The sequence below is a fragment of the Sander vitreus genome, chromosome 1 (genome assembly GCF_031162955.1).
Source record: "Sander vitreus isolate 19-12246 chromosome 1, sanVit1, whole genome shotgun sequence".
Lineage (NCBI taxonomy): Eukaryota > Metazoa > Chordata > Actinopteri > Perciformes > Percidae > Sander > Sander vitreus.
The window spans coordinates 35,902,847-36,047,025 of record NC_135855.1 but is presented as its reverse complement, the minus strand read 5'-3'; the positions used below and the strand labels follow the sequence as shown (position 1 = coordinate 36,047,025).

The 144,179-nt window shown below is 41.4% G+C and overlaps 4 protein-coding genes across 5 annotated transcripts in view; 3 read left to right on the top strand and 1 right to left on the bottom strand.

Annotated features, from left to right (window-relative positions):
- Positions 1–2,576, bottom strand: part of dbx1a (developing brain homeobox 1a) — a 3,012-nt gene extending 436 nt beyond the window's left edge. The window contains exons 1-4 of the mRNA XM_078258202.1: positions 2,170–2,576; positions 1,954–2,055; positions 260–462; positions 1–126 (exon numbers count right to left, since the gene is read on the bottom strand). The exon at positions 1–126 is cut by the window's left edge and continues 436 nt beyond it. Of these exons, the coding sequence (XP_078114328.1) occupies positions 1–126; positions 260–462; positions 1,954–2,055; positions 2,170–2,533 (795 nt within the window). The 5' untranslated portion in view covers positions 2,534–2,576. The remainder of the gene's footprint in view (positions 127–259; positions 463–1,953; positions 2,056–2,169) is intronic.
- Positions 2,577–43,997: 41,421 nt separating this feature from the next.
- htatip2 (HIV-1 Tat interactive protein 2) lies at positions 43,998–48,661 on the top strand. Its single transcript, XM_078253778.1, has 7 exons — positions 43,998–44,408; positions 45,049–45,238; positions 45,331–45,438; positions 45,758–45,895; positions 46,062–46,123; positions 46,960–47,199; positions 48,387–48,661. The coding sequence occupies exons 1-6, from the start codon at positions 44,284–44,286 to the stop codon at positions 47,174–47,176; spliced, it is 840 nt and encodes a 279-aa protein (XP_078109904.1). The 5' UTR covers positions 43,998–44,283; the 3' UTR covers positions 47,177–47,199; positions 48,387–48,661.
- A 2,097-nt stretch (positions 48,662–50,758) lies between these two features.
- On the top strand, positions 50,759–113,921 carry prmt3 (protein arginine methyltransferase 3). 2 transcript variants are annotated; one of them, XM_078253754.1, is made up of 16 exons: positions 50,759–50,816; positions 51,073–51,214; positions 52,115–52,197; positions 52,289–52,338; positions 52,557–52,662; positions 56,166–56,325; positions 56,844–56,985; positions 58,576–58,641; positions 60,040–60,161; positions 63,543–63,642; positions 79,248–79,326; positions 88,818–89,005; positions 92,128–92,214; positions 102,697–102,747; positions 103,545–103,632; positions 113,678–113,921. In XM_078253754.1, the coding sequence occupies exons 1-16, from the start codon at positions 50,786–50,788 to the stop codon at positions 113,785–113,787; spliced, it is 1,605 nt and encodes a 534-aa protein (XP_078109880.1). In that variant the 5' UTR covers positions 50,759–50,785; the 3' UTR covers positions 113,788–113,921. The 2 variants fall into 2 exon arrangements, with proteins under 2 accessions (XP_078109880.1, XP_078109891.1); XM_078253765.1 differs by having other exon boundaries at positions 50,780–50,807.
- A 6,157-nt stretch (positions 113,922–120,078) lies between these two features.
- slc6a5 (solute carrier family 6 member 5) lies at positions 120,079–141,173 on the top strand. The gene is made up of 15 exons (XM_078258191.1): positions 120,079–120,147; positions 122,064–122,211; positions 122,848–122,979; positions 123,107–123,280; positions 124,808–124,958; positions 125,803–125,935; positions 128,371–128,505; positions 129,542–129,645; positions 130,520–130,644; positions 130,872–130,984; positions 134,572–134,703; positions 135,116–135,215; positions 136,582–136,682; positions 140,166–140,333; positions 141,018–141,173. The coding sequence occupies exons 1-15, from the start codon at positions 120,079–120,081 to the stop codon at positions 141,171–141,173; spliced, it is 1,941 nt and encodes a 646-aa protein (XP_078114317.1).
- Positions 141,174–144,179: the final 3,006 nt, after the last annotated feature.

Below are 144,179 nucleotides of genomic sequence, written 5' to 3'. Positions count from 1 at the left end.
GCTGAGGTCCGGGTGCGGGTTGGCTTTGGTGGGCAGCGTCTGCTCGCGGCAGCCGCCGGATGACAGCAGCTCTCGTTCCTTAGAGTTCCTCCACTTCATCCGCCGGTTCTGGAACCAGATTTTCACCTGTGGAGGTGGAGAAACCCGTGAGTGAAAAGGCTCTGCGTCAGGTGCAAGTGGAATGAGCAACAGCCGTCTTTATTACGCGTAAATTAAGCACAACATGTTGACTATTTCAAGCGCTTTGTTGACGTTTTACCTGTGAATCTTTTAGGCCCAGCTTAGAGGCCAGCTTCTTCCTGTCGGGCTTGCTGATGTATTTCTGTTTCTGGAACATTTTCTCCAAGGCCTTGCGCTGTACATCGGAGAACACCGCCCTCCTCAGCATCCCTCTCCGGGGTTTCCCTCTGGCGGCTAGGGGCCACGAAAAGGTCCCGGGAATGGGGACAACGGATGAAGATACTGCAATGCAAACACAGAAGAGAAATTGGAACCTGTTAGCTTTGTTTCCTTTGCCACATCTCAGGAGAAGAAAAAAAAAAACTTGTTGATGGAAAAATCTTACTGCTTTATAAATCTAAACTCAGGCATCTATGAATATGATTTCCCTTCAAGGCCATACTTTTCAACCAGTTATTATTGGAAGTTTTCTTCCTTTGGAACTGTGCAATACGTTTTGAGTGAAATGGCACGAGGTGACTAATTAGCACATTGGCCGGTCCCCAACCGCATTGGTATGGTAAAGAGGTAGCATATCCTTTAAGGAACCCTGTGAGGGCGGATAGAGGAGTTAATAAACCGTGAACGGTAATTGTGTAGTAATGAACTAACGCAGAAAAGACTCTGGACAGGCGGCGAAGGCCATATATTATCGCAACAAAAGGAGATTTACACTTTCAAACTAAACACAACTGCATACCAGAATACTGATGCCCGTAGGGGGGGGTGTGGAAGTGAAGAGTGGAGGGGAATGGCGCTTTTTTCCCCCCCTTCGTGCCTTCAAATCATTTTCATTAAATGAACACGAAAAGCTATTCAGGACGCTGGAGTTGTTTTGTTGAGGCATTCAGCTGAGCCCATGAAAAGACTCCCATCTCCATTATGATTTGGCTGAATGAAAGCACGGACTAGCGACTTTATAGACTTTTCTAAGAGATTATTCTTTATCTCAACTCGTTGATTGGCCCGCATGGAGAATAAGCGTTTAGGGCACAGAGAGAGTGAGGACTGGAGGTCAGTGGTAACCTATCCTATGGGCCGTGCAGCATGCAGGGGCAGACTTTCCCCAGCTGGGGTATTTTCGACGCAGTTGGGCTTTTTAAAAAAACAAACAAAAACAAAAAAACCCGCTTTACTTCAACTCCCACCGCGCGAGACACTTGTCTGCATACATGCTAACTGGACGTCCTCCTGACAGTAGCTGCCCTGTGGCCGCAGAAGAATCAGGAACAACGACGCGCTATGTGGTCTTGTGAGAATATTGAAAACTCTCAATAGCGCCTAATAGGGAAATTAGTGCATGACAGGTTCACGCCTTTGGCCCCCCTGGTAAAAGTCACTCTCCGGGGTGTGTGGGTGGTTCGCCCGGTGGGAGCTGACCAAATTGGTCACGGTGCTGAAGGCTTTGTTGCCCACCACAGCGGCCCGGTGGCCCCCCGGGCTCTGTGGGAAAACGCCGGGCCAGAGAAATGCCAAAACGCCCCCAATGGGAAACAGGGGGGACTATAACTCGCCACCCCGCCTCAAATTTAGAGCGTGACGATTTGGGATAATTGGTTAATTAGGGGGTGGGTGTGGGTCCGGGCTGGGGCCAGCGGTCCCCATTAATAAGACAGTGATTTCTTCTTTTTTGGTAAAAAAAAAAGGCTATGACAGAGTGCGAGAGTGTTTTACATTTAAATGCAGCAAGAGAGATGGATCTATAAAGGAGAAGTGCGTAAAAGTTGCGCCTACCTGGTAAATAAGGCGTCCTGAATATGGGGTGAAAGGTTCCGTCAAAGCAGGGGATGGGGAAGGTCTTGCAGTGCATGCTGTGGAGTGCCGGGTGTGAGGACACTGTGGAGGAACATAACACATGTTAATAATCATTCCTGAATGAGAAGAATAGGCTACATCTAAAAGAAGCGCATCAAGTCAAACTGAAGGCAGAAACAGAGGCTGTCTACTCACCGGTCTTTGGTGAAGGTGCGAGGATGGCGCTCACTCCAAACTTGAGAAAAGTTGGGTCCTTGTTGCTTGACACCGACATTTTCGGTGAGCACGATTCGCGCGTCACCGCGGTCGTAGCCACCGCGCGCTCCGCGGGCGCGTTGCTGAAGGACAAGGTGGTGGCTGTGGGCAGGGAAGCGCACGCTGACGGAACAGTCCGGTTAATGAAGGCGGCGGGGCGGCTTATCCGCAGCAGGTCCTCCACGAGAAAGCTGGAGTGGGTCGGAAAGGCGGACGGCAGGTTGTGTTGGAACGGCAGAGCAGCGGCGGGCCGGTACAGCCCCGGGTAGAAGGCAGGAGGCGCGAGCACGCTTGGGATCATCATGGTCCCGGTTTTAAAAAAAAAATCTGTGTGTGAAATCTGAGATACTCCTCGTGTCAGCTGGGAGAGAATCAGTCGTGTGAATGGCTGCTAACTCCTCTGGTTTCCTCACTCTGGGGAGAGGAGTTTTATAGCAGCCTGCCCCCCCTCCTCTGCCCTCCGCACAGGGCTGACAGCCTCAACAATGGAGCTCAACAAAGTTCTCCACATGGGTCGCTTTCATGCCGCATCCCCCGGCCCGCTGATTGGCCGAAGGACGCAATTTATGATTGCATTAGACTTCATAAGCAAGCAACACACAATGTCCCCACCACAAAAGGGGCCCAGTCATCAATTTTGCATGTTGACCACTTTCCTTTCAATTTGTTTTGTTTGGCAGAGGCGAGCGGCCTAATTAAAGAGCAATCTTTACAGATCCAGTCATTATATGGAGACTTCTAATGAGCCTGCTTTAAAAGACACTTTATTCTTGTCCATTCAGGGTGTCTTTATGTTATGCAGGATATAAAAAATATATATACTCGTTAAAAATGTAAAGATATTCTTTTATTCTATTTTCAGTGCTGCAAAAATAAACACCTTCAAGCAGATACAATCAGGCTTTAAACTTTATGATACATAACTGAGTATATTTATTGTTAAATCTCTACATTTTCTGCACTAGTTGCAGATGCTGCGCAGCATCTCAAATGTAAATCAGTTTTAGGGTTTCATAGGATTCTCAACACTCAATCTGGCCCTCGTCATGGAATAATGTCTTAAACGGATTTCTGCTATCAAAACGCTTTAACAGATGTGTTAAATATCACTCTTCTTGCACAGGCTTCATTCAGTGCGCAGAGCCGCAGCTCAGTGCGCACAGGAGAAGTGTGCGGCCTGAGCCGTGCGCTCCTGATCCTGTTAACCATGAACTAACTGTCACCCTCAGCTGCGGAGGAGGCGCCCCTCGGCCTTTCTCTCCTTCCCTCTCTCCGCATCAAAAAAAAGGCCCAGAGGAATAAAAAAAGCTTTATTTCTAAAGACGGTTTTGTTCTGCTATTTTAACCGGCTGAATAAAAGTGCATCTGTGATTTGATTTAAAACGCATTCATATGAGCGGACACTGAGACCCCATATACAACTCTTATTAAAGCGACTTGGAGCCTTATAGTCGTGTTCTGTCAGCTTTGCCTCTGAAAACCCGTTAAAGCAAAGCAATCAGGCGAAGATACATTGCAGACCAAAAGAGGAAGAAAGAAAACCGCCTAATTGTTGCCAGTTTAATACCCAATTTAAATAAAATAGCCTATAGCATACAATTAAACATTTTGGAAAAGTTTGATTTACATTTTAAATCTTTCAAGAAACAAAAAAACAAATGTTTACTATTTGATTAATCGGTATTTAGAATTGTCCATAGTTCATTTTTTTTAATGTAGGTTATGCCTTTTATTGTTATATAACTCTCGAGTTAGCATTTTTATGTAGAAGTTTAAATTCAGATGGTTGTGTTACACTAAAATATGTTTGTAATTGTCATACTCTTTTTCCACATTTCCATAAAACACCGGAATATCCATGTAATAAGGATTTGCGCAGTAGTCTGCTTGTTATATTAACCAAATAATATAAATTATGATTGTAATAGCCTATTATTTTGATCATGGTATTATAGCGTATTATTAATTTGATTTAGTTTTGCCAGACCATATGACTCTGAATATGTTTTTTAATATCAGTCCAAAAAAAAAACCTAAAGAAGAAAGGCCAACTGTTTAAACTTATTTAATGTAAAGACCAATTTAAGTTTGTCCACATTAGTCCACATTCACTGAGTGACATTTGTGTCTTAAGTAAACCATTCAGTTTGCATCATCTCAAATAACGATAAGTGGTTCGACATAAACCTAATATAAACTGGCCACAATCCGATAATTAAAAGGGAACGCCTCCGTGAAATGATCCTTTGGAGAGAGTCAGCGCTTATCAGAGGTGCGTCTGCTTTATGAGCGCATGCACGACGCACAAACAGGCGTTAACACACAGCGCTCCGTCACCACAGCTACACCTCCACTGAGTAACGAGACCTTCAAAGCTTTTTTATGAGCCCATATTCCTTTACTTGGCTGCCCGAAATCCTCCTTTTGTGAGCGGTAAGCAGATGGTTAGCAGGAAGCATAGGCTGCTCTGGCTGACCGAGACTAATTTCTACGAGCTTTGCAAGCTTGCCACGTCCCTGCTCCTTTACCAGGCCGAGTAAAAACAGCTGGCTGCGGCTGAATTAAGGCCATTAAAAGCACATCTCTGAAACATTACCACCAACAACACCCCCTCCTCCTTGTTAGAGCCCACTAAAGTCCCATCACTTTATCATAATTATCCTAGGACTCAACTACCCATGGTAAAGTTTACATATGGGATCATTTATACTATTGTCTAGCCCATCATCACCAGAGCCAACACTATATATGTTTACTACAAATTATTATTATTATTATTATATTGGTACACATTTATTGTGTCCAATGCTTCATTTTTGCTATTGTATTTAGAGCTGCCAAAATTAAACGATTAATCAATTAGTTGTCGGCTATTAAATTAATCACCAACTATTTTGATAATCGATTAATCGGTTGAAGTCATTTTTTTTTATTCTCCGATTCCAGCTTCTTAAATGTGAATATTTTCTAGTTTCTTCTCTCCTCTGTGAAAATAAACTGAATATCTTTGATTTGTGGACAAAATAAGACATTTGAGGACGTCATCTCGGGCTTTGGGAAACACTCATTTTTGAAATTTTTTCACAATTTCTTTTATAGACCAAACAACTAATTGATTAATCAAGAAAATAATTGACAGATTAATCGACGATGACTCTGTTAGTTGCAGCCCTAATTGCATTAATAAATGTATTCGTACAATATTAATTGTGGTATTTCAGCATTTTATATACCTATAATATTCATATTGACACCACCTCATTGTGTTTATTTTCACTTGTGATAGGCTAATATACCCATAGGGATTAGCCCACTTATGGTATCCTTAGATAGGCCTACAGGGAGGATTACTCATCTTTATTTACATCACTTATTATATAATATAGGGATTAGCATTAGACGACTGACACTTAAACTTATAATATTCCTAAATTAATTTATGGTTTTCTGATATTTCCAGCTAGATTTTGTACAACATAGCTGTACAATATATATCCAATTGTACAATATATCTGAATATGATTGTATTGTTGTAGCTACTTTTTCCTACAGGGCCATGCCAGTTTACCAAATAGCTGAACTTAACCATTGTCTTGGGTCTCTTTCTGCTTCGTTAAGTGAAAGGAGCTGAGTAAATATGTTACCCATGCATGAAAGGCTCTCTATGGGCCGTCCCATTGTGCCTCGGGTCCGACAGGTGGTTAACTGTTTATTATTCCCTCATTATTTATCGGTGACGTGGACACACCGAGGAAAAGGGAACTCCCCATCTTTTCACTTAACCGGGGATGAACAGATTGTGCTGACTGGTTGCAGCCTCGTATATACGACACCGGTCATCCAGTCCATCCGTCTCAGCCCTGCAGCCATTCAGAGTGCATCCAACTCAATCAGGGTTCGGTAAATGAAACAATTTATTTCACTTAACACATCCATCGTGACAGATTTTGCCATTTTCTGTTGCTTGCCAAAGACAAGCAGGCAATTAACTTTAATACATTCACCGGATATCATAAGAAACTAAGTTTATGGATATTACGTATTATTTATCTATAAGTGAAAATAGACAGAAAGACAGATGGATATAGATTTACTACTAACTAACTAACTAGAATAGCCAAAAGCAGTACAGAGATATTGTAATATTGTCAGAATTCTTATTTAAGAAGTTCATAAGTAAATAAAGTTGAGTTGGAGACATAGACACATCAAATGTTGAATTTAAAATACTTTACTTAAATAGTTCATTTTTATGATATTTTATATTTCTTTATACTTATTTGAAAGCTATACTCGTTACACTGCAGATTCTGATTTTACATAAACACGATGCATTGCCATAGATTCAATTATACATATAGTAGTTATACTATATACATATAGTAGTCAGCTACACTGACATGCTGCTTGTACAGTATATTAATACATCATTAAAAATAAGCTCAGAAAGGAGCCCTTCTGCACAATAATATATAGGCTACTTAATCTTGCTGTCAATATGTCAAATGTTATCCATAATTTACTTAAAGTAACATTTTGAGTGTGGGGCCTGTACTTGAATGAATATGAATGAAGCATTTTTCCATTGTAATATTGCTTATACGTAAGTAAAGTTTCTGAATACTTGCCACCATTGCATTTTTATTCGACTCAATCCATCGTGCCTTGAGATGTCACAGTTCGTAGAGTGAATCCTCACTCCTGCCATGTGAAGTTAACCAAACATCTATTTCAGCTGATTCAGTTCGTGACCAGTTTTTACCTCAGCAGTGGCTCCCACTTGGGGTGTTTTGGCCGCGGCTTCACCTCAGCTCGCCGGCGGCAATGAAGGTTGCTGCAGCATCTGGCGCAAAAAGCCCTGCTCAACACTGAGCGAATTAGCAATGCCCAAAGATTCAGAAGAGCAGTGACAAGCATTAAATCGATATTAACTTTGTATTAAACATGGGCCCCTCCCTCTTCCCCAAATGGACTGGAGCCATATCAGTGCACAAAGCGCTCTGTATGAACTCTGGCTGCACCTGTTCCCTCTCCTTGGCCATGGGAGTTCAACTTCTTAGTGTCACACCGGGCTCTTTTCTTTCGTCTGCTTCACCCCACACGGAATTCTTTCAGTTGGGCTTTTGTCATCATTTTTGATCCCATCTTCGCCTCCCACGTTAACGACTCAAGTCACATCATTAAGAACATGCATTTTTACATTTACATTTTCATTAACTGCCCAAACTGTAAAGACATAAGTTCCACTTTCAACCGAAGAAAGTTTCAGAGGAGAATTGCTCTTTCTGGTCCAGACTGGGACACTCGCCTCCCCTTTTTATGCTGTTCATTTATTAGCAGTTGTCAGTATGGATGTCGAGTGGTGTCCTAATCCTCTTAAAGCGCATGTTGGTACAGTTTGCATATCATTTTCTCATCTTGGAGAAAGGCCACAAACCTCTCTATTCACAGGGATTCCCTGTCCTCATTCAGTGTAGCCACAGCCAATGGCATTAGCATAATCTGACAACCAATACCATTGTCTGTGACCTTGTATGCAAAGTTAATTGCTCATTAATACTAAACAAAACAGAGGGGCGCAGAGGAAACACAGTAGTCCTCTAAGTCCTTGTTTTAGAAGGGACAGGCAGGCAGGTGGAACATCCTCCACTGGCTCATTATGCTCTACCTGAAGTTAAAAAAATGTATTCAAAATCTAAATATTTTTTTTCTGGTTTTTGACAAAAGCATCTGGTAGCCTACTTAAAAATACTCAGAATCGGGTGTGTAAGTAGTTGTTTATCCAACCTATTTGGTTTTAACCTAATAATCTGGCAGTGATATTGTATTAAGTCCACACAGACAAACACACACACACACACACACACACACACACACACACACACACACACACACACACACACACACACACACACACACACACACACACACGCATCCACACAAAAGTATATACAATTTGTCACAGTGGCTCAGCGTTAATCAATTGCAAATGTATCTCTCTGAGAGTTTAATCTCATCTCTACATTAGTTTCACGGATGCGGGGCGATTTGCAAGAGAGGAGCCTCCACACCAACCCCCCCCCCCAAGCACCTGGCAGTCTTTTCGGGTAGCGTCATGTAAACACCCACTGGTTCAACGGGTGCCCCGTCTGAGGAACCAAGCGTCACCGCGCAGCACGGAAAAGAAGGCCAGGCTGTGTGGTTGTCAACACCGGTTTAGTTTAGGAGTCCCGTCGTGACATTAGTGGTGGCTCTCCCAGTCAGGCTGACCTGAAGCACTTGTTTGATATAGATATAGCCTCTAATATCTGATTATTATGGAATGAACGGGCACTAGACAGAGTTCAGAAGGCCACCACATGCAGCTGCCTAATACTGTCTTTGTGCTCTGCAGAAGCTGCACAGCCGGCAAGGACAAGCTTGAGATAGATGAAAAAATGCAATAAAATGCCTGTTTGCAGGGTTTTAAGTTATGTGCGCCATATGTGATTATGAAATGAGGGAATGCTGCTTGTTTTAGTCATGCACCGTGAAAGACACATCCATAAAAAGGAGCAATTTTAAGTTTTACTTCACTATTTTGTAACTATTTGGCGAGTCTGGCCAGGAGGTTTGTTGTTTATTGGGCTGGAAGCTTGAAGAAGTGTGTATGTATGTGGGAGGGGTAGCTGTGCAGAGCAGTTGAAGAAGAAGAAGGTATGAATGGAGAAAGAAGGGGCTTGGGTGGAGGAGGGGATGCTTGACGGACTTCACTGCCTGTTGGCCCTGCAGCATTGATGCCGTGTTGGCCATATAATCGGATTGCCAGTGGGTGAAAGTGAGCCCGGGTGCTTATGTCAGTTTGCGTCTCGTCAAGCTGAATAATACGCATGGCCAGGGAGTGAAGCGGACGCTTGCCATTGAGGGCTCTCAGTACTTGTGGCTAAGCATTTCTAAAAGAGAGAAAAAGCCTCATTGGATTCATATATAATTCTCACTCAAGCGTTTTGATACATTTGCATAACAGGAGGAAACCAGTGATCTTTTCAGTGCTGCTGCTGCTCCTGCTGCACAAGTGTGTTTGCATGTGCCACTGTGTGATTTTGTGTGAGAGTGTGTATTTGAAAGGGCCCTAGCTGAGCCCTTCATAAACAAGGCTGGACACGGTTCTTGCACTAGGCTTCTGATGATTAATCGAAGATCAACAACAAAACGACAGAACATTTAGCTTTTTTCACTTGTCTTCTTTCACGTGGAGGGGAAAAAAACAGCACCGGGTGTAAGAGTTCAGTGGTTATGTTGTAATGAATGAACATGACCAAAGAAAACAATGCTGACCTTCAGATTCTGTGGATGTTTTAGGGAGAGTTGATAGTGGGAGATTTTTCTGATGCTGTATTTCAAACCAGTGTCAGCCAAGGCTACTGTTGCATTTGGACTGCATGGAAATTACTGAGATGCCCTTTAAAACATCACACTGTACAGTAGATGCATTTCAAGATTCTCCAAAAATAACTTGATTATTTGGATGAATCCCTCTTTTGATCCACAAGCTGAAATCCTTTCTTAAGCATTATTCTAGTGTGTTGTTTCAGCCAGCTATCATGTTGAAGTGCAGTCAGAAACTATTCATTATTGTCTCCATCCTCAAGCCCATTTAATCAGAAATGAAACATTAACAATGATGATAGAGTGCTGAATTACAGCTTTTTATTTGATGGTGTTAACATCTACATCAAATTACCACTATTAGAGCCTTTTTATAGACAATTTTCGAACAATGCGGCAGGACACTGATCCCAAACATGCAAACAAGCCAATAACAGTTTTTTAGGGTCAACAGTGTTCTGGACTGTCTAATCTCAATCCAACTAATCCAACTGTTGCATTTAAACCCAAATTGAAAGTAGAAGTGAGGACAGAGCATCCTGAGGGAAGATACAGTAGCGTCTGTTAGTGTCAACAAATGATATGGCACCAAATATTAAATTTTATATAAGTTTATCTTAACTGATTACTTTTTGTACACTAAAATTGGGGGATTATGTATAAAATGAAGGCAATTGATTGCAGTACTAATCAAATAATAATGATAATAATAATAATAAAATTAATAATAATAATAATAATAATAATACGTTTATTTGATATAGAACCTTTTACAGACAAAGTCACAAAGTGCTTCACATAATAAACATTTGTTAAAATACAGTAGGATCCAACAGAAAATAAGCAGGCAAAAATAAATACAATGCCAATGGAAATAAAATAAAATAAAAGATTAAAAACTTAAAACCCAAAGTTACAAACAAGTGTGTATGTGATAAAATAATTAGTACACTATTACAAATTGTGATTGACAGAAAACAAATTTTCATGGATTGTTTTAAGTAATTAATCAAGGAAAAAATAAAAAACACTGGTTCCAGCTTTTCCAGCCAGTCAGGATTTTCTGCTTCTCTCTGTTATCTCATTATAAATTAAACATCTTTGGGTTTCAGACTGTTGGTTGGAATAAACAAGTAATTAAAAAAATGTCACATTAGGCTCTGGGGGCTTAGACAGAACCGATTAAACGAAACATAATCAATAGGTTAAGAGTGAAATAGCATTTAGTTGCAGCCTTAGCTGAGAGCTAGCATGTCAACGTATCCTCATACAACCAAGGGGGTAAGCTTCTCCTCGGACCGCGTAGCTCCTATGGCGCCATTTTGATGCTAACAAGCCATCACCCGCCGTTAGCGTTCCATTGACTGCCATTCATTTTGACGCCACTTTGACAGCGAAATAACTTTACCTCTGAAGTGTTTAAAGACTCTATTTGTCCATTGTTTATTTCTAAAGAACCACGACAATGTATAAAAGGCTCCATTACCTTGTATCTCACGTTATGGCTCCGTAGCAGACATTTTATAAAAATAGGCTAACGATTGTGTCATAACCACGTGACTTACTGTCGCATAGTAGAGGAATTACTGTAGTACAGGAGAAGCTCGCAGGCAGTTTCGTCTTACATTAGCTGTTTAAGTTTAATTACTAATGTTAACTAGCATTTTAGTTAGCAATAATTAGCCTGTGCCTATGTTATCTCCTTACATATACCTACGCTCTCCGTCTCTGCAAGATTGGGAATGATTGATTCTCTTGGCACAGCTACCAGAAGACTTCCAACTTTCAGACAGGTTGCTCACGTCACATTTACGTCGTCTCTCTCAGTTTGCTGAGAAAAGTGCTTCTAATATCCTTCACTGGTCTCCGTCCAGAGCAACGGGATCTGTTGGTCAATTCTTATATACTGTCTATGCATACAACGGTTATGCACACATTTCTGTATGTGACGCAATTTCCACCAACTGTGGAACGGCTGCGGATCGGCTCTGCTGCGTGTCGGTTCCATGCTCCGCCGTCCTTCAATACCCACCAGGTCCGTATTTGCGGAATGACTGCGTCCATTACTGACAGCTCAAGTCACGAGGACCCACGAGATCTCGCGAATTCACGTATGATCGGGCGATATAACAGGATGTAGTTTCTATAAACAGAACCACAAAACCAACAACAGTTTGTTTCAGGCCTGTCTCTGCCTATTATGATGTTTTCAAGGTGTAGTGCAGGGAAATATAATCTAAATATAAATCTAAATTTGAAAATTAACCGGATGTTTTATTTTGTTTCTGTGCTCGACTTCCTGTCCCGCACAATCTGCCCTGTGCCGAATTGCTGCGGAGCTCTCCGGCATCCGTCGAAAATAGAAGCTCTGCGTATCTGCTCCGGAGGGCTGCAGATCGCCGGAGCTGGGACGGAGTCGGAACGCAGTCAGTGGAAATACACACATTGACTTTAATGGAAACCTAATGACTCTTCCGCCGTTCCGGAGCGGATACGCAGCCATTCCGCAGCCGTTCCGCAGTTGGTCGAAATTGGGGGTTATCCTACAAATGTCCAGCAACATGAGCGATCAGTATGCAGTTCATCAGTTTGGGCAACAAATGTAATGTAATGTTTAAATAAGTGTGTTTTTTTACGTAAGTTACAAATGTGGAATTAGTTAAGTACGTAAATTACGTAAAACATAAGTAAGTTAAAATAAGTAAATGTTGATTTTTCCTTTCACAAAGGACAGCAACAGCAGTCTCCTGGGTTAAAGTCTGGTGTGTATTTGACCCGACCTCTTTCCTTCTTCCTCCACCGACTTTGTCGCTCTTTGTCCTACGTCGTCTGACTTCCTGCTAAAGCAGCCCTGCACGTCCTGGCACACAATTACGTGGGTTATATACAAATTATAGTGGATTACGTTTCGTAGGTAAAAGTACGAACAGTGATTGAAAACAGCCTGAGCGTATTAACATCATCATGATTTGTTTCAGACCTAATACACTGCAGTATGTATACTGCAGTATTAAGAAAATGGGTAACTGTCCAAATACGTTTTGATTGCACTGCATATTCTTGTCTAGTAGTCTACGTTTGTTATGCAATAATATTTTTGGAGATAGTAAATCAAACATCTGTTGATGAAGCCGTGACAGCCGCCATATGGTTTCATACACCCGAGTGTGAGGTGGCAGTTTGCTGAAGCCATCAGGGCCACTGCAGTTCTCTTCAACCCGGATGTGGACCGTCAGCCGGTCCATTTACCCCGTTGAAATTCTGTGAGGCATGATGACCATCACGATGCTCAGGGTCTTTGGTCATACAGACGCAGTAATGTGCTCTGACTGACTTTCCACACAGCAGACCCCCCAGGTCTGATTCCTGGAGCAGTCAAAGTCCTGCATCTCAAAGTCACATACAGCCATTCGGAGGCATTGGCCTGTGCTGGTCCTCTGTCCCACTGTGGCCTGTAATTGATCCCATCATTGCATTATGAGGGATCTAATAGGCTCTAGGTGAGTTGACCTACGCTCCACCAGGTCTTTAACGCCCCTTTTCTGCCTGTCAGTTCTCCAAACCATCATTCGTCTATCCCTTTCACCATCTCCTGCAGTCCATTTCCCCCTTTCTTCTGCTTCACGCCTCCACTCTCCTTAGATTTAGCGGCCATGTTGAGCTCAGTGCCGTCTCAGATTAATGAGCGAGAAATGACACAGTTTATCGAGATCAGAGACACGGTGAGACGCAGGACTACTTTCATGTTTGTTCTCCCCTAGCTGTCAGCCGAGCGAACAGATGCACCAGGATTGCAATTGGCCTCTCATGACGAACTCATGACCAGGATGTAGGGTTAAGCCAGTCCACCAGAAACATCACGGAAGAGAAGGCATATCTATTTTTTTTAGAATTAGAAACTTTATAGTAGACTGTTAAAGTCTGTAAATCTGAATACACTTCCAACTTTTTCATTTGTCTTCCATTCCCGGTCGTTCAAAGCTGCATTGGGGATTTATATTAGAGTACTTTGTATATTATCTTTAGCTGGAGAGTCTTCCTAGAGACCTCTTGTACTTGGACAAAAGCCAAATGGAGCAGGCAGGGGGAAGGGTCACCTATTGCAGGGTGACCCCTGCTCTGCAGGGCCAAATGATAAGACACATAGGGTCAAGGAGAGCACAAAGGCCTGAGAGAGTGTCCACTCCAAAGACAACAAGCCGCAGAGCAGGAATTTGAAACTTTCACTTGGCTTCAGAAAATCACTTGAGGAAAAGCTTCGAGAAGAGACGTTATCCTTTCATTTGGTAAAACATGAGCCGGATTAAGGATGGAAGGAGCTCAACCTGCTCTTCCAGCTTGCCTTCTGTTTTGGAAATATGAAAGATGTGAAAACTTGGAGGTTGACCTATTTCTTGCCCTGCCACACACAGAGACAGAGTTTGTGGTTCCAGTTGTTTTGCTTTCTAGTTTTCACGGGACAGTTTGATTCCAGCTATTATCCATGGCCATGGATTCTCCGTGACTGTTTTCCCATCGTCTTGCCTTTGTGTCTACGGTTTGATAGATCTTTACAGTCTTTTCTCTCAGGCAGATACAGTGGGACAAGCAGAGACTAATTGATCAAGGGAGAAGCAAATCTCAGTGCCACAGTCTGGGAGTCCAACCCTATTATATTTACGACGTGTGTCCAAACACCGCAGCCTGGCAAGATCTCTCCGACAATCTCCAAGATCCCAGCAGATGGATGGGAAATGATTGCTACCATTTGTTGTTAGAGGCAGACACATAGTTTTATTCATGCATCTCCTTGAAGTAAATCTGCACTGATCATTCATGCAATCTGAGAAACTGAAATGTCTGCATGTTTGCCTGGAAAAAAAGACATTATTTACAATGACTGTATACTTATATGGGATGTTTGCAGCTTGTGAGGAATGGTCTGTGGAAAGGAGGCTGGGGATGAGATGACAAACAGGCGATCACGGTATAATGAGAAAGTTACAGAATAATGACACATATGTTCCAATTTTACATCATTCATTGAACTGGGACAATATTTCAAGGATTAGAGATAACAGGCTGTGATAGGCTGTGTCCTGAGTCAAGGGATTGCATTCACATGCAAAGAGACTACACACGCACGCACGCACACACACACACACACACACACACACACACACACACACACACACACACACACACACACACACACACACTTTGAAGTTAATGTTTTTACTCCTCTTTCATATGAAAATTAATTTTTAATGACTGGCAAGCACAAAAATGGCAATCACAATCAGCCGTTTCCCACCAAAAATTCACAAGTTAGCAACGATGGCATCAATGGCACGCAAAGAAACTTAATTAATAGAAGCGCCATCAATTAATTCGCTATTGCAACATCTGACAAAGAGAGTAGAATGGCGAGTGCATGAGAGCAAGATACAGTTGGCAAGGGTTGCCAGTTGAGAAAGCTCTATTCAGTCTCCCTGAGGTCCTTCATACTCACAGAGGGGATGACAAAGAGCACCAGTTAATTAGCAAGAAGTAGCATCTCAAGGAGGACTGGGAAGAAAACCTCCATTCAGTCTCTCTGCTCACCTCTCGCTTATGAGAAAGACTGAAGGGTTGGAAGGAGGGGGGGCTGCCTGCATGGGGCTGCCTTGCTTGATTTAATTTGGACAGTCATTCCTTTAATTTGCGAGGTCATTGTATCTAATGGGGAGTTTCTATTGAGGCCGGTGAACAAGTGAAGACCTTGGAGTGCAAGTCAACGATGTCTCCCTTCTGTCTGCTGGACGAGATGCGGCTGCGGCGGAGGGGAGAGGATGAGAAGAGTAGGATAAAGTGGAGAGGGGGATTTGGAGAGAGAGAGAGAGGATGAAGTTTTAATTAAGTCACTTCTCCATTACTAAGCAGACTTAATTTAGCCATAGTTCCTCACGAGTGTACGAGCCGATTGAAACAGAGGTGAGGGAGAGGGCTGGAGGGTAGCCTATATATTAGATCTATTGTGGGAGAAGATTTTGAAGTGCCTGAATGTGTCATTAAAAAGAAAGTAACAGATGGAGAAAAAAAGACAAGTAATCAGTTGGCCCACTTTCCCTCAATAAAAAAAACTGAACAAAACCTTTACTTTCTATTTAAAAGATTCACTATTACACCATGCACAGCTTGATTTCAAAATTGACAAAGGCAGGTAAACTGGATGTTTGTGGTGAAAGTGCAGATTGGAAAATAATGTAAAGACCTGAGGATATTTACCATCGGACCAGGAGCAGAAGGGCAACAGCTTGCAAATAAATCTCTAACGGGAAGGCAACCTGGTTGGTTTAAATGCTGTTTTTGTTTCACTTGTTTAAACGGAGGCCTGATCAGAGCTAAGAACTCTCCGAGGTCCACAGGCTGAGGTGCAGACAAAGGTAGGCCTGCCTGTGCTGAGGTCCCAGAGGACTGAGGAATATGCAAAGCCCTGCACCTCCACACTGAGGCTGAATTTGAATGGCTCAAACCAGGCTGCACCATAAGGAGGCAACATTCAGCTCCTCTAGCCTCTTAGCTTTACATATAAAGGTTAGAACATGTAAATGTATGACAGTGACTGGGAAGTCAGGGGTTTAAGAATGGAAATGTGAGTATGTATAGTGTCACTGTTGGAAAGGAGGAAGGCTAATTATCAGTCAAACAAATAAAAATGAATGAATAACTTATTTTAAATGCTAATTCCTCATGTCTTTACATTATTTTCCAATCTGCACTTTCACCACAAACATCCAGTTTACCTGCCTTTGGCTTCACGGTGTAATAGTGCATCTTTTAAAAAGAAGGTAAATATTTTGTTCAGTTCATTTTATTGTGGGAAAGTGGACCAACTGATTATGGCATTTTATTTAGTAGATAGACGGTTAAGGGGAGAGAGAGAGAGAGAGAGAGAGAGAGAGAGAGAGGATGACATGCAGCAAAGGGCCGCAGGTCAGATACAAACCTGTGCTGCTGCCAAGGACGCAACTTTATTTTAAATTTCCCTCATATGTAACCCGGGAGCGAGAGGACAGTTAAAAAAGAATGAGAGAGTTGAGTTCATTGCCTGTGACAGACAGTGTCAATCAAACCGCTGTGTGGAAAGCCTCACCGCCCAGGTCTTTGAGGACGCATTGACTCTCTGTTCATCTTCACTGCACAGTTTTACACCGTTGAGAGACGACCACATGGGAGCTGAGCTGCATTCAAAATATCTGTTGGGGTCTTTCCTCTGTCTTTTTTCATTTCTTCGTTATTCCTCAAAGCTGTTTCGTATTTCGACCAGTTGCAGTAGTGAAAGTTGTAAACACCACTATGAAAAAATATTGTATCACAACTAACAGTGCTGCATTACAAACTACATTTCAAAAAAGTTAAATATCAGAAGTCTTCATGCATCAGGAAAAGAAACAATCATTGTGAGAGATGCTTCTTTTCAGAGTGTTAAAAAAATAAAAGTCCCCACCCTCTGTAAAAAACACCCTTCACAGCTCCAATTTGGGGATTTTTCTGCTCTCAGATCAGTTAAAGGATTTGGACTCGAGTAAATTTGAGACTTTACTCCCATGGAAATCAACAGCATCAGTCGTTCCAGCAAATCCCTAGGAAATGTTTACTTTCAAGTGACAAAGCCCTCTAGCGGTGGTAGGAATTCTGACTCTTCTGCATCAGGAGCAAAGCAGGAAGTAGTGGACGTTGTTATAGAGCCACCACAAGGATGGGCTGGATAGAGGGCTCAACAAAAACACCAGAGAGTGTTTCCTACCAGCAGTGAACCATTATTGTGTGGTTATTACTGTAACCATAGTCTTGCTTTGCCAGACCTTCCTCCACAGCGCTGCGGAGGAAGGTCTGGCTAGTCCACATAGCATTCCGGGATGGGAAAAAAAACATGCTCTGGTTTATTGGCATACCGAAAACGGACATCCAAAAAGAGTGAAATCCGGCGGAATTCCGGCAGAACGAGCATCCCGGAAGTGGAACGTCGTGGATAGAGACTGCTGTAACCATGAAGAAGGTCCCCCAACTTTAACAAAGAAAAGTAATCTTAAAAGTAATTTTAACCTAAAGCCATGATCCTTCTCCAAACCTAACCAAGTTATGTCTAAACCTTAAAAGACACGAGTAGGATGTTTGGTTACCCTTTACTTGAAGGTATCTGCATAAGAGTGACATGACACTGTCATGAACACATGACACTGTCATGACACAGCCATGACACATGAATCCTAACCCTAACTCTAACCCTAACCCTAACTCTAACCCTAACAATAACTTGTCATGACAAAAACCGAATGACACTAACTAAAAGAAGCGTTATGTCATAAACGTTTATGGCTTGTTTATAATGTTTATGACACGTTCATGACAGTGTCATGTCACTCTTATGTAGATACCTTCAAGTAAAGTGTAACCAAACAATGTGTAAAATATGAGACTCACACAAAAGTAATCCATCTCAATCATCACTTATGACTAGACAAGTGTGGCAGTGTACAGAGACCCTGCCCTCAGCCTGCTTTTTTTATCTTTTATTTTCATTTTGCCGTGTTCGGGACGTTTCTGGACGTTAATTTCTATAAAAACGTAGCGGACAGGTGCCAGATCGTAAGCACGCATCCAAGAGAAAGCTACAAAAAGGGCGAACACAGTGCTGAAAAAACACAAATATAGCGAAGGGAAAAGCCAAGCGCACAAAGTTCATTCCAAAACGAGAATGAATTTGGGGTTGGCTTTCACCTGTTGGCGAGCCCCGTAAACGCTTAACTCTTTGAGCAGTGGAGGAGGGGCCAACTCTGAATGTTAACCGACAAATCCTACTCATTATGCCTTTAAACATTAACACAAGAATGTTTGTGGGTGAAAACGTACAAATATTTTGTCAGATGTGCCTTTTCGTGTTAGACAGTGACGCCGTTTTGGGGCTTAAAACGTAAAAAGTGAAACCACCCTCCAGAGTGGAAATCTTAAAACGCTCCACCGTCGCGTTCCTGTCTAAAGGGTAAAACCGCAAAAGTCTGCAGCCTTAGGCGCCCAGATAGGCTCAGTTGGTAGAGCGGGCGTCAATATATGAGGTTTACTCCTTGGCGCAGCGGCTGTGGTTTTGACTCCGACCTCGGCCCTTTGCTGCATGTCATTCCCCCTCTCTCTCCCCTTTCATGTCTTCAGCTTTCCTATAAATAAAGGCCTAAAATGCCCCCCCAAAAAAAGTCTGAAGCCTCTATTGTTGGCTGGCGACCCATCCCATGTTTCGTTACATAAATCAAAATATAGAGTGATTACTCGCCCATGGCCACTCCGCCGTTGGGTATCCACAGCCTGCCTATACTTGGTCCGGATGGCTTTCAGCTTTGATGATATCTGACTTTTACAGATAGCGTCTTTCTCGTGTGGATATGACGTCCCTCCAGGTACAGGATACTGCTGAAGAAATCCGGTCCATATGTATATATATTTTGACTGGCAGGACTCCCAGTCCACGCCCTGTTGTGCTACCTCCTCGTCTGTCCAGACAAAACTATCAGCTTTTGCTTCGCCATGATTTGGTTTGGACGCAGGCGCGCGGACTTGGTGGTGTTGTGTGGCAGTGCTTCACACTACCACCTAGCCGCCTGGTGTGCGTACTAGATCGTCACCATATGCACGCAGATTTCCCCCCCAAAACTCTCGTCTCAACGCGGAATAAAAAGTAAGAGCGCAACGCCAATTTTGCGTTTTCTCTTAAGATCATTTCCGTCTAAACATAGCCATAGAGTCAGATCATACAACTGATTTATTTTGGTCCGATAGTGATTTGTAACTGTTTTAGAAGGCACAGACAATAGTGGGGTATCCAGAAAATCTTCTGAGATTTATTTTCCGATAACAGCAATATGCTTATATCGTGTTGAGAGGAATGTCTGAAACTGCAAAGTAACTACCAACTAAAGCCATCACATAAAGATTCAATATTGTCTGCTGAAATGGAGGAAAAGTAGACTATTTCCCAAAATGTAACGTAAAGAAACCGGAACATCAGAACTGTGTTCCTATGGAGTACTTGGTAACTTAGTAAATGGATTTAGTAACTTCCCTCCTCTGATCAGTTAGGATGAATTAGTCAGCTCATCCTGTTGTGTCAGTCACATGGATTCTTCCTGCAGCCAGGAAACTGCTGACAGGAGCCACGACTGTGCTAACTAGGGTCTTTAGAGATGCAGGCTAATGGTTAGCTTGCCATTTCAGCATCCGTCTCTTTCATGTGTCGTCAGAAAGGAAGACGACTGACAGAGTGCAGCACTTCTGTTTCCTGCCACTGCTTATTCTGGTAAGCTGTCAAACTTTTAAAAAGGGGTTTAAGGAGTGTGATTTATGTTATGTGTTATTCTGTATCAGAAGCCAGTAACGAATACAAGAGAAGATGAACAGAGGAAGCAAAATAAACAAAATAAAATAAAGCTATTTATATCAAATTTTTTGGGTATTTTCGGCCTTTATTTTTGACAGGACAGATGAAGACATGAAAGGGGAGAATGACATGCGCTAAAGGGCCGCAGGTCAGAGTCGAGCCCAGGCCCACTGTGTTGAGGAGTAAACCTCTATATATGGGCGCCTGCTCTACCAACTGAGCTATCCGGGAGCCCATTTATATCTAATTTCTAATGTGAGATTATTGATACTGACGTGTAAAGTTCCTGTAAAGTTTTAAAAAGTATTCGGAGATAAATTAATCCTAATGGTGTTTCAATTAGCCATGAATATCCAAATAGCAGCGTTGTGCATACAATGGTCAATATGGAAATGTTGACTGTCCATTTTGTGAGTCATGAACGTTTGTAAGCTTGAAAAGGTTGAGAGAAAGGCAAAGACTTTTTTTTTCTTCTTCTTTTTCTGGAGAAGTGTGGAGACTTTTGGGGTGGGGAGGAGGGTTTGAGGGGTTGTGCTCAAATCCCCAGAAAATTCAAAGTGAGAGTGGAGGGGGTGGATCTGCCAGAGAAGGAGGGTGGAGGGTGATGTATGGAAGGGTAAGAGTAAGAGTTTATTCACTGGTGTCTGAGGGTGCCTTTCAGAGCCACTGAGTGAGTCTCTATAGCGGAGCAATCAACCATAGGACTAGGAGGCTTTATCTCTAAAATACAACCCCACCTCCACCACCCCGCTCCACCCTAAACACGCACACACACACACACACACACACACACACACACACACACACACACACACACTCTTTCTCTCTCTCTCTCTCCCTCTCTCTCTCTCTCTCTCTCTCTCTCTCTCTCTCTCTCTCTCTCTCTCTCTCTCTCTCTCTGGTACCTGTGGGAGCCTCTCATGTGCGGCTAAGGGTGCCATTGAGGGAGACAGGAGGGAGAATGGCCCATGAGGGACAAACAATCATGAGGAGTCTATCATTCTGTGTGGTGTTGTCTTAGGGCCTGAATAGAGCCAGTGTGACCTGCCCACCACCCCCACCGCCCCCCCCTTCTCTCTTCTCCATCAACCCCTCCTATCTGCTGCCACCCAGCATCCCCGACCGTACTGCCTTATCGTCAATTTCACTTTCACAAACAAGCGGCTATCTCTTCCAGCCACGGGGTCTCATTTTTATGCAACCAAAACAAATCACTAATCACTAACTAACTAACTAACTCATTTTATATTTTCAACTATGGATGTCGGCATCAAATCCTTTTGGCCCCAAACCCGTTCCAAGTCCTTTAATTATTTTTTTTTGCTGATACCGAGTCCAATCCAATACTTATATTTAAACGTTGATTAAAGAAAAGGAGGTTGATCAAAGTGTGACTTTGTAACATTGTTGCCAATTTCAAAAAACTAAACATCATAAATAGCAAGCAACTTTTTAGAAAATGTATTACTTCATTTTTATAGTTTGTTACTTTGTTTTCTAAGACATCATTGGAGCTGTTTCCCCTTTGTCCGTTTTTTTATTTTTTACTATCTGTAAGTAGATTTCCCATTTGTAGAATTAAGCTATCTCAGCCTTCAACAGGAGTTGTTAATATTTTCAAAATCTCTGAATCAAAATTATATTCACCCAATTCAATTTACCACTTCTTGTACATCAGATCAATGTTGGGAAGTTTGTATATTGAGATATGAAGTGAAATTGGCCATTCAATCAAAACTTAAAAGATATGATTTGGAGAATATCCTGATAAGCCTAGTAGTAAACACTGCACCATATGATTTGATAGGTTACTGAAAAAAAACTCTTCAGCCTTCTTTTCAGCGTATAAAAAATAAATAAATTCATAAATGGTCACACTTACTCAAATACATGAGAATTTAACAGACTCAAAGTCTATGCTGCCCAATGTAGATACTGTCATTGATGATAAAGTGATGTAACTTTATCATCAATGACAGTATCTACATTTAAATGCTCATTAGAAGCTCAACTGCAATTACCAAGAATTGTGGAGTGGACTGAAGTAGAGCCGTAAAGATGAATCGATCAATTGTCAACTACTAAAGGAATCGCCAACCAGTCATTACAAGCTCAATTGCAATTATAAAGGAACCTCATTTAAGGACTTTGAAGTTGCCAACATGGAAGGATCAACAAATCCCAGTCTCCTTATTGCCAGACATTTACCAGCGTTAAGAACATGCTACATAATAAAGTGGGAATAAAAGGAACACTGACTAATAAAGGGAAATATAGCCTTTGTTGAGGTATAGTTAAAGTTAGGCAACTAAAACACTTGTTTTAAAGCGTAACTCTCGCCAAAATGTAACCTAGGGTCTTTTTGTGAATGTACCCGAGTCAAACTTTCGTTTAAAATCATAATTAGGACGGAAACACCACTTTTGAGATTTACTTTATTTATTTATTTTCAAATGGTCTTTTGAATGGGAGTGCTAGGGGCACTACTATGATCGCATCAAAATCACTATTTTTAAAACACTAAGAAGGCTCGCCACAACATGAAACTTTTCTCCAAGTATCACCAGGGGCTCTACTCATGAACTCAGCATTGAGAACATTGTTTGTGTACACAGAGTTATCTAAAAAGAAAGGTTTTGAACAACTCACTTTAGCAGTTGTTCCGCTCGCCGCCATCTTGCCAGTCAAAAAGTGTCGATCTCCGAATGCAACGTAACAGGGAGGAGAGTAAAGATGGAAAGCTCCTAAAGCTTAGTTTCATATAAATGCACGGATAATTCGTTGTTTTGTCGTTAGTGAAAAACAATATTGACCTTGTAGTTGAAAAAGGAGCCTCATATACGACATTTCCTCCTATGGAGTCCAATTATTCACCTTCGGAGATTGACACTTTTTTTTTAATTATTTTTTTGGGCATTTTTAGACCTTTATTGACAGGACAGTTGAAGAAATGAAAGGGGAGCGAGAGGGGGGAATGACACGCAGCAAGGGCCGCAGGTCGGAGTCAAACCCAGGCCTGCTGCGTCGAGGAGTAAACCTCTATATATGGGCGCCAGCTTTACCAACTGAGCTATCCGGGCGCCCAGAGATTGACACTTTTTGACTGAAAATATGGCGGATAGCGTAAACACCAACAGCTAAGGTGAGTTGTTCAAAACCTTTCTTTTTAGTAAACTCTGTGTACACAAACAATGTTCTCAACGCTGGAGTTCATGAGTAGAGCCCCTAGTGATACTTGGAGAAAAGTTTCATGCTGTGTCGAGCCTTCTTAGTCTTTTAGATGGGGCTGTCAAACAATTCATTTTTATTAATCGCGATTAATCGATGAATTTCTATAGTTAATCGCGATTAATCACACGTTTTATCACATGATTAAAATTCTATTATTTTGCATTTCAGAACTTAAGTACATATTAACAATGGAAAGCAATTCTTACCAGTGTATCTTGATTGGGAATCAAATGAATGCGAAGAAAATGACTTTATGAACATGATTTTAAGATTTGTATTTGTTTAGTATTTATTCATTTACTGTAAACAAAAGAAAAATGTGTGAATCTAGTCACACATTTGAATCTAAAGTCAATATAGTGTGCAGTAACTCCTAAATAATTTTGATTACTCACTGACGTCCAGTGATCACCTTGCATCACTTTGCAGCAGTTCCAGTTGAGCTGCTTTCTCCGTGTGGTACAGGCTGTGTGTGCGTACGTGAAACTACTGTCCCCCTCGACGGAAATGTATAAGATGGGTCAGAACATGCCAACCGTAGTCTTTAAGACCCGAGTCTTCTATGATGCTGACAGGTCTGCAGTTAGATGCCACCCATTTTGCAAGAGTGGTAGTAATTAGCTAAAGTAGTAAGCAGCTCAAGCTTGATGTGCTTCGGTGATATTTTAATTCGACTTTACACAATGTGCATATGGCTTTCGACCCATCCGGGAGTTTTGGAAAGTAAAAAGCACCATTCAGAATTTCATTCCTGCTGTTATGATGCATGCGATTAATGCGATTAAAAAAAATGACGTGTTATGCTCGGCTCTTAATCGCATCGCGATTAACGCGTTAATGCTGACAGCCCTAGTTTTAAAAATAGTGATTTTGATGCGATCATAGTAGTGCCCCTAGCACTCCCATTCAAAAGGCCATTTGAACGAAAAACGAAATAACGGTAAATCTTAAAATTGGCGTTTCCGTCCTAACTATGCTTTTAAACGAAAGTTTGACTCGGGTACAATCACAAAAAGACCCTAGGTTGCATTTTGGCGAGAGTTACGCTTTAAGTTAGGGAAATATTGCTGTGATAACTTTCCTGCGTGTACACTCCTGCCTCATTCTAGTTTAAAAGTGCTGTGCAGTGTCTTGGTTTCTGATGAGTTAAACTGGACTTTGTTGTTGTATTTCATCTTCTCTATCTGTAGCACTGGAGCAGCACATCCACACCTGCAGCTGCTTGACTTTTTCCGCCTGGTGTCCTAAGAACTGGATTTTTAGGACATCATATTGGGCTTTGGAAAACACTGATTGGCCTTTTTTCTCAATTTCCTGACATTTTGTAGACCAAACAACTAATCGATTAAACGTGAAAATAATCAACAGATTAATTGACAATGAAAATAATTGTGTCCCTTTACAGATATGCAATTAATGTATTTGTTGTTGTTTTTTTACACCGTAACCATGATACTTCCCTGATCTAAACCAAGTAGCTTAAGTCACCTAAATTAGAGGAGGCAGATAAAAAAAATACTGAGTCCTTTTCAGAGCAGTCTTTTTGGAAGGCACTGATGGAATATCCAATTTTGTCCCTCAGGTATGGGGACTTATTGGCGTCAATACAGCAGCCTCATTGAAAACAAATTATAAGGTTGCATTTTTGACGCCATTGGTCAACAACTCTTTGGCCCTTCATGCATTAAATGCATTTCATTTAGTTCACAGACTGAATGTACCAAAAGTCCAAATCTCCGTCGGACAGAGACTCCTCCATCGAGCTCCACTGTGTGGGAAAGGCAGGAGGACCATGACTCATCCAAACATATGCTCCTCTGATTCCCTCTGACTGATCTGTCTGCAACATCTGTTGCCAAGTGCACCACACAGACAGACACTGTGACCAACAACATTGTGTAGATGTGTGTGTTAGTGTATATGACACTGGAAGAGTATAGGCCAGGGTTGGGTGCAGGGGTACAGGGCTGGTGGCTGCTGGGGTAAGGTGGGGGGGGGTACCAGAAGGGCGTAAAGAAAAGGCAGAGAATACAGTCATTACCCACCCAGGGCTATTCCTCTCTGGCCCATTAGCTGCTGGCGGCCGTGACCAATTGGGTTTTGTCGCTCCTAGCAGGGTCATCCAGTGGTGTTCTGGGCCTTTTCTATAATGGACGCTCACTCAGCCGTCCACACACAAAACCTTTAAGAGGGAACGAAATTCTCTCCCTGACTCTCTCTCCTCTCCCTCTCAGTTTAAAAAGACCCAGTCAGGCAGGAAAGAGAAAAGAGTGAGAAGTGATCATGAAAAGAGATTTGTTGCGATGTAAGGCACGCAGGGAAGTGATCGTTTAGCCACACGTGGGGTGAAGGGACTCCATGGCGGCGGGTCTTGTTAACCCTCTTGACTCGTATGCCAGAAACCAAATCAAATTGTTCCGTGCCTCAAAGTCTGAGGACGTAGTTCCTTGTGGGAAAAGCTCACAACTTAACAACTGGCGGCGTGTGTAATTTTCAAAGTGGAAAGGAGGAATTTGAATAGGCCATAGCAGATTATCCAGTGTGTTTGAACACTGATCCTTAAACTCGGATGGTTACAATGTAGCCGCTGAAACAAGAAAGATGTTTATCTGCATTTCTAGTTTGATTCCATGTGGTGGCTCAACAGAAACAGGTGTGAGAGAGGTGACGAAGTCTGGAGGTTAATCTTTGAAGAAGCTGAGAATTATTCATTTCCATTTATCTCTTCAATGCAGATTTCCGTTACTGAATATTTAACTTGAAGCATCTAAATCCTATTCACTATTTACATGTGAAAACCTTAAACATCTAGTTCATTGAAGTAATAAATGTTCCTCTAGCAGCTGAGAGATTCTCATCTTTTGGGCTTTAAAAACCTTTCATTGAAAGCTGTTAATCTTTGTTCCTGAAAAGTAAAAAATCTGAAATTGAGAAATTTGAGGTTTCCATGCTGGGATTTAACTGTTACAACACAAATAATTGTGTGCACATATATGCATATTCCATCCAGTATGAGTTGTGTATGTCTGCCTGTGTGTGGGTGTGTTTTTTGTCCAGTCCAAAGCTGAATAAAAGGCCAGTTAGCCACCTAGCGGGCTGCTAATTCTCCATGTCAAATACAATGGCTGCAATTATATGGTAATCAGTGTTGGTGGCTCATACCTTTCTGCTGCTTTCTGTGAGTGTGTGTCTGGCCAAGCTGCTCCTCAGGGAGACGGTTAGTCACGGCTTATTATTGACCCATTAGACACCCGTCCCACTGCCAGAAAGAAACCAGTCGGCTCACAGGCCGTGCTGCATTCACTGAACAACAATAACGAGAGGGAGACTGAAAATGAAGTTAATCATTTTGTTATCTATGGACAAAATGAATGAACTCATCTGTGCCAAACTGCGAATCAGATTGTTTTCTTTAAAAGGACCATACCAGTGGGTTTGCATGTTGTACATCGTCACTAACCATAACTTAACTGTTCCAGACATCCGTTTATGTATCCACAAAGACATGAAAATCAATAACAAAACTATTAAAAACACTTATAACTGCATTCATTCAAAATAAAATCACTGTTGCAAGAGAGCCATGAAGACTTTTCAAATCAAATGCACGTAAACTCCATTACCACTCAGTGATAATGTAACTTTGACAAAAATGAACACAGATTTCACTATGACAGACTACACGTTGTTTTAAGAGTCTTTAAATTTATTTCCATACAGAAATCGCTGAAAACCAAAGGCTGCTTGGAACTGTTGAAAAATTACATCTAAAAATACATATGGAGGAAATGTACACTACAGGGTTAGTACTTACTTAAAGAGCTAAAACACACTGGCTGCTGTTACTGCAAATGCAAATCAATTATTGCCAGATTTTAAAAGTACTTGTTTTTTGTTACGGTTTACACTTGAACATGAACTGTTTACTACAAGTTTAAAAAAGGATTATCATGCAAAGCACATTCATAACATGACGCAAGCCTGTGAAGATATTCTCTTTCAAAACATGTCCCCTCTTTGTCGCCTCTTCTCTTCGTCATATAATCGACAAATGTGTTGTTTTGATATAATCCCCCAGATCTGTCAACTCTGAAGCTTGCCCTCTGCTCCCCCATCCCCCCCCCCACCGCACCGCAACACACCCACACAGACCCCTCTGCCACCTCCTCTCCAGTCTCCACCCCTGCAAAGCAAAGCTCTCTTTGTTAACCTAATGTGCTTTTACCAGTTGCTTTCTGCCAGGGAGACATCTGCTGTGTGCAACCAGTCAATATTGTGAGGACAGTTCAAAGCGGCCAGTTCATTATCTGTGTCAGCTTAACAACCCAAAGGTAGCGGTCTAAGGGACACAGGGAGGAGGAGGAGAAGGAGGAGGAGATGGGGTGAGGAGGCGAGGAGGGGTACACAATGTGTGAGGACACAATAGACTCCTCATTAACCAGTGATTTATCATGATAGGATGCCCAGTTCAACCTTTGCCCCCCCCCCCCCCCCACCCACCGTCCACACACACACACACACACACACGCACACGCACACGCACACACACACGCACACACACACACACACACACACACACACACACACACACCTTGAAAAATATCTTATTGTTGGAAAAAGAAGAGAGAACTGTGCAAGTGGAGTTGAAAGTGAAATGATATAGTTAAAATGTCAAATGAAAAGTAAGTGAAAGAAATTCATCCATAGCTGAAGTGCGTCCTTTTTGAGAGTGTGTGAGAATAAAGGTTGACTTGGACCAACACACAAAGACTGCTGTGCTTTTCAGCTTTTTTAACAGTGAAAAATAAAAAATAAAAAGCTGGTAACTTTCTTGTATTGTCTTTTTCACCGCTTTGATTTCATTACGCTCCTCTCTTAGATATTCAACATTTTACTATAAAAACTTGCAGTATTTTATTTGCAAGTTTTATATATATATATATATATAAAATATATATATTATTTGACTTCTCAGATAGACACATTTTCTGTCTTGTACCATTTAGTGAGACAGGCCAGCGGCCCCGAAAAGTCAACTTTATTAAACATTACAGACAATCTGATTTACACCGTAAAAATTAGCCTTGCGATAGACACACCCTCCCTTTCCGGAGAGGCTTTATGAAAGTCAAATCTCTTGGTCATGATGATATCATACATGTCAGAAAGCCTCTAAAGATGCCCCATGCATGCATATGCAGGGAGATCATAGTCTGTCCTCAGCCACTCTGCCCTCACAGAGACAGAGCCTCCTCTTGCACAAAAAGGCTGTATAATGAGCGTTTAATGTATGGCTTCTCAAAATGCAAGAGAAAAGGGAATATTCAACGTGGCCCATGTGGTGGTTTTGTAAAGCTGCTGCAGGAACACACCTCTTTTCACTTTCTCCTTTTCCATCCTTTCCATGCAACCCCCCCCTCCTTCTCCATCCATCCCTCCCTCCCTTTCTGAATCCATTTGCTTAAATCAATCTCACAGGAGGCGGTCGTGGATAATGTACCAGCCAGGGTTTGTAAACCGTTTTGTTAACAATGCATTCTGAAAAGAAAAGAAAAGAGGAGGAGAGGAGAGAGATAAAGCGAGACAGAGAGAGTAAGAGAAGGAGAGAGAGGCAGAAACGGGCAGAAGGGTGCTGAAAGAGGAACAGTTGGGTGGGTGTGGTGTGCGGAGCTGTTTCGGACAGGCCCCATCGACTGGTGACACCCCTGTCCCATCTCCTCCCTCCCTCAGCTAAAGCCTGCATCCGCCCAATTCGGTCCAGTCCTTGCTTTAGTCACACCACCTGCCTTCACCATTCTTCACCATACACCCACCCGTCCGCTGACAGGACGAACAGACGGCATAAACCCCCGTAACTCAGCCTAAACAACCGTCTCACACACACACACACACACACACACACTACACATGCTACACACGTTTAAACGCTGAAAGGGTAGTGTTCCCTTTATAGGATTACAGTGATCAATAATGAGCAATGAGAGAAGATCATGGTCAATTTCTCAATCATGTCAATATTGTGCTCAGTGGAGACAGGGGGACACTACTCTGAACAGATCCATGTAGGTATCATACAAACAATGTACAATTTGTTTTTACCTTTACTCATAACTCACAAGGGAGTGAGAGCGCTGTTTAAAAACCCAGCTTGCTACTGTGTCTAAACTGCCAAGAGATTTCACATCCTAATAACCATGACACCAGATGAGGATGAGTTGGCTTTTAAGTTCAAGTTGGAGACATTGGAGTCATTCCACTGAGGACTTCTCATGTAGAAGTGCTTGCTTGCTGATATTCTTAATTCAACTCATTTGAGATAGTTTTTGTTGTGTGTGCCTGTGTGTGATGGCCGTTCTAAGTTGTCTTTTGCAGAAGAGATGTTGATCTATAATGGTTCTTCATGAATTCATAAATTGGATAAACAATAGGATGAATAACCTGGCAAAGTTGCAGCCTTTGTAGCAGTTTGCATTGTTTATCATTTGCTTTCTATTATTCGTTTTGCTTGTGTAAAAAAAATTCTATGTGAATATAGCGAATGCAGCAAACATCCTATCAGCAGGGACCTGTTGGACTTTCCAAACAGACATTTTCAAATGAGCTGATAATTAGGTAGTGGATGATCTGTCCATCATATCTCACTCTCTCTCACACACACATGCGTACGCACACACACACACACACACACACACACACACACACACACACACACACACACACACACACACACACACACGACTACGGAGCAGCAGTGTTACAGGGGTCGGTACCTTGGTGATGCTGCTGAGGCTGTTGAGTTCACGTTTCATTCACTTCTCACACCAATTTATGTAATAGTTTAAAATACAAAATGTGTCTAAATGTACTACAAAGCAAGATCATGAGTATTCAGTCAAAACATTACATTTAACACAAAAACATTTCTGATCGCTAAAAAATCTGACATACAAGTGTGTCTGTTAAGCAAGGGTTCAACTGCTTCTGTACAAGTTAGGAGTGACACATCCTATCAGCAGGGACCTGTTCCTCCATGTTCTCTATGCCAAGCTACTTTGCCTATCAAAGCCCCTTTCCGCCTGAGGAAGCCTGGGCCAGTTTGACACTATATTCCCATGGGTCCCTCTCAGATCTCCACCAAAGCACCCATTACTGGATCATAAGCTCCAGAATCAGGCTATACTGGACAGGAATCCCCAGTAGAGTCTCGCAGATCGGGGCTGATTTGCAACATAAGCCCCCCTGTGATTGCCCATTAGCCCCTGTCCCCACTGACAGCGGCTAGCAGGGTAGCATGTGTAGCGCTAACCAGCCCCTGTGCATTGCCATTGAAGGTTGGCTACCATTATGTTTCCTAATTGGCTGTGAGGGGTATTAGGAGAGGTTGTGGCTTCAGGGAATTGATAGTGACATCTGATCTGATGTCCACTTAAAATGAAGACGATGCTGAGTCATTGTGTGCTGACAGAAGAGTATCTCCCTGGAATACAGCTTAGGCTCTGATGATTGATGGGTTATTATAATACAAGCCCCCTGGGACAAGACTGATTTTACTTTTGGTCTACGCCACAGTTGAAATTTTTACTGTACTGCAGTTTTACATTTTGTTTGTTTAGGTTAGATTCTGACCAATTAAAAGTGAGCCAGGGTCACCAGGTAAACAAATTTGGACTGATTCAAAATTAATAAACTTATTAGGCAACATTTCTGGTAATGTCATTCTGTCACAATAGAGACATTGGCAACAAATCTGATTCCAGCTCCTCTTAAAGAACATTTGAAGAAATAGCTCAATATGAGCGTTAGTCTGGAGTATAATGAAAAAAACTCTGAACATTGTGTCTATGCTCCAAGTATTTTCAATGTAAGAAAAACATTTCACCCGTAATGTGTAACATTTCATGCTGACATACCATTTTTTTTGTAACTGCACACAATTGATAAAATGCCTTTCTCTTATAAATACTGAGTATATACACAATGTGCTCACATTTTTACTTTTAGATTAAATAATAAACACGTGAATCTCCGTGTACACCAGTGTTTAGATGTCCTTTCTTGTAGCTAGCTGGATTTCGTTGTCACTGCAGCTGCATCACAGCTCGCTTTGGAGGGAGTAGAACTCACATTTTCAAGCAGTTTGGTGCATTTTCTGGAGTTCAAATAGCACTATTTTCTTCTTTCCTGGCCAAATAAATCAAACAAAGAGACAACACATTCCGCAGGCCAGAAAATGTCAGCAATAATACAATACGGTCAACAGAGGAGAAGCACGGTGACAGCTTTACTTGCTGTAAAAAACGGAATCTAATTTCTTTAACGTCATGTGAACAAGAACGCTGAATGCTCGGTCATGTATACAGAAAGCATGACTGGGTTGATAATCAGCTGTTTACATGCATAGAAATACATGACATACTTTAGAGGAGGAATGTATTGCTACGACAAGGGATGAAAGAAAAGATCAGTACAATAGCAATGCATCATATTCAAAATAATTTCATTCTGCTGACTGTTTGTAAACATTAGATACATTCGTGTAGTAAAAACTGTGTTTCTCTTACTACAGAGCCTGTGCTCCAAATACTTTGAAAAAAAATGGTATGGTTCCAAAGTAAGTCAGGTGTAGGAGATAAATCTGACTGCAGACTTGCTGGATGTATACACAGATTTTACAGTATTCAGGTTACAACTGTGCAAGCAAAATCATGATATGATTTCCTGTGTAAGCTGGTTTCTCCGAGTAACCTTTCTTGTTCCAGCTTTGGGTCTGAGACAAGTTGGCCACCAGTGAACTTTCATTAGTTGTCAATCATATATCCCTGCTTCTTTCCTTTCATACAATATTTAGTTTCATCCCCAGCTACTATAGGAAAGACTCCAGGAGTAAACATCTGAGAAAGGTTACATGGATCAAGCGCTGCAGACAATGGTAAGGTCCATTGTAATATTCCTGCAGTTGTTTCTTCCTTTTCCTGCCTTCCTGAAAACTATGTTAAAGTGCTCATATTATGCTTTTTGGCTTTTTCCCTTTCCTTTGTTGTTATACTTTTTTTTTTTGTTCATGTTATAGGTTTACAAAGTGAAAAAGCCCAAAGCCCACCCCAAAGGCACTTACCATCTCCAACAGAAAACACTGTTCACAAACAGCTCTATTGCGTCACTTTGTAACACACGTTATAACGCTCGCCTAGCTGCTAGCGTGCCACGCCCTCATACTCTGCTTCTGACTGGCTAGTAGTCCTTACCTAGGTACTGCGCATGTGCGACTCCTAACAAAGATGGAACAGAAGTGAGATGTCTCACTCTGTAGCTAAAACAGAGAGCTCAACACACAGGGTGAAAAGAGGAGCTGCAGCAATGTGCAGTACAACAAAAATATAGTGTTTTTTGAAAATTAAACCATGTAAACAAATCCTGGTACAACCTCTAAATACAATTATGAACCTGAAAATGAGCATAATATGAACACTTTAACTCATCATACATGTTATGGTAAGACTGGCACTATTGGAGCAACAGGACACACCTGATTTAGCTGTTCAAAACGTTGTAGAGCCACCAGAGGACACAACAGAGCCGCTCACTCTGAGCCTCTCTAAACACCCACAACCAGTCAGAATAGAGCGACGCATAAGCCAAGCTGCTCACAGTTTGTCTGCATGCGGTCTGCAGATCAGAGCGAGCGGACACCGAGTGTGGTCCATCAACAGCTCTTCCTAATCAACCCCGGAGACCCCGGCCTTTTAGCCACCAGCCCTCAACATGTCTCGCTGTGTTTACACACGCTGATTAGTTTGGTAAGTGTACAGAATGTCCCGAGGACGGTGATCTCCGAATCAACGTGCCCCTCAGTCCCATCCTTTATCTTCCCATCCCTCTGTCACAATAGCCAGAGATCCTCTTGGAATCGGTGAGAGAAATTAGGGGATCAGAGTCAGCCAACTCCTGAGCAAACAGACTGAGCTAATGGACCAGCCGCTTTCTCCTCCCCTCAAATTATTAGCAGAGCGAGGGAATGTAGCCAGTCCAGTCATGATGTTAATGCTAAAGCTCGCTAATCCCTTACACACACACACTGGCCTCACACTTGCCTTGATGCACACATGGCTTCTGGGTAATCACTCCACCACCCAGGCAGTGGGAGAGGATGGGAGAGCAAAGGAATGAGACTGAAAGTGAACACATACATATGGCGCGGTTCCCAGGAGCTTGGAAAATAGTGTAGGTTGTTGGATGTGAGAAAACTATCAAAGAAGAGGATCCAGGACATACTTCGGAGCTTGAAACTTGAACATTTATTTATATATTTGACATTATGTTAAATAAGTTTCAAACTCTTAACGGTGTGGGATTTCCGTTTTGGGTTCTTTTTTATGGTTGCTTTTCCATCGCAACTGTTCTTTTTTCTGTGATTTTCTGGAAGTTTGCTGTCATGATGTGTTACTTCCAAATATGTCAACTTTAAGCCCTTGAATTTCACAAAATAAGAGCTTCTTAGTGATGAGAAAAGTCTTTGGACTCCCATGCAACCAGTGGCGTAAGGTTGTGAAGATGGGCCTAGTGCACATTACTGACGCTTTAATGTTTGAAAGGCATAAGTGCCCTCTTGGCTTGCAGATGTGCTCAGCTTGTCAGTTTTGACAGATTTTACACCTAAACTAGCAATCATATACCATCTAGGTACATGATCAAATAGAGACTTGACATTGGACAACATCAACATACATATTACTCAGCAATCATCATTTCATAAAGTACCAGTCAAAACTTTGGACACGCTTTCACATTCAAGTGAATCATAAAACGTGTCCAAACTTTTGACTGGCACTGTATCTGTATATGACAAAAATACCAGAGAAAATAAGAAAGTATTCATGTAATTGAATCGGTATATATAGTTTTTAAATTGCTACTAACTATTTGATTCTACAGCCCCTCCCACACCCCACGGGCCCCAGTGCAACTGCACTGCCTGCACTGTCTATATTTACACCCCTGGATGCAACCTGACGCACATAGGAACACACAGGTAACCTAATACAAACTCACACAACAAATCTTCCTTCTCCTCTCCATCAACACATCTACTGTGGAAGCCTGTCTCCTCCAGGTTTTTAGGTTGGCAACAGCTGGCTAAAGCAGAATATGCTAATGCCAGTTGTTGGGAGGAGCACTTTAGGCTTATGAGGGATTAGTGCTTGTTGGCCAGCCCTGACTCCCTGCTGAGCGAGCACGCTAATACAGGTGTTAGTAAACTGGCATTAGACTCCAGCTAATTAGCTTCCATTCACCGAGTGATTGTCCAGCCAGCTCTGCCATTTGTAGTGATGTTTGCTCATCGGCAGGGAGGTCTCTGTGCTGTGGTGGGTCCGATATGATCCGACATGATCTCCCTTCTTCCTTCTTTCACTCTCCCTGTAGTCCAAGAGACAAACTCAGCTTGTCTTATAAGAACCAGAAGCCAAGACAGAGGAGCAGAGGAGAGCCAGCATTATTGTGCTAAGACAGTGTCCATCATAAAGTAGGCTATATAAATATGAGAATGCAACTTTGTTTTGGCCTTCCATCCGCACTGAGCCAAGATTTCTCAACATCTGAAACAGCCTCGCTTCTGATTATCATATGATAAAACGTTTTAAAAGACAAACTTTCAGTCCGCAAGACTCTCACTGTGATGATTTTGTGTTTCAGTGCAGCCGACTCAATACAGTTGTTGTCATTAAAGGGTAATTCTGGATTATTACAACAGGGGTTTTAGTTTCGTGGTTTTGGCCATTCTTTTTTATAACATTATACTCACCATGTAAGTGATAAAAATGTAGACATCACTACAATAAAGTTTTACAGGGTAAGAATGACAATCAATCAAGTCAGATGATCTAAACCACTTTATGGGAAGGTAAAGCTGAAAAGTGAGTAATCATTTCTAATTACTCAGCAAAGCTGTGTGTGTGTGTGTGTGTGTGTGTGTGTGTGTGTGTGTGTGTGTGTGTGTGTGTGTGTGTGTGTGTGCGTGTGCGTGTGCGTGTGCGTGCGCACACTTACTAAGTACAGTAATACTTTTCTGTTTTTGTTATGGGTCTCAATGTAGCAGCCAATACATTATCAATAGCCTTGGTTAGCTGGTAGCATGTATGCCGCCTGATCAAATATCATTATGCCATCTGACCACAAAAACATTAAGACTTTTGAATATTAAAAAACTTGAAACTTGAAAATTTGATGTTCAATGCAACTGCGTTCCATTCTTTCATTCGATTTACATCAGAAAAAAAAAAACACACAAACATGTCAAATAAAAAGCTTAATAACTAATTACAATATGCTTGGAATTATTCATTTAGACAACAAAAATGTGTAAACCAATTACTCAAAAATATAATGATTGCATGATTTCACCGAAAGTCCCAATACGATAATACTGAATTACTGCCAAGCCCTCTGTTCACCCAAAGTCTTTACCAAACGGTGCCTGAAATGAACACTTAAGGTGTTAGTAGAGCCATTTTTCCATTATGAAGATTTGTAGCAAATAATCATTTTTAGATTTACTGGCACATACTGTGGCTTGTGACGATTGCCTGCTTAAATCTACAGCTAACCCCAGATCCCTGTCTCTCTTTCCAAAATGTCACTATTTTGGAAAAAAGATCACATCATGATCACCAGGCATTTTAAATAATTTCAGAGGTGCTACAGGCTTCAAAAACACACAAAGTCGGAAAATGGGTTTAACCCATACACATAAAAAAGCGTCATAACTGCAGTTATTATGGGGTTTTCTGCATTTAGTCTTCCAGAGAAACAAAGTAATTTTATAACTTCCAAGCAGTAAAAATGTGGTAGGTCTGTGTTCTATGAGTATTATGCCATTGTGGTCTATTACGATAATTTGCATGGGATGTTGTGTGATGAACAAAACGAATATCGGTGGTGGACAGGAGTTGAAAGATGGGTATTATGTGTCCTACACTGTTGCTGGATGTGGGAAAGAGACTAAAGGTTAGTTGGTTGACATTCCCAAAGCCATTCTGCTGAGGATGTCGGCAGTTCAAAGGAGTCATTAAGCTTCACCCGTCCTGCTACAAAGGGGAGATTTAAGACAGCAAATAGATCTAATAGTGAAAACTCAAAGCCAAACACAAATATCTACTAAGAGGCTTTGGTGTATTATGCTATTATTTACCCCATACAAGACCGTACAGATTTAACTGTTTCAAGTTTAATTTTCTCCTGGGAAACTCTCATCATAACTGATAATCTGTCCTTTTCATGTTACCCATTGAGATAAATGATGAGCAAAAAACGAAATACTGATAACAACCAGAAATATTGTCATTTCATTAGGCCTTGGTAGTCCTAAACTCTGCGGTAAAATAATATTTGACTGAAATAAAACAACATATCGACTGAGTATATTTCTGAAATATATCTAATAAAGAAAAAGGTTGAATACACCCTGACTAATGTTAGCATAACTTCCAACGACAGAAAAAGGAATCTCCTGTCAATTAGTTGACTGACTTTAACAAAGCCATGCTGATGAAAAGGAATCAGTGGCCAATACACATCCATTCAGACAAGGGTTTGCAGCTCAGCAGTAGAACAAAGTCTGCGGTACACTTTCAGTACAAGAGCATATTTGTGGGGGGACAAAAAGCTAAAAGTGTGGTCAAGCCTCCTATTGGCCAACTATTGTTTTCTCTGCTTCCTCCGTCTCTCTCTTTCTCTTTTCCATCTCTGTCACAAACAATCCCAACCCTTCATGCTACCAAGCTTCTTATTTCCAACATACAACGTTCACTGAAAGGTTATTGGCACATTTTAATCAGCCATGTACAAAGTAACACTATTTATAAAGTACACCTGATCTGAATGAAGCATAAGTGCAGTTACCGGACAAATACTGTACATATACATACTTATATATTATATATAGTATATATTATACTAAAACGGAGAGAGGATGTGACAGTGGCTCTGTTTAAACTACACTAGGTGTCTGCATACAGTACAGTGTATTTGTTGGCGCGGACCCACACAGGTACGCAGCAAGTGTTCTTCTCCAAGACATTCAAAGGTATGTCTATTTAAATATTTAAATGCACAAATGAGGGGACCGAACTGAATTGAGACGAGTAATTGACACAATTATAGACTGACAGATGTACTAGTTAGCAGCAGGTTGGCCCGATGTGCAAGTGCAGTCTTATCTCCAACCTACTGGGAGCTGCCCGGTCCCCCAGACTCTTTTTTTAGAACCCTCTATTGAAAAACCGTGATAATCTGTTTGCTCCTTTAATGAGTCCATTGTTCCTCAGAGGAGGAAAAGAAGGTCTCATCGCTGCTTAGTTGCAATTCTTTGAGCAGGAAAGCTCCTCTGAGCACCACAGATACCCTGCTTCGCCTCGAACATATTGTGAAGGTCTGAGCCTCAAGTCTGAGCCTGCAACAAAGCCAAGTCTGAGGAAGACTCTGAGCCTCTGTCCTACTGTGGAGTTACTTTATTGTACCGCTTTTTGTCACCGCTTATCAGAGGATCTGGCAGCTGGTATAATCTTTTTAACCCCTCAAACTAAAAGAAAAACAGATTTTTTTTCCCCCCCTGAAGTTCCTTTAAATTAAGACGAAACTGCTTTCACAGTGTACATTATTAGAATTATAAAATAATATTTAAGAAACCAGGACTTGATTTGTTGTATAACAAAAAGTACATTATAATATATAAAATACTAAAAATGGATAAAAATCAGCTTAAAACACAACGCAAAATCTGTGTGGAAATCTAATGATAAATATATTACAATTTGCAGCCACTCTAGTTTAACTAGTTCTTTTTTTTAATGCTTACTTATAAGGACTGTGATTACTTTCTAAAAACAGAAAATCTTTTAAACTGTGTTCATTAAAAGAGGACCTTATTTACTGTAAACTACAGCAATCACTGTCTTTTTAGCGGAGGAAACAACATTTTCGGTGCATGTGGACATCCAAGTGATCATTTGTTGATCTGATCTATTCCTTTAAGAAAATCTGTATTTTTCAGTAAAAATCTGTAAAAAAAAAGAATTATGAGCCTTGTGTATATTCTGTATCTTCTTGTTCTGACACTTCACTGAAGCTAAATTAAGGGTACACACCACCTTACACAACCTGACTGTAAATCTAAAAAAATAGTGAATGTCTTTAACATGCTAAAAACTTGAAGTTAACAATCTCATTAGTGACAAAATATGAACTACGCTCAGCAAAATTAAAATGGAAAAAAAAACCTTCACGTTGCTTTTTTAGTGATAAAACTGCCCTGTAGCAAATTGACTTGAAGCACACTGAAATATTCATGGATCTGTTATTATTTGGACGATAACACACATTGGAGATTAATTGCCATTGAAATGTATGACGATAAATGGATATCTCAGCAGAAGGTCACAGAAAAGCAAAAGGCATCATCTTGACAATTGTTCGCACCAGCTGCATCAGACACAGCAACAAATAATGCCAACAGTCGGCTCTCATGATGGAGACTTCTCTCATAACACACACACACACACACACACACACACACACACACACACACACACACACACACACACACACACACACACACACACACACACACTAGGTACCACCATCAAACCCTGCATCTTGATCAGACAGTGCCTCTCTAATTGAGCTAATCCCCACTTCAGGATCAGCGCTGTCCCCTGAGGTCTGACCCTCCACCCTGCCTGTCTCCTGCTCTCACTACCTCAGCTTAAACCTCCCGTCCTTTCTGTGGCTCATGTGGACTGCAAAGCTGTTTATTGGGAGACAATGGGCAGCAGATTGTGCTGTCAGGCTCCATTAATTTCCATCATTAGCATCACACTCCAGAGTCTGTGGAATCAGGGTCCTAAGCCTTAAGCCATGTTTGTGTACAGCATGCATGTGTGTGTGTGTGTGTGTGTGTGTGTGTGTGTGTGTGTGTGTGTGTGTGTGTGTGTGTGTGTGTGTGTGTGTGTGTTTGATATGTGTACATGTAGGCATGCATGTATACACATGTTTCAAATCAGGCAGTTTTACAGAATTTATGCATGCTTCAAAGAAATAAACTAAAATTCTATATAGGCTATCATATGGCACAATATATCACAATACAAAAATGTATCCAGATCATGTATGGAGCTTAAAAATAGAAATACTAAATAAATCTGACAACACAGTTGTGACTCCTGAAATGTGCGCAGTTTTGTTACAGTTTTTCTTGATTGCTTTGACCTGCTTAAAGAAACTGGGATCCACTCGGTTTTCATCATCACTGTCTCAGCAGAGCAGAACACACCTCTTGCAAATGTGTTAACCCTTTCTCATTGGATTGACACATTTCCCCCACCCTTTTGCAGAACAGTTAACACGGATGTCATTCAAGCAGTCCACACTCCATTGTTTTAGCTATGGTAACCAAACAGAAACCATCTGTTCCTAACTATTAGAAACTACCTACATCAGTATGAAATCACTGAAGCACCTGTTTGACGCTCCTTCACACAAATCTTCAATTAGCAATCAGTCTGCAGGGTTAGGCCATGTGGCCCCATCGTCAAGACACAAGAGACTGAGTATCAATAGTGTCTATTTCCTATACTCTATAGTAATAGATGTTTATACTTTACTGTAATAGATTTTATTTAAATTTTCTTAATTTCTTATACTCTAATAGACTTTATTTTGGTTTGGTTTACATGCATTTTGTGTAATATTTACAGTATTTCAGTTTTCAGCCACAGTTTGAAAATAAGAATCAATGAAATCTTTGGAAAATTTGCATCAAAGCATTTCTGATTCTGGATCCAGTTATTTGCAAGAAGGCAAATTTGTCAACAAATGTCACTGGCATGAAAGCTACGTACAGTAATAGGCTACAGTGACAAGCAATGGTGCACTGATTCCCACTGAGTGCTGTATTTAGTATTTTGTAGTCCACTGTGTAATGGTTGATTGGAAGAGCTCATACACTTGTTTGCAAGTTGTGTTGTTTGAAGGCAAAATGAGCTTTTGTTGCATATTTTAAATGTTTTGGCACGGTTAGAGCCTTTTGCAAACAAAATGTGAAATTTTGACCATGAGTGCCACTGTTTAGGCCTGTGTGTTAACTGTTTTGAAAAATGTGGAGTTTGAGTTGACTGCTGCATCAAAGCAATCAAGAAAAACTGTAAATGCCAGAGGGCGTGATCAAATGTCATCAATTAACACTCTAAACTGTCAGAGTGTTCTAACAACAAATTCTAACAAGCTGTTTAAAATTGGAGTGTGTGGCCAACTGGAGATTTTGGAGACTCCAACCAAGTTTGGACATTTGCTCTTTATCTTTAAATACATTCTCATCCACACAGTTGTATTCCTCGGTTTAATTTTATGTAAAAAGCTGCTTTTCGCACTAAAACTACAAGAAACAAAAAAGAAAAATTATTTGAAAGAAGTCAAAATGGTGAAACTTTGAACATCCCAGTTCTCTGGTTCAGCTGTGAAGTTTATTTTCTCTATAGCATCCAGTGTGACATTTTATTGTTTGCGCATTTCAGCCTCAACTGCAGAAATTGCATTTTAAAACACATAGTTTTGGTGTGAAGAAGCCGTTATACTACATGTGTTTTTGCGCCAAGGTCTCTAATCATGCGCAGATCCATTAACATTAGCAAATGCCTAAATATAATTGCATAATATCTTGGCATTTGCCAGTACCAACTTTAAAGAGCATCATCTGTTTTGGTCTACTTGTTTTTCACCTGCATCTGTAGTAAAAGTATCAATATTTGCCAGTACCAACCCGTTCTCACTCCGAATTCGTGAAATACGGACGCTTGGGCAGTGGCTGTCAGCGTCAGATACGACTCAAAAAGCACCCTTCAGTGTGTGTGTAGAACGCAGCGGGGAGAGCAGCAGCTACACGGCACTTGAAGATGATGTAGCATTAAGAGCAACAACGGTAGTGAGTAGTATGAAAGCCCGAAAATCATAGGGAGGTTGGTTGGGTCAGTGGATGGGTTAAACATCACAGGACTTTCACCCAGGAGACCAGGGATCGTGTCCCGCGTGTCACGTTTCCTAAACCCAACTATCCCGTTCTTCTTTTCCTAAACCCAACTATCTCGTTCTTGTCCCGTGTGTCATGGAAACTTACCTTTTTATAAGTCCACCTACGACCTTTTCCTTAACCTAACGCTAAAGCGTGTTTAGATAAAGCGTGTTTAGATCACGCGTCACTAAATGAGACTTTTAACGTCAATAACAACGCCAAAGGCACCTGACCAAGCGTCCGTATTTTACGCGATGGGAGTGAGAATGTGTTGCCAGTACAGGTGAGAACATATTGAACATTGGTATCAACTTCAAAGAACCTCACCATTGCAGCACTAATTCATAATACATACAGTAGCAGTATGTCCTGTGTGAGCAACATTATGCAATGCTTAGGACATGCAGGAGGGACTGTGATTTAGGTATTAAGAATGTGAAAAAGCCCCCAAAAAAACAACTCTTTCTGATCCATATGTCCTTTAGTGCGAGCTAATCAATGGTCAAACGCAATCAACCACTGACCACCATTGGTATTTCCACCTCCAGCAGTGGAGCTCTAAAAGGAAATTGAACAACGTTTCTGCCACGCACCCACTGAGGCCTAAGCCTTCTAACTCCTACTTCCTGTCTGATCAATGTGAAAAACAATGACACAACAGGTGCAACAGACAGGAGCCCAGCAGCAGCTTACCTCCCCGCCGCTAGGCCCAATTAGCACCCGCGGCTAAGGAACAAAGAGGCGACATTTCATTTCAGCAGAGTGCCAGTTTAAGGCCTCTTCTCTCAACCTCAGCCTCTTTTCTTTCTGTCTCTTACTGCTGACATCTTTAAAGGATCATCCCTGGCTCCATCATATTCTATTAGATTGGGTCGATGCCTTGTGTTCAAAGTGGCAGGGGTGTTAAAAACATGGGGTGTTGATGAATTCATTGCATGTGACTGGACTTGCTTCCTTTGTGTGTTGGTTTTTGCTAATGAAACCCCCTGAAGGTCTGGAAAAAGGCAAAGACATTTTTCAGGATTCAGTTCATACTCCAGGTCCAGGCTGAATTTCATGACCAAAAAACACACAGGTGCTGCCATCCCGGACAACCTTTTAACTGTTTGGAAAGTAAAGATACAATGTATCCTAAAATAAGTTAAAGGCCTTCTTATGATTTTTTTTATGCAGTGCCTGATTTGCAACCTGGTCTCACAGAATTCCGTGAAATGAACACGACCCCTTAATTTAAAATCTGTTTCAGTTTCACGGAATTGCCAAAAATTCCGTGATGGGCCCACAGAAGTGTTGCCTATGATAGTCAATGACAGGCTCCATCCGTGGTCTACGCACAGATTCCCTGATTCAATTATAACTGCATCGTGGAAGGATGGAGAGACTCTCTTTCTCTTTCTCCTCATGGCTGCAAACCCCTGTTTTCTGTACAGCTAATAACTGTGCCATATTTAACCTAGGAGGCTTTCTTCATCCATAGAATTTCCCTCAAATAAGGCCCTCACACAGATATTTTGAAAGTGTATTCCTATGTAAAAAATGCTCTTATTTCCCAGCAAGCAACTGCACTGATTTTGGTTGGCAAGAAACAACACTGGCTGAAAAGTGGCTTGCATTTAGCTTTGTGCAGTCTATATCAACAACGTTTTCATTTCCTGGATTGTTCAGGTGGCGCCGGAAATTCCATTTTGGCCGGATGTCCGTCACCTTCCGCTTCCTTTGTGTTGGCATTTTAAACTCTGGTGGATTTATGAGGACTGTGGTTAACTGCTCCTCAGATCTCTGCAGGGTAAATCCAGACAGCTAGCTAGACTGTCAGATCTGTCCAATCTGAGTTTTCTGTTGCGCGACTAAAACTACTTTTGAACGTACACATGTTCTACCAAATCAGGTTCCTTCCCGAGGCTATTTTGCAGAGGCACCATTGCTCTGTCCGGTGCAAATCGCCACCCAACACGATTGTGATTGGTTTAAAAAGTAAAAGTGTGCTTTTCCATGTGGGAACAATTTTATTCATGAAAACTGGGCCAAATGTAGAGAACTGTGTGTAGTGTTTTGAAAAAAGTGTGGTTTAGAACTGCAATCTGGGTGCAAAGCAGTGAATGTGCTTGTATTTTTTAGAATTTTAATAAGTCCAAGGGGTGGTCATTGTGTCTCAAGTACCAGTGATAGAGTGTAAACACTGAGAAAAACTGTTAATGTAAATTGAGGCTCATCGTTTTCTTTTCTTTTCGGTTTGAATCTCCATCTGCTTTAAGAGGAATGGAGATGGTGTAGAGTTAATTTAATCTATGTAAGAAGTGGGTTGGGCTTTATATTTCAGCAATAAAACATAAAAAGTCTGTCTAAGGGCATGGTGATAGTTTAATACATTTAAATGATGTTTATGCACACACAAAGTTGCAACATGTCCTGTAATGTTCATACACACATTGGACCCCACTGTCACTGTAAATGTGGGTAACAGATTCCCTTATAGGAAAAGATTTGCATTATTCATTTAATATTGGGAGATAATGATAGTGAGTATGAAACATCTAATTAATTAGATCACAATTAACTTCACAACGGGGTAACACCAAATACCACAGGTTGACACTAATTATGCTGTAATGGGCCACGATATAGAAACTAGAGTGGGAGAAATATGAATAGCCTACAGAATATTGTAGGATTATTTCAAGTGCGCATGCGCTGTCTACAAAGCGTTGTTTATGGTGGAAAACGAGCATGAGACTCCCCGAGGCTTGTTGAAGTTCAAGCGTCTCTTCCTTTCTGTTGATTTTAGCCTACTATCATATCATATCAAAAATGAACACAGTAGTGCTGTGAAATTGTGCCGTCTGTCGCACTGACAGTCTATGGTCTGTCGTTGACGGTGACGGTAGTTTCTATTTTTTTTCCTCAGCCTATCACCGAAGCACAAAGAGAGCACCGTCTGTAAAGATGAAGCAACCAGGAAGTGATCCAGCAATTTAATCGTTGCTACCAGGGATGTTTAACAATAGCAATGTCTGTTACGCAACTACTGGTCACCACCCTAGGAAAAGCGACCGGGCTCTTAACTGTCCTAATTTGTGTCATTGCAGCGGTTTTGAATTATTTCGACGACCCTGATCCGGTGAAATACGCCAGGTAATGAACAGCAATGAACAGCGGTTGTCTTCCTAGCTTTTCTACCAGCTAAACTTGACACATAACGTTACAAGCGTTAATTACATGTCGCGTAATGTTAGCTAAATGCAAATATAGGTAATGTTTAATGTTGGCTACAATGGTCCCATATCTGTAGAACACCACTGTTAACGTCTGAGAGAGGCAAAGATTTACTTAACCTAAGAACGTAATTAACGTTACTCCCTGGCTCCTCATGGGTAATCAAAGAGCCAACGTCAAACCAAACGGTCATTTAAAGTTACTTTTCTTTTTTTAAATGCATACATACCTCGTAAAACAAAACTACGACTGGGTTCGGAATTCTATGCATTCTCTCATAAATTCGTCGTGAATTGCATCCACTACATACTAGTTTTTAATAATTAATACGCTCGATGCCGATTTCCAACGTCGATACATTGCTGTCAATTTCCCTCTGTCCTAACACAGTACTATCGTACTTGAAGATGGCACTACTTATCATGATAAAGCAGTCTGAATTTCCTATTTATGCCAACATGAGTATGTAAAAACATGCCTTATGCCAAATATGTTTCACATTGCCTGCCTAACATTCATATGTTTACCAACAGTCTATTTATTTTTTTTTGGCACACAGCATGGCCGAGGACATGAAGACTCTGGAGGAAAACTTCCAGCAGCAAAATAAAAGCTGTTTCATCCTTGGTGCCTCTGGGGAAACGGGCAAAATGTTGCTTCAAGAGCTGCTGGGGCGCAACATCTTCTCCAAGATTACTCTCATCGGAAGGAGACAGCTCACCTTTGAGGACAAAGCATATGCAAACCTGGTCAGTGGGTTAATTCTCTACTCAGTTGACGACTCCATTACCTGAGATTCATTATGTCGATAGTGACATTGTTATGTCTTTTACGCCTCCAGGTACAAGAGGTGGTGGACTTTGAGAAGCTTGAAGATTATGCTGCAGCCTTCCAAGGCCATGATGTTGGCTACTGCTGCCTGGGAACAACCAAAGCCAAAGCAGGGACTGTAAGTTAAACTTTATAAATAAAAATATAGCATACAGTATCTGTACTGTACTCTTAAAGGAGAATTCCGGCAAATTTTTACGTTAATCATGATCGCTGTAAATACGCGTGTACTTTCGTTTGAAAAAATCCCGACCCCAATCGGTGCAGGCAACACTGAGTAGCCGCAGCTACGTGTACAAGCTTCCATTGAGCTAAAACGGCAGTTGTCAGGGCAAGACACCCCCCCCCGTTCTAATTAGCTTAATTCTTTGGCAGACACCTGTCGGTGTCAAATGCATTCAAAATAAATCTTCTGTTTCTTCTCTCTGTTATTTCAGGAAGGATTCATCCGCGTTGATCATGACTATGTTCTAAAATCAGCAGAGCTCGCCAAAGCAGGAGGCAGCACCCAGTTCCACCTGGAGTCCTCCAGAGGAGCTGATAAAAACAGCAACTTCCTCTACCTCAAAGTCAAGGTATCGGTATCGGTATTTTATTTCCTCCCTCTACTGCATGCCACATACTGAGCATACTACGTCTTTTTTTTTTTTTTTTTTAAACTGAAGTATACCCGTGTATATCATTGAACAATAACATTGGGCAATCACTAAAAGATCAAGATGAAATGTTTTTTTTTCCTAGGGACAAGTGGAAGCAGACATTGAGGCGCTGGGTTTTGACAGATATGCCATTTACAGACCAGGGTGAGCTATCTATCTATCTATCTATCTATTTACTCAATTCAATCATTTTATGCGACTTCCAATTCACCAAATGAGACAAGTAAAAAAAATTAAATAAAAAAAAAAATCCCCAAACTAAAAAATACAAACATGAATACATGATGTATAGAAGTGTTGTCTTATAGCGAAACTGTTAAACCGCATCTTGTCAACTTGACCAATACCAAATATTTGCACAGATGTGCCTGAAAACATGCATCCTCTTCCAACTGAACTGCAGTAAGCTTTGTTAGACGTGTGACATTATCACAAAACACACAACATGCAATGGATCGTGGAGAGGGATAATTACATCTGATAGCTGCTTGTAGTTCATAATGCTGAGTGGAACGACTTTTCAAGCGATCCCCAGTCTTTGCAAAATCTTATAGTATGTGACTAAAAACAGACTTTTTAGATGTGTGGATTATCAGACTTTAGTCCTTTTTATAAAATCTTAGTGTATGGTCGGCTTAAGTTGATATCAACTCTGGAAGAAGAAGAGCATAAACATTACGCTTTACTAATGTTTCATGGACTGTGATTGAGGTTGTTTTGACTCCCCTGCTGCTAATTTGGCAGTTTTCACAGGTTACCACAACTCCATCCAGTAAACAAGGCACTTGCGTGACACCGTGCGACTTTTGTCGGAAGTGACTCAATGTTGAGAATCAATGTTGTTAATTACCCCAGTGGAGAAAAAAAACAAAAAAAACATGTCAAATCTGTTGTATAAAGTGGTTGTTAACCATCAAATAACTCAACCCAACCCAATCCAATCTCTAAATCATCACCACCTTTGTGTTTTCCTCCAATAGGGTTTTGTTGGTAGATAGGCAGGAGAGTCGGCCTGCTGAGTGGCTCGCCAGGAAATTCTTCAGTGCTCTTTCTGCTGTGTCTTCTACGTCCATGGCCATCTCAATCCAAGCGGTGGCAAAAGCGATGGTGGCAAACACTCTGCTTCAACCTGAGCAGAAGACGGAGATCCTGGAGAACAAAGCCATCGCCAGTCTGGGAAAGAGTGCAGGGACATAAGAGAAAGCAGGAAACGTACTGAGGTTAGAAATAGAGGTGCATGATATATCGACTCAATATCGTTATCGCGATATCACGTTGCGCAATATTACATCGAAAGTGTCGCAATAAGTATGCGATATATTTCGTTTATTTTGTGGAGCGCTGCGTCCCGTCTGTTGGCTGTTGTGTTCGATTTAAAGCCCGCTTGAAACGCTATAATGATCATCATTTCATTGGCCAGTTACCGTGCCACTTGCACATGTTAGTGCACGTCAGCGCACGGGTCCACTACGTGACAAACCCTATGGAGCGTACCACGTGTGTGCATATATCAGCAGAGTGACAGTGTAAGTGAAGAAATACATAGAGACAACTAAACGGAATGAATCAGAGAAGCGAGAGAAACATTGTGTCCTGTTCTTTTTATTTATTTATTTTATACTGTACGACCAGTAAAATATGTCCTGTTCTGTAGACATGGTCCTTATTTGTTTATACATGTTGGACCAGTCCAATATGACTGTCAGTTGAAATAAACCTTGTGTTGTAAGAAAACTTGTTTTATTTGTTATGAATCTATTTTGATGCGTTTTCCCATAACTTTAGTAATTTTATACGTTTAAAAATATCGAAATGAATATCGATATCACAATATTCATAATCGATATCGCAATATCACATTTTGTCAATATTGTGCAACCCTAGTTCGAAACACATTAGCCATTTACACTGATAACACATGATCAAGCAATGTTTCCTGACATGGGACTGACCCATGTTGGACTCCACTCCAATCTGATGATTATGGATGTCAATCCATTTACATTTAGACACAGGACACTGGTGGGGTAGTGCATCACACAAATGGGTGGTTGCTGGCTGTACAGTATTAATACTTTTTTATGGAAGCAATGTTTTGTTTTTTTGTCTCCATTTTAATGGTAATGCCCTAGTTCTGTAAACGTAAACGAGACTTAAATGGCAGTGTGCACTCTTGAATTACTTAGATCTTAGATTCCTTCATGTTTTGGCACAGCCCCCTTACGGCTGCGGTAAAGATTTATAGAATGGACTCCCCAAACGAAACGCAAAACCGATTTAGCCATATCCCTTTTGCTCTAAAGCTGTACCTGTGCAAAGTTAAGCCAATTCTTTGGACTTCGACAGTTCAGATTTGACTGACTTTCTGTGTGACCTGTCCCCAAACATTTTCTTTTTTTCTTTTCAGGTAATTTCAACAGATATACAGAGAGGACTACATACTGCAAACACTATTTACATCATCATCATCATGATGTCAAAGGATTTTCACATTACTTGATCTTAAAATTATATTTGGGTTTCGTTTCCTGGGTCTTAAAATGATACTGTTATATTTTCATCAGGGAACTTTTTGCTGTGTGCTCGGAGACAACCCACTGAACTGCCTTAAAGTAAATGCTTGAATTTATTTTATAAATATTGGATGTCTTTAACCTTTTCATTAAAATATTATAAATATTTCACTGTGCGTGTGTGTGTTTGATTTAGGAAAATGTTTCCATAATGACTATCCATATTAATATCTGGTGTCTATATCTGTACTATACTACATCTGTGCGGCATACATTGCACACATATACAATACCTATTGTCAACCTATGTTATATTACAGGTAAGTAACAGTGTTTGTTCATTTTGGATTTAACAGTATCTGTAACATGCAGATGCAATGCTATCCATTGAAGATATGATTTTCTGTTTTTAATGGGTTTCCAGCAATGCAACATTTTTGAATAAAATTGGTGAATTAGGGTTTGGTTAGTAATTTTGTCTACACGTTTGTAAAAACTAAATTGTGATCCTAGAAGTTATGAATTTGAGGTGTTAACTGCTGTACAGCCAGTTTGATTTCATGATGAATTTGAACCTATGATCTTGGTGAATTTGTTTTCTTGTAAGACAAATCATCTTGGAACCTTCAGAAGTTCAACTATGCATGTGCTAGCATGCCATTTCAAATATCCAGAATATGATGTAAACCCTCAAAACACAACCAGCATGCGTGTTCATATTCAACAACCTCTTGTACAAAGTACTCTTCAGATTTTTTTTTATGTGGCACGTTAGGCCTTTATTTGTGACAGGATAGCTAAGACATGAAAAGGGAGAGAAGGGGAATGACATGCAGCAAAGGCCGCAGGTCGGAATCGAACATGCGGCCGCTGCGTCGAGGACTGAGCATGTGTATTTCAGTTTTATGGGGTGACTTTGTGGATTGGTGTAAACAATGAAATCAAACAGAGCCATAATATTAAACAGTTCAAAAATAAGAAAGATTCAAGAAAACAATACTTGACCATTATAGAAAGGTGACCTGAATATATGAATGGGAATGTACACACAGTGTATAGTTGTATGCTGATTAAGGTATTGATTTATTGTATGACTTAGAATTTTTGTATGCCATATATGCATATCTATTTATAGTAGTAGGGGCAGGACTTTATAAGCATTATGCTTCTGCCTGCTTCTTCTCTCCTTCTAAAACTCATCCTGTTTTCTTTGTTGATGGATTTGGATTGATTTGTATATAATTTTGTGTTTTTATCAGATTTTTTTTTTTCTTTTCGTCTTTTATAGTATGTTGATTGTTCAAGATAAATAAAAGAGAACAAATACAGATGGAATATATGTGTATTGAAGGTAGACCAGATAATGCAATAAGACACAATCAACTTGTGTCCCTAGACTTTATCTCTGTTTTATGTTATTTTCTCTTATTTCTTCCACTTTACTGAATTTGATTTCACTATTTTTGTGTTTTAATGTATTTCATTGCTCTTTGAAGCACTTTGAATTTGTTTCTGAGATCTGATTTTTTCTTTCCTTGATCTAGCAGCGCCGCCTTGTGACTGAATGTGGTTACACTCATTGGGCTCTAAATACTTATGACATGGACTCATTCTTCTCCAGAAAATGTAAGCTATTTTATACAGTCTATGGGTTTAAGATTTAAAAAAAAATCAATCTTTATTTAACTGCAACAACTGCATCTTATTTTAAACCGATTTTACCTCATTGCTGACATATGCTCTGTTGCTTATTGCATGTTTGATTACTGATCCTATGTGATGTAAGGTGACATTGAGTGCCATTAAAGGCACCGTTAAATAAAATGTATTATTATTATAATAAATAATTACTAAGATGCCGATGGTATTTCATCAAAACAACAAAGTATTTGAGCACCTTGAAAAGAAAAGAACAGCCCCAGAGTTATTTTTTTACCTGTAAGCAGATAAGGATAAGTTTATAGAACCAGCATTCTCAAATTATTATTAATATTATGAATAATAATGGCAAAAGTAAACATAGTGTTGGTGGTAGAGGTTAGCAGATGACTGTGGGTGGAAACTGCATAGAGTGGGAGATCTGCACTGTTTAATAGGTGATAATAAGAACCTGTTGATCTGGAGGAGTCATAATTTGTCGCCTGCTAGGCCGATGAAGTGACGATCCGCTGCGTCATAAATTAAACTTTGGCGACATCTTGTGGTGTTCATCTGGAAGTGCCTCTTCTGACTCGGCCCGGCCCTTTTTTACGTCACCAAACGTCATCAGGAAGTCCACTGACAAGGCGACATCATGGCAGAATACACAGACCCACGTGAGTGTGGTAAGTAGCACATTTAAACCCCCAAAACTGTAGCTGTTAAAACATGTACGTGCTTATTTTGGCTAGCGACAATTTCCATTACGTATATAGTTAATGAACTTTGTCTTTTGTTGCGTCACACGATGCGTTAGCAGCGTTTTTGCCTCGCTGTAACGTTAATGCTAATTTATCTGAGCAATGTTATTAGCTTAAGCTACATGGACACTGCCGAAGTGACTGTGTACATGCGGCTATAGTAAGGGTTTAACTTTGACAGACGGTGATGGAGTTGCTGACGAGATGCCCGAGCTCTCTGACGGTGATGATGAAGACATTGATAATGATGAAGAGCAGTGGATGGAGGAGGAGGACGAGGAGGACAGTCATCCAGTTACCGTTACCTGTCTGTTCTGTGACAGGTGAGATGACTTTGCATTTTCACTTAGTAGCCAGTTATCGAACAGAAAGAATACGAACAGTGTCTCTTCACTCTCGCTCGGTGTTTCTATTTAAAAGCTCAAAATCAGTCAAGAAGATTAAGATTATTTTGGGGTAAGTCAGTCTGCACAGATGTTTTCATCCTTGCTTCAAAACCCAGGGGACTGTGACATGAACAGGTACAATAATAATTGGAAATCCAAACTCCAGATCCAAGTGTTTTATATTCATACAATTTATGTTATCATCCAGTATATTTTTAAAGGCACTTTACATGGTAAAAACAACAGAACCAGTCATTAAACAGTATTAAAAACAGCTACAACAATGACAAAGAATGGTTGGGGCACAGATCACAGATCACAGATCACAGATTGAAAGCAGATTTAAATAGGTGGGTTTTGAAAGAGGGGACTGAGGGAGAATGTCTGAGGTGTTGGAGAAGAGAGTTCCAGAGTAAGGGGGGGGCACTAATGGGGAAGGCCCTGTCCTCCCTGGTCCCGGTGCTGGGACCGGGTGAGGAGGCTGGGGTGTGCAGGTAGTTTTTTGCCCCCAACGCCTCCTTCCAGGCAGCGCTTCCTCCAAGGCACCTAACCCTAACCTTAACCCTAACCCTAACCTTAACCCTAACCCTAACCCTAACCCTTGGGGACTGTCTCACTCGTTTTAACCCAAACCTAACCATAACCAGTGCCTAATCGCTAATTGCCTAAAGCGCTGCCTGGAAGGAGCCGTTGGTGGCAAAAAACACCGATAAACAGGGGGGGCTTTGTAGGTGATGAGGAGAACAAAGCAATAACACTGCAAATCTGTTTTTGTCTTTTGAAAGATGAACATGTGTAACCATATGCATTTTAACGAAACAGATCTTTGGTTTTCAGGTTGCTGAGCTCTGTGCCTGCCACCCTGCAGCACTGCACAGCTGAGCACCAGGTCAACCTTGTAGACTTGATAAGAAAACACAGTAAGTAGACACAGATGCTCTCTGCATCACTTAAGAACCAGAGGATTATTGAGTTTTGTTGAAATGGCTCACCCTTTTTTCCCCTTATTAGATCTAGATGACTACGGTTACATAAAGATGATCAACTACATACGCTCAACAGTAAGTACTGTCCGTAATGAGGCAGGATTGAATAATTACACTATATTGTTACATTTCTCTGTTTACATTTTTTGTTCATACCTTTGTGTTCATCGGGATTGTTAATATTTCCTCCAAAACAAATCCACTGACAGACAGTCACGTAAATGCAGTACGACTTATTAAAAAGTGCAATCGGATTGATGGATATTTTTATGAGCTGATATCTTTGTTTACAGAAATGTGTTGCATCCTGTCTGACGGGGCTGCCAGGCGCTCCCTTACCCTGGGAGGGCGAAGACTTCCTGCGACCAGTCCTACAGGACGACCCCCTGCTGCAGACAGGTACAGCAACTCCTTCAAGTTTCACTCCACAGATTTTAGTTTTTATAAAATTTTCGAGTAACTGACGGCAGTTTGAGTAACAATCTCGACCAATATGTTGGTCTTGTCAGTAGGGCTGTTCTAAATGCAGTTTTAGTTTTAGTTTTTCGATTGAAGCTTCGTATGTCTGTCATCACCCTAAAAAAAATAAGAATTCCTCGGAAATACTCACTTTGAATAAAGTGATTAATCGGATTAAATGAGTTAGCCTTTTTTATTAAATCAACTTTCAATTTATAACTCGTCAGTTTTATCAACATAAATACATTTAGGCAGCAACCTTGGTGCAGAATTACAGCCACTAGAGCCAGTCCCACAATGAGCTTTCCTTAGTGTGTGCCATTTCTGTGTCTGTAGCTTTAAATGCTATTGAGGAGGAGAGAGGGGGGGGCAAGGTGGAGGGTGGGGGTGTGTCCTTGACCAACTGCCATGCTTCGCTTGTTTACAAGCCATGATGTCTCTCTCTTTCTCATGGGTGGGCCAAATTCTCTGGGCGGGCAAAGCAGAGAAAGGGGAGGTAACCTTTCCCCTTATGACATCACAAAGGGAAGATTTTAGATTGGCCCATCTGAGCTTTCATTTTCTCAAAGGCAGAGCAGGATACCCAGGGCTTGGTTTTAGGGATGTAACCATTACCGGTGTAACGGTAAACCACGGTAAAAAGGTTGACGGTAACAACTACCCTTTTCGTTTAAAATGTCCTTATTATCGCGGTGGATTACCACAGTGTGGAAACCCTGTGTTTAAACCTTCCCAGCTTCATCTGAGGCTCCTGAAGTAGCCGCGCAGGCACACTGCGCTCAGACAGGAGAAGGGGGACAGAATGTAGCAGCATGTTAACAGACTTTTTTTCTATGCCTTCAACGTTTTCGGACTTGTTGAAGTGATGTGGGTAGTACAGCACAGAACGTAAGTTAAAACTATTCTGGAGCTTGCTAAACTGTCGTGGGTTTTACTGCCTCGTTATTTTCAATACGTGTTCTGCTACGATGTGGAATTAGCCTGTGTTACGACGTGACATTTGGAGAGTGAGAGTGAGATATCGCCTTGATAATATTGCTGTTGCTGTGTTTCTTATTGCATAGCTGATAGATGTGCAGATTGTTTAATATTACTTGTGCAGCCACGTGTTGATATTCAGGTTGTGTTAGGGCAATATGCTAGCAACGTGCAATCACCAATTGTAAACAGACTAGCGCTGTGGAGCCACATGCTTAGCTGTTAAAGTTGTATTACACAGTTTGCTCCGTCATGGATATGTGCGCTGTAATAGATGTGGCTTATTCTCAGTTTGTGTTACTGAGCAATATGTTATATTTATGTTAAGTTAATTATTACAGGGAAAGTAATGCAATTCTTAGTATTGTTTCTTGTATTCTGGTGGCTATAACATTTAGTTTTGGTAAATAATGTTCATAGTAAGTCAGATGCTTATTAATGTGCATTATTATTTGCTTATATATTTCAGAACCACATCCAACTTCCCATGTAACGTCAAATACAACTTCATAGTTCACTTCATGTTCGAGTTGTAAATAAATCTTCCTGGATCTCAAAGTCAGACATCTCTGGTTCCAGTTCCTACCGGACCCCCTACAGCGGGCCGGTGTTTCACCAGCCAGTTTTCAATAGTTTTTACAAGCCTATTGCCTGTATTTTTGTAATATAATAAACACTGTTACACTTTTTGAAACTATTTCAGCTTGTGTAGGCCTATCAGTGCTTTCTGAACATATTGAACACGCTTTTAAAAATACTGCGATAATACCGAAAACCGTGATAATTTTGGTCATTATAACCGTGAGGTTAAATTTTCATACCGTTACATCCCTACTTGGTTTACACCTATCGCCATTTCTAGCCACTGGGGGACCATAGGCAGGCTAGGGGAACTCATATACATGTTAAAAACAAAACTCTAAAGTGAAATGTTCATGCCATGGCACCTTTTTAGGCTTATAGAAACATTATGCTACGACAGGAAATGTTTGGGTCACACAAGTCGGAAACAATCTTACCAGTGGAATCTATTTCTACAAATGGTACACTAATAATATTAGTGTAGCCTAATCTGCAACAGTGCAGAAATACCAGGTTTAATAGACATGCAATAGACATGCAAAAAAAAAAAGTAAATGAAAAGCATTTGAATGTTGATATAGAATTTGAATGTCGACGCTATGAAAAACCTTCAAACTATTCATTACAGCCATAGTTGTTGGACACGTTTTTTATATTTTAAAAGCACCTCATTGAACTGGCTTGTAAGTCACTCACAAACACAAATTCACACGCTCACAGTCTCAGCCGTGGTCCAGAGGAGAGAGGTGTAAAGGGTTCAGTACGCTTCAAATAAACTGGTTTATATGAAGTGTCATCCAAACAATATAAAGGTATAAGTGTTAATATTTGTTCCAAATGGGCACACTTGAAGGCAGGGAGAAAACCCTGTCGCCATAGATGGGGGCGAGAGGTGCTGAATTGTGGGAATTCGGGATGAGGACGCACACTTTCGGACAGTCTCTCCTGGAAGGCATTCACGGTGTATACACATAAAGTGACATAAGTAGTTGTGGGAACAATGGAAAAAAAAAAGAGAGCTTGTAAGTGAAGTTTAACGAGGCAGAACAACTGGTTCAGATTGCTGTTCAGTCCTGTTGTCAGATCACCTGTTGTACATCCTGATATAATGTTTAGTATAGTTCACAAAATAATTTGTTATGGAATTTTGTAGTAAATTTTGTGTCTTTTTTTCTGGTGTAGCCGTTTTTAACTTACCTGCAGTCAGTTGTATGTTTCCCAGAATCCTTTTAAAGAGCCCTTAGAGAAGGAGCAGGATTTAGTTTTGCATGTAGGTGCAGAGAGCATTAGTGGAGTGGAGTGTGACAGATATTCCAGTTGAGAAAATGCAGGAGTGACCTACCTGTTTCAGTCCCCAGCCTCCTCTGCAGTGCGTTTCTCCCTGTATGTTTGTTGAACGGCCGTGCAAAATGGCAGCTCCGCAAAGAAGCCCTCGCTCTCTGATGATATTTGAGCTCATGCTCCATTTGTAGCTGCTGAGAATGTGTGGCTATAACATCGTTTCATGTTTTGCAAAATCGTGGCAGGAATCAAACAAGCACACCAAACAAAAGCAACACCCATTTCTTTCGTAGAGTTATTTTTTTTAATTTATTTAAGGTTTTTAAAAACACTGGAAGGTCTGAAAATCTGAATTTAGGCAGATACATTTTTTAGATATGACCTGGAAATCTGATTTCACATCCACTTCACTTCATTGTTCCTTCAAGGAAAATGTTTTGTGCATCAGCCATTTAAAATACAACAGAACACATGCAGGGGTTAAATACACAAAATATATGCAATGTGTACTCCATTTTTCATTTTTAACCTGTGTTAGTCACTGTGTTGAGCCTATATGTTTTACATCTCTGTTTGTCTTCCCCTCTCTATGTTTCTCGCAGACCCTGAGGAGCTCTGTGAGGGTTCGAGCCTGTCGACGTGCCCGTCGTCTGGGGCACAATCCCATGATGCACTGCAGCAGTGGGCACAGGTCGCTGAGGAGAGAGCCCGAAGCTCAGAGGAGGCCCTGGCCAGAGCCATGGATGACCTGCACAAACTCAAGTCAGTGACGTTTATGCATTTCCATCTTTTTCTTTTTTTTTTTATAACCACTATATGTGATATAGTTGTCTATACATTTATTTCATGTTAATCTTGGGTAGATTTGCTTTCTTTCCATGTTCTTGAGAACTTGCAGTATACTCGGTGTGTTGCTTTGCAGTTGCACCACCCCCCTGGGGCCAGCAGGGGGACACAGTGAACCCAGTATTGTAGAAACACCAACTAGAGTACCTTGTGGAAGAAGTTTGGAGGAAGGGGAAAGATAAAAAGCAAGGGGAAAATTCCACTGCAGCATGGAGGTTAAAGTGAGGGGGGGGGGGCAAAAAGGGAAAATTACAGAACGAGTGAGGTTGGGATGGAGGGGGGGTTGGAAGAGACTTAGAAAGATTAATGCCTCCCATCTTGTCCATTTACTGCTACGTCCTGCATGAAGGTTGTGTGTGTGCTTTCTGGTTGGTGCTTTTGTCCCATGTCCTAATATTAGAAGTTAACCGCAGATCTATCCGGTGTTCTTTCAGGCTGCTGGCCCAGGGTTTGGTACTGAATGCAGAAACCAGCAGATCTGGTAACACGGGCGCTGTGGCCGAGCTCCGGGAGGACGAGGACGAGGCCTACTTCAGCTCATACGGCCATTATAGCATCCACGAGGAGATGCTGAAGGTCTGAGTTGTGCACACACACACACACACACACACACACACACACACACACACACACACACACACACACACTCTCGCTCTCTCTGACCAGGCCTGCAGGTCTCATTACAGTCTTATGAGTCACTTCCCCCAGGCGCAAACGTGGGTTCATCAGCGTACGTCTTGGCTGAAAGATTTCCATGTAGCATGTAAATGAAAATTATCATCTTTACGCACACATTGACACTGAGGACAAGACATTTTCTCAAAAGTGATAAATCAGCAATAAGTGCAGCGCTCTCATGTGAGACTCCAGCAGTGCTGCTGCATGGGGGATGCTCGCAACGTGGATATACAGTTTTACGCTGCTCAAATGCTGAAACCTGAAAGTGTCAGCAAGCTGAGGTGTGTGTGTGTGTGTGTGTGTGTGTGTGTGTGGTGTGGGGGGGGGGGGTCAGCTCTCTCTCCTCCCTTCCTGTTCTACTTACCGCAGTGCTTAGACATATTCCTGTCGGCTGTCCTGATTGGTGCAAAGCACTGTTAAGTTTTGCGTCGTGTGTGTGCGTCAGGCTGTAAACTCCACCAGAGCCTCAGGAAAGCAGAGAACACGTGATGGGGGGGGGGCTTTGCGGTAGAATGTGGTCAACTCTTTCACAAGTCGCCGTGAAGTGCATCACCTATGACGTACTGTGTGTGTGTGTGTGTGAGAGAAGAGGGTGTCGTGATTTCTGAGTATGACGCGAGTTAGACGTAAGTCACTAGCGTATAAAATGAATCAACTTTTAATTTGTCACTGATTAATAAAACATGGATACTGGCCAATCAGTGTGACATGAAGGAGGTGAGAATCTTTTCAATGTAAACCGGCCTCACTTTGTTTGCTTTTAAGCTCACCTTTGAGATTTAGTGGAACGTTTTGGTGTGCCATCGTGGTCAAATCTGAGGCTGAACAAGAGGCTGGGACTCGTTTTTTCAATCTGCAGTTATAGCCTTTATTTTACCCAACATTATTATTAACCTAATGGACAGGTTCAGATGCATCTTAAAAAAAATCAGTTATCATAGTCCCATTACTAATGATTTTTATAATTGTAAATATCTTCCGAGAGCTAACTATTGAATAGAACCTCCTCAATTGTAAGGTATGTTGCACTGAGGCATGTTTCTGTTATTTCAATAGATTCTTTAGCCTTTTCTCCAGAGAGGAGTTGCTGGGATTTGTGGGCAGATTTGATTGGCGGGTTAATTAGCGAGTCCTGACCTGGCCTCCACTGGAAATTTCAGGGTCCCTCCCAATTGTATTTATCCCATAGATTTGCTCTGGAATTTCCAAGAATCCCTTGCAGTCTGTTTTGATCTGCTGTTATCTGCACCGGTGTAGAAAAAGCTTTACATGCCATGCTCTGAGATTTTCTTTCCCAAGGGGGGCTGATAAGGCCCATGTTGAATTAAACTTCACAATACAAGCAGTCTGCAAAAGGTTAGACTCCCTTAACCCTTAGAAACCGTACACATTAACATGTTATATTCTTTTCTCTCTTTTAACTCTCTTTTACTCAAAAGTTTGTTGTCCGCGTGTATCGATCTTCATTTTTGAATATTCTCTCCACAGGATAAAGTGCGCACGGAGAGTTACCGTGACTTCATGTACCGCAACCCCGAAGTGTTCAGAGACAAGGTGAGCTGGCTGAACAAATGCAAACAGATATTATGTTTATTATGGTATGTATACAGTATGTGCAGGGTAGCTGATTTAATGTGCAGCCAAGCCTATTAACAGAAATAGGCGTGTGCCTTTTGCAGGAAAGACATTAGTAAGGTGATGGTGTCTGATTTAAAACACAGTGTGACTTTATTAGTGTCTTGAATGTCGACTGCAGAGTGCTGATAACAGACACATGCAATCCACCACCAAACCCATAACAGCCCCCCCCCCCACCCCCTCCCTCCCAAAAACCCTTCCAACTCGCCCCCCACCCTTTCTCTTTACCATTGCCGTTAGTTGCTGGAAGCAGTGGCCTGTATCATGACCATCCATTATATGGGCGGCTGCTGGTTAGTGCTGGGATGAGGCTGTAGAGGAGGGAGGCAGGTTTTGTTGATGGGAACGTACATTTCCCTGTCGCAGCGAAACGTTAGGGCGAAAGGGAAGTGTCACCTTCTACAGGAAGCGTTAGATAGAGAACAAAACAGGACATTCTTGTTACAGTACTGTAAAGAGAGGGGTGGCTTGACAGTACAGAAATATGGAGAAAGGCATGAGGAGTTGTGTAGTGTCAGCAGTGTGTTGGCGACCCTCTGTGAACCCATAAAGGCAGCGGGACGCTTACAGGGAGGTTAAAGCCTTAAATAGAGACTCCTATAAACAGTGTTACATATAGAGACGTGTATAGTCACTGCAGCTGTGCCTTGGCCATTAAACGCCAGTCGGGGGCGAAGACGAACAAATTAACTGTAACCTATGGGTAAACTAAAATAGAAGTTTTGCCAACAATGGCTTGTTGGAAAATATTTACTTGAGGGAGCTGTTTAATCAGGAAAGGTGCTGAGGACAGCATGCATTGACATTCAGACTTTTCATTTGGATGACCTGATTTCCAGATGTTAGTACAACCGGCTTAAATGTCATGCTTGGATAGATTTATAAAGCATATACAGTATGCTGTAGGTATAAACATATGTTTTTTCTGCATAGCAGGTGTTGCGGCTCTTCCTAAAAATATAAAAAACTGTCAAGTTGTTGAAGACCCGCAACCAGATAACCTCTTAAACCTTATGAACTTCGGTCAAAAGTCATTTTCCCATCAATTGTTAGCACACACAATTGCTAACAAAAGTTTGGGTGACAACGTACCTTCTCTATAACTGTAAAAAAACAACAACTGTGGAAGATGTTTTACCAGACAAGAACGTGACCAGCAACCATGTTCACACCACAACGTCTACAGCCAGCAGTTTTATTTCATCCTAACGAAGCTGCCTGAAATAATATTCAGATTAATTTGAGCCCTTTTTTCCACTCGCCATTTCTTGCACTTGTCCCACCTCCCCCCGCCCTTCCCCTCCCGTCATGCAGGTGGTGCTCGATGTGGGCTGTGGGACTGGCATACTGTCCATGTTCGCTGCCAGAGCTGGGGCCAAGAAGGTCATAGCAGTCGACCAATCAGAAATCATCTATCAGGCCATGGACATAGTCAGGTGAGACACACTCACACTCACACTCACACACACACACACACGCACACACTCACACTCACTCACTCACTCTACAGTCAGTCACTTGTTTTCCAAAACCTGTTCCTCAGATATATATGGAATTTCATTTATGGTGCTCGCAGCAATGAAAAATGTGAAATTTAAAACTCAACTGCAACTCGTCTTTTAGTCGGCAGTTAACATGCTAGCCGGAGTCGAGAGTTTTACGGGTCTTTCCTTTTGTGTGCATCAGAGGATTGTGGGAGTAGAGGTTTGTGTGACCTCCAGCAACCTTTTATTTGTCGCAGCTGGTTGACTTCAATAGAGCTGCTGTCAGTCGCGTGGCCATAATGCACGTAATTTACACCTGCGGTCGGACTCATTCACCCCTCGCCTCTTCTCCTCTGTAGTAGCTACCGTCCGAGGCCTTCTGTCTCACACACACACACACACACACACACACATATATATATATACACACACACACACACACACACACGTACGTAAATGACCCCCTGTTGGTACCTTTGTAATACAGTCCTCAGTCCAATTTCAGGTGCTGTGTGTTTCCAGTTTTCCAGCAGCTGGTTCTCCACAGTGGAGTCATCTACCACCACCAGAGCTTCTACTTTCCCTACGTCTACCTACAACCACTTCCTCCATCACACCCCTGCCTCTAAAATGCATTTTTGAATCAGGGGCCATTATGACTGCTATTATTACCGTTATGTAAGAGAGTGTGGTATAAGCAAAACAACGGGGTTTGCTGAAGGAAAAGGATGTTTCAATTTTACAGCCCACTGACTCGCTGTTGGAGTGTGTGTTGGCATGCAAGTTTGCCAGCGGTGAAAATTCAGCTAAAGAAAGACGTGTAACACCCCCCCCTCCACACACACACACACACACACACACACACACACACACACACACACACACACATACTGTACATACAGAAACACACACAAACTCTTGTCCTTGGCTCCTTTATAAATCTACTGTTCGCTAGGGTTGGGATTTTAAGGCTCTTATTTCTGTGTGTGTGTGGATGGCCATTTCCTCTCGGTGTTAATATCAGGATTGTAATTAAAGTGGCTCCTGTTGGTTGGGCAGGAGCATCCATCTCCTGTCTCCACTCCGTCGCCGAAGTTTAAATGAAAAGCTAGATGTGACTTCCTTCCTTCACAGTCACTTCCTTAATGGATAATGTCTAAATACGTTTTTTTTTTCTTCTTCTTTTTTTTTAATGGCTGGAATTGATGGATTATCCAATAGAATGCTTTGAATTGTGACAACAAAGTGGAAAAAAAAACTAGATAACAGATACGTAGATGAGTGAAATTCAACTTTTAATTGTGAAGTAAAGAGATTATCAGTTTGTGTGTTTATCAGCCAATAATAGAATGCTGATCAGACAGTAATACGCCCTATGAATGAATGCATGTAATGTAGGAAAACCTGGCAAATGTTCAAACGGTAATTATTAGAAACAAATTTCATTTTTCTTTATTCTTTTTTGTTATGTACTGAAAGAAGCAACAAAATAAAAAAATATGTACTGTATATGAAATATATTTGGCAGATATATCTATCAAAAATCATGTATCTTTTATAAGAACACACAAATACCTAGAGAGGCAAAAAATGAATTTGTATGACAAAGGATAGATTGACCATCAGAAGACAACGAATATTTACACCTCTCTCTCACACACACACACACACAAACACACAAACACACCTCAAAACCACACAGATGCTGACTCTCTCCCCAGAGTCCTGACATTGTCCTCTAAATTACCCCAATAATGAGATTACAGTGTTTCCCTCTTGTGAAAGGTGTAGGAGGTGGGGTGGGGGGGGGGGGCGTGGGGGGTGTTGGATCCTGGATCCTGGGAGGAGGTGATAGCGGCGGTTGCAAAGCAGAAGAGGGGAGAGACAGTTCAAGATAAGGATCGCTGCCACAGAAATGCACTCTGGGCCTCTGTGAGTTATTGTTCTGTCCCCGGTAACATTAGCTGTCATGATAATGGAATATTCACAGAGATTGATACCCAGACTGGCCGGTCTGAAAGGAAGGATCATTTAAACAGCAGCACTGATCTTACAGTCCCTACCTGAGCCTGACACCTCTGCAGGCCCACAGTTACAGTTTCCCCCCTGTCACACTCACTACACAGCTCAGGAAAGACTGGAAATATAATGTACTAGACAGTTTGCTCAAAGCTGTATGGAAATTGCTTGCTGCACAGTGTGGATATATATCTAGATTATACGTCATCCATTTTGTAAAGTTTGTATGTAGTTAATGTGACTGATGTTTTTGTCAGTTGACTAGTTACTTTAGCTTCAGTGACTTAAAGGATCAATGAGGCTTAAAGCTGCACTAATCACTATTTTTATATTAACAAGGGGTCGACTGTGACTATAAGTAACGTGAAAGGGGTCGCTCTTGTGATGAACCGACAGAATCACCATCCAACGCTGCAGATCCCCTCAGCTCTACGGAGCGTTTTCAGCGTCTTTTAGCTCGTTGGTTTGGTTTTATGGCAACACTACTGTTTTGGTTTACTCTCACCACTCTCATCAACCTCATTCCCACTCACAGTATACAGCTGTTTTCTGTGAAAAAGCTTGGCTAAAACCACTGTACTATCCAGCACTAAATGGCAGACAGACAAAGTTGACGACCAGCTGGTAGAGACCAAACCAGAGCCAAAAGCAGAGTGAATATTTTTCTTAAAATCGGCGTGAGTGAGCTGAAGCACGAATCCAAATAAATGCTAATGTTGCTCTGTGTCTGTTGTATGTCTAAATAGGTGACTGTGGTGTGTTCATCATATCAACTTTATAAGATGATAATACGTCAGTATTGTGTTGTTGTTCCACTGCCACTGCCAAGTGGGGTGGCAGTAGCTCAGTCCGTAGGGAGTTGGGTCGGGAACCGGAGGGTCGCCGGTTCAAAGTATGGAGTGTGGATTGGTAGCTGGAGAGATGCCAGTTCATCTCCTGGGCACTGCCAAGGTGCTCCTGAGCAAGGCACCGTACTCAGGGTGCTGGTCCAGCACTGGCAGCCCACTCACTCTGACATCTCTCCATTTGTGTGAATAGGTCCTGAGCATGTGTGTGTATTTCAGGCCTGTGTGTAGTGATTTCTAACGGAGTATAAATTGTAATGAGGATTAAAAAAAAAAAATTTATAAATTAAATTAAGTGGCCAACACATTCATTCTCCTATATTATGACAAAATGTAGTTGCCATAATTGGGATTTGTAGTATCCACCTTTTTGAATGTGCACCATAGCTAAACTACCCCATTCTTGAACCACTGGTTTGTCGGATGCTAAGTTTTTCTCAGTCATCTGACTCGTGCGCGTTTCCCACAGGTCCAACCAGCTGGAGGACAAGATCACTCTGATCAAAGGCCGCATAGAAGACATCAAGCTCCCTGTGGAGAAGGTGGACATCATCATCTCAGAATGGATGGTCAGTACCTATTTACGCACACCTTTTACTCCTGAAGCCTCAATAAATGAAAAAGTGAATGAAAAAAGTGTTCAAAAGTTCAATTCCCATTTCAAAACATGTTACCTTATACTGATAGCTTGTTTTGTGTTTCGAGACCTTGTGCGTTCACTTCAGTAAGCGCTTTTTGGGCGTGACTGGGGAGGACAGCTCGGGTCAGACTCAAACCACCTTATGGCTTTTTTATGATGTTAGTATAATTTGGTTTAAAAGAGAAGGTGTGTGTGTGAGATGAGATGTACATGAGGGGAAAGTTCATTTATGACAAATGGCTAAAGCCTGGACATCATCACAATGCATGTGGCGTAATTTATGGGGGGGGTTACAACACCCCCAATAATCAAAACTGGCCAGTGCAACCCAACCCAAAAACTTATTATAATTTCCTTTACATAAGTAAAGACATTTGCACCATAAATGATGATGCAGAAAAGGCACAAATTGTTGCAGAGATATTCACCAGAAAGCAGAAAATTACGTGTTTGATGCTCAAAATTTCAATTTTGCTCAAAAGTGGAGATCTTAACCCCCGCACTGTTGAACCCAAAGGCCCTTGGTCCAACACATCAAAATCCATAGAAGATGTTTTACTTGTGACAGCAGAAACAGCACAGGTATAACTAATAATAATATTAATGATGGCTTCCGTTTCAGTTGTTCATGTCAGCCATTCCAGCCAGACCATTGTGCATAACTAGAGCCCCGACAATGAACACCTAAATGGAGTGCAACCATTATCAATGTTACTCGTTATACTGTTATAAGTCAACGAGTCAATGACTTTAAAAGTGATTCTTCAAATTCAGTGTAAGTAGGTCTCTACAAATAAAGCTTAATAAAAAATAAAAAAAATGCTGCTCTGTGTCACAAATCTACTTTTTTGGCCTATTCTGAGGCCAATAAGTGTGCTTACATGTGTGGTGTGAACAGTCTCTTCAAACCCATACAGGCACTTACCCAAATTGTAGATGCTCAACTTAATCAAAGATTGGTCCTTTACTAGCCAATGAGCATGCAGAATCCAAGGTGCCGGTAGCAGTGATGCATGTTTTAAACATGGCTTAAAAGGGGCTAAACTCGACCATGAGCTCCTCTGAATACCTAAGCAAGAAGAGCCGTCTTTCTTTCCCTTGATGCCCATTTATCAGTGAGATTCTCTGTGGCGATACAGGCGGGACGGCCAAAGTTGAACGCACCGCTGAAGTCATCCCTAATTCATGAGCATCCCATATCTGTCCCTTCTCCACCTCCCCCATCCATCGTGAAACCCCAGGGTCACGAGCAGGGGTCGCCAGCCAGAGCCTTCCCACCCTCTCACCAGGGAAATTGAAATTTGGTGGTTGACGTGCTAGTGGAACGGTGAAGGATAGGGGGCGTAATCTCTGATGACACCGGCTCACAGAGCGCTAATAAATCCGAGAATCCTCCAGTCACTTCTCATCATGGCGGCGATGGCAGACATTTCTCAGAGTGGCCAGAACTTCAGAAGCTGCCCTCCAATCTGCCTGTATAAAATGGAAAAATGACAGTTGTCACGGGAGTAGGCTTTCTGCCCAGTGTAAATGGCTTCAGATTGTATTAAACTTGAATGGTTTTGTTATATAACCAGCTAGTGTCTTATTACCGCAGGGCAATACTGGAGATGTCATCACTATAGTATGTCATTCTTTATTTATTTTTTTTGCTACAGATGCCGGGTACACGGTGAATTTTCCAAAACATTGAATTTATTAGTTTGTAAAATAAATCCATTTTATAAAATGTTTTCTTGAAAGTTGTAGAATGGGGAATTCCCACGTAGGGATGCAAGATTCCTCACCCTCATTACCCACCGACTCTAAAACAACCTTTTATTACGACATCTAATTTCAAACGTGTTTTACTAAAATATAATTTGACCTCTCTTGTTGGTTCACAGTTTACCTCTTCTGCAAACTCTCAGCAAAATGAAATTGCTTAAAACTAAGATAAACCATAATTTGACATTTCAAACACTTTCTTAGCAGCAGCCATTCAATATATATAGATTCAGTAATTACCGGTACCTTTCTATTTAGTAGTTTTTATTGTCAATGGTGGAGTACGCCGTTCCTGTACTGGATTCACAGGAAACGATTCTTGCATATAATCCAGTGTTACTGTTTGTAATTGTATCTTATTGATATCAGTTTACAGGTAACTCTCTTCCAGCCGTATCAGAGCAGAATTGAGGTACTGCTAATGCAAACTGAACTTTTTCTACTGCTGCTAGTTCACATTAAAAGCACTCCACTGGCCTTTATTGTGAAGCAGTCTCAGGAAACGCAAATGTGTTACTGAGGTTAACGTATCTGAAACACGTAAACTATACAAGGCAACGGCCATTTCTAGCTATTTCTTTGACAGTGGATCAGTTTAATATTACAGGGAGGAGTGGAACCAGAAGGAGCAGCCACCGTAAGCTGCAGCATGAAATACGATCAAAAGGCTAATTATTGATTAACTTTTTATTAAAACAATGTGAGTTTGTTTGGCTGCTTTGTAAATTGATAAACCAGTTGCTCTACTGTATTTTTGACAAAAGAACTGCTCAAGGAGTGTTTACTGTCCCACAAATTTCTAGGACCTGTAATATTACACCTCACTTGTCATTACCGTTGTAACCACGAGTGTCGCCAGATCGATCACAACTGAAACCTTAAGGATTATGCCTTTTTAAAGTCACTTTGGTTCATTTTGTAAGGTTTGGACAGTTCCTCTCTGCATTATACCCAAACATCCTGTCTCAACTGTAAATATGGCAAATAATGCAAGCAAAACAACATTCAAATGCTGTATCTTTGTGACTTTGGTCAGGGTTTAATGCCTTGGCCTGACCCAGCTCAAAATGCCCACGCACGCATTCTCTCTCTCTCTCTCTCTCTCTCTCTCTCTCTCTCTCTCTCTCTCTCTCTCAAACATACATATAAACAAGGAGTAAATACATCAGATATAATACAAGTGAACAGGATAATTATGATGTAATTGCAGATACTAAACAAATTATGTGCATGTCCCTCAAAGGGTACGTTAAAACCATATTATAAAAAATAAAAAAAATAGATGTATATAGATAATCTCGCTCACTCTCACACACTCTAACACAGATTGGAGGCTTGCTAAGGCCTCCAATTTAGAATTGCCAAATTGGGTCAAAGCAATTGCAGGGATGCACAGGAGGGAATTGTGTAACTAAGAATAGATTAGCATCCAGCATTTTTTTCTGTGCAGGGAAGATGCAGGCTTTGTAATTTGTCCTCTGGTTTGTAGGAGTATAGGGTTGGTGAAATAAAAAAAGAGGGAAAAAAAACTCAATTGGAAGCGGGAACTGAAAACATTTTGCACAGCTTCACTCTAGTAGTTAGTCTAGGTAGAAAGTATATTATAACAGTCCGGTGAGTTTGTTGTCACTGAACAGTGTTATTAATCAGTACTTTGTAGAGAGAGAGAGAGAGAGAGAGAGAGAGAGAGAGAGAGAGAGAGAGAGATCCTCAGTCTTACTGTGGCAAAGAAAAGCATCATTCCTTTAAAACAAAAACTACAATCATCTATCATCACATGTTGTGATTGAAAATGTTGTTCCCTGGCCTGGAAAGAAGACTATATTGACTGGAAGGCATTCAGTGAAACATGTTTGGGGCTTTGAAAGGGTATTAATTTCAAAATGAACAAATGCAGTACATAATTTCAAAAACAGAATATAACTAGAATGACAAGAATAAGAACAGATCAACAGTTTGTTGCTACAACTTGAAAGTGTTTATTAGGGATATTCACAATTAATTGACCAACTTTACTCCATAGTGCTACTGTGCTACCAATGACCAAAAACTCCACAAGGTACCTTTTGAATATTGTTCATTAAATTGTCTTTTAAATCGGTTAAACCTATGTATGTTTTCAAAGAGGACTGGCACCGGCATATTTAAATACCTCTAAACACACTTTTCTTAGCTTGGAGTGTAATGTTAAATTATTTATCCAGTGTTTATAGAGATAACCTTTCAAGTTGTATCATGAAGTAATATGTTACTTACCTGACAATTAAGGCTATTAGGGGAAAAGAGAGAGAAAAAAGGATTATATCACTGAAGTCCAGCTGTCAGAGTTGTCCAGCTGACCGAGCAGACGGACAGTGGTTACAGGGCTAATAGACAGAGATGGTTGATGGATGTGGTGTCTCTGTGGTAGTGGTGGTGGTGGTGGAGGAGAAGGGGGCAAATGAGTGTCTGTCTGCTGTGGCAGTGTTTGAGAGACTGCCTTTAGCAGCACCACTGTCATTTCATAACTCACAACATTGATCGGTTCTCTTTCTTAGCACACCGAAAGACAAACAGTCCAGTGCAGATAAGAGAGTGGGGGGCTGCTGGGGAGGAGGAGAGCCGAGTCCCCTCAAAGGCCAAATAAAGATTGTCAGTCCAAGATCAATCACACAGGTGATGGGCCTGCTAGCTTGACGGTGTTTTAATAGTACGGACGCACAAATGAGGACGAGAGTAGACTGTCAGAGGAGAGTTGGCTTTAACAAACTTTTCTTACATAATACTAGAGTCAGCATTAAGAATTGGAGCCTTAAGTTAAGTGTTTTAAGAAAAAAAACACACACATGCTAGTGACAAACCCCAAACAAGACAATAACTTTACTTGTCCTTGGCATTTAATGGAAAAGTCCAATGCGTTAACATGGACACAACTTTGCATTTCTGCAGACTGATCTCACAAAGTGGCGTATGTATGACTATGACAATTCGTATGCCATTTTTGCATGTTATCAAGACGCAAACTCGTTTTTTAGCGTGTTTATCAACGCTGTTTGGCCTCCTTAGACCTACATCGCCGTAGCAAGTAGTATGAAAGGAGGGAGGCCGGTTGGGGTGGCGGATGGGTAAAACACAGGACTTTCACCTGGGGGAGCACTGCCTTAGAGACTACCTTATGGGGCAGTAAGCCTGTCAATGTTTTTTTTTTTTCACAAATAGGCTGATTTAAATCTGCTAAAAATAGGATAGATTTATGTTACACTTACAAATCAACAATAATGTGGTGGTCCCCCCTGCAGAATCTCTAAGGACCCCCTATGGGTCCAGGACCGCCTGTTGAAGATCTCTGCCTTAGAATACCAGTTCTTTAGTTTTCACAGGTTTTGTTAGCTATTGTTTAGGGAGAAAACGTTTTGATTGTTTTCTTCATTTCTAATGTCTATCAAACCTGCAATTAGTACCAGCTTGGTGTCTTTTCGTAGTCGCCATTTCCCATCCTTTCCTTGTAGACTTAATATCTACAAAAGAAAAAAATATCAAACTTTAGAAAAATGCTGCAGTAGACCATATATGTCCCCCTGCCAATCAACTGAAGAAACAAACCTGGATCTGGAACTAAGTATTTGGTCCAAGTGTGAAATTGCCTTTACAATTCTTCATTAAATGGAACACAAGCTGGTGATACAGAAAGCTATGATAGAAACTAAGTGTTGACTTTTCCTCGAAAAAACATGTAGTCTTTTACTGTGGTTGTGGAACCTGCATCACATACTCTATTGTCTTCTTGACAACAGTTTGTGTACAGAGGCAAAGGCCGGTGTCCCTGAGCTTATTGAGGTATGTGGTAAGTCACCTTGGTGAAAAACTCTCCCAGAATGCCCAGTTGGTCTTCAGCAACAGTGAGTCTGTTTCATTAAAATGTGAAAGGAACCCTGATCAAGAAAAGTGTGAGAAAGCCCTGTTCAACTTCTCTGCTGCAGAGGATTTCTTTGTGCCCACACCTCTGATATTTTACCTTGAAGTGAACATAGTTTGACTACCAAACAAGTATCACTGACACACACACACACACACACACACACACACACACACACACACACACACACACGTCCAAATCATTGTGTGCGGTAGAGGTGTGAAGTCAAATTAATGGCAGCCCTTCCGCTTTACCTTCATTATCAGTTCTGGGAGACTCACCTGCCCAAGAAGAGGGCAGTAGTCATCAGTCATCCTGTCCTTCAGTCTGACTGACTGTCATTCACACACACACACACACACACACACCCAACTCACACACACCCCAACTCACTCACACACACCCCAACTCACACTCTTAAGGCCCAGACACACAGAGCCGATGGTCAAACGTCGGCAGAAAAGGCAGTTGGACTGATCAGTCTCCCCAAATTGGTTTAAAAAAAGTGCCTCGGAACACAACAAGGCGACAAGATGTAATACGTCTCCGTAACAGCAGGCGGTGCTAATCTGTACTGTCGCCCAAAAATGAAAACAGGCAGCTGATTGGACGAATTACGCATTACGTGGGTCTTGTTTCTCCGGAAATTCAAAGACAGACTGTCATGGCGGCTTGTTCAGAATACGATCTCATATTGTACTAAAATAGTTCACCGAAACGTGTTTCTGAAAACATTTTAAGCGATAAATAGGCCATACAGTTGCTGAATCTGTCTTCATTTCAGATCAACAAAGGTCAGTTTAAAAGATTTTCGTCAGATTTTGATAGACTCTAGTCACGCTCATTCCGCTCCCCGTTTCCAGGTTAGCACTCTACCAATCAGATGGGTCATTTGAGTCCGACTGCCGGCAGTGCCCGCCCCGCCGATCATACATGTCAAATCGGCCAAAATGAAGGACGACAGCCCCTCGGACGGACGACGGCACGGAACACACCGAACAGACTCGAGTCACTGACCTCGCCAGACTGTCCAACGGCCGATTATCGGCTCTGTGTGTCCGGGCCTTTACAGTTTTAGGAAGTGTTTTTTTAGCTAGCTGCCTGTGTACCAAAACCACTGATGCATCTAACTCGTCCCATTTGTTATTTGGCAGGTTTTTGTTGCTGTGGTGTAGACCAGGCAGTTTGATATGTACAGTATAAGGTGACAAAAAAATCAAAATCAAAAACATACTGACCACTGTTGTTAATGGTAAATGATGTCCTCATGCAGCAAGCTCTGCTCAAAACATCTTCTGGTTAGATGAAACAGGGCAGCCATGTTGTAAAATGAGCTGCTTATTATACATTTCTATAAAAAAACAACACAAGAAATGGTTAAAGCACAGAGTCCTTGCTTTGCACCTGGGGTCTCATTTATAAAACTGTGCGTAGGATCCTTAGTATAAGTGTACGTACGCCCAAAATGGCGTACGCCGGAAAAAAGTCAGATTTATAAAACTGTGTGTATGCACACCTGTAAGCAATGTTCCCTTTATAAATCAGAGATTACCTACAAGCGTGCGTACGTGGATCAGCCTCTTATCCCGCCCTGTGCACGCCCAGTTTTTAACCATAAATAGTCAATGCAAAGCACCTCGTGAATACTGATCAGTATGTTAATGACCCTGGCAGTTGTTACACAAATCATGATGACTGGCGGAGAAAAGGCAAAAAACTTCTCAGACGTTCAGGAATTGCTGCAAATTGAATTATAATTTCGGCCTGTTCTTGCACAGTGTAGGAAAACCTGATCTATAACTACATGTATTAATAATACGTCCAAAACGGCAGGCATTACAGCACTCGGGGACAGCTTCGATATACCAGACGTATATAATAAGATTTAACAGAACTATATATTATATCCAAACAAGCCTTAGTGATAAAGTTGAAGATTATATATAATATTCATAAAAAAAACACTTAGCTGTCTGATATGTCCCTCAGGAAACAGCCGGTTGCCCCCAGAGTGGCGAGGACCTGTATTTGGACCGGAATGGCACGGTTCCGGCGCGATGCCCTCTCATAGATCTCATAGATCCAAGAAATCGGCATATTAGCCAGTCATCGTCGTGGTCCCTGAAGTCTCTTTCTCTCCTGCTTCTTCCATCGGGGGTTAGTCGTCCTGCAGGGCCAGCAGTGCCATCATGCAGCATTACGCACGGGTTCACCGCAGAATTTATATGTTTACAACATATTGTGATTGTTAACACCTTGCCAAAATGACAGCATTAACTAGTGGTATCCCCCACTCCGAGATACAATTTGAAGACAAAGGTGTAATAGGCAAACACACTTTTCTTCATGCAGGTTTTGCAAACAGTATTAAAGTTTTCGGACCGATAACGAGGACTTTAAGTGTAAAGATTGCGCGAGAGCTTAACAGCTGTATTTATAGACTTTGACATTTGATGATATATGCACAGTATTAAAGACAGCTATTTAATCATTTAGGCTACACTGTGTTCTGCTGTTATCTAATGCTAGGGTATTTGATGCTATCCTGTATTCCATGCAGTCGGGCCATCTCCTCCTCCTGCGCTCCGTAGCGGACAATGCGACGACGAGACAGCGCCAATTAAACATTAAGAACAATGTTTTATTTAAGATTTGAGTTGGAGGTTTTTATGGAACAATTATCACTCAGTACAAGCGCAAATAACACTGCTGGATTTAATCTTCATGGTAACGTGGATGATATGGAGTTAAAAAATGTGCGTGAGGCATCAATACTTGAAAATATTACGAGTAATCGTTATTCCCATTTACTTTCTGCAGTCTGACTTCAGTTCACCACCTCACCATCTGCGTCGCCAATTCCTATTTTGTCTCCAAAATGTGCGTACGCATGGGTCAGAGTTTGCGTGGAGGACCGCGCATTCTCCCGTCAAGTTTGTTTTTTATAAATCACAACCTTTGCGTGGGAAGTGGCGTACACACATTTTCAGCCCCATTTTGTGCGTACGCCACGTTTATAAATGAGACCCCTGGTCTTGCTGAAATCCAAATTTTACCGGGATGATGTATTTAGTTTTTTTAAAAATCATCAGTCATCCATCTCTCACATGACATAATCATATTTTCATAAATGTGTCTACAACCAGTCAGAGACACGTTTCCTCATCACCCATCTGTTTTAAAGGTGCAGTAGGTAAGACTTATAACACTAACTTAGTCATATTTGTTGAAACTGACCCTATGTTCGAGTAGAACTACATGAAGCAGGTAATTAAAAAATAAATCCAGCTCCTCTGGCACCACCTCCAAAAAATCCAACGCTCCCTGTTCAGATGCACCAATCAGGGCCAGGGCGGTGTCTAACTGCGTGTCAATCACTGCTCATGCACACACATTCATTCTCCCTTGTGGGGGGAGGGGCTTAGGAGACAGTTTTGGGCTTTAGCGGAAAGGGGGGAGGGACTGAGAAGTTGTTGATGTTCACATTTTTTGGCTAAGTCCTAGATCTTCACAGTCCTACCTACATCACCTTTAATGCATCTCTTGGTTTCCCCCTTCGCGCCTATGGCATATGGCCATATTGGCGTTTACTATGGGCAGGGTGTTATATAAAGGCCCACAATGCAATTCTATATGATAATATCTACTATATGTATCTAAAATGCAATATTGCATTCCGCTCATCTGGTCAAAACATCACAAGTAAAGGGATAACTGCTCTCTGGTTTGAATAACGGCTACATGCAGAACATGAACCTGACAACCTGAAATATCTCACAAACGGACATTCTCATAAACACAAACCCATAATCCTGCACTGCTCAGTTGACATTGTTTTTGTGGAGAGAAATAGCCTCCACATTCACTCAAAATGATGAATTTAATAGCGGCTTGTGAATGCTTGGAGCAGTACACAGCCGAATACAAGTGTATTAGGATTTTTATAGTGTATGTGTCAATTCACAGCCATAACGTTTTTTTATTTCGCAAAGGCACACAAAGGCAGACATTGTTTTATTTTTATGCTACTGACTTAGACTTTGACCTTAAAACCAAATGAGTTTTAATGCAAAGGTGCCTTTCCCAAATTCCAAACAGTAAATCCAGGCGTTGGCAAATGATGTGTGCCTGTATTTAATATCAGATTATCTGGTCTTTACATCTAATGCTGACATGATGGAGTTTCTCTCCTCATTACAGCCACCAACAGCCTTCACAGTGTTCCACTGCCCTCTCTGGTTTAAAGTTTCCAGTCTGTACATTGAGGCGAAGACTTAACTGCATGAGCTGCACAGCAAATGTCTGTATGACAAGATAAAATTCGGGAAATATAGATTTCGTAGCAAATAATTGAACAAAAGATAAATATAATGGATACAAGCACGTCCAAGTGAAAATTTACCATTTTCCTAATGTCTTAAAATCTTCTGCGTACTTGTGCGAGATGTTTTACCGGCCATGGAAATTATCGTACCTTCTTCTAAAAACACGCAATGTTCTTATCATTGATTTCAGAAGAGCCACTGCTTCTAATAACCTTGTAGCTATACTGCAAATTACTTTGCTGTTACACTATCTTCCCCTTGGATCTCGATTCTCATTTGCATTCCTTTAAATGGAAATTGGGCAGATATTAAAGCATGCACAATGTACACTCACCGAGCGTTGACACACCAAAATCTATTACTCGGATATGCGTGTTATGTTTATGCTAATTTGGTAGCACCTGACCATATAGACTAGTATAGAAGAGGCATGTTGACGAAGAGGCGCCTTCAGTATTCAGTGAAGCATGAAAATACTGCCAGAAACACACACATTCATACATGCACACCCGTCTCCTTTATCTTGCCTTGGCCCTCCTGGGACTGGAATGTTGATGATCTGCAGTAATTGAGGAAGACGTACTATATGTTGAATGCAGTAGGAGAGAGGAGGTACTAGAGGGTGGAGGAAAGTGTAAACTGCTGATGCAGATTTTGTAGCCAAACTGCTTTTTCTAGAGTTGACACTGCCTTTGACTTTACACAGATGCTAAAAGGTTGGAGTTTTCTTTATAAACTCTACACGGATAACTCTAGTAATTATTCCTGCAACGTTTTCCTGTCTTTAGTTGAGTGGGAAAAACTGCTTGCTGTGCTACAATTTACAGCTGAAATTCTACACATAAGTAACAGCTGTAAAAGTGTATTTGCAATTTTTTCTTTGTGTGTGTGTATTGGTGCATATGTAGATGTGGATGTGAGTTTGTGTGGTAGTCCACTCAGGGGAATGTATATTATATGCTAATTTTGTTAATGTGTATAAGCTGCTCCAGCCCATTCTCATTAGGTTTTCATTAGTGTATTTTATGGAAATGCACAGTGACTATACTGCAGAGCATCCTCTGCACCAGCCTGGCTGGCTGACAGTAAAGCTGAGCTGCTTCCTCGTACTAACACCTCGGCCCGTGTATGTCACTGAGCACATAGACAGACAGATCGATAGGAGGAAATGGTATAAACAAAAAAAGTTAGTCTGGTGTTGAGATTTAATCTTGGTTTTCTTAACACAAATGAATAAAGATAAGGTGAAGTGAGATAAAAGAGAAAGATAGGCAGCAGAAGTTTTTTTCTTTTTTCTTGGTGCAGTTTTCACCTGAAGGAAAAAAACACACACTTTTAAACCAGGCGGTATTAACCCTTTAAGGAATACTTCAATAATTTGTAAATTTTTTTAAATTGACAGATGTAAGGGTTGTTATCAATTTCATCTGTGTGCGTTCAATGCAGAGGTACTCATGACCTGTTTAGCCTAGAGAATAAACTGGAAGCAGGAGGAAACAGCCAGCGTAGCTTGCCTTCCAACAATGTGTGCATTTGAAATGTATTCAAATATGAAATATTGTGTTTTAATGAGTGGTTAGTTTGCACATTGGAGCCATTCACCAACCAAAACCAGTTGGGTCCAGTGACGGCACACAGCATCTCAGACGTTCTGTACTCGTGGAGATGTCCACCATTTTAGCTCGATGGAGTTTTTTTGCCTCTAACGGCACCTTCCAGGCAGCCAACCTTAACCCTAAACATAACCATTGCCCCGCTGCCTGGAAGGAGACGTTGGGGACAAAAAACACCAAAGACCACCATTTTATACCTCTGAAACAGCAGGCTCTTTTGTATTAGTGATTAGTTTGTTAGCTAACGCATCACAAATAAGAACGTTTTGAATTGATATGCTTGAAGGTGTAATTTTTGAACTTTTGCTAGCTAGTGATCCCTGCTTCCATTCTTTGTGCTAAGCTAACCTAAACATGTTGCTAACTCAGTTTTGAAAACTGCTTCACTTAACCTCATCTGACTTTCAGTAAGATAGCAAATGAGCAAAGTTCCTAAAATGTCGGCGTATTCTTTTAGGACTCAATGCATCATTAAATGATATGGATATTGTTTGTGGTGTTTACTCTCAGGTTATTTGGCACCTCGTCTATGCCTGCAAGCAAAACTTTTCAAGCAAATTGGACATTAAAATTCATGTTGTTGTCCCTCGTGTAGTAAATTTGTCTGGTGGTGGGTCTTCTTACTCTCTTCTTATTCACTCTCGGCATTTAAAGCATTCTGCAAATTGAGCTAATGTGGGTGCTACATCTGAGTCCAAACTGTGGAATACAGTTAACTTAAATCACAAACTTTACCGGTCAGGCATAGATAAAACGTAAAGGGATGACTCATCTTCGCACTGTCCTGCAGCATTTTGCTAACTGTGTAGTAATGGTAGGAATTATTTTAAAACTTGAACTTTTAATCAAAACGCTGAGACACTGTTGGACTGAGTCGGATGAAACTGTGAGGGATGTTGAATATGAGCGCTGTGTTCTCGTAATTAAAATATCAGCACTGACTGGCCTGAAGGATGCCTGTGTATCATTAAAAGTCCAACTTTGCTACACCTTCCGTGTTATACCATACAGCAGGTGTGACTGAAACATTGACATCTAGCTGTCTGTGCACTGATCGTCTACACTGTTACAGCCCAAAACTGCTACATCATTGAGTCTTAATTTAACCTTTAGTGATGACACATAGCACAGGGTTACGGGCATCGTAGTGACAAGACATCAGACTCAGTCGGACAGAAACTTCATCACTTTTGCTTTAGTTCCAGCCCTCCTCACATCCTATTCTAATGGCACAGAAGTTGATCTATGTTTCTGTGTTTTTTTGGTAATTAACATTGCAGAAGTATAAATTAGCGGGATGTGGTACTGTACATGCTGCTGGGAGGATATGGAAGGCAGTGGGCGGGGGTAATCCTGGAGCATTGTTGATGATAAAAGTAAGGTGTGACTCTGCTTTCGGGCATCTCTCTCATATCCTCTTCCCTTCAAGAGAAGCAGCGTCGCGTGAAATTGGGATCTAAATTACGAGGCCGGTGTTCTCTGTGTGAGGGTTTTTTAAAAAAACGACGAGCTCGGCTGCTAAGGACACTGACTGGACCACAACAGTCAGCAGCAGACAATTCGAGGGCCTGACTTTAGGTCAAGACCAGTCCATTGTCGATAAACTGAGAGAATGTTTCCCTTTATCGCCTCGCCGAGGATGAGCCGGTTGTATCAGCTTCATCGCTGTCACCATTATCAGCTCAGGCCCATGACAGAGATGGGGACGATTTTGGAATTAGTTCTTAATCAGGGCTGTTTCCCCTGTTTGTCTGCTGCTTTCTCTGCTCTTCTTTCTCCAATAAAAGGTTGTCTTTATTTGAATAATAGGCCTCTTATCTCAGAGAATTACTATTCTGCAGGCCACTGCATCTCCTCCGCCTCATGTCCTCGCATTATCTTTTGTCCTGGCCCTCACCTCTCCTTGTCCCTCTTTCCCCCCACTGAAGAGAAAGTAGAGATATTGGAATCTTAAACATAACTCAGGCCATTTTGTTTTCTCATTTTGTAGTTTACACTTCAAATTTCATCAATTGTGTCACCGTAGAGCTGCTTACACCTTGCTTGGACGGGTCCAGTGTTGCAATATAGTGGTAGTGAGCAATTTTCCAAATATTAAACTTCCCAGAAATTAAAGCTCTTTGTTATCATGTTGATTGCTTGCTCTGTAATGAGACATTTTGGATAAAAAGGTGTACATTTTACTTTATTCAGTACTTCTATTGGCCCTGATAAAGGCCAGTGTATTAACAAAACATTCTCACTTCTATTATTGTTCCACAATGCTCAAACCAGTTATTAAATGCTTATTAAAATCTAGCATATAGTCTTAAGGCCATGTTAGTCTTTGTTAAACTTTTGCTCATTACTTTGGTGTATTATAACTTGGGCTTTATTTCCATAGCTGAGGCCATTGGGTCCATAGGTTATAAATATAAATTGTACTTACAAAGTATTGCCAAGATCTTGAAATGTGACGGCATTACGAGCTGTAAATCCAACACGGCTACAAACCGTAGCAGTCAGAGGATCTGGCAGGTTGTAAACAAGACAACAGGTAAATCAAACTTAACTGGAAGAGAAAACGAAGGAATTTTAAAATGGTAACCCAAACTGTCCATTGTAAACATCCAGCACAGCTTAAAGACCAACTTCCTGGATCAACTTTGACCAGCTATACATGGTGTAATGGTGTAGTTATGCATTTTTCCTGTGCACTGGGGGATTATTAACAACATTATCGTTGTACTCCGAATAAAGTGGTTTAGATAATCTTGCTAAACTGTCAGCTTGTTTACAACCCGTGTGATGATTTGACTGCTGTATTTGTTTCCCCTTTTGGACCTAATTTTAGAGATGTTGCCATGTTCTGAGATGTTTGGTGGGTACGTTATTATAACCGATCGAACCAATGTTTCTGAGCTATGATAATAGAATCCAGCTTGTGATAATATTTTATGTATATATTTTCCCATGAGCCCTTACTTTTCCACCCTCGTGGACCTGTAAATCTTTACAAATTACAGAATAACGAACATTGTCAGGTCATGGGTAAACTGATGATCAAACACGAATGTGATTTATTCCAGAATGATTGTCGGTATCAGATAGCCCATCAGAACTGCACCAGAAATCCATATCAAGGCACGTAAGGCTTCATAGATCTACAGTTAACATGCGGACAAATTTATCATTGTGATGGAAAACCATAGGAACCAAATATCTAGGGGTTTTACTTTCAACATTCTTTTCCTTGTGCTCTTGTTTTGATCGTAAAACACAGATCTGCAAGCATTGATGGGTGTTTTTGTTCCTGAAGGAGCCAGTCAGTGTGTTCCTCAGTGCTTTGAAATGACTGATATGGGCCATCAGTTACAGTAAAATGTGCATGTAGTGATTTTGCTTCACCTCCTTGTCCCAGATGGACGTATGCCCTCCCATATGTTTGAAACCGCCCAAATGTGGTGCACATAAATACCATAGCGAAAGGGCCAGCGTTGCACCTTGGGCTTATCCGATTGGTTGATCGGCTGGTTGTAGGGGTAGGAGGTTGAAAAAGCCATTTGTCAGCAGTACCTGCCACTCAGGTCGAAGCCAACAAGATGTGGACAAAACTCAATTTCAGCATTAATGGAATAATACCACGGTTAATGTGCCGTCTACTGGAGCAGAACAGGAGGTCAATTCAGTGTCAAACCTCTGGATGTTGAGTGGAAGACCACGTGGGCACATCACTCAATTCACAATCATGGCTAATGCAGATTTCCACTACAGTGATCTTGAATTAAAAAATAATTGACTTGTCCAGAGGTTTTGTAGTCTTCTCCTTGCACTCGTTTATTACCTGCCTTGAGTTGCCAAAGATACCAGATAATGCTGTATGAACAGCTGCTTTTCTCAGTAGACTTGTTCCAGAAGATACCTGGGATATAATGTGTATTTCCTCTCTTTCCAGGGTTACTTCTTGCTGTTTGAGTCCATGTTGGACTCTGTCCTGTATGCCAGAGACCTCTACCTGGCTGACGGTGGCTCAGGTAGGTCCCATATACTCTTCGCCACAAAATGAAGGTAGCACAAAGAATTGTGACATATGCCACGTAAAAACAAAACTGCACAGAAAAATATTTTTCTTAGGCATTGTCATGTAATTTTTCCATAATGTAGTTTGGGAATTAATGCAAACACTGCCTCCCAGGCTGTTTCTGTGTTCTGCACATACAGTATTTGAAAATCAACCCAAGTGGCATGGGGAAGTGGAAGGAGTGTCAGGGGGGCGTCGCTCTGCTTTGTTAACAATACAGTGACACAGACAGCCAAACCCATTCCACCATATGGGTGATGTGAACATTCTTTGTACAGTCGATCGGACTACCTTGGGTGCACTTCAATACCCTCTTGTGCTGACCTGAATCAAAGGCTCAGTGCGGCAAGTTAACAAAATATCATGTGGACCAGCATCATAGCCAATACAGACTAATAAACACACATTTCACATGGCTTGCAGTAGCTGAATTCAAATTAAAAAGCTACCGTACTGTCTGTGCCAACACTAAAAAGCTGTGAAAAGACTAAACTAAGGTGTACTACAGCATCTCCACTGCCTGCTGCTGTTTAATTATCAGCTGAAATAGATTCCACGTCAGACCTGCCGCCTCATGTTCCTCCTGCACTCCATTAAAGTGAGCTTCCCTGTCCTCCTCCACTCTGTAACAAGCAGCAGGCTGGCACAACCAAATGGAGCATAACCCTTGGAAATCTTTGGTATGATCACATTTTTGGCAGGTCAGCTTTTCAGCAGCGGTTACATTTCCAAAGTAGGAAAGTTGTCTAACTCTAGTTTCAAACCCCAAAAATGGCATTAATGTTTTTTCTCTGCAAATCTTACAGCATTTATAATATTGATAGAATTCTCTACATAAAGTGTATATGATTTGTTTTATTACTTAGTAAAGGCGCTTTCCCGTGCCTTTGAATAGTTGAGATGATGCTGCGCAGTGTGAAACTAAGGTTAGATTTACTCAAAATGTCATCTGTCAGCAGGGAGAAACTGCTCATGCCAGCCCCTGTAGTTATTACAACTAACACGTTGGGATGATTGAATTGGTTTTCCTGTATTTCCCACTGGGTGTGTCAAATTGTACACATGTCAACACAAGCAGCAAAACATTGCAGTACTATCCAAGTAGGTTCATTAAATGCACTTAAGAAAAGCCCAAAACATGAGGGAGAATGGAAGCTTTTATTCTGAAACATAAAATTGTATTTTTTAAATGAATGTCTGTGACTTGGGTCTTTTTTATTTTTTTTATTTTTTTTTTTAGAAAACTTGAACATGGAAATGTCTCAGCATTTTAATCAGAGCAATACTCAGAGGTGGGGTAACAAACAGCTGAGGGGGAGGCTCACCTCAACTCGACACACGGCTGTTTTAAAGACAACATGTCTCCCGTATGGCTGGCCTGAAGGATGTGCACAGAGGAGAGACTTGCGGACAGCAGTTGAGTTTGGGCACTGTCCTTGCACTTTTTGCCTCACTAGCGGCTTGGCTTAATCCTGGTGATCTCGGTTTGACCTCATATGCTGCTTGAAATTCTATTGTGAGCCTTTTCGACAATCCAAATTACATTTTGGGATGTACAGTAACTCTAATTTGCACAAATCCGAACAAAAAAGACAAAACCAAAGACGAGCAAAATGTATAACACGCATATTTTTAAATGTGATTTTAAACAATTGTAGTCAAAATAATAAGACAAAACTATTTTCTTAAGGTGTGTGTGTGTGTGTGTGTGTGATCCCATCCCTGCCACTGACCCTGATCCCTTCCAATTTAGTGGCTCCTTGGGACACGAGGGAGAGGTCACACACATACACAGATTGACAGCCAGAATGACCCCACCTATAGAGACAGATCTGTTAGCGAGGGAGATTGGACAGGCGAAGGTGCGACCAGAAAAAGGCAGAAAGTGACAGGTCAGAGGACACCGTATGGTTTGTCATGAGCCTTTAACCCTGAGATCCCAGAATGTGCTGCTCTCTCCGGATCTACTGCCACTCAAAACCAGGAACAATCGACTTCAGCCGGTGGGGCTGCTTTGATATGGGTACATTAAATCAAATGGGACAGTTTTTTAAGCTCTACAGCCTAAAACACTCCCTGCATATTCCCCGTACAAATGATACATCCCTCCAGGATGGCTTGTTTTTGTTTATATTATGTTACACCCTGTCTAAAGAGAATATTGCACTTTCGTTGGCCAGTTTCTGGAGTAACATTGATGAGCACTTTACTTACAAAATTATATTATTTCAACTGGAGGACGTTCAGCAAATGGCTGGAAAAACGGTTTCAATAAATCATGTCTCATTCATGTCAATGACGATAAATGTCATAATATCTATTTTTGTAATACAACAGTGTGCACCATCTCTTTTCTCATGTTAGCTCACTTCTGACTAGTTAACAATTCTGGACTTCCTGACTGGACTGTGAGCTGATTGGTTGGATTCCTGGTTTCTTGTCGTTGGTTGCTACAGCTGTTCTCAGTGAAATTATATAAAAATGGAGACAATTCTTGTCATAAAAACCATATATTTAGGTCAGAAAGTAATTTCACTAATTTGATAAATTAAGTTTATTTCCCATACCTAATTCAGCGTGCATGGTGCCAGGGGTTAGTAACCTGTGTCAGTGCTACGAGTCAAGCCTCCTTCATGTTGTTGTTGTTGTTGTTTTTCTTTAGAAGTAAACATGTCCAAGACAGTATTTGTGTTCAAATCAAGGGGGTAAGCCTCTCCCCAGAACGCGTAGCTCCTATGGCGCCATTTTGATGCTACCAAGCCATCACCTCCCGTTAGCATTCCATTGACTGCCATTCATTTTGGTCGCATAGTAGAGGAATTACCGTACAGTACAGGAGAAGCTTGCAGGCAGTTTGGACTTACATTAGCTGTTTAAGTTTAATTACTAATGTGAACTAGCATTTTAGTTAGCAATAATTAGCCTGTGTCCATGTTATCTCCTTACATATACCTACGCTCTCCATCTCTGCAAGTTTGGGAATGACTGAGATTTCTCTTGGCACAGCTACCAGAAGACTTCCAACTTTCAGACAGGTTGCTTACGTCACATTTACATCTTCTCGCTCAGTTGGAGGCTGCGCAGTAACGCTCGGCGCTCACCGGAAAAGTGCTTCTAATATCCTTCACTGGTCTCCGTCCAGAGCAACGGGATCTGTTGGTCCAGTTTATATACTGTCTATGGTTCAAATCTGCGAAGTAAATATTCCTGAATTTCAGTACAGCCAGACTGCACTTAATGCCACAACCAAGACCTTTTTTAATGTACTGAATGTTGATCCTAATACAGTTATTGTGTCACATTAGATTTATCAACTTTTATTCTTTAGTTTATTTCCAGGTGTGTGTGTGTGTGTGCGTGCGTGCGTGCGCACATGGCCAGCACTGCTGCTGTATGTGTGTTTAAGCTACATTAGAAGAGAGCTACAGCGGCTCCCTCATTCTCCCCACTACATTAACCTCCCCTTCATCCTTAAATGTGTCCCTGCATGCCTGGCACAGCACAGCATCCAGGGAAAAGGGATCTGTTTTGTCCCATGCCCCCCTGCAACACCGTCTTTCCCTCTCTCACAGCTGACCAATGGGGGAGATGGAGGGAACAAGAGTAGGGCGGGGGGGCATGACAAACGGGCTGTGAGCAGCGAGTCGAGAAGGACGCAGATGTCAAAGCCATGAATCTGGGGACGCCAGTGTACCCCAACCCCCCCCCCACCCACCTTCTTCCTCTTCGTCTTTCTCTCTCTCCAACCACAGCACCCCCTCCATTGCCTATTCATCTCTCTGTCTCTATTTCTTTTTCAGTGTGTCTCTCAGATGGGCCTGTCACGATTCTGCCCAATCAGCAGCTCTCCCCCCTCTTCTCACCTGGCCCTCGTAATTACTCACTCGGTTCAGTAATCAGAGTAAAATGAAGTGACAAATCTGCCGTTTGCGTGTGTATGCGTGTGTAAATATGCGTGTGCACTGTCATTAGGTACGGTGACACTCACAGGGTCACAAGCAGGCTTCAGCTAATAATGAGAGGCCAGGAGTTGCCCATCACTATACTGTCACCATCGATTCACACACTATATGGTCCGATGTGTCGAAGGTTATGTGAGACATGAACACACATGCCAGGTAAAGTAAATAACGTGCTCATTGGAAGGCTTATATTTTTTAAAACAATAAAAACTGTGGCAGTAAAAAGATTTGAAAGGTTGGGCCAGCTTGGTTTCACAGCAGTTACAATGGATCCAAATTTTCTGGATTATTCTTTGTATCTTCTATCCCTCCTTCCCCGTTTCTTTTTCCTGTAAAACACCTACTAACTTTTGTTTTTAAAAAGTGCCGTAAAAATGAAGTTTATTAACCCTGTTTTGAAGGCGGAAAAGGTATCAAAACGTCCACAGAAACTTCTCAAACCACTCTTGCATCATAATCCGTTTTTCTGCTATCCATAATAAGATATTTAACCCACTCATTTTGCCAAAATATGGATAACTATATTTAAAATATAGATAGACTGATTTCAACAGGTCAAGCTCACGGTAATATCTGTGCTGCCTTTGAGATGGAGCTGATCAGCTTGTTTGCTCTAGCTAGACATAGCATCTGGTAAGCTAACAAATGGAGTTTAGGTGTTCCTCCAGCAGGAATATGGAGTCCAACTAAGCACCTACTGTATTCCAATGACAGATGTCTGTTAAAGTCCCTACTGATATGTTGCTGACTGCTATTGCTTTATGCTTATTGGCTGGTATGTTATTTGAGTAAAGTGAATGCTGCTTCTAAGAGTTATTGCTGCTGCTTTCTATTGCTACTGCTAACTGCTTACAGTTTATGTGCTATTGTTGCTGCGAACAGTTTGTCATGGCTGTCTGCTCTAGCTAACTTTCTTACTATTTCTATTGCTGCTGCTATATACTTTCTGTAGCTTTATGCTCATACTGCGTGTGTATATATATATATATATATATATATAATACGCAGTTTAGCGTGACGTTAAGCAATGTAGTCAAATGAACAAAAGTAGCTTGTGTTTTCAATTATTTAATTTACTTACTTACTGTATTTCCTCACTGTGACGTAGCGTCGTCCGATGCACTCCGGCAGCACTACACCTATGTTTGAATTGCTTATAAAAGCAGTACTTGCTGTATCTGCTGTTGCTGCTGCTACTAATGCTTTTCTGTTGCTATCTGCTTAAAGCCACAGCTAACACCTTGCCAACTCTATCTGCTATTGCTACAGTTTACAGCTGCTACCCAGATTAATGATTTTCAACCATCTGATGTATTGTCTTTGTTGGCTATATTCAGCCTGTTCACATTGGACAGGTTGGCTTGCTCAATGAATTCTCTCAGTAGAAGTTATCATAATGCCACGGTCAGGTACATTCACCGTAACAATACACTGTGCAGATTTGTCTTTCTGGTTCTCCTGTTATGAACATCTCTAATTGGTACATTTTCTTACATTACCAGTAGTGGCAGGAAGTTGTATGTTAAAATATTCCCATGAGCGTATTCTAAACTCTGCTTTAGGCCCTAGGCCTCTGTGTTGGCTAATGTTTCTTCACAGTAGGGATACCAATGGCTTCAAGCTTCTCAGCTCTGGCTTAATCACTAAGCATATTAACCATACAAAAAAATCTGTTCAAATGTGAAAATACAATAGAAGGACATTAAGGCTCATGTTTAATGCTCATTTAAGACATGGATAATGTTCATTCAATAGACACTGTTATGTAATATGAGGAGTGACCATAATCGCTGGCTATGCTCAGTCTTCAAAGCTTTGGAAAAGGAAACAAGAAAACAGTTCCCCAATGACTGACTGACATCTTTTAAGAAAAATAGTTTTTCTGAGGCTAAATCCAAAGCTTGTTTGACCAAAATACAACCAGGGTCATTTTCAGCATCAGTCATTCTCTCAGGTGATAGAGACACTGTCAACTGTGATACCATCTGTTCTGGCCACTGGCACAAACTTCAAAATAAAACGTGTTTTCACAACAACTTAGAATCTATTCCCCCCACTAGACTGTTAAAGGCCAATCACATAATTTTTGTTTGTTTTTTCTCTCTCTCATTGTTTACCACAAAGCATAGTTATCAGTGTATTTAAGAGAGGGCACTCAATCAAGTGCAGGCAGAGTAACAATATTATTGATGCTGTGCAACTTTCATTAGCCTGTCTACCTAAAGTAATGAAGGGGATAATGGACAAAAGGATGTTGGTTGTTGCTCTTGTCTTTGTGTTTGCTTGAAGAAGAAAAGTAGGCGGCCATTTTTTATCTCCTCTCTTGTAATGTAATTTGTGCAGCACAGAAAGTTGACTCATTCAATTTGGAGTGCCAGTGAAGTGGCTCAAAATGCAATTTAAGCTCTCTTTTAGGCTCATGGTATCAAAGAGACCTGCCCGCCATGACCATCCCATTAAAAATGCACTAAAGAGTTCTCTGTGATCACAGCCTCAGGGGCCAATGGAAGCATTGACATGCATATCTGTTGATCAAATGTGTTGCATATGTGAATGCAACCAGTCCATCTCTGAGATTTGACCCACTTTTTTTTTGTTTGCGTCATACACTATCAGGTAAACATACCTTTGTGTACATTTGCACATGGTCTGGGGATGTTTTCATGCAATTATATTTCAGATAATACCGTGCCTCCAACTTTGTAGCTACAGTCTGGGGTGTCCCTTCTCCTGTTTCAACATGACAAGATCACTGTGCACAAAGCCAGGTCCATTTAAGAAAAGGTTTTCCCAATTTTGTGTGGAAAACCCTTTGTGGCCTGCACAGAGCCCTGGCCTCAACCCCATCCACCACTTTTGGGATTAACCAGAATACCAACCTAACTGCTTGACTTCGCTGATGCTCTTGTGGTTGAACGGGAGCAAAGCCCTGCAGTCAGGTTCCAAAATCTTGTTGCAAGCCTGTTCTTCAGAATGCAGGCTGTTATATTATGTAAGCATAGTAGTGCTTCTAGGACAGTACGATTTTGAAAATCCACATATGGTAATATTTGAGTGTCAGCTGAGAGAGAAAGGAGGAACGTCACACACCAGTGTTGGAGAGGTGGTGACCACAATGAAAGTTCAGACGTGAGGGAAGATAGTTGCACACTTGTAGCCATGATGCAAATTAATGTACCAAAACCATTTGGATGTTCACATTTTATCCATCGAGTGAAACATATAAAGTATTAAAGTAGGACAAAATGGTCATCAGGCCATGTTTTGTGCATGTGATGGATACAGTCATTACAGCAGCATCATGAAATTGATGTGAAGCTCCACACCCACAAGGTCTTTAGGAGTTCTCTGATTAAATTTGTTGAATGGTTTTCAAGCCATTACATTTGTTGATATTAAGAACGTCTCAGCAATGAGAGTAGAAGTTTATAGGGACAGGATCTGTCCACCCTTTCCTTTAAGATTAATATTAATGATCTTTAGTTTAGATGAAAAATAAGTCCCTGAAGGGATTCACTCATCACTGACCAGGCAATCGTACAATAGTTGAGCCCACTAAAACTGCATCATGAGATGCAATGACCTCCAAATTATGGACTTTGCTTGGTGCTCTTGTTTCTTTTGGATATGTAGTGCATTGTTATGAGGTTTAAGAAACAGTAAGCTTCAATTTAAGTGCATTGTCAATAGGGCTGCAACTAACTATTATTTTTTAATGTTGATTCATCGGTCATTCATTTTCTCGATTAATCGATTAGATGTTTGGTCTATAAAATGTTTACCATAGCCCAAGATGACGCCCTTAAATGTCTTGTCTTGTCCACAACTCAAATATATTCAGTTTATGGTCATAGAGGAGTGAAAAAACTAGAGACTGTTAACATTTAAGAAACTGGAATCTAATATTTTTTACACTTTTTTTTCATAAGAAATGATTCAAACCGATTAATCGATGATCAAAATAGTTGCCAATTATTTTAATAGTTAAAGCGCCCATCTCATGCTCATTTTCAGGTTCATAATTGTATTTTGAGGTTGTACCAGAATAGGGTTTACATGGTTTTATTTTTAAAAAAACACCATATTTTTTGTTGTACTGCACATTGCTGCAGCTCCTCTTTTCACCCTGAGTGTTGAGCTCTCTGTTTTAGCTACAGAGTGAGGCATCACACTTCTATCCCATCTTTGTTGGGAGTCGCACATGTTGCAGTAGCTAGGTACTGCGCAGTAGCTTGATACTGGGCTACTAGCTAGAAGCTAACGCTGCTAGCGGTTAGCCACCTTGTTCTCAATGGCAAAACACTGCTACAACACACACAAGTTCACCCTAATCTACAAAAGAAATTGTATAGAACTACTTACATGTCCCTCGTCTGCAGGTATTCAACGCAAAGTTGGAAGTGCGCCCTTGTTTAGAAGAAGTCTCCCATCTAATCCTGCCTTGTACTGACCGAAGTTGGAGAAACAGCTAGCTGATGTGGTATTAGCTAAAGCACACACCAAATGTTTCGGCCAATGACGTAGACGGCCCTGTCGATTTTGACCAGCTCACCCGGAGACTGAAGGCAGGATACATTCAGAAACCCGTATCTCAGTCAAAACAGCATGGATGGGTTTTTTTTTCCAAGTTTGTATCCATGTGGAAGCACCAGAGACACTAAAATAACACACCAAATCCCAGAAAGTGTTTTTTTTTCATAATATGGGCACTTTAACAACAAATCGTTTAATCGATTAATCTTTGCAGCTGTAATTGTCAGTACACCTTGGTAATAACACCGTTTATGTAACAGATGGTTAAAAGACTATGAATAAAAAATTAGCAGTGATTAGTGCAGACAGACTCAGATGCAGAACTAAATAAATGAACTTTCCACTGCTCAGAAAACTGCCTGCACAACTATAGGAACGAATAACAGAGAAACTACAAAGCAACACAGGCAGGGACTGATCTTTAGTGACAAAATGTTCAAGCCAAGAGAGTCCAGCTGCTCCCAGGTCTGAACCCAGGAAGCTTCTCTGCCGGTTTTGCGAGGTACTTTTTTAATCGTTGGTTGCCGGCGTTCTTTCTTTGGCTGTGGGCTGGCTGACATCGCTAACAGCATTGCCATCGCTCTCTCTCTCTCTCTCTCTCTCTCTCTCTCTCTCTCTGTGTCTTCCTCCACATCCCCATTTTCTCTAGTTTCTGGTTCCTCTTGACGAGGGCGTTTAATGGCGAAATGAAGCAATTTTATCACATATCTAAATGAAACACAGTTATGACTGAAAAACCGTTATGTCAGTGACATGAGCAACCTGAAGTCACCCAGATTGTTGCAGTGCAGATAAGGTTTTGATGGAAATAGCTTAACCTTGGGACCTAAATGTCAGAACTTGAGGCGGACTTGTGACTTGTAAAACAGTGACTACAATAATATTTGTGTACTCGTGTATGCATATTATGATCAGTCCTTGACTCCCTTTGCTCCTCTCTTTTCTCTAGTATATCCAGACCTTTGTAACATCAGCCTGGCAGCGGTCGGAGACACACAGAAGCACCAAGACCACATTGCATTCTGGGATGACGTGTATGGCTTCAACATGGCGTGCATGAAGAAGGCAGTGGTGCCTGAGGCTATGGTGGAAGTGGTGAAAACAGAAACACTCATCTCTGAACCTACAGTCATACAGGTAAACATGTCTATAGCACTACATACATATATGTATAGGTACTGCAACATTCAACCGACAGTGTAGTGGCTTTGGAGGTCCAATAGTAATACTGGTATTTGAAACTGCAAGTAGCTAATATATTTGACCAATATTCAGCATTTCTAAAATGACAATTGGATACAATAGAGTGACTTGTCTATGATTTGACATGTTACTGGTTGTTTTGGCTGGATATAATGTGGATTTTTTGAAAGTAGCAGATGGAAAACGCCATATTTCTAATGGTTATTTCACCATTGGAAATTTTTAGGGCCATTTTAGTACAGTGAACTCATTGTCATGTTCAAGAAACCAATTTGAAATGATTTGAGCTTTGTGATATGGTGCATTATCCTACTGGAAGTAGCCATCAGAGGATGGGTACATGGTTGTCATAAAGGGATGGACATGGTCAGAAACAATGCTCAGGTAGGCTGTGGCATTTAAATTATGCCCAATTGGTACTAAGGGGCCTAAAGTGTGCCAAGGAAACATCCCCCACACCATTACACCACCAGCCTGCCCAGTGGTAACAAGGCATGACGGATCCATGTTCTCATTCTGTTTACGCCAAATTCTGACTCTACCATCTGAATGTCTCAACAGAAATCGAGACTCATCAGACCAGGCAACATTTTTCCAGTCTTCAACTGTCCAATTTTGGTGAGCTCGTGCAAATTGTAGCCTCATTTTCCTATTTTTAGTGGAGATGAGTGGTACCCGGTGGGGTCTTCTGCTGGTGTAGCCGTCCGCCTCAAGGTTGTGCGTGTTGTGGCTTCACAAATGCTTTGCTGCATACCTCGATTGTAACGAGTGGTTATTTGAGTAAAAGTTGATCTTCTATCAGCTTGAATCAGTCGGCCCATTCTCCTCTGACTTCTAGCATCAACAAGGCATTTTCGCCCACAGGACTGCCACATACTGGATGTTTTTCCTTTTTCAGACCATTCTTTGTAAACCCTAGACATGGTTGTGCGTGAAAATCCCAGTAACTGAGCAGATTGTGAAATACTTAGACCAGCCCGTCTGGCACCAACAACCATGCCAAGCTCAAAGTTGCTTAGATCACCTTTCTTTCCCATTCTGACATTCAGTTTGGAGTTCAGGAGATTGTCTTGACCAGGACCACACCCCTAAATGCATTGAAGCAGCTGCCATGTGATTGGTTGATTAGATAATTGCATTAACAAGAAATTTAACAGGTGTTCCTAATAATCCTTTACGTGAGTGTTTTCTGTATTTATATGAATAAGAACACATATGCAACTTACTTGCATAACCTAATACTGTAAGTTGGCTTGTGATATACTGTTTAATGTTCCATCTTCAGGTATCTTAAAGTGATTAAAATCAAACCTGAAAAGGCTAAATCACTCTTCTTTTGAACTGCTTACTATTAATAAACATTAATAAGCACTTGTTGCACAGAGATGACAGATAGGGAGCCAGATCCAGCCCTCAGGATGTTTCTGCTATGCTTAGATGACATCAACCATTATGATAAACAAAATAAAAAACAAGCATCAAATGTTTCTGCCAGAGGTTGCCCCGAGACTCAACCTTCAGCGCCAACTCTTCAGGTTTTTTTTCTGTAGCAGTGATCAGAGTGGATCCTCAATTTTGTCACCTGTGGATGACACCAACTACCCAACATCTGATATCTAACACCTGTATCAGCTGGGTATTGGCAAACCAATATGTGAGTCTGATCCTAATGTACAAGGATCTTGGAACCTTCAAGTAGGAGAAATAGAGTTTGTGGGACCCAAGCTGTTAGGCTTTAGACAGTGAATGAGAGCAGGAGTTGGCTGTGGAGAGAGAGATAGGGGCCCTGAAGGTGTGTGTGGTGCGTGGTGATGCTATAGCACTGGGTGATTGATCTGTCTAATCCTTGTTTAAGTTCCTCTTAAGGAAACTTCATTACTCTCAGCCCCCTGTAGATTGAGTGGTTTTCCCTGATGGGAGAACACACACACAACACAGAGATAAAACCAAACACACACACGTAGTCCAACATATAAGAGCAGAGATACCTTTCTGTGTAGGAATGCTCTTCCCTCTTGTCTCTCATGCCATCGTGTGCTTCATCGCTGGTTGTCCCGTTTGCTAAGCAGCATGTCCTCCACCCATCTGTGGATGTGATGTATGAGGGGGGAACTTGATATAATGGAATTTGAATCCTCTAATCGATAGTTTCTCCCCTCCAGTGACAAATAGACAGCCCCTCTGCCCAAATTACATGGACTCTCTTCTATTGCCTCCCGTTGATACGATCCAATAACATTCCATTAAGGCTGGCTGCTATTCCGTAAAATTGAGAACCCTTTCATGGAATTATAAATTCCTATCTGTTCTCAGTGAGAACAGATAGGAATGTTCAACTTGAAGAATATGTAGCTATTTGAAGCTGCTTAACCTGCCTAATTTTATCATAATGCCATAATTCTAACAGTTTAAAAAAGTAATTTAGCTATAGTGTGTTGCTCTAAATGGTCTCTTAAAGGCACAATCTGTGATCCACATGTAAACCTAGCAGGGATTAAACATATTTATTGTGTCAGCGCAGTTTTTCTGCTGATGTCCGGTGGATTTGTTTTGTTTTGTATTCACCAGGAGTAGGTTTCTGTAAGGTGTTCTGTTGCTTGTAGCATCCACTGTTGGCACATTTCTATAGCAGTTGCTGCTTAACTGACATTGTTACAGCCAACATTTTGTCAAATATTGACAAGCATATTTTATCTACTCCCCAAATGCCCTTGTTAGAACATTATCTGTAGGTACTCTTTTATTACCTTCGCCAAAGAGGTAATTGTTTGTCAGCTGGATTACGGAAGAACTGCTGGCCAGATTTTCATGAAAGTTAGAGGAACGTTGTAGCATGGGCCAAGGAAGAACCCATTGAAATCTAGCGGATCAGAATCACGGGGTGGACACATCATATCATTTTTCACTTTTGTTAACATTGCGATATCTCTGCGCTCTCCGAGTGCCCTTCTAGTTGTTTAATTGTTTTGTATTGCTTGATCACAGTCCATATTGTCATCAGTATTTATTTATTTTTAAGTTCATTATTTTATGTGGGTGTTTTTGACTTTCAACAGACAATTGACTGTAACAGAGTGTGTCTGTCTGAGCTGGAGTTTGCATCCGATTTCTGCTTGAAGATAACAAATACCACAGACTGCACGGTAAGTACACACAGACACTGCCCACTCGCTCACTGAGACATCCACAATGCTATTGATATGAAAACATTTGTAAAGTTGATCTAGTTTGACTTTTAGCCTTAAAAGGATCTTGAAGTGAAATTATTTGAAGTATTTTGCCTGGTAGCATGCGGCGCCTCTGCAGTTATCAAGCACTACCCTTGTGACACTGGGGCTTAATTGTGTGAATAAGAACCTATGGTCAGCATGTCATACTTTATGTTGCTGAGATCTTAAATGCAAAAGAAAAACTGATTACATATGTTTGTCTAATTGGGATAAAAACTCACCCGGGGAAACAAAAACTCTTCCCAGATGAGTTGTTTTTTTCTCCATCCACTGTTACCACCTGTCATTTATCAGAGATGCTGTGCAAAAGGAGTGAGGCAGTACAACCAGCAGAGACATCTGTCAGCTCACGTTGATGGATTATGTTTCGGTATTTAGGAGGATGTCTGTCAGTTTGATCTTTAATCGAGTTTCAAATCGAATCAGAGCAGTGAGGCTAATGTGACTTTGAATTACATGTCATACGACATAGTGAATGTTCACAGCCTGCTTGCCCTGTCATTTTCTCAAACGCCAAAACACACACGCATACACAATCACAAGCCACTTCTCACACTGGACTGGAGCCAGAAATAGTTGCAGCGTGCGTCTTTCCTGTAGATACCTGCCCCGGTCATACATCCACTCAACCAAAGCGGAGTTATTCTTTATGCTTCAGCCTTGTCCCCTTACACATGGTACATACTTGTCTCACATGTCAACGTACTGTAAATTGACCCGGGACAGTTTATTCAACAGATTGTTTGTGACCTCAAGGTTCAAATCTTTCAACCGTTACAGGAAGTTCACTCATGAGAAAGGTTAATGTATGTGAGAATGCAGAGAATGTTGATGCTTTTTGAAGCAAACTGAATACCTACCTTATTAGTCTGGCTTTGAATTGGGCAGCATTAATCTATCTCTTTATGTATCTGTCTCTTTATCTATGCATTTTAGCCTGTTTTACTTTTTGGTGTATGTTGGTATATCATACCAAGTTGTAGTTTGTATCTATTTCTAATCCTGCCTCTGATGTTTCCTCACTGTAAATTGATGAGATTTATGATAGCGTTTCCTCAGCTCCGGTTTTTATTGTTTAGTGAATGCTGTTATTAATTACAAAGCCACTTGTCGCTGTAAAGCACTTTGTATTAAATTGTATATGTATGAAAAGTGCTATACACAAAAGTCTGGTTGATTGATATATGTATCTTTCCTGTGTGCCGTTGAGCAAGGCACACAAAGCTCCTATTACACTTAAGTATTGTTGAAGCAGTTGCTGTTGAACCTGCAAATTGTCCAGAGTAACGAGGAAATTGTTTCTGGAACGAGATATCGCTGTTGTTCTCAAATGCAGGGCTTAAAGTACTCGGGCGCTATACCTGAATTCAGGCATGGTGCAGTTTTACATTTATATAATACTTAATTCAATACATTGTACACATTTCCTCCAGGGCAGCATTTCAGGCTCACTAATGGTTTCTTGCTTTAACCCCTGCAAATGTAATTATCTGCATTATTCAATACGAATAGGGCTAAGTTGTTTGTTGTTGTTTTTTTGGGTGTGACTGTTCCTTTAAAGGAACACGCCGACTTATTGGGACTTAAGCTTAGGTAAGTCCATACATACCCTTCTCATCTCCGTGCGTGTTGTAACTCTGTCAGACGGCTCCACCGGTAGCTTAGCCTAGCACGGATCCTGAAGGTAATCTGTTCCAACTAGCCTACTGCTCCGAATAAGTGACAAAATAACACCAACATGTTCCTATTTACATGTTGTGATTTTTATTCTCAGAAAGGCGAAGCATTTCTACTCACTGTCGGGGCTTCTCAGGTGCTGCAAGCATATCACTCCGCCCAAGTAGCAGAAGTAGCAGTGCTTCGCCTTTCTGAGAATATAGTTTCCAGTTTGTATACGGTTAGAAGATGGCTGTGTCTCATGTGACCTTGTTATTTGTACACGCTGTGACTATACAAATCACAACATGTAAATAGGAACATGTTGGTGTTATTTTGTCACTTATTCGGAGCAGTAGGCTAGTTGGAACAGATTACCTTCAGGATCCGTGCTAGGCTAAGCTACCGGTGGAGCCGTCGGAAAGGGTTACAACACGCACGGAGATGAGAAGGGTATGTATGGACTTATCTAACTCTGGGGGTTACGGTGAATAAGCTAAAGTCCCAATAAGTCGGCGTGTTCCTTTAAGATAACTTATTTTACTGTATGACTAAACGTGGAGCATAGTTCTGGTTTAGGGAACAGACTTACCCGGAAATGGCAAGTGGGATGACCGTGACTAAGCCTCTCAAAATCTGATGAAAATCTTTTAAACTGACCTTTGTCGATCTGAAATAAAGACAGATTCAACAACTGCATGGCCTATTTCTCTCTTAAAATGTTTTCAGAAACATGTTTCGGTGAACTATTTTAGTACAATTTGAGATCGTATTCTGAATGAGTCGCCATTAATGGCCAGTTGAAAAATCCAAAATCCGGAAGCAGCAGCCAGACCCACGTGACGCGTTCGTCCAATCAGCTGCCGGTTTTCATTTTTTGGGAGACAATACAGATTAGCGCCGCCTGCTCTTACGGAGATGTATTACGTCTCGTCGCTTTGGTGTGTTCCGAGGCACTTTTTTGACCAACTCGGGGAGAGTGATCAGTCTCAATTTCTGCCAACGGTCGGCCGTCTGGTTGGTCTGTAACGGCCTTTAAGGAAAAAAAAAAAACTAGTACTCTTAATTATTTCATTTGTGCTCTCAAATTAACATGTGTGCAGAAATTACCAGGACATAGCGTTGAAACAACTGCTACAGTATGATTGTAAATACATTGTTGTTGGTCGGCTCTATTGTTGTTGATAAAAGTCTGAAATTCTGAAATAAACTTTGAAAACAATATGTAACATTTTAACACGTTTCAGCGATTTCAAAGACAATTCAACCCTATTAACCAACACCCCCCCCGACATATTCATGTATCTCTGTCAAAATCAAACTATATTAAACCAGTCGACTCATTTATTTCCATCGCTGAAAAGAAATGCGGTTAATTAACCGAAAGACAAAAATAAAGAGTCCTACGTAAGACATTACATGAGTCATCTGAAACCTGGCTGAACCTTTTGAGTTGTGGTGTGTAGGTCAGCTTGACGACTGCAACACAAAGTTGAAGTGTGTGTCCTCAGTGGGGGTCGGCTACAGGCCTCTAAAGCATGGAGAATGGTTTATGAGTCTATTTGGTGAGGTGCTGGCAGCCACCTTAACCCCCCGCCACACACACACACACACACACACACACACACACACACACACACACACACTCTTACTGCCCCTGAACTTCCTCCAGCGTCTGAGCCACATTTCTCTCTGTGATACCAGCAGCAACCTGCCGACTACAGAATAGCCTCTGCAGGCTCTGACGCTCTGCACTGTGAGAAGTGATCTGTCTGTAGAAAAGCCCATTGTGTTAGAGCAGCTTTGTGTTGTGCTGCAGTGTCACTGCACTGTCTGGCGTATTGGTTTAATGGATAATCAATAGGTGGTTATTGTCTGGCCTGTGCTCCCTGGCCGGTGAGTTTAATGGGATTTGTAAACATCCTCTCATTTTTCCTGTCTTTTCTGCTCTGTAATTGAAAACATCCAGTTTCTATATCTAGAATGTAAGTCCAGTCATGTTAGGGGTCCTGCAGCAAAACAGATGATGGGATTGCATGGTACAGAGGTGTAATATTTCGTTTTTTTATTTTGAGGTTTTTAGATGCACCACCACTCTTTCCCTGCTTTCTTCCTGCTATTTCACGCTTCTAGTAATCTATAGTTGGCCGGCTGATGTGCAGAAGTGCGTGTCTTTGTATCTCCTGTATATGATTTATCATTAAGTCGTGCTATCAGGCTCATTTTATCCAGTTGTTTCTAGCTTTTATAATGCAGGTATTCTGTGTAGAATGTATCACTTTTGTACACATTTGTAGATACTCGCCTCCTCCATCCAGCCTGCTTGTCCCAGGATTTACAGATGGGATTATTGACCTGCAGGAGTAGGGTGATGCTACCATAAAGATACTGATCTGTAGTCAGTATTGGCTGCAGCTCCTCAGTATTAGTTAAGGTTGGGATGTGTGAAGGGTAAACCGCTCCTGGACCAGTGCTCGGGGATCGGTGAGGGAGAGCTGCTGCGCCTCCTGTGATGGAGCGCCTGCTTTTGTTCTCCTGTCGACAGTCCATTCATCAGCTGAGCCTGCCTAACCTTGCATTAAATGAACAGCACAACCCCTGCGTCTGCGCCGTTCATGCACAAGACAAATCCTCTCACACGTGTGCTTTTTTCTAATCCCTCCTTTCCTTGCCTCCCTTCTACACCTCACATGCTCTGCGTCTTGTATACATGTCTGCCTTTGCAAACCGAGCCTAATACAGGATATATATGTGCTGAAACTTTCATTAAAACTTAGATCAGAAATTCTCTAAGGGCATCTATACCCTCGCATTTTTTTTGGTCCTTTTTAGCCCCTAGAGCTCCATGATCCATTTACCTGAACTGTAGAACAGAAAATGAAAATGATGTATGCTGATGGTGTTGCAGGAGAGAATTTCTGTCTGTAATTAATTTTAACACTGCTGCTGATGTAGCTACTGTAGCACTGCAGAGAAAAATGTCTCTGCAATCCATCTCGAACCTGCTTTCCATCAAATTTAAATGGTGTGTGGGGGGGGGGGGTGGCCTTCTGGACTGACGGGGCAGGCGCTCGTCAACTTCAAGGACGATTTTCAGCACATTAAGAAGGAGACTGTTGATAAAAAAAAAGTCCACTCTTTAACTCTCAACGGTAAAGTACATAGCATTCAGAGTTAGGGGATCTTCTGACTGTCAACAAGAATTGTTTCGGCAGGCTTTTTCTTTTTTAAACTTTAGCTATTTCATTTTTCTCAACAAAAAAAAAAAACTCTTTCATTATCAGCAGTTCTGTTCTTAGTGGGGGGAATTGTGATAGTGCTACAAGCTGGGTGTAATTCCCATATGTTATGAGTATGAGTATTGGCCATGACAACATTTTATTGTCACTACCTGGTGGAGCAGGGGGCATTCATGTGTGCACCATTCCCAATTAGAGAGTTGAAATCAAAGCAAACATGAAACAGATACTTGAACATGAACATTCTAAATACAGCAAATATATTATTATTGAAACTAAACTGGATCTAAAATTAAAGGATAAATGCATGTTTTAAACCAAATGTCACACTAAACAAATGAATACAATACAATATGTGATTTGGTTAAGGAGTGGGTAAAGCTCCCCCACACTCCAATGTAAAGATTTGGGACACGAAGACTGTCATCGACTGGGGGAAGCAGCATGGGCCACCAACAACTTTTCAAAAAAGTTGAATGCAACAGAAATGTCACACAGTTCTGTGCTTTAGTGAGTCCAATCAAAAGTAATCATAGAAAGTAGTCATCTGGAAATCCGTGTAGCTATAGGAGCAAAGTGCATAGCAGCTGTAGAGCAATTAGCCACTGTCTCTTTATTAATAGTGGCAGTTGAGGAAGACCTTGTCATTATATATTTTTTTTAAATTTGCTACTGTTTGCTTAGCTTAAGCTAAATCAAAAACTAGCCCCAGCCACTCGCATGAACACACCAGAGAGCTCCCATCGATTCAGCAGGTCGTCGGCCGGAAAGTTGACCATGAAGTAAGAACCACAATTCTGCTTTCTTTGTGTTTACTTTCGGTAGCACTCAAAGGCAAGTGTTTGAGATTTAAATAGAATTTTTTGGGGGGAACAGCTGTAGGATGATTGTGCTCTTTGTGCCCTGATGCCAGAATTTTGTGAAAAGTTGTGCGTACATGTTACACCACACGTTTTACCAGCGCCCACCTTAAATCTTACTTAAATCTGTGTTCATTGTTTTTATTTCTATGAGATTACCTGAACAAAGCTCAGTGATGCAGCTAACCACAGTCCGTCTTGCACAGCGTGAATCTGTTACAGTACAGGTGTGTGTGTGTGTGTGTGTGTGTGTGTGTGTGAGGCATCATGAATGAGAAACACCGACTGGAGGTGCGCTGCAGCGAAGCCTGATTGATGCTCCACCTCACTGGAGTGGCAGCAGTCGGGTGGAGAGGCTGAGAGGAGAGATGGGGGAGGGAATTCACACCAACCATGAGGTGGTCGTGCTTAAAGCCTCCACGCCTGGATAAACCCCATCAAAAGTGAATTAGCCCGCTCTTCTGCCGCCCCCTCCCTCCCCCTCAGCGCCCCCTCCCTCTCCCTCCCCTTAAACCCCCCCCCCCCTTACATCGTATAATAGTATCTGGCCGGGCCACGCAGCTTGCTGACACACAGCCGGGCGAAAGGGAAGCAATGATGAATTGCTCCCTCTTGGTGTTATCCATGATGATAATTATTAATTTTCCCCCTGCTCTTCCTGGAGAATGGGGGCCGGAGAGCCGCAGTGTTGCAGAGCCTCCTCCGTGGGCCGCCAGGAAGCCCGCTGTCATCACTTATCACAGACAGAGCCGGGGGCCCAAGGCTAAACGCTGATGAAAATGAAAAGCATTCTGATTTGTCCTCTTTTTGTTGTGTGGGTGTGTGTATGTGTCTGTATGCTTTAAGTTTACCCTTTCTTTTCCCTTGTTCTCTCGGTTTGTCGCTCTTGCTTCTTTAATCCTCCTCCCCCCCCCCTTTCTTGTGTCGGGATACAGAGGCCTTGATCGGTCAGGGATTACAAAAATTCTCAGATACAACGTAACAGGCTTGTTAAAATGATCACAAATTAATAGAACATACATTTTGAACACAGGTCTGTGAGGGTGCAACGTTTTTAATTTAAGTTTTCTGATTATTCAAGCGCAAGATGACAACCGAGCCCACATTAATCATTTTTTTTTGGTTATTTAATCTAATGACTTTGTGTAATGTGACAGGGGTTGCTCATATAGTGCAGCTCTGTATCTCTTTGGAGTCTAGCCTCTATTAGCTCATTGTTTTGGTCATACAGCACATTTACTGCTTAGGCTTACTTCAGTTTCAGCACTCTCACCAACCTTATTTCCAGCAAACATGTGGCTGTTTTTAGTTAACAAGCTCAGATAACCCACTGTTCACTACCTGCTTAGCACCAGACAGCAGACAAAGTTAGCAAATAGTTGGTAAAGAAAGCCAAATATGTAGCAGCTGGAGACCTTGGTATTTTTCTCAGAAGTTGTGAAAAACAAAACTATTGCATGTCATTGGGTTGACAACAATGTGACTGAATGCTATTTCTGTGTTTGATGAATGAGATAGGAAAATGTCTGCTAACATGTTAGCCATAACAACTCAATAAGCTGTGTTATGTTGAATGTTGTGTTATCTATCAGCCTGTGTTGATACTTCTCTGTCCCCAAGTAGCCAAAAACCCATTAATGCTGCTTTGTTATTTAGCATCTCTTCCGACTGTCATTTGTTTTACTTTCCATGAATCAATGTTTGAGAGATGTACAGAAAGCACTTAAGCAACAGGAACAAAATACAGCAGTACATACTTTTTTTTTTTAAGTTTTTATTATTATTAAGTAAAGATGGTGCTTGCTTGTTGTTGTTGGGTCTCTGTAAATTGAGACTGTGGTCTAGACCAACTCTATCTGTAAATTGTCCTGCGAAAACGTCTGTTATGATTTGACCCTATAAATAAAATTGAATGGAATTAGAAAGCTGCCCTCCTTTTGCTGCTGAATAATAGTTTTCAGTTCCCATCTGGTGTTAAAGTTTAAATCTCGCTATACCGTTATACTGAGTGTCGTAAAAACTTATGTCCTTTCAAAGGGTCCCAAGAAGTTTGATAAAGTCTCTTCCCCCAGCCCAGTTTAACTCAGAAAGCTTTAAAAGCCTGTGACCAGCTCGGCCTGTATCACTCCATATCAGGTGTGAGTCATCAAGGTCTTTATTGCTTATTATAACAACCTTTGTGTTTCATGCATGAGGCAGTTACATTCCTTTTTATCTTTTTCAAATGAGAATTTCAATGGAGCAGTGAGACGCCGATCTCCTCTGCCTGTTTGGTATTTGCAAGTTTCACTCTGGCCTAAATTTTAATTGCCTGTCTCGCTGCTGTGTGAAAGTTGCACAACACAGAAGTGACAATCAATCTCGCTTACGAGGCGTTGTCATCAGCGAGGCGCGATGAGGATGATCTCTGCCTCTCCGGCTGAGAGAGGTGAATCCGCTCTGCCTGACGAGTAATTACGGCTAATTTCCTAATTACCTCACTACCGAGCGTCTGTGTAGCGTTCATTAAAAGCCATAATTGCATTGGGTTGACATGCTCTTTCATCCACTTTGGGTTCTTTTCTGGCTTTAGTTGTGAGCTAGCATGCCGCCCCTGCCTGTCTCGGTCGATAAAGGTTGATTGAAGCCTCTGTGCGCGGAGTGTGTTAAACACAGCTTCTGACGGCAGCATGGTTATCAAGTCTGCATGTGTGTATCTTTGTGTGTGCTGTGTGTAGATGCATTATGAAAAAAAGATCTCTCTTTGCCAGTTTAACTTGCAGACGATATTTAAATACAATTTAGGAGACGTTTACAGAAGCTGTGAACATATGGTGCTTTTGCTTCTCCAAGTGATACAAATCAATTAAAAACCTCTGTAAAAAAAGAAACCTCCTCCCCAGCTTTTACATTATGTTACAGCCACTTTTTTTTTTTTTTTTCCTCTCTCTATCCTCCTTTTTCTCTCTTCTGTCCCTCTGTTTTCCTCTTTCCCTCTCTTCCATTGATCCGGCTCTTCTTTGTCTCAGAAAGCTGGCCTCCAAGTTGTCAGCTGCGTCAGGATTAAAAGCTATTAGTTCTGCATCATTGCTACTACAAGTGCGCTCCTGAGATTGATAGAGTGCCTCTCTTCCTTCAGTGGGGGGAGAAATAGTAGGAAAACAAGCCTGGGGGGGCGGGTGTTTTTTTTTCCTGGACTTTACCTCAATTTGTTTCAGATATGTGAATTTGTTTTCACTCAGTTGTTTTCACAGCTCTGTAAATCCATATCAGCAGACAGTATATTTGTAAGGAAAGAGTGCATTTCCATGCAGGCATTTAGTGAATTGAAAACTAAATATGAAGGAAAGACCTAAAAAAGCTTTAATGAAGCTTCAGGCTGGCTTGTTTCTTCTTCTTTGGTTTGCAACACATAACAATGCTTTCACTGAGAGATGAGATTTGTCAGTCCCCTAGTGGGCATTATTCAGATGAACACACATTCATATTCAGTTGGACCAAAACCACATTAGTGCTTATTTTCCTGAACCGATTCCTCCTCTGTGCTAAGTGTTTTCACAACACTGTCACCAAAATAGCCACCTTTGCTAATTTCATGTACCGAGCTGGATTTTTTTTATTTTATTTATTTTTTTGTCAGCAAAATTGCCTTGATGTTGTTGGTGGCTGCCTCATAATTTATTTCTTTTGTCCGGTGACAAGTCTCCCAGTAGAGGTGAGAGGGAGCACATGGGAGCTGTTGTTGACTCTGCCTAAAGGAGAAACCAAGTTGCTTTTAAGAGGAAGGAGGGTTGACGAGTACAGTTCTCACATGAGTCATATTGATACCCAACTGTCTCAGTAAAAGGGTAGCCATTACTTCAGTTCTCTAGACCATACACATGACAATGACATGGTAAGCATAGCAAGCAAACTAATTCAGTGTGCTGATGTGCTGCAATAGCAGCAATCGGTACAATGACTAGTATTCGTCATACTTATTAATAATAATAATAATATTCTTCATCTTCCGCCATATTTTTGTCCCGCTACTAGTCACGCAGTGTTGCCAACACAAAAAATACATCAAAATGTGCGGAATGATCGTGAATGGTGTGCTATGACTTTGCTAAGATTTGCCTGGTGGTTTTCACGAAATTCGCAAAAATGCGTGTGATGTTCTCGCGATAGCACGGCACGTTCTCGCAATAACGCCACGTGGCGTGCATGTTTACATTCGCTGTATACAGCTTAGACATACACGTGGATAGCTCAAAATGCGTACAGATAACACGCCATTTGGCTTTAGGAAAGTGGCGTGTATGTTTACGCAAAGTCACGATGCTATGTTGGTTAATGAGATGTGCACCAAGTAGTCGGCACACTGTCAAAATTTCTTCCGGAATTTTCTAGTTTAAATTCTTGTCTCTCACGTAAGTAGCTAAGTACTGTAAAGATACCTGTAAATATTTGAACAGTAAACGTTATTCCCAGTTTGGTTTTACTGCCATATTCCTAAACACAGCTGCTCATTTAGCTCATTTTGCTCATTACAACCATGAGACGTGCTCTGCCTCCTGCCTCTCTCTCAGCTCTGCATGTCAGAGTTGCAGGGTAGTCAAACAAACCCAGGGGTTTATTGTACTGTCACATTCTAACACGGCCCTCATATTTCATTGCAGGCAATTGTCGGCTACTTTGACATTTTCTTTGACAAAGGCTGCAGCAACAAGGTAAGCAGCAGTGGCAACAGCCAAGCCATTTAACAGAAACTCAATTATGTTCACGCTTTAGCGTGTTCCTCCTCCCTGAGGCGTTCGCTGGCAATCGACATGGCGTCCTAGCCGACTGCTGATATAAGCACTTTACCCAGCAGAGCCGGCCAGTTGGAACAGCCGATGCCAAGCTCTGTGTGCAACACTTTTGATTGCACTTCCTATTGTACCTGAAACACAAACTGCATGCTATGGATGATCCAGTAAATGTCCATCTCCACTAGGAGCTAAGGCTGGAACAATGTAACATGGGATTCTGTGTTTGCTTTATAAATACAGTGCAGTTAGTTTTCATTTATAATGCAAACTAAGCTATAAATGGTTTAGACACACAGGAGTGTAAGAGTGCATTGACTTCTTGATTTTGTGCAGCTTTATTTTAATCTAAACAAGACTCCTTCAGGACCTCCAGTAAGTTTTCCTTATAACTTAACTTTTAAATTGTGTTGCTCTTTTCAGTTACTATTGCATATGGGCTCACATTAAACAACATGAATGTGAATATCATGTTTCCCATAGGCTCAAATTAAGACTAATTGCTTTTGATTTTATATAGATTTTCACCTAAACATATTCAGAATTTCTTTTAAACGTAGTGAATCGGTTTAAACGGATTCTAAAGCAGATTTCATGTCCTTCTGTTTATTTATTTTTAAATTTTTTTTTGCATGATGCTACAACATGACATGGTGCTCCTTCCCACTGCTTTGTGATGTTCATGCTCTTTTTTTTCTTTTCACGTATTCACACACCAGGTGATGTTCTCCACGGGTCCTCAGGTCACAAAGACGCACTGGAAACAGACTGTCTTCCTACTGGAGAGGCCTATCTCTGTCCAAGCAGGTCAGTAACACACAGACCACAACACGGCTAGGAAACACTCTGCAACACTAGTTTTGTATTTAAATACTGTAAGATTTTGGACTTTTGTCAGTGCCAAGAAGAGTGTGTGGTTAAGTTCCATTCTGTTTCATTTAGGTTTGCGTTGTGTGGGTTTGCTTTTACTATTTTCCTTTCGTGGACCTTTGCGGTTCGTCATAGCGAGCTGCGGCGGGTAATCTGTTTGTGGTGGAGATGTAGTCAGGCTGGTTGACACCCGTTATCTGTCACCCGCAGAGACAGCGAGGGATCAAAACAAATCACATCTAGCCATCAGAGACAGCATGTAAAACTTCATCTGATAGCCGGTTGCAGGCCTCTGAATCATGACACGTTACAAGAGGAGCGCTTTGTAACTGACCAGTGAAATATTTATAGAATCAGCAGATAAAAGTATGTTTAAGTGGTGCAGCTTGCTGAGAGGAGTAGCTGTATGGACGTATGGATGCTCTCTGAAAACTCCAGCAAACATGACAGACATCTTGTATCGCTTTTTGTGACATTCACCTTACTGTTGTTGCTCTATAGTTTAATAAATGTCATCGACCGGCCATAAACGGGTTCACTTTAACACAAATATGTATTCATGTTTTACCATAGTGATTAAATCAGACAGATGTGTTATTGCCAACTTGACAAGTATGATCCAACAAATCCAATCAACTTAAAAAAAAGATATATAATAATTTACAATCACAATAACCAAAAAAACCTTGTTCTGATATTGCCGTTCTTCAGTGTATCTGTCAAAGTACAATATGTACAGTCACTAGTGTGTCCAACACATTGGAAAGTGAGACTATGTAACTTTTAAAAGAATCAATTGCACGTTTCTTATTACCAATGAAAAGTGAATTCCACTTAATAGCACTAAAAAGCACCTTTGCTCAATTTAATACGCTGAAGGGTACACTGAAGTGTTTTGCTGTCACAACATTACTTGGTCTGGTAAGACAAACATTAGATAACTGACATTACTGAGTCTTCTCAACTTGTGCTACTGTTATTACACTATGTTTTAGCATTTACCGTTGTCCTGCTGTTTAGTAGTCTCGCTTTAATAGGAAGTCCAACAAGCACTAGGAGGCAACAAAACATCAGCGTCTTATCCTGCTTTTTCATCGTTGGGACCTTTTCATCTCAGACAGACATCACTCTCTGTTGAAGAACTTTGAGATTTCAGGAGGTTTTCTTCATCTGTTCAGCCATAGTGTTGCTACTCATACTCACTACCCAGTTCTTCTTCTGCTTATTCCAAAGAAAATGGAAACATGAATGCACTACTTCATACTTCACTTTCTGAGTTTAGATCAGTACATGTTTAAGCTTTTATTAACTAAATACAGGACAGATCTCTATTGTTATTAGTACTGGTGTTATGACTCATAGCAAAAATGTATAATGATTACTTTTCAGTGTTCCCCACACGCTCAGTCATTATATTTGTTGTGTAAAAGATCCTGTGTTTATTACGGCTGTACGCTCTGTCCCTCTGTGCACGTTATCATAATGGGAATCGCAGATGTGTCTGCTGATGTGGGGATGGATGAGCCTCGGAGCCAGCTGTCCCCTTGCTGACTAGATATTAGATGAGAGTCTACTGTAATAAATGACCTGCGGAGGGACGGAGGCGTTTGTTGTCCGGCGGCCCTTAGCCACGCTCTGCCAGGACGATAAGAACGTCAAAACCTCTGACGCTGCCCAAACGCTATTGCAGGCTTCTCGCTCTGCTGGGTCAGATAAACCCAGCTGAGACTGAGCGCTGAGGACGACAGCATGCTTACGCAATACAGAAGTGGGAAACTGCAGAGGGAAACGGACAGATTTAATTTGATTATCTGGTGCAGAATGTCAGGCCCTTTTCCCTGTTTCACCTGTGCAGAGTGGAGAAACATAACGAATGCAGATGCTTCAATACAGGGCTCAAGGGGGCACTGAATGGTTTCATGAAAATGATGTGAATCATATGGTATTAGCCTTCACAGTCACATCTCAAAGCAGTGGAACAGAGTTGAACACCTATGGATGATATTGGACCAACGTGTTAGACAGCCCTCTCTACCACCATCACAATAACACCAAATGAGGGAATATCTTTTAGAAGAGTGGCGTTCATCCCTCCAGTAGTTTCAGAGACTTGGACGTATGTCTACACATCACAGAAGTAAACCTGGAATCCTTTACTTGCCCCCTTTATGTATTCTATCCCTTTTGGGGGCACTTTTGTGTAAATATGAAACAGTACTGTGTATTGGGTTTTTCAAGATAAACTAAATTAATCATTAAGGTTTTATTTTAACTTAACCTTTTTACCACTGATATTGGGCTGATATCATGGAAATGATGGTGGAGACTTCACAGACAACCAGTCCAATGACTTTAGATTAAATGCAGCTTTATTCAATATCTATTCAATACTATAAGTTTCTCTCCGAGAGAGGGAGATAACCATGTGTACACACTCCTAAGAGCATGTACCCATAGTGTCTCTACGAACGTCAAAATAACTCCTCCTTTATACTTGTTGGGGCTTCACACATTCCAATCTATCTATTTGTGTGGGACAATATTACCTCAAAACTAATCCTTATATGGAAATACTTCTAATAGATTCACACATTCCAGGCTCCAGTTTCCTGTGTGTGAAGGTTGTCCCCAGACTAACCTTCTTGTGTAGTACACTACATACAAGACCTTTTTATATAAGATTTGAAATACATTTGAAACATGTATGCTGAAATATCCACCTATCAACCACTAACAGGCTGAAAATTCCCCGTTGGTCATTGACAGGACTAACCTGACTCCGCCAGATGGATTGCTTCGCATTTGCTCGGCATATCCATCTGAGAACTTTCCGTTGGAGAACTTTTGGTAAGGGGCGAAAATACTGGTTAGCTGATTGGATAAACCATCTGTCTATCACCACCTTCTTCACGACTAGCGGAGCCAGTTGATATATCAAACTCTTGCCGAAACCAGTCGGGAGAAGAGCAGAAACATCTTTTCCTCCGAGAAAAGCCTCCAGTGCCGTTTTTTGCTTTTCTTTCAATGAAGGAATACTTCCTAATTTGGATAAAACTTGCGTGATAGCTACGCTCATCTCATCCGTGGAAGCCGCCATGTTGTTTAGACTGAACAGTCGCTTCTCGTTGCGTCACACCTAAACCCGCCTCAAAACCAACGCTGATTGGTCGATCGTTTGGCGAACGGCTCCAAATTTTCTCTATCTCAAGATGCCAGACTGATCTGCAAGTGGAAAACTGGAGCTCGCGAGATCAGGATGGTCTCACGAGGCTATAACAGGATAGCCTGTATAGGAAACTAAAGACTGGATTTCCGTTGCATTTACTATCAATATTCAGACTCCCGACTGGAGGAATCGTCCTGGTTTCATGACCCCCACGCATTGAAAACATCTCACATAGCTGTAATATTAGTTAAAAACTGTCATTGTCCAGAGTGCTCTTCCTTATTATACATCTATTGTTTCCCTTGATTTGAGGTTTGACTGGTGCTCTTTCGGTCTGGCTGTAAAATAAAACTTCCTAAAGTCACCTTTTACACACACACACACACACACACACACACACACACACACACACATCTTGAGCTCAAAACCAGCCAGTTTCAATCCAGCGGAGTCTAGCTCAAACTGAAGTTGACTCTGTAAAGATCCATCAGTCTGTGCTGTATATGTGAACCAAGCCAAGTATGGGAAGGAAAAGTTTAAAAGAAGAACAAAATGAAGGCAGAAGAGTGTGAGTAAGGGAGTGAGCGGCAGGTTATTGATGTGCTCGCTCCACCCCGGCACCCTGATGGTCCCCAGCCTCCTCCAGGGGCCGTAAACCAGAAATTGAGTTTTTAACAGCATTCACCGGCTGCCTGCTAGGCTTCTATGGGGTACTTTACAACACGCACATACACACACTGCTCCTTTACACACTCAAATTCACAAGAGTACTTGCATACTTCTATACTAAAGTCTGGCTGTAAGAGAAAACTTCCTAAAGTCACCTTGAAGATGACAAAACTCTTACACACACACACACACACACACACACACACAGAGACTTAAACACACACACAGTGGCCTCTCCTCCTAGGTATTGACTGAGAAGCACCTTCAGCTCTGATTGGCTGTAGTGACCGACTCTGTCTGCGGTGATTTATCATGGCGGAGACCGAATCCTATTTGATGTGTTTGTACGAGTGCAGCAGTAATTAACTTTGAGGCTGCGCTTCTGTGGGAGGTGCCGGCAGAAGAGAGAGAAGGCACGCAGCAGGCTGGAACAAAACATCCCTGCAAATCCTCTCAGCTGGCAGCGTAATAAATTAAACAGCGAATCATTTGTCATGCTCTGGTGTGTTTGTGTAGCTCGGCTATTGAAGAGGATGGTCCCTTTTTCACAGTTTTACCTACTTAATGTAACCAGAGAAAGGAGGTCACAATTTGTTTTGCAACAAAGTCCCATGATCCTCTAGGTGAGGCGGTGGCCTGGATACTGTACCTGCGCCTTGGGCGTTTGTTCTTGTCTGGACTTTCATTGGACAGTCAGGTGTTTTTTGTTTCCACCCACTTTCATGAGTCCCCTCCTCTGTCCCGAGTGGTGCTGTAGCTCTTCCAAATCTCCTCTTTCCCCCGCCCTCACCTGTCCAAGCTCGTTTCACTCACTCACCCCCCCCATCCCCTCGGTTGAAATCCAAAGGTCCTTGAGCTGGCAAACGGCAGTGGCCGAACCATCCTTCAGGTTCCTCAGGGCTGGAATCTAACACACTGGTTTTGTGTCTACACACTGGTGCTTGGGATATACCGCCAATCAGCTCTGCTACTTAGCTCTGTACTGTACAGGAAACGGCCTGAGAAGTAAAAAACGGATTAAATGAAGGTAGACGGGAGCAAGAGGGAGGATGTCAAGGAGGTGTGGCTGAAATGTGGCCATGAGCCTTACTGCAGTGTCAGGGAAGGGGCTGAAGTGAACTCTGTGCATCCCTGTGTCTCATCCAAACTCTTTTAATATTTCGATGAAAGCTGGAATTCCCAAGAGCATTATAACAAAGTTAACATTCATCAGCTCTGTTATATTGCTAATTGACAGAAAAAAACATCTCTCTCCTCAGCTTGTATTTCTTTTACTTACACTTTTAGAGCCACTGGAATGATTTTTTTAAATGCCCCATCAGGCTTATGAAGCTCTGTCTTGCACTCCTACCGCTGGTATAGTACATTAACTTCACATGACATCATTGGCTTCCACTTTCATAAGGACATAAAGTTTAGGTATAAACCAATCCTTTCAAAAATGTCATAGTATTTTGCTGTGAAAATCAGTAAAACTTAAAGAAAATGAGTACCTCACCTCAGCCTACACTTGCCCTCACTGTATGGAGCTGCAGATACTGAAGGTATGTAAGGAGTGTGAGCTAAATGGTTAACATGTAAATGGCAACAGTCTAAATGAATCACTAATGCGAGCCATGTATTTCTAGTGTAATTTCATGGGGAAAGGCTGCATCGAGCTGTTTCTGTGCGCCTGGTAGTGCTTAATGACACTGGCATGTTGATGTACGACATCGTGGTGAAAGCCCGGCTCCATTCCCCGACTCATTTCCACACATGGTTAACTCTTTTTCCCGGCATCAGGAGTGGCCAGTTTACTGTAGCCTCTTCCATGGGGAGTTTGGTCTGACTGATTACAGCAGAGCTGCTGTAGTCGCACCGCGACTGAACAGACATTCGGTGGGTGGTTCTGTTCCTTAATGTGAAACATGAGGGGTTAGTCGGATTGTTTCTTCTTTTTTTTCCCCGTTATTTTGAGGGCAAACTTCTTTGGTCCCACGTCTCCTTTTTTCAAAAGGTCTCCAAAAGTCAAGCAATTATTCCTTTAACCTTTATTAGTCTTTTTGCCAACTTGAGTTTGACTGCAGCCATCCGCTGCCTCCCATGAGCACCAGGCTCTGTTGCTGTTATAGCTTGCGCGAAATGGAGGCTCCTTGTGTCATTCCCTGTCAAATAAGTGAAAGCAAAGAGTTTTTTTTTTTTAAAAAGATGACTTTTTTTTGGGCTTTATTGGCCTTTAATTGATAGGACAGCTTGAAGATAGGAAAGGGGAGAGAGAGGAGGGACGACATGCAGCAAAGGGCCGCAGGTCGGATTCAAACTCAGGCCGCCGCCAAGGGCTCACCCCTATTTTCCACCGGGTGCGTCTGCGCTGAGTTCCGGAGGTGCCGCGACCCCCGCATGCAATCGCTGCCATTCAAGTCAGTGCTTGATATTCCACCAGCCGCGCCACGGCGTGTCCGCTCCAGTAAAGATACGCGCCAGGTCTATTTCCACGCTAGCGCGCTGGGCTTTCGGACAGCTAGGCAGGAAGTGAAACAGCGAGACTATCCAGTCAATTTATCAAAAGACACCCTCCCCCCCAGTGGCCGATTAGCTCAGTTGGTAAAGCGGGCGCACATATGCAGAGGTTTATTCCTTGACGCAGAAGGTCTAGGGTTCGACTCCGACCTGTGTCGAATATCTCAGCTTTTCTATCCAATAAAGGCAGAAATGCCCAAAAAAAAAGACACCCCCCCCAATACTGTTATGTCTCCTTTACAACACCACGGACAACAATAGATTCTTCTTGGAGGTTGAAAAAAATAATACGACATCACAGATCTTTTTTTTATCAGGACAACAACAGAATAGAAAAGGCATGGAGTTTAATGTCAGGAGTGCCTGGAGTGGAAGGTAGATACTAGCTTAATACCTGGACCTGTAGAGACAATAAAATCTGCAAATCGGGCAGCAAGATGCTCCGCTTCTAATACGCTCCCAGTGTGGTATGGCACGTGGCGGAGATCGGAACAAAAACGGAACGCAGCACAGGCGCGCCCAGTGGAGAATCGGAGTCAGCCTACATGGGGAACACACTCTCCTGGGTAAGCTAGAGGTCGCCCCGAAAGCAAAGACAGTTTTGTTTTATGGGACATCCTTAACATCTGCCTTTTATACAGAGATCACCAGGGTTTAGCCACACAGAAAACACAAACCAGACACGCGCATTAATGACCTTTTCTGTTCCAGCTGGTTTGTCTTGCGTCCAGTGTCGACCACTGACCCAGTTCGTTAGGTTGGTGATGGAGTGGAGGACAGACAGCGTCTTTTACATTCTTATTATGCGCTGCATCTTTTACCAGCCTTGCAACATTTCTATCTGTGACATTTCTATCTGTTGGGTGCAGCAACAAGCTGCTGGTGTTTTGCTAGTTATAGAAGAAAGCCAGAAATCTAACCAAAAAAAGAGCCATTCCTTTCGTATACTCAGTCTTTTTTTCCCACCTAAAGTTAATAAATGCTGCAGCAAGGCTCCTGTAGTAGAACTAGGAAGATAGGTTTCAGTATCATCTTTACACTCAGTAGTGTGTTTTAAGATCAATTGTGATATTTTTCTAATTACTCTCGAGGCATACCATGGCTTGGCTCCTCGTTACATTTCCGAATTGTTAATTCCTTATGGTGAAACACAGCCTGAGCACTTTGGGCAGGTCCCTCTTTAAAGCTCCAATGTCCAGAATGAGGACTAAAGGGGATCATGCTGAGGCTTTTGAAGAACCTGGTATCCCCGTCCTCCCTAATATTTCCCCTGTAGGATCGGCGAATGCGGCTGTGCGGTTTGTTTGCATGGGTTTGGTTAGGTTACTTTTACTTTAAATGGCACTTTGTAACATTATTACTAAAGCTTGAATATACTGTTTGTAAAGTTTCCTCCTGTTCTCTTTTCCAACATAGGAGGGAGTCTAGCCCCTCACTAACAGATTTTTATCTTCACCACCCAAATCTAAAAATGGACAGTTTTTTCCTTTAGAAGAGGCGAGTTCAGCTCTTGCTCATTTGTTACACTCCGTGTAAAAGCTGCGTCTGTCTGTCCTCCCTGCAGTGGACTGACAGACCCAGAGAGCGGCGCCAGCAGCAAAGACTCTGTGACAGCGGCGTTGGCATGGCAACGAGCGAGACGTGACAGCAGTGATGGCGAACGCTTCGACGGAGAAAGCGCCACAGTCAGCGTTTTCTCTCTCCTCGTCCTCCTCTAACCTCCAGCGACGAAGAGCGCGTAGCACAGCGATGAGGGTGGTTGGGGGAGGGGGAGGGAGTGGGGGGGGGTGGGATGCTTGTTTGCCGTGTGGGTAAACATTCATTTACCTCCAGCAGTCAAACGTGAAGTTAATCAGTGTGATTATGCGTCATAATCATCAGCGCCTTCTCCCGGCCTCCCGATTTGCTCGCGCGTCGTACTGTAAATGCACTTCCTTCTCGCTGCCATCTGGAGATTTCATACACGCTCACACACACACACACACACACACACTCTTGCTTATTAACATACATTAAACCACATTGCCTTTCCACACATCATGGTTTCTATAAGCGCCAGTGTGTCTCTGCTCATGCAGAGGCCTGAGCTCAGCAGCTCTGTACTGCTGCAGGGCGTCAGGAAGATTTCTTTTTATGAGCTGTTATTCATTTCTCTTTTATTATGAACACGCTGATCGATGTTGTCTGCCTTTCAGTGTTTTACTTTTTTATATCAGAGTCTGATATAAATGCGCAGACGGTATGTCATGGTCATGATATACCGAGGATTGTTTGATCAGACGTAAATCAAATGACAAGTTTTATTTCCTTGTACTTTCTCTAAGGAGAACAAAAAGTCCAGTCACTTCTTCTCAAACAACCAGTTTGGGAAAAATAGTGCACAGGAGCAAACATGAATCACTTTACGTACGTGCTCACATAACGTGATGTGCCATCCCAAAACAAATGCATCTGGTTTCCAAGGAGAGATATGGGGAAAAAAAACACAAAAACGTAATTGTATAATTATAGCAACATCACTGAGCCACACTTGGTGACGTGTTCCTTCATTACCATGAACACACACACTGTGGTTTGTTTTGACTCAATCCCACACACACCGTCCTGCTGCCGTAAATACTCACAATTTGCACACTAGATGTGTATTCATCCGCAGCTGAAACTAGCCCCCAACAAATGGTTTATTAAGTCCTGTTTGAGTAACGTTTGCTAAAACCTACAGTTCCCAGCCGTTTAAGGAAAATACTGACAGGGTTTCTGCGGGGTCTTAGAAAGTCTAAAAAAGTCTGAAATTTCAAAATCAAAATTTAAGGCCTTAAAAAGTCTTCAATCCGCTGAAGTATCGTGTTCTAGGTCTTAAATAAACCGGTCTTAATTTTCATACTTTTATACTACTTTTTTCACCTCCTGCAGAAGTTGTTGAATATGTACTGCACAGAAGGCAAGTTCTAATAATATATTAGTCTCTTTACTTTGCTGTAAACCATTTGCAGTGCATACAATCAGATTGTAGTTTGATCCTGAGACATGAAAACTTGAAAAGCTTCTCTTGCCTGTGTACGGTATTTTTAATTCCATTGTAATTTTCTGTAATTTTGTCACGTTCGTACTGTTAAAGTGGACAACCTCTATTTGTAAAAGAAAAAAAAATCAGTCCGTTTAGAGAGTTTTTCTTCCGCTGTGGTCCAGTGCTTTGGGGCTTCCCACCGTTGATAGAAACGCTACCTGACTGGAACCCTTCCAAACAGGACTTCTCTCGGTCTTATAATCTACCTCACTTATATGCAGTTTTGCTTATTTGCAACAGTTTTGTGTTTATCTTTGTGGATTTTCACTCCACTCTTCATCATTTTCTTTCAATTTGAACATCTGTTCAAGTCTTGAGAAACCTTGGTGTGACAGTGAACTTTAAATAGCCTTTGACTTTAAAAGCAAGTTTATTTCTAGCTGAAGATTCTAGCGGAACATTTCGACACACAGGCAGAGATGGCCGACTGTGTGCCAGATTTTCATTCCAACTGAACCAGCTGCTTTCAGTGATTCACACACCTTCACTGAAGAGGAGGGACTCTCCAGTGAAGAGGTTTCCTGTCTCCGATGTGAAACCAACCGTGCACTGATATTGGTGTTTCTCTATCCTTTTTTCAGGAGAGGAGCTCCAGGGAAAGATCACCGTGCGTAAAAACAAGAAGGACCCTCGCTCACTGTTGGTCACGTTTGACTTCGGAGACAGGAAGCTTACTTACAGCCTGCAATAGCGTCAGCCATCGCATGGTACAACATCCAGCAAATACAGCCTGCTTTTTAACTGACCATTCATGTATTCAAATGGTTTTCATGTGTTGAATGTAAGGATTGTTTTTCTGCCTTGTAATAAAAAAAATATAACGTATGAGATTTTCTCCTTGTGAGTGTTTTATTAAGCATATTGAAACATGATTAAACTCCAAAAAACTTTTTAAGATGTTTACATTACATGTAGTCCTCGTTTCAAGGGCATTCCAATTACTCTGCACATTGAAAAGCAGTCATGAAATGCTGTTGAAATATTTCTGAGTAACCTAGATGTCTGAAAATCCTCAACTTTTAAATCTAGTTTGGCCCACTTTTAACCTTAAAGGTGCCCTGCCACACAAAACCGTTTTTACTTGCATTTTTTTTAAATATGTTAGGTCCATATGTGTTTGTGTTATGTCGTGAATGTGAAAATGAACTGCTACCTCCTCTGTCAGCTCTAGCCACTGAAAGGAAATAAGCGGAGAAATCAGGCCAATTACAAAAGCTGGTCAGTCTGACATCATGTTGCCTGAGCTCATTACTATTCATGAGCTCGCCCAGTTGCGCTGGGTAAAGGATGCTGATAGCCAGGCTCTCATTGGCTAGCTGTTAGCCAATCAGAGTCAAGCACCTTAGCTCGTTGAATATTAATGAGAACTGGCACAAATCGAGCTGAGTCTTCCTGCAGGCTTTCTATACCACACTAGAATGGCTTGAAACAAGGTAACCAAGGCATTTTTTCCACAAAAAAATGTTACAGAGTCCATGGAAGAACTTCAGACATTACCACAAAGTAATGAAATAAGTGTGGCAGGGCACCTTTAACCTAACCTAACTTTTAACCTAACACATACATCCCTGTCCGATCAAAATGTCCAGCAAAACAAAAAAACACCAAGAGGAACTGGCTGCTAGCTCTTTGGTAAAGAGATTTCTTTTGCTTTTGCCAAATATTTCTCTTGATTTCCCTCCTCATTGTCCTACTGTGAGCTGCGAGAGATCTAGCCAGGAGTATCATCCATCTTCCATGAGTCTACTGGGACAATGCGAAATGAATTTAAGCTTTTAAAAAGGCTGACTGAAGCCTCTTTACATACTTCATTGAGCAGCTCTCCTCACAATTAAAAGATTTTTTCTTCCTTCTCTGCCTGAGATGATGAATCCTGGACTCTGGGACAGTGTAGTGGTCTGTAAGGAGGACGAGGAGGAGGAGCAGACTTGCTGCCTGTTATATTGGGGATTTGACAGTCATCTCTTCTGATGTATTTCCACTGCTTCTGTGTCCTCTCTGCCATTATATCATTACATTATGGTCTGCGTGCTGACATCAAATAGGGCGTATGCTCACATGGACAGGCTTTTCTGTTCAGGAAAAGGCAATGTGTGCATGTTTTTGAAAGTAAGGTTGAAAGGAAACTATCCAAATGTACTGTAGTTGTATCTTAGATGTCCTGTCAACTCTTCAACCACACAGTCCATTGAATAGTGTTATTTTATATACCTGATGTACCTGGATGTGTGAGATTAATCTACACAGATGTTTTGAAAGCCCAGCATGCTGAATTCCTGCAACACCGTGCTGTTTTATATTTTCTGGTGTCAAGCATGTTGACGTCCTTTTGACAAGAATTCATCTCAAAAAGCTGAAACAGTTGACTTTGTAGTGCTTGGAAATCTTCAAAGTGCTTTTAATAAGCCGTCTTTGTTTAGAATGCAGATGTTAATTAGTGTTAATTGTCTCACAGGCAGTCGTTCATATTCTGAGGCACAATGAAAGACTATACTTTAAAATGCATTCTATTTTCATAAATAGTCAAGATTATAAACAACTGTGCCTCATAGTGTGTTCATAAGGAATATATTCTTATTTATCATGTCAAACTATATGCCGCATTTTGTTTAACTTTGCTTATAGTGTCCCAAACAGACTCAGATGCTTTGTCTTTAGATGGGTAACATTTATTTGAGGTACAGCATGTTGGCCTACTCCCTGAACCTCTAAATTGAAAAAAGATTGCTTCATATTCTTGTTTAAAACCAAACGGCTGCATGAACAGAACAGACACTATTCAATAACAGTCATTATTAGTATAAATACAATGCTTTTTTTGTTCTTGGGTGCATAAATCGCACAAACTTAAATTGTAGGCTGTGTGGCTTCGTCAGCCAGGAATAATGATGATGATGATGATGATGAGGGCCGCGGGGATGACGACCTCCGCTGAATCACTGCTTTCCAGGCGCTTCAGATGGATGCTGCTTCTTATCACTCAGGCGACAGTGGGAGGGATCAATTAATTACACGAGCTCTTGTAATTAACGAGCACGAGGAGACACCGTAAAAAAAAAAAAAAAAACCTAAGTGTTCCTGTTAGTTCAGCTGCTCCACCAGGGCTTCAAATCTCCAAATACACATTAAAAAAATGATTGGAAAAAAAAAAAATGGAATATACCAAAATAAAAAAAACAGTAGAAACTCTTTAAAACATTTTTTTACATCTGTGGTTTTGGACTTTTAAAGGATCTAAAGGTTCCTGCGATACTGCACTCTTATAAAGCTCATCAAACCATGTTCTGCTACATTTCTGAACCAAACATTTAAAATCCTCATGAGAATCAAAACTAGATAGATACTAGACTATGGTCGTGTGTGTGTGTGTGTGTGTGTGTGTGTGTGTGTGTGTGTGCGCGTGTGTGTGCGCGCGCGCACGTCGGTCTGTGTGTTCAGCGGTCTTTGGAAGACGAGCAGAAATCAATTACAATTATTCTCTGTTGACAATGTAATTAAACTCAAGGCGGCGGCTAATACAGCCGCTTCAGCCTCTTATCGGCGCCGGACGGAGAGGGAGCGCAGCGTGCATAGCGAGGGAACGTCCCCGAGTGGGACTCTGCGTGTCCCGGGCTAACCACACTGATCCCAGCAGGGACACTGCCTCAAACCTCCTCAGCTGTCGTAAAATCAGCGGAGGTTAAAAACAGGACATCTAGTAGGAAACTGCATTGGCTACTTTATTTTAATGAGCCTGGAGAAAAACGCAAATGAGGATTTAGATTCAAAATGATTTTAATTTTGTTCTCCTGCCTTGTAGCCTAACGTTATGTCTTATGGATGCTTATGCTTGTGAAAAAAAAGCTTAATTATTTTAGCTATGGCCTATTTATATGAAAACATCAGTTACAGTAAATAGGTCAATGGTTATATATAGGCCTGTTATAAAAAATGTAGACATTCCAACAGGCAGTGGGTTTTCATTATGTTATTATTATTATTATTACTATTATTGGCCTATCTGTCCTATGTTCCGCCTGGCTTTATGGCCTGTAACAATAGAAAAACAACGTTGTTGCTAAGCAACTAACTGGTTATTTTCTTTAACACATTTATAATTGGACTGTCAAGTCTCAGATTAGCGTCCAATGTACAGCCAGTCTGTTTGAATCAGCCAATCAGAGGAGAGGGTCGGGGCTACACGTGGCTTTATTAAGCAGAAATATTTCAATGTTGCTGCAAATTGTCAAGATTAAACATGATATAGGCTACGAAACACATTTCCCTTACTTGTGTGTGTTTTGTGTTCAGCTCCAGCACTCACTGTAAGGAGGCCTAAACTGTTTATAATGAACGAAAGTTATTCTTAATTAGTGAGACAGACGAGGTCGCTTGTGTCTTTTTAGTTTTTGGATAAATCACCACACACAGGACTTGCATACGCACTATCCGTTTGAAGGGAGACTTGGAGGGTGATATGCGCAATGCAGTGTTTTAGAAGCTAAGGCACCTTTTTGTCACTCCTTCCAGTCCAGGATCCAGTGGTTGGCTCCGGTTCCTCCTGACACACGTGATTTAAGAAAAAAAAGAGGCCTCCTTCTTGCGTAAGACTTTAACAAATGAGTAGCTCTATAAAGACCTCGCCTACTTTCATTTATTATTTTTTTTTTTTTTTATAAACGTGACCAATGCTCCTTATCAGTGACGCACGAAGGAACGTATAGAGCCTGTAGCGTGCGTAAAACCAGCCAAGTGGAAACACTATTTATAGTTCAGACCATTTATAGCACATAGTCTTTAACCGTCTATTTTACTTCTACAACTTAAAAAGATGTATGTAGGCCTATATTTATGGTATGCCTATGGTGTATAATAATATGTATAAAGAATACCAGCCTGGTCTTTGACATATTACAACTTGAATGAACACGTCTACAACTAAAGCGCTCTTTGCTTCTATGTAGTTTCTGCATTTTGCAGGCCTAAATGTTGATGACGGAAAAGAACAAAGTTTTTCTATAAAACCAAGAATCTTGGGGACTGGAAATGCCTCTTTCTTAAGAGTGGCAACTGTGTAATTGTAACTGTATCAAAGAAACCCGACTCAGCACAGTACAAACATTATTAAGACCCGCGTGCACTCTGGTGTATTAGATCTTCTCCAATAAAAGCCTAAACCTGGAAATCTTTATCCCAAACGAGCTGTGTGTGCTCGTGTGGGATGCGTCCGTGTATGTGTGTGTGAGCATCCTACACATCCCAAGAGACAAGTGTATTAATCAGTTTTGAAAGCGTCCGTCCAGCGCTCACGCATGCCCTGCGTAACCAGAACGCACACAATTCACGCACGCACGCACACACGAGCCCCCGTCGTCTTGGCTCCGGTTGTCCCTTTAAAAATCCGGAATCCAAGGCCAATGATTTATCAAACTCCTATTATCAAGAAAATGTCACGCGAAGGGCACCTTGCTCCGCACTGACGCAAACTCCGGTCTTTCCCACGGAGCTGTAGAAAAGCTTTGCACTTGGAGCTTTGCGCGGCTACAACCAGTCCGCTTCCAGTCCTCTCTTCGTCTTTGTACAGCTGCTCCCAGCCTGCCAGCAGACATCTGCGAAAAATGGTAAGTGTCCTGAAACACTTTCTTTACTTCTCCACCTGCAGTTTCATCTGTTTAATGAACTTGTTCTGAGCTGTTTTCATGTTAATTTCACACTTCTTTTTAAATGCAGTTTGGCACGTTGCTGTTCTGGCGCTCTCCGTGGTGCTGAAATGCAGCTGCGGCTCCACATTGAAAACTTTTCTCTTTTCTCACTTTTCTTTATTCTGTTACCATATAGCTTGTTTTTTTTTTTATTTGGTAAAATACTATAATGTGGCTTTTCAGAAGTTTAAATGGAGAAACTAAAGTTTAATTTTTAGTGTAGCGTAGTCTAGCACGTTTCCTATTTTTTTATGTATTTTTTTTTCTATTTAAAGAGAAGCGATTACAACCAGGTGCAGTTATTTTTCTTACTAATTAACAACAGAATTAAGCATTAATCAATCAAAAGCTTATTTTTTTTTTTTTTTTTTTAAAGGACCCATGCCACTTTTATTTCTATACTGGAGGCTTTCCCGGTTGTTTTCCCGCCCCCCTCAAAACTAAATTTTAGGGAGTCATTTGTAATGCCGCCGCCCCAGGGTCTGCTCACTGCTGTAACACCGGTGATCTTGCATGCCTGCCGGGGACAGCGGAGCTACCGAGAGACCCGCAGCAGCTTGTCTATTGCCCATAAAAATCAGCGGATGTGGGGCTGAATGACATGAGGGGGAAATGGGGCGTAAAATTAAAGAATCTTGCAGAAAGCGAGAACTGGAGAAGCAAAGCAACCCCCTCCCTCCAACACACACACACACACACACACACACACACACACACACACACACACACACACACACACACACACACGGTAGACTGTGAGCTGAAACTATAGAACAGAAAGAGAATAGAGCATTTTTAGTCCCAAATCAGATATGGGCTGCAGTAGCCTCACAGCTTCATGCTTTCTGCCGTTCTGTTGCCTTTTGTCTTGCTGATCTGTTCCTCCCATGTTCCAGGATTTCTCTGACCAGAGAGAAATGGCCAAACAGCCGACCAGCGCTCCCAGCAGCTACATCCCGGCGCAGCAGCCCGACGGAGCTGCGGTACTTACAACAAACAAACCGGACAACACGGCTGCGTGTCCGTCGCCCGCCCCTCACCATCACCCAGCGCCTCAGCCGCCGCTTCCGTTCAACGAGGGCAAAACTTTTTGTCCCACGGAAAATAAACCGGGAGAACTGGACAGCAATAAAGCGTATGGGACGTTTAAAAGCACCGCGCCAGCGGCCCCTGGATCCGCTGTGGTCAACTCGGCCTTCAGAAAGGATTCCGCTGGTTCGGCCCGCGGGGGGCCCGCCCAGTACGGCGACCCGCTCCGGGCCACTGCAGAGCAGAACAACACCGCGGGCAACTGGACGGCTATGAGCCAGACCACCATCATACTGGGAACAGATGGGAACACGTCTGTTCAGCCCGGCACCGTGGCGGTGGTAAGTCAGTTAAATGATCCGTTTCCTTAACGAAGAGCGGCTGGTCTGAGAGCGGGGCGGCTGGAAGCAGGTGCGGTGTGGATGTTACCGTGTGTCGCTGATAAGAAAGCTTACTGGATTAACCTGCTGCCTCCAAAACAGGGAAGGTGCAAACCCCTGGGAGCTCTTACCGCCACGCAGAGCTTTGGTAGATCAGTGCTGTATGTGTGATGGAGGGAAAGAGGGGAAATCTAGAGTCTGCGATGCTGAGCTTTAATGTGTGTCCCTTTAAACTATGCAGCTTGGTTTGTGGTTTTGTCAGTGCACAGATGTGCTTTGACAACTTCCGAGCTGAATCAGCGGATGCTTGTGGCTTAAGAATCGCTTAAAAATGAACAAATGAGGCTATAGCATTGACCGATCGTTTATTATCGGGGTGTTTAAAAAAAAAAAAAAAAACAGAAAAGAAAAGAAAGAAAAACAAAAGTTTAACAAACAAAGGTGATTCAATTATTTGCTTCTCTGTTGTAATTTAGGCTGCATTGAGATCACCCCAAAGCCACATGGCAGAGGTTGATACTGCTGGATCAGTGTGGCTATAACTTGTAGACCAACATGAGTAAAAGCTGATAGCCTTCTCAACCCCCAAAGACTGAATGCTTGCATGTAAAGAACAGTACTTTGGATGGATCCTGTGCTATTTGGCGTCCCTGCTGTGCGCAGCGTGCTGCCCTGATCCCTCTGCACCAATCTGATGTGTGCCATCAAAACTATCAAACCTGCTTATGTCAGCTACATATCCGGGAACAAAGCGGGAGTGTTGTTTATTAATCAGTGTGATGGATGAGATCAACAGTCAGTGAACAGGGAACATTAGTCCTGAACGACACTGTTTGTCTTTTTTTTCTTTTGATTTGATTTAAACCGATTTCCGGTGATTTGTTCCGCATGATTCTTGCTCACAGCTACAATGGTGACACAATTAGAGATAAAGAGGCTTCAATTCTAGGGCCTACTCTCGCGGTATTTTCGGTGTTCCCTGCTCTCAGCAGACACACTTGGTATAGCCCAGAAGCAGGTGTTGCTGATAGACAGCACTGTATTACATGAGACTGCGGATTGTTTCCAATCCCCGCGAGGGCACCCGCCACCCCTCACACACACACACACACACACACACACACACACACACACACACACACACACACACACACACACACACACACACACACACTTATACACGTATACACGTAAACACACATTCCCATGCATGGTTTATGTATCTGAATATTCAAGTATTTCTTTTATGGATCTGCTCAGATCCTGCGGTGCAGTTGTAATTATGCATTTTTTTTGTTAGTAGGCTATTGCTCACATTATGTTAGTGGATATTTGGCTTTTTTTTTATTTTTAAAAATACATCTTTGCATCTGAGATTTAGGAGGTGCTTCCAGGCGGTTTGGAGGCAGTAACGGACCTATCATGGCAGTTGAAGATCTTTTTATAAACAGGCTTGTCTTTAGGATGCTGATGCTGATCTTTGATTTGTCAAACGCATCTGTAACCGTGAACGAAATGAACATGGAATAGAAATAGCGAGCAAAAGGGGTCAGAGAACTCAAATATAGACACACATTTTTAAAGGTCTTTATGTTAGTAAACTGTATGAGTGATTTTATAAAAAGAGTGATGCATTTTGTTAGTGGTTGTATTTTTTCGTTATTAAATCCTGCCTTTAAGGCCCAGGCACGGCGCTTTATTATTATTATTATTATTATTATTATTATTATTATTATTATTATTATTATTATTATTATTATTAGTATTATTATTATTAGTATTATTATTATTATTCCAATCTTTTAAATTGGATTGCAGTGTGACAAGGCTGGCATTTTATTTTGGAGAATAAATTAATGTTTTTTTTTTGCTCTTAGACTGACGATGATGACGATGGGGGAGATGAGAATAAGGCCAGAGGAAACTGGACTAATAAAATGGACTTTATTCTGTCCATGGTTGGCTATGCGGTGGGACTGGGGAACGTGTGGAGGTTCCCTTATCTTGCCTTCCAAAATGGTGGAGGTAAGAGTTCTGGGTCGGTCGTTTTTTTTAATTCCCCAAACAGAAACGAACGAAAACTCTGTTCAGAAAATTGCGAATTTCTCCTCGTTTTAACTTAGTGTTTGAATTATTTCTTATTGCTTCTTTTGAGATGTGTCTTCCAATCGTAGGCCTTTAACCAGGCGACACATACTACACTAGAAATACAGCATACAGCTTATACAGGTGAGATTTTGTTCAGTGATCATTTTTATATAAAAAAGGAAGGAAAAAAGCAATAAAGATAAGAGAAAGAAAAATGCAATAAGATAATATTTACACCATTAAGACAGCTATGAAAAGAGCCACAGTTGATAATAATATTATTAATAGCAATTGTAACAATAACAGTCCATTAGATGTATTATTATAACAATCATTATTGTTATTATTCATTTGTTCAACTATGCTCGAAGCCATTTACAGATCATTTATGTTTTTTTTATTCATTAATCAATGTAATGATCCATACTGTGTGTCGTTTAAATGTCAGCAGACGAGACGCAGACACGAGTAGTTTGATTTCCATTTTATTTAGAGATAATGCTCATGTTAGGTTCAGGCTTTGCTGGCTCTTAAACTGCGCTGTATAGCCTGGGTTTTCATTTCCTTTTGCAGGAGCTTTTTTGATCCCCTACCTGACAATGTTGTGCATTGCCGGCATCCCAATCTTTTTGCTGGAGGTGTCCCTGGGCCAGTTCGCCAGCCAGGGGCCTGTGTCAGTGTGGAAATGCATCCCAGCTCTGCAAGGTAAACTGCCACAACTAACCAAGCCAAAAGACAAATTCAAAAATAAAAACTCATGTATTCTCATCACGAGTTCTCTACTTTTTCTTAAGAGTAATTTATATATTTCCGTCTCATTTATTTATTTTAGGTTGCGGGATTGCCATGTTGATAATATCTGTCTTGATAGCCATATACTATAATATTATTATGTGCTGGACACTGTACTACCTGTTCGCTTCGTTGAAGGGCTCACTGCCATGGGCTAACTGTAGGAATGAGTGGAACACGGTGGAATGTAAGGACAAAGACATGCTGCTCTTAGGTAAGACGCACACACCTTCAGACACGCACAGACACACACACACACACACACACACACACACACACACACACACACACACACACACACCCCTCTCTCTCTCTCTCTCTCTCTCCACAATGCGCAATGCGTCATGACTCCCCCAGCTGAGGTGTCCTGCAGTATAATGAATCCTGACCTGTGATCTCTGCGGGGTTTTCACTCTCAAAAAAACTCTTTAAATCCAGATCACTTCAATTCTTCTTCATGATACAGGTCGCTGATATGCAAGGAGGGCCCCAATGTGACGGATACAACTTAGAAAAAAACACTTTAAATAGTTTTGATTCTTCTTTTGTATCATAATGTCAGATATATATTATTTTTTTATCCTTTAAAGCTGCATTATATAGCCTACAGCTGAAGCAGTCCGTTTATTTTAATGAAACTGTAGATGAAATCATGTTTTCACTGTGGGGAAATTATCGAGCACGGTTTGATGTCGATCTGCGTCGAATAATTATCGAAATTCCGTTCATTTCGTGTCATATTTGCCTTTAGCGACTCTGTGAATTCAGCACAAAAACTGCTTGCTTGACACATTTACTGTACAGGCTGAGCTGCTGCAGTGCTGCAGTGAGCCCGAGACTGACCCCTGCTGGCTGCTACACCAACTACAGGCCAGTTCAGCACTACTGTAGTCTCTCACACTCCTTCTCTAAACCTCAGAAAGGAGGGAAATACCAGATAAAGGAGAGATATTGGCAATTTAATCAGAAATCAGAAAGAAAATCAGTTGACAGTGATTAATGAAGTAGTTTTGCAACCTGTGACTTTTATACGTTCCCATGCGTACATGTGGGGTGGACAAAATGTTTGCTAGAGTTTTTCATTTTCGCATTTTTGTGTCAAAAATATTTTTTTATTAAGGTGTATTTTTGAGACCATATTCTGTGGTGGTGTAGCATTAAATTAATTGTTTTTTCATGGTTTTTTTTTTTCCCAACCCCATTTAGTTACAGAAAACTGTCTTTCTCTGCCTCTGAGTGGTTGCGCCATTGTTTTGTAAAAAGACAATATGCAGAAAGTTTCAGTCAGTTTGTTTGTCTTGAATTTAGAAATTAACTTCTGAGTGCAAACCATTCTACATGTTGTCTGCATTAAAATCAGGATTAGAAAAATGTAAGTCATATAGAAAAGCTCTTTTGTGTTCACACTTTATCCGATGTGTCTGCGTGAAAAACTGTCCAGTCAAAAGAAGAAAAAAAAACGGTTTTCTTATCTTATCTTTCCTGGAGTATCAGAAACGAGGCACAGATTCAGTGTAATCATTTCTGTTATTCATATCTGACTATATGTCAAAAAGAACAAAAATCTAACAGGGCTGGGTCCAGTTTTCACTGAGGATCCACACTTCTGTCAGCCCTCCCCTGGGGGAGCGGGAGCACTTTGCTTTCGGTGTGAAAACCTGAGTGGACAGTAGGCTCTGTCCCACAGTAGCACTCTGCCAGTCTCTCCCAGTTGACGTGTGTTGGTTTCTGATTGGAACAGACACGTGCATCCTGCGGGACAGAAACATCACCTCCATCAAGAACTCCACATTCTGTCTGTCCGCAAACACTGTTGGAAACCTGACGAAACTGTTAAACATGACTGTGGACAGCAACAAGACCTACGTCAGCCCCAGTGAGGAGTACTTCAAGTGAGTGTAGCTTCTGTTTGATGGAAATTAAAATTGAATAGAGAAAAAAACGAGACATGTAGCCTACAGTTTAGTTTACAGGTCTAATTTCCACACTTCTTATTATGTCCACAGATGAGAGATACATTTAGATATTTTTTTCAGTTACTCTTCTCCTGCAGATGTTTGGCTTTCTAGGGTCTTTGGAACTGTATCACCTGGCTGCGGCAAAAGGTTTACACTTATTGCTGAGACCAGGCTTGGTCATAATGATAATAGATAATAATGTTTTGACTTTGTGTTTAAAATTTGCCCAGTTGCTTTTGAAAGGGTTTCACAAAGCCGTGTGTCAACATTTTTGGTCTAGAAGAGGACCTTTAAATCTTTGAATCTAACACACAAACAAAAATCACCTGAAACTAGAGTTTTACAACAGTTTCAGCTGCGTTTTCCTAGAATTCCTTGAAATCTTTTTTTTTTTTTTAAACACGTGTACAATCTGCCATCGCAGTACAAGTACAGGTGCTTTCCATTAAAAACCAACTAAGTATTACAACTACAACTCAACAAAATACGAAACAAACGGAATGTGTGACAGTCTCTTGAGACAAGACAGAATAAGGCAACCCTCTGTAAAAGAATGAAGATAAATAAGACCTGATGATATATAAATTATTGAATCAAGTTCATTTGTGTTTGAAGCAGGTTGAAATAATCTTACTGCCCTGGCAGACTTGTAGGACTATAAATGAATTATTTAAATGAAGAATTTGCATTGTACAGATTTGTATGGTATGTAATTGCATTACATTTACGTTTATTGAGATTTTCCGGCTGAGTTTTGCTGTTTGAATCCTACCTGCAGGTACAATGTGTTGCACATCTCTAAAGGAATCGAATATCCAGGAGACATCCGCTGGCCTCTGGCAGGCTGTCTGCTCCTGGCCTGGCTCATCGTCTATGCCTCTTTAGCCAAAGGAATCAAGTCATCAGGAAAGGTAACACAACACACAGACTCCTCAAACCAAACCTCTAATCTCTGCTGTTCGCACCAGAAGAACAACTGTGGGTCCCTTCCCTTCCCTTCCGTGATGAAAGTGCCCCCTAGTGAGGAAATGTGGCACATAACGGTATAAGCAGTGAGGCCTGCATGTCTTCAGCAAGGGAACCCCTCACGCTTAAATTGAGCATTCCTTGCTGTTACCAAGATTTGGGCTCTCACAGCCTTTTTCTATTTTGGATCTACCTCAGATGCCCAGATTCATTCATCTTTGAATACCATCTTTTATATGTGATAAATGTGGAGAAACTTGATTTGGATTTCTTGTCAGCCTTTGATTTTTTTTGTCCATAACTTTTGTTACTTAAAATAGTTTAGGGCATATAAATAACTCTTTTTAAACTAAGAAGCTAAACACAACAACACCTAAATACTTTTGTAGATTCTAGAAGATTCAGATTCAATTAGCAGGTTCGATTCTGGACTCAGATTCAATAAATTGCAAACAAAACCCAACCCTATTGTTGCTCCAATTAAAAATGTGTTAAAAATCGTTTTTTTTTCACAGGGCAGCAGTGCAAATGAATAAGCACTGAAAGCAGATAATTGACAGACTTTAACCATCCATTTAGCATCTTTGGCAGCAGGGTTTCTTGCCTGAGCACACACACAGCATCTAAGCAGCACAATTTTGCATTGCAATGGATTGTCAGATACACTTCATGCTGGATGCAATAACTAATAACATTATACTTTTGCTGATAGAGAAGAGAAAAAGGGAATGGTGGCCTAGAGGTTAGAGAAGCGAGTGTGTGACCAGGAGGTTGTCGGTTCAATCCCCAGACCGAAAGTGAAAGAGCAGCACTTGTCCCTCCCTCATTACCACCACTGAGGTGCCCTTGAGCAAGGCCCTTAACCTCCAACCCCTCCAGTGGAGCTTCCAGGTATGAATGTGGAACTGTGTGAATGTGATCAGGGTGTTCTTGCAAAAGAGAGGCTTCCTCTCAATGAACCTTCCTTGAATAGAAAAAGGTAAAAAAAAAAAAATATATATATATACTCCCTTCATCATTTAAAATTAGAGATTTGGTAGACACGTTTCATCTGGGCATTTTGTGGATCTATTTTCCTCTGTTGATTGACGAGAGACAACATGCAGAAGGCAACATTTTACAGCGTACTGATTGCACCTGGGATTTAGAGATGATTCAGATTGAATTGTTGTATAATGTTGCCCTCTACTGGACATAGATGTGACACACACTGTGGTAACATTTAGAGACCTCCGTTGGCATAGTTAACATTTATATATTGTGAGACTAATGGAAGACTGCACCAACAGAGTTGCATTTTTCATCACTTTTTATTTTAGGGGGCAGTGTGTGTGTGTGTGTGTGTGTGTGTCAAAAGTTACTTATTACATTGTAATGCAGCTGCAGAAATGCTTTGACAACCAGGGCTGTAGTATTTGAGTCCGGGCTCAAGACGCTTTTCTGTTGTCTCGGACTCCTCCTTGACTCGTTGGTATTTGGACTCGCCAAATATTCTAGTTGGTCTTGACCTAGTCCAGCACTATATGCGCTCGTTCAGAAAACAGGTATTAGTTTAATTCAAAATCCATGTTGAACAGACATTGTGATTGGTCGCCTGGTGTACGCCTGGCTGCATCATATATCTCAATCATCAGGTATCCATAATTTTCATTTTGGCCACAGACACAATGTCTGCAAACACTTCGTACTATGAGTTCTTCAGGACAAGTAATAAGTTCAAGAACGGGAACATTTCCATTTTATATTTTAAGTAAATAATATTGCCTAATTTGATCCCATAGTGTGTTACGCTGCACTTTTTGATTATTACAAATAATTATCATCTTAAAGTAGAAGGTATACTGTCTCTCACATCACACACATTATGAACAGGTGATTAAGTGGTCTTGAAGAGAACAAAGGTGGACTTGACTACAGCTCTGTTGACAACTCTTACATGTGCATTATTTAGGGACCTCACGTTTCATAATCTATATGTGGAAAAATCAAACCTGGAAAACACTGTTGTGAAAAGGATGAGAGAAATATGATTGTTTCTTGTATTACAAAGTTACTATTTGTTTTGATCAACAGACACAGGAAATAATCCCTCAAAAACATGTTGCCTAAGAAACCTTCCAGTTATGTAGGGCATTTTTGTCATAGCTAAATTAAGTTTATGTTGGACGCTGTGATGACTACAAAAAATGAATGAATGTGAATGTTGCAGAAAAGGGACAAATTAAAACTGAATATATGGTCTCAAGAATAGCCTCCTTTTAAGAACCTCTGATTTCCAGTGTATTGCTTTAGTAAGCAAGTATTACCTTTATTTATGACATGTTTGTCCCAATTTCCTTCGCTCTCTCATTTTGCCTCATCATGTCTCCTCTCTGCTCAGGTTGTGTATTTCACGGCCACATTTCCCTACGTGGTGCTGGTCATCCTGCTGATCAGAGGAGTGACCCTACCCGGTGCCTTCAACGGCATCCTCTACTTTATCACACCAAAGTGGGAGAAACTGAGTGATGCAAAGGTACATGGCGCTCACTCGTTTAATTCAACCATAGTCTATATCCATGACGTTTCATTTCCGGGATTGTTCAGGTGCCACCGGAAATTCCGCCGGATGTCCTTCATTTCGGCCGGATGTCCATCATCTTCCTCTTTCTTTGTGTTATAATTCTAAATTCTGGTGGATTTATGAGGACTATGGTTAACTGCTCCTCAGACCTCTGCAGGGTAAATCCAGACAGCTAGCTAGACTCTCTGTCCAATCTGAGTTTTCTGTTGCACGACTAAAACAACCTTTGAACGTACACATGTTCCACCAAAACAAGTTCCTTCCCGAGGCTATTTTACAGCGGCACCGTGGCTCCGTCTGGCACTTAGCACCTCCCATGACAATTGTGATTGGTTTAAAGAAATGCCAATAAACTGTTCTTCTCCCATCCTGGAATGCTGTGTGGACTAGCCAGACCCTCCTCCGCAGCGCTGTGGAGGAAGGTCTGGCAATGCGAGACTAGTCTATATCCATGGCGTCCCACTTCCTGGTTTGCGTTGTTGCCGTCTAAAATTCCGACGGATTTTACTCATTTCAGCCAGATATCGGTTACCTTCCGTTTTTTTTGTGTTGGAATTTTAAACTCCGGTGGATTTCTAAGGACTATGGTTAACTGCTCCTCAGATCTCTGCAGGGTAAATCCAGACAGCTAGCTAGACTATCTGTCCAATCTGAGTTTTCTGTTGCACGACTAAAACAACTTTTGAACGTACACATGTTCCACCAAAACAAGTTCCTTCCAGAGGCTATTTTGCAGACACACCGGTGCTTTTCCCGGTGCTTAGCGCCGCCCATGACGATTGTGATTGGTTTAAAGAAATGCCAATAAACCAGAGCACATTTTTCCCCCATCCCGGAATGCTGTGTGGACTAGCCAGACCCTCCTTCGCAGTGCTGTGGAGGAAGGTCTGGCAAAGTGAGACTAATGTGAGACTAATTCAACCATGATGTGCTTTGCACTGTCCTTTCCTGCTCTTTACCCGCAGCTCTTTCTCTCCTCCTATGTCAGGTGTGGAAAGACGCAGCCACTCAGATCTTCTTCTCTCTGTCGGCGGCTTGGGGAGGCCTCATCACTCTCTCTTCCTACAATAAGTTCCACAATAACTGCTACAGGTAAACACACAAAAGGTAAACCACCAAACGGTCACCATAGACACACTGTATCTGTATGTCTGATAGAAATGTCAATAATAAATGTGACTATTTGCAGCCAGCAGTTCAGTGTTTCTCTCATGTATTCTCACCTGAAGCTCCCCCCCCTCCCCCCCGTGTTTAAAATCACGGAAATATATATATATATTTATTTATTTTTTCTTCAACTTTATGCTTCTATATTGTATTTTATTTATCACACTCTCACTCACACAAAAAAACTCAGTAGCACAAAACATTTGGTCTCTTGTGTGGTGAAAACCAGATTTTTGGAAAATATGTTGCATGCTAATACATATAAGAAAAGAAAATGGGTAGACATTTTTTTCTCCACGTAAACACAACTCAGCAAATGAAAGCTGAGTTGTGTAGAAAACATAAATTATCTTTACATGGTTGTATGTGTGAATATTTTCTGCAAATACTAATTCTATTTAAATACCATCAATAAAGCACCCATTCAAATATTACACACACGTGCTTCATAGAACAAGCCTGCATAAATATAAAATAAAAGAAAACTTGTTGGACTTAAGGTGTGGCTGTTTTTCACCAGGTAAACAAAAAAAACAGTAACATTTTACAATACAAAGCACTACACCCCCTTGTGTACACCTTCTGTAAACACCTTTAGAGCTCTCTCGTTGCAGTATTTTTTCCTGCCACCAGATAGCGCCATTACATTTCTTGTCCTGTATCAAATAAAAGAGCTTCATCCTTATACATCACTTGTTATATGTAGCATGTTTTGAATAGTTCTGCACTATTTTAGTCACTACAGCAGGTATTTGCTTATATAGCTTCTGTTTCTCTCTATCCTATTTTCCCCCTGCAGGGATACTATTATTGTGACATGTACAAACAGTGCCACCAGTATATTTGCTGGGTTTGTCATCTTCTCGGTCATTGGTTTCATGGCACATGAGTTGAAAGTGCCGATAGAGAAGGTGGCAGATGAAGGTAAGATACCAAAGCAGCAGGCAGCAGCAGTGGGCCGGTGCTGCTCACACACACACACACACACACACACACACACACACACACACACACACACAAAAAGTTTGATCTTTTTATCTGCTGTGGAGAGGGTGTGTTAACATCCTCATTCACACGTGTCTGTGCGTGCGTGTGTGTGTGTGTGTGTGTGTGTGTGTGTGTGTGTGTGTGTGTGTGTGCGCGTGTGTCAGGTCCTGGCATAGCGTTCGTGGTGTATCCAGAGGCTCTGACCAGACTTCCCCTGTCTCCTTTCTGGGCGATCATCTTCTTCCTCATGCTCCTGACTCTTGGCCTGGATACCATGGTAACCACTGCTCCCTAAGTGTGTGTGTGTATGTATTGTTGTATTGCTGTCAGGTGATTCATAGGTCACAGGTTAGGGGACGAGAATATTCGGCCAGTTATGTTTGTCTCTCTATCCATACAAAGAGTATAGACAGCTGTATGATAAAGGAATGTTTTGTTTCAGGACTGTCTCCTTTTGGAGGTTGGTGGGCCAGCCACACTTTTGCCTACTTCCCAGAGAGAGAGCGAGTGAGATAGGCTGAACTAGGCTTTAGCATCTGTGTTTTAGGCGCCTGCAATATCTTTGTTTACCTTAAAGGTTCAGCTAACATAAAGTAGAGTTTAAATACACCTTGAGGAGCACAGGAACTTCAGAGAGTTGGGACGGCACTGCACAATCACACATCGTGGTTGAACTGTACTACCTGCTTAATTGTCTCCTCAACTGAGTTCATTAAATGTTCCTGTGTAAGTCATCAAGGTCTCCCAAACCTTTTTCACGGATGTGAAATGAGTTGTGCTGCTCGTGAGTTCATCTTTAACACTAACAGAGGCGCAAAAGCTCAGTAGAGCAGCTGCAGAGATGATGATAATTCTCTGTGGGCCTGTCACATTACGCATTGTCATTTGATTCTATGTCAATATCATAAGTATTCACAGGCGGAACTCTAAGGACAGGATTTTTCGTTTAAGTGTAAAGATTAGTCTTAGAGCAGAGTAAGAGGCTGAACATAGTCAGTGAATTCATACATATGAGTGTCAGTGTTCATTTCTAAAAAGCATTTGTAAATTAATTTTCTGGGTGTTGGTTAGTGAGAAAACAGTGTTTCAGTTGTGGCTGCAACACCAACCAGTCTGTTGGTGAAGATCTCCTAAGGTGTGAACAGTCTGGCGAGGTCAGTGACTCGAGTCTGTTCGGTGTGTTCCATGCCGTCGTCCGTCCAAGGGGCCGTCATCCTTCGTTTTTGCCGATTTGACATGTATGATCGGCGGGGCGGGCACTGCCGGCAGTCGGACTCAAATGACCCATCTGATTGGTAGAGTGCTAACCTGGAAACGGGGAGCGGAATGAGCGTGACTAGAGTCTCTCAAAATCTGACAAAAATCTTTTGAACTGACCTTTGTTGATCTGAAATGAAGACAGATTCAGCAACTGTATGGCCTATTTATCGCTTAAAATGTTTTCAGAAACACGTTTTGGTGAACTATTTTAGTACAATATGAGATCGTATTCTGAACAAGCCGCCATGACAGTCTGTCTTTGAATTTCTGGAGAAACAAGACCTATGTGACGAGTTCGTCCAATCAGCTGCCGGTTTTCATTTTTGGGCGACAGTACAGATTAGCGCCGCCTGCTGTTATGGAGACGTATTACATCTCGTCGCCTTGTTGTGTTCCAAGGCACTTTTCTGACCAATTTGGGGAGACTGATCAGCCCGACTGCCTTTTCTGCCGACGTGTGTCCACACACCTTAAGTTTCATAACATCAGCAACCTTTATGTCAGTAACGAGAGTTTCAAAGTAAACACTCAACTTTGGTAGCGGCATCCAGCTATGTATAAATGCTACACACATTGACCCAATTAACATAATTACCCATACACACCACCCACTGCGACTGATTTCAGCTGAAGCGCTAAGCTCTCCAGGTACTTGAGCAGAGGGGGGGGGGGGTCTGTGTGATTAGAGTGAGATTAAGTTAACCTTAAAGTTTTGCAAAAGCAACAACACTAAAGTAAGTTTAACTTTAAGTACAATGTACAATCTAGTAAGCATTTTTCACTATTTTCTGTGTGGACTAAACAATCACAAAAATATTGTGGAGATTAGTGGAAATAATCAAAACTGCTTTAGCCAGTTTCTATAATAATACTAATAATACATTTAATACATTTTATTTAAAGGCGCCTTTCTCTGCACTCAAGGACACCGTACAGGGGTACATAAGACATTTAAAAACAGTAAAAAATAAGAATTCAGCAACAATAACAACAGCAGAAAGAGGCAGAGGCTAGAGGCAGGTGTGCCACCAGAATATATATTTATGGACTTTTACAATGTTTAATTATAATTAATTCATAAATTAATCAATCTGAAAAAGCTATTGTAAATGTGTTGCTAACACATGCATTTACATGATACACTAAGAAACTCAATATGAAAAACAGGAAAAGAATATTAAATGAACCAATTAATAATTCTATTTCCTTATTCTGTCTTTAGGTTATTAATTAATAATTGCATTTAAAAATGTAGTCACAAAATATATTTTTTGCTTTCTAAAGGCTTACTGTTTACGCTCTGAAATGTTTTTGCTTATGGAAAATAAATTGAAACAATAATTCTATACACTTTTGTTGTGTTCTGTTCCCTTCAGCTTTAAGGCGCTGTTTTGTTTTAACTGCAAATGCTCCCATCATCAACCTTGTTTTCAGCATCATGCAGGCTGTATTTAGCAAAAAAAGCATTGATAAACCCACTGTACACTACATACCAGCACACAGACAAAGTTAGAACTTAGCTAATGAATAACTAAGCAGCATTAAGCAGCTGAAGAGACAGATATTCCCCGGGTTAGGTGAGACTAACCAATACATTTTTAAAGTGCCTTCCTTTTCAGTACAACCCATGCACAACTACTCTTCTAAGTTGCAAAAACTGTAATTGTTTCACTTACTGCACTGATTAATTCCCATTGTTACTTCAGTGAACAAACACTTCAGTCTCCGGGATGTTTTCAAAGTCCAGAGCACCTCCAGATACAATCCTGGGCAAACAATTCCAGCTAAAACACCAACTCCTTTAAGTGCACCGTGATGCTCCTGAACCGAGCAGAGGAGCAGAGGGCACAGCGGCACATTAAGACACATGTCAACAGTAACAGTAAACGATGATGTTACTTTGCCTTGGCAGCGGGTGCTCAGAGGAGAGGGCTGGTGGCTTTGTTGTAGAAAGCAGCGCGGCAGTAATAGGCTTGGGATGGTGGCGGGAAATTAGTTTTGGGAGCTCAGGAGGAAGTAGAGGAGCGGAGAGGAGGCAGATAGTTCAGTGCCAATGGGTTTCTTCAGTACGCACACACATACACACAAACTATACCAACCTCACTCAATTTGCCTGTTTGTATATTCATCCACTGCTCTCCTCTGGGTTCTGAGTCATCATCATGTTACATTTGCCAATGAAATCTTCTCCTGCTCAGGATTAGGATAATGTTCTTTATTTGTTTTAGAAATAAATGAAATTAACGGCAAAAAATGTGCTTATTGGATGAATTGAAGAAAAACGGCTCACAACGCTGGATACTGAATTCCGACAGCAGCAGCTGCTCTGATACAAATGAGGCAAACCTGCTGACTGGAGGCTTTTCAGTTGAAATGCTGCTGCAAACTGGGCTAAATGGACAATTTTCAGTAATTATGTAGTGGAGAAAGCCAATCAGGATATGCTGAACTTTTGATAATTAAACTTAAGCCACGGTTTTTTTTTTCAGGCCAAATCAAACATCTTTCATCATACTTAGTGATTTAAATAAATTGACTTTTCCCACCCTTATCTCCTCTTTTTCTCTGGTTCATTTTCCTTCCTGCCACTCGTCTCCATCCCAGTTTGCCACCATTGAGACCATCGTAACCTCTGTGTCGGACGAGTTCCCCAAATATTTGAGGAAACACAAACCTCTCTTCACCCTGGTCTGCTGCGCCAGCTTCTTCATCCTGGGCTTTCCCATGATCACAGAGGTACGACACAAAAACACACATCTATATACACATTGATGGAACACCAAGGGCACTCTCCACGCGCCCTGCGACTCTTTCTTTGAATAAGTCGACAGATTTCTGCATTTGAAAGTGAATTGTTGTAGCCTTCAGAGGACAGGCTCACTGAGTGAAACAAGAGAGACAGAGTCTCATTAAAGTCCTCCCAGACAGCTTCAGAGGGCAAAATCCAGCCTAAAGTAGGATTCATACATGTCATTTCTTTTGATCCGGTACAAGTCAATGTGAAAGTTATGACCATGGACAAGTCAGAGGTGGAAAAAAAGTCAGTGAGGAGGAGGAGGAGGAGAGAGAGGAGAGACATTGTAAGATGAAGCCTTCAATTGTTTTTGTAATATTTTGATTTGTGTGTGTGTGTGTGTGTTTGTGGCAGAGTGGGATGTTCATGCTGCAGTTGGTGGACACATTCGCAGCCTCCTACTCTTTGGTCATCATTGCGATCTGCGAGCTGGTGGGGATTTCCTACCTCTATGGTGAGCACAGCTGATCCTTTTTTATCTCATGACCTTTGACCAAAAAGAATGAAAGTCTGAAGCCCTGCTAGTGGCAACTCCAGGCTGCAATGTTAAAGTTACATCCCATAATCAGATATCCAATATCAGATAGGATAATCTCTATCACACCATGGCTGTTCATTCTTCTTTCGGTCGACAAGGTGGGGCGTCAAGGTTTATATATTTAGATTTTTAGTCCCTCGTGTGGGTCTGGCTCCAAAAGTGCTGGATAATATCATACACTACCATTTGCAGCTCGATAGCATCTTTTGTTAGACCCTCAATGCCTAGTTAAATACCTGTGTCTTTGCGACTCCACACCCCCAGTTTGTGATGCAGGCTTTCTATTAAAATCGTGAAGTCTCCCAGCCCAAACCGAGATACCAGCGTGATGTCACTTGAGTAATCCCTTCAGTAACATTATACTAACTGTTTTCACAGACTGCATAGTCCTCCCTATGACTATGCAGAGAGGGTTAGTGTCCCGTGAGGATTTGAATGCTGTTTCAGAGGCTTTTCAATTTGGAAATACAAACAATCTGGACGAAACACTGAATTTTTGTCTTTTGGGGTATACAAAATGACCAAATCTAAAGATCTTTTATTTAAATGTCAGCTCATTAAACCAGAAAAATGAATGGTTTGATTTTGTCTACTGTAAATATATATTTTACATATATTATCCAGAAGTCCTTAATGGAAAACAATTAACAAACAAACAAGAAAAAAAACCAACCGTCACTTCTCTCTCTCTGCTATGTACAACATGTTATTCCAGTCGTGGCCACTAGGGGTCTCTGTTGTAACGTATAGGACACACACACACACACACACACACACACACACACACACACACACACACACACACACACACACACACACACACACACACACACACAGAGAGCTCAGGTGTGTGTCAGATGGCTGTTACCAAGGAACAACGCAAGCAGCTCTTCTCCAGTTTGTCAGAGTATCAGTTCAAGTGACATATTGAAATGATTGTGTGACTCTGCCTCTTCATGTCACTCACTGTTATTCATCAATAAAGTCAGAGCAATGAAGACATCTGCTCTTACATCTGAAGATGCACGCACACACAGATACACACACACACACACACACACACGCACACACACACACACACACACACACACACACACACACACACACACACACACACACACACACGCATGCACGCACACACACATTCATAAGGATTGATTGAATTTTCTAGTTTTTTTCAGGGACCTTATTAAACCCAGGTCACTCTCTGTGTCTCCTCTGCCTGACTTTCTGTTCTTTTATTTTATTTAATTTCTCTTCCTTTTTTTTCTTGTCCCTCCAGGTCTGCAGAGGTTTTGCGAGGACATTGAAATGATGGTTGGTTTCCAGCCAAACCGATTCTGGAGAATCTGCTGGGCCTTTGTGACTCCAACCATTCTGACGGTATGTTTGTTTTTGGTCATATCATCACACACACACACACAGACACAGACACAGACACACACACACACACACACATTGACATGTGCGGCTTCCATTTTCACTTTCACTCGCCTTTCAAGTTCATTGATTTGCAATTGGAAAGGAACAGAGGAGAAATTGCTCCTGTTACACTAAAATCGAAAATTATTTCTTCCTTCCATTTCCTGTCATGTCACAAAGTCTCAAGTTGTTGTTGTTGTTTTTCAAAACAGGAATTTCCAAATAATCTGTTCAGCTACTGCAAACACACACATATACATTTATTTCCAAAGAACACATTTTCTGTAAAATAGCCTTTTTTTTGGTCAAATTCTGTGTAGCAGAATCTGTAAATTCTTATGCCCAGGAGCAGCATGCCAGTGTTGGGAAATTGCCAGCACTCATGTTAGTAATTGTATTGGAAACCACTGTAGCTCCAAAGCAGAGGTGACAAATGGAGCAGCAGTCGGGCCGTCAGGTCATCTTGCTGCTCTTAAGGGGGATCCGATTTCCTCAGGGAGCTCATTGATGCACAACCCCAGGCTAATCTATTTCTGTGTGACTTCTTTTTTTTTGGTTTGTTTTCATTTTCTTCCTCTTATTCTATTTTTTTTTTTCAACTCTGTCCCTTTTTCTACTCTCTTTTCTGCTCATCTTACTAAAATGGAAGGAATCTCTGTCTGTCTGTCTGTCTTTTTATTTAATTTAGTGCAAGCTCTTGCGATCTACTTCGATAATTTTTAATATTAGTGTGTTATGTACACACTGTGGAGTGTATTGGGAGGGGAACCCTTCATTTGTATTGCTGTATGGCTGTATTGCTTCTTTCTCGAGAACTGCTCATCCAGACAACTTCCCACTAGACACTGCACTTCCTTGGGTCCTGAGCAATATCTGCTTTGACATTGGTGCACCCAGGGTGTGTTTTTTCCGGGAGGGATGCACGGGATTTCCCCCTTTCTGGTCTACATATCCCTGCCTTCGCTGGATTATTTTTTTTATCCCCGGTGGGGACAACATGTATTCCCCCTTTTGGGGATTTCCTCCTCTGTGTCCCCCCCTTTTGGGACAATGTGTCTGACTCCAAATAAAAGACCTATATATCCCGTGCATTCGTTATATTGGAATTACATTGATCCTAATCAAGAGCCAAATAAGACGATAAGATCAAGTTAAATACATTTGTTTAATCAGTCAAGCATCAGAGTTTCAATACACAGATCTGTGGGATCACAAAGCATGCAAAGACTAAGTTTCCCTAGCAACAGACAAAAAGCCAGAGCCGGTCCAAGTATCTCTAGACTGTCTGAGCTTGTGAGCCCCGTTCTATACTTCCCCTCATCTCTTTCTTTCTTGGGCCCCCTCTTTTCTCCAGCACAGGAAGTGTTATCTTTACACAACACACACCAGGGTTAGAGGCCACTGTGCTGTATTTTGTCTTCATATTTGCTCTCACGTGAAGCTGTACATTCTGCTCCTGTTTCACTTGTTATTATTACTCAATGCACTTTGCTCGAGGCCACTGTGACCCTAACTATCTTATAGTTATGGCTTAAGCTAAATAAGCATACACCAAAACACACTTGGTCTCTTATGGAAACCTTTTACATTCTTATTATATTTATCTGCAAATAGTAAGAACATTATTCTACTACCCCCATCAAATATTCCATATATTATATACCTAAAATAAAAGGATTTTAAACTAAGTAAAGCTCTGTAACGTGAACAGTCTATAGTGCCATAGAACGATTAAATGCAAGCGGCAGTTTCTGCTTGCGTTTAGCCGCTACAGAGCTCCGGGATGCCGGCTACCAGCGGCAGTTGTTTATCCGCCAATAGGTGACTGCGAGTCGGCTACAGGCACCACCAGATGACGTCCTTTCAGAGGCCATAGTAGTAGAGTTAAACCAGAAAAAGTGAGCGTTATGCGGCGATGAAAAGTTTAGGCACCAAAACGACTAGTTAAGTTTAGGAAAAAGATCATGGTTTGAGGAACGAACGAGCTATTCCTGGGTGAAATTACTTTGTTTTCACCACAAAGTGAATTACACGCTACAGCTTTAAAGCGCTGTGTTTTATGTTGACACCGCGAGGTGCTATTTCAATCTGAGTGAAATTGAATATTTAACTTCATAAATAAGTGTTTGGCATGGCTGGCCGAGGTATTGAAAGGGGGATTTAATTCTTTCATGTTTTGTTTTGTTTTGTTGTGCATGATCAAAACACCCCCCGCCTCATTTGCTAAAAGTTAGCTATTTGGGACCAGGCTAATTCCAGAAACAAAGGCTTTCATTCCGAAAGTTACATTGCTGTTGCATGAAATGTTTTTGTTTGCTACAATGTAACATCTCCAGTCTCTCTTTCTTCTGTATCATTTTTCACTGTCATCCATCCTCTTCTTTATATGGAACAGTGGACACAGCTCTTTGTCCTGAGTTCACTGCAGTTAATTGGGAAGAAATCCACTGTACAGTCCTCGTTTAGTGCAGACAACATCAGGCTATACAAGTCTTAAAATGAACATTTGGGCCATTATTTTAAGATTCACAGTTGTTTGTATTCTTACCAATGAGAATTTGCATCTCAAAGATGCAGAACCTGGCAAATCATTTATTAATAAATTACTTCAGAAGTTATCACTCAAATTTGCTTTCATAGTTTAGCTTCCCGCCGGCTTTGGATGAATCATAGAGTAATTGGTTTCCCTAAAGGATTGTGGGGTGTCCTCACTCCAGTATATACAGTAGTATTTGTAGTTGTGAGGAGCATAAAGTTGCAACATAATTTGCAGACTTGTGCCCGAAAGCAAACCAGTCTATATGTGATATATGAATGTTGGATTCCAGAACTGGAGGTCATCTTGGTTATTTTTCTGCAGCTTGACAGTGACCTTCCAACACAAAACTTATGTGATGTTTCTTTGAGATGAAACTGTTCAAAAGACTGAACATGTTTTCAATGGTTCTCAAAAGGAAACTAGTGATATTATTTTATTTATTTCAAAAATAATGTTAAAAGAATAGAATCGTAGTATAAAATCGTACATTTGCAGGTTGTGTTGCAAACTTACAGCACAACATAGACAGATTTTGCTCTTCAGCTATAGAGATTGTTTCACACATTTGCCTTGTAAGTGAAGTTACAGCCTCACACACCTCATCATTAGAAATGAGTATCCTCTTGTAGCAGGCAACTCATTTTGCAAGTGATGAAAATAAACACACAAAAAAACTAAGTGTGCATCTTTCTATGGATATCTGCAAACACAACTCCATTTGGTAGCTTGTATACCTGTGGAACTGACCAGTGCAACCACATCCTTAAACTTGTAGCCACTGAGCAGCTTCACTGAAGCAGAAGCCAAAGCGATGCTGCTCAAGGACACTGCGGCAGTAGTTCTTGAAGGTAAGAGAGAAAGCATCTCATTTAACGCTCATTTCCTGGTTTCCCGTGTCTGTGCAGGGCATCCTGGGACTGAGTCTGTACCAGTGGAAGGGGATGACGTACGAGGACTACACCTACCCCACCTGGTCCATGGTTATGGGCTGGCTCATGGTCATCTGCTCCGTCATCTGGATCCCCATTATGTTCGGCATTAAGATGTACATCGCACCGGGCACCTTTATGGAGGTAATAATTGAGACAAAGCTGTGACCAGACATTGTCACGTACGTTTTTTGTTTTTGTCTGCTTCACACACACATACACACACACGCACACACGCACACACACACACACACACACACACACACACACACACACACACACACACACACACACACACACACACACACACGCACACACACTCGGAGAAATCAATAGTCTCATCCTTCGCTCCTAAGCAGGGAGAGGCGGGCTGCTGGCTGAGTATTCATTTGGAAATTCTTTCAGGAGTCCGGCAGGTCCCTTTTAGATACTCAGATTAAAGGATGATGATGATCAGGTCTCTCACGTTCCCTCAGCAGCTCTGACAGCAGCCTCAATCACAGACCATCCTCCAACTTACATTTTAATCTCTTTCCTTTCTGTGACTGTAATAAATGCTGATCATCATCATTTTTACTCATACATTTGGGTGATATTGTATGGTACTGCTGCAAAATAACTTCAAACCCACCACAACATTTGATGATGTTTTGCAAGCAAAAGGTACCCAATAACATTTTTTTAATTGTAGGTTTTTATCAATTATCCTAGAAATGTACTTTTGTGATCCAAGCTAGCTACTGCTAAACAATTCTGTTCCCCATCCCCCCACTACAGATCTCTGTAGTGCTTCCTGTATAAACCCGCTGTGTGCCTCTTCTCTTGCAGCGTCTGAAGCTGGTCTGCTCCCCTCAGCCTGACTGGGGTCCTTTCCTGATGAAGCACCGTGGAGAACGCTACAAGAACATGATGGACCCTCTGGGAACCAACTCCCTGGGCCTCAAGCTGCCCCCAAAGGACTTCCAGCTCGGCTCCTACCAGTAGCAGCCGCCCAGGCGGCACGGCACCGCACCCACCACCTCCAACCCCTGCAGGGGGCACCAGGAGGGGGGCAACCTCCACCTCTTCTTCTCCCTCCTCCTCTCTCTCTTTCTCCCGTCCCTACCTCACCCTCTTTGCTTCCTGTCTTCCTCCCTGTATCATGGATGTGGAAAACGCCTTCTTTTCCCTCTTCTTTCTTTTCTTCTTCACCACTTCCTCTCTTCTCTCATGGAGGAGTGGCTGCCCAGGTGGAGTCTACTCCTCCGCTGCTGCTTCGTACACGGTTAACGGGCTATCATTGCCCCCCACACATGACCACTGATTACTTCAGAACCCTTCCCAGGGATCTTTATTCCAAGAGAAAATTGTGTCATAAAATGACACAGCTCAGACTGCACTTGCAATATTAGACTCACCATAGCTGCTCCCTATGGAGTTGTGTGTGTGTGAGTTTGTGTGTGTGTGTGTGTGTGTGTGTGTGTGTGTGTGTGTGTGTGTGTGTGTGTGTGTGTGTGTGTGTGTGTGTGTGTGTGCCATCATATTTGTGTGCAGAGATAATGAATCATCTTGGTGCAAGCAGACACAGGCAAACAAAAAGAAAATTGAGCGACAGAGAAGCAATGGTTCAACAAGCTCAGCGGGGATCTGTGTTTTGTTCCATCCAACAAATTTCCAACGGCAATACAAATAATATAAAAAAAATGTATAAAAAAATTCACTGGTATCACATTTTGTTCCTATCCAGCAGTATATATGTATATTCACAATAGCTACAGCTCAGTCGCTCTTGCTTTGTCAAAAATAGATTACAAGATCTGCAATGTGTGTCCCAGTAGAGTAGCAAATGCATCCTGATCCACTTTCAGTAGATACACTTTGGCCTGGATGACTCTGCAGTATGATAGAAGCTTGGGTCTTTTTTTCTCTCTGAACCTAGAGGGATCATTTGTGAAACCCTCTCTCTTTATCTATTTATTAAGCCGTATTCCTGTTCTCCTTTTATTGTATTATCCTAGAATGTAAAGAACACATTCCTAACGTAGGTAGAGTAGTCCATCCTTCCTTTAGTGATGTGGCCATTTAACAATTTTTGGTCTCGAAAACCTGACCTGATAGTCACTCTGTGCATATATACTGTATTTTAGACAGTGTAATTTTCTCTGTATGTGTTGTGAACTTGTCAAACCATCTGTGAAAACCATCTTTACAATGTGCATCACATCAGTAGAGTAACAGTATAAAATATATAAATATATATATATAAATATATATATATATATATATATGTATATATATATGTGTATATATATATATATATATATGTATATATATATACATAAATATACTATATGTATAGCCTTTCAGCAGAGGAGAGAGCTAGCGAGACAGATTGAGTGTGTGTATGTGTTCATGTCTCTATGAACCCCATGTTTCTCTTGCTAGCTGTGTAATATCTTGTACAAAGTGTACACTTCTGAAAAAAAAACACTTTAAGTAGTAAGTGTGTGTGTGTATGTGTTGTGTCCTCACAATTTTAGGAGCAGTGGCTGTGAGTAGATGAAGATTAGACTAGAAAATGGCCTCCTTCTTCCCTGGAAGTGTACTTTGTCTCTTGTTGTTTGTGGTAGACCTCCGGAGACCTCTTCGCCATTTCAGACTTAAGGCTCTTGCTTCTCTGTGTGTCCTCGTGAAAAACAGGGTCTCAGGTATACTCGATTCTATCCGACTACTCCTGTAGTTGTAGGAATAATAACATTCAGTGCATAGGAAACAGAGAGTTGAGCCATTCTAATGCTAAATTATATTGAAAGCAGCGTGGAAGTGTGTTGCAAAGGATCAGAATCAAAATACTACTTCCTGACGACCTCAATGCAGCATCACTTCGCTTTTTGCTTGCTGTTGCTTTAAAGCGCCTCGCGATGATTATACAGGACGTACGAGTGACGTAATGTACTTTGTGCATTGCTAAATTAAGTATCTTGCTTTTTTTTATAAAATATTTAAATGGAAAAAAAGTAATTAGCTGAGATTAAGTAAGAAAATCTAATTTTGAATGCCTTGAAATCAACTTGGAATTGAATTGGCACTTTGTTGACCGTCGATACACTGCAGTTTTATTTACATATGCAGAAAATGAAAGGCTTTCAGGGACTTTCTGGTCATCTTGCTGACACTGTGATCCATCAGAGTCAGTCAAATTACTGTAATTTAGAACATACTGTGTGTCCCTTTTGGTTGTGCTATCAAGACATTATCAGCGAAAATGAGATAATTTCTGTGGGCGTAAAAAAGTCAATGCCAGAGGTAACGCCACACCAAAGCCCGGTGCAGCTCAGCAGGCGTCCGACTGGCTTTGCAGCCTCTTTAAATGTGACATGACAGGCAGCCAACTTTTACTTTATGGGCTGCAAACCAATTACCTACACAGTAACAGCATGTATCCACTAAGAAGCAATTAGTCCTTTCCACACTTTGAGCAGTTGGTTATGCATTTTCATGTTGACACAAAGTCCTGATTGGCTTTATTATGCTTTTAAAACTGCAGGCATTTACTTTTTGAGTGGTTTAAACAAACAGGTATGGATACAATAACAGTTGCTCAGAGATTTAAGGGTCTCTAACCTTTTCTCTAAGCCATGTCTAATCTTGACATGAAAATAGCACAGATATGATTTAAAAGGTTGTAAACAAATCAATTATTGAGCACAAATGCCCTGTTGTTAAATAGCTTGCTTGCTCCACAGTGTTGCTTTTGGTAAGACTTAGTACATTTAGATCTAGTTGTTCAAATGTGATAATAATGTATGTCTTTGTGTGTGTGTGTGTGTGTGTGTGTGTGTGTGTGTGTGTGTGTGTGTGTGTGTGTGTGTGTGTGTGTGTTTGTCTCTGTATTAGTTTACTGAACTCCACTTAACTGTCAATCAGATGTTTGCATGGCCAGTCTCAGAGTAGATCACTGAAAAAAACAGAGGAGATTTCTTTTGCTTGGAAGCCTCGGCCTGATGCTCC

Bases quoted from the DNA above. Each gene is read 5' to 3' on its own strand.
- htatip2 (XM_078253778.1), top strand. From the start codon at position 44,284: ATGTCTGTTACGCAACTACTGGTCACCACCCTAGGAAAAGCGACCGGG. The intron at 45,896-46,061 runs GTATCGGTATCG...TTTTTTTCCTAG, and splicing joins TCCTCTACCTCAAAGTCAAG to GGACAAGTGGAAGCAGACAT. The intron at 46,124-46,959 runs GTGAGCTATCTA...TTCCTCCAATAG, and splicing joins TATGCCATTTACAGACCAGG to GGTTTTGTTGGTAGATAGGC.
- prmt3 (XM_078253754.1), top strand. From the start codon at position 50,786: ATGGCAGAATACACAGACCCACGTGAGTGTG. The intron at 58,642-60,039 runs GTGAGCTGGCTG...CCCGTCATGCAG, and splicing joins CCGAAGTGTTCAGAGACAAG to GTGGTGCTCGATGTGGGCTG. The intron at 79,327-88,817 runs GTAGGTCCCATA...TCTTTTCTCTAG, and splicing joins CCTGGCTGACGGTGGCTCAG to TATATCCAGACCTTTGTAAC.
- slc6a5 (XM_078258191.1), top strand. From the start codon at position 120,079: ATGAGCCAGACCACCATCATACTGGGAACAGATGGGAACACGTCTGTT. The intron at 120,148-122,063 runs GTAAGTCAGTTA...TTTTGCTCTTAG, and splicing joins AGCCCGGCACCGTGGCGGTG to ACTGACGATGATGACGATGG. The intron at 130,645-130,871 runs GTAAGATACCAA...CGCGTGTGTCAG, and splicing joins AGAGAAGGTGGCAGATGAAG to GTCCTGGCATAGCGTTCGTG.